At 45.8% G+C, this 144179-nt stretch overlaps 1 protein-coding gene across 4 annotated transcripts; it reads left to right on the top strand.

The window, feature by feature from the left end:
- The first annotated feature begins 54114 nt into the window (after positions 1 to 54114).
- Positions 54115 to 140932, top strand: TXNDC17 (thioredoxin domain containing 17). 4 transcript variants are annotated; one of them, XM_069226988.1, is made up of 6 exons: positions 54115 to 54369; positions 55022 to 55103; positions 86551 to 86626; positions 94843 to 94907; positions 100019 to 100072; positions 140703 to 140932. In XM_069226988.1, exons 1-6 carry the CDS (start codon positions 54225 to 54227, stop codon positions 140749 to 140751), a joined length of 471 nt encoding a protein of 156 aa, XP_069083089.1. In that variant the 5' UTR covers positions 54115 to 54224; the 3' UTR covers positions 140752 to 140932. The 4 variants fall into 4 exon arrangements, with proteins under 4 accessions (XP_069083089.1, XP_069083088.1, XP_069083090.1 ...); XM_069226987.1 differs by having other exon boundaries at positions 100016 to 100072; XM_069226989.1 differs by lacking the exon at positions 100019 to 100072.
- The last annotated feature ends 3247 nt before the right edge of the window (positions 140933 to 144179 follow it).

Genomic DNA, 144179 nt, shown 5'->3' with positions numbered 1-144179 from the left:
GCAAAAGTTACAAACAAAAGGGTTAGATCTGTTTTCACAAATTTCTTCGAATTTGAGTGGTCATGTTTGAGGTTACCAACAACATCTATCACCCTGAAAGGTTAACGATATGAGAAAACTCAGGGCCTGATTTAGATCTTGGCGGTGATGTTGCCAATCCACAGCAGACCCGAAAAGGCCCTCAATTCGACGATGTTCCGCCCACTGTTTTTAGATGTTTTGCGGCTGAGCCAAAGACCACCACAATAGAGTGCTCTTCCTATCAGTCAGGCTAGCAGGTTCCCGCTGACCATATTTAGATGTTATACTTCTCCCGGCGATGTACTGGCGGTGGATTGCTGACAGAGGGAGACCGTCGCTGGACCCAATGGACATTGGACAAGAGCACTGGCCATGGAATAGAGGTAAGTGGTAAGTTACATACACACTGTACCTTAGCCAAATGTGTCCCCCTGCACTACGCACTACACAGAACACCCCATTCACACATATCCATTGCATTCTACCACAACACGAACATGACCGAAATACACATTGCCATACATCCATGACACAACACACACACATTGTGAACACTGCACCCACACATGACACAACCACAATGATCAACTACACACTCATCTACACAAACACACACACAAGCATAACTACACACATCACGCACACTCATCTGAATGTTAAATACAACACACAAACATACACAACATCAAACCCACATGCAAGTGGCATACATACAGACACAACCACATTACCTACTCCAGCTCCCTGCTCCTCAACTAGCCAATCGTATTGCACACACACACATACATGTATTGACTCACATACACAACTGATAGCACAACATCACAGGTGCAGATCCCTTTGCAATGTGCACACATGGACATAGTCGGGGGTGTGAATGTTGCTTCACTGTGGTGCCAATATTCATTTGACAGTTGTGAATGTGTGCGATATGTGTCATCTGCCAGTGTGCCCCCATCCATGTCCCATACAAATGTGTTCCCAACATATGCATGTCACAGTTATTCAAATCAATACTGTGACATGTATATGACTGCAGTGGTCCCGTGCCAATATGCAGTGACCACAAAACATACACAGCCAATGCGTGTTATCTACCTCTCAGTCTGACGACAGGGGTGGGGCACGGGGAGGAGGAGGATGGTTGCGTATTGTCCGTATTCCTGTTGCAGCAGCGACAGAAGGTGTTGTTCAGTTGTGTCTAGTTGAAAATGGAAGCAGAATGGTGAAAAAAGGTAGGTTTTAACTTATTTCCCCCTCAATCCACAAACTCAAGTGTGGAGGTCAGACCACCACAGTTGACTTGGCAGTGTCACATCCAAATCTGCTTGTCGGTAAAGCTGGTTGGAGTCCCGCCGTCAGCCCCAATTCTCAAAGCTGCTGTCAAGGTAGCTCGAGATTCTTGGCGGAGTCGGTAGGACTCGGGCGGTCTCTTGCCTATGGTCCCTCCAACATCTAAATCAGGCAGGTGGACCGCCAAGGTGGCTGGCTGGTTTTCCAACGGAAAACTGGCTGCGCAACCGTTACCACCAAGATCTAAATTAGGGCTTTAGTCTCTACATTGGGAAGTTCTGTTGACCTAAGAGACAGTCCTACTAAATTCGAAGGAACCGTATAACATGGCACCACCAACGATCTAGGTTAGGTACATATTTAACAGATCTCCTTAGTAGTTTTCCTGAGTGTGCCCAAGGCTTCTAGATCGCCTTTATACTGAGACGTCCATGGTGATAATGATTTATCAATCTCAGCCTTAATAGGAAGCACCTATTTATATCTGGAGGTTGATCAAGCTTGATCTTTTAAAACGATTGTCCCCACTATACTGTTTACTTTTTTTTAGATGGCATTCATTAAATATGGCGCAACCAGTGATTATTGCTGTCAATTGCAGACAAGCTGTCACTAATCATTTAACTAGACATATGCTTGCCAAAGGCAGTGGAGAAGTTACCTTCGTGATTGGGGCACACAAAGCTTATAAATGTGTAGTTTTGTATTCCTGGGTTAATTTTTCTGCAGTCATTGACAATTTACAAACATTTCACACATACACTGAGGCTGCAGTTCTGGCTGCATATAGACGTTATGAACATTTAGAAATGCCATTAATTTGCCCGGTGTATCATAATTGGTTCCAAGGCGCCCGCCTATGTGCACTTCAAAATGTAAGATTGGGTCCTCTCAGTAATGAAGGTGCAACCTGGCCAGTCTTAGCAGGTTATACACCTTATCCACATAGAAATAGTTTAAACCAACTTGAAACACATGCTCTATTAAACCCTTCCGTTAGCCTGTAACAATGTCTCACACAGTTTATTATGCATACATTAACTACTGCCCCACCAAGGCTCTTCAAGCTCAGCAGATGCAGATTATGATCCCATTAACTACTATGGAGATTGTAATATGGAAGACGGGATATCCGTCACGTTTGTGACAGAGTATTCCATCTGCTGAGATCTAAATGAGACCCTATGTGTCTTCTATTTTGTATTAACCTGTCGAGGAGTGTAATACCTGGATGTTAGACCTGACATGCTTAGGGTGGTTTTACCTCAGACCTTTTGCCTTTCACCTCCTGTTTTTTGCTGTATCTTTTTGTTGGCCATAGGACTCTGAGCACTTTACCACTGCTGACCAGTGCTAAGGTGCATGTACTTCTGTCCTAAACATGGTAACATTGCTGTATCCACAACTGTCATATTTAATTTACTTATAAGTCCCTTGTAAAGTAGTATACCATATACCCAGGGCCTGTATATTAAATGCTACTGCAATAAGTATAATGGTTGGTGGTGACCAGCAAGAAGAAAATAAACAGTTCAACATTAGAATGAAATACATAGATGTACTCTACCTATCCTCTACCTCCTAAGCGAGAGCATAGCAGTGATAGCCCAATCAGTCCATTCTTGGTCCATGAGAGGAGCACCCACCCCATTACCTGAAGGAAAGGGTTCTGCCTACTGTCTCCTGGGTTAGCTGTAGAGACAGGACAGAGGTCAGTTATGAAATGACATGTAGAGTGGATGGAATCCTGGCTGGAATGACTGCCCTATTGTCCTTTGGCCTACAGAGTGTTTGTATAAGAGAACATATTTTAATTTGATGAAAAGGCCCAGGTTGGGCATGTGCCTAAGTCTCAGACTGTTCACAAAACTCTTGTGGCAACAATTGCTATCTGGATTACCATGTACTTGGACTCATTAGCCTTGGATAGGGGTACATGGTGAAATGTCGTTCACAGAGGGACAGCTGATTAGAAAATAAAAACATCCAGCTAAAAGCAGGGTAACTAAAAATAATAAACTGGAATAAATAAAATCAGAGCACATTTGTAGGTAAAAGGGCACAGGCCGCAGGCCTAAAATAAGATAAAATATGTGTGCCTAACCATAGTGCAAAATGGACCCACAACAGTACCATGTAAGTAAAAGGCAGGACATGCACTTTTAAGTTGTATATGTCCTGGTAATGAAAATCTCCCAAAGTCGTTTCTCTTTACTGTGAGGCCTACTCCTCTCATAGGCCAGCATTGGGAATTCCGTAATATACTTTTAAACTGTAATTCCTGATCAGAAAGGAATAGCTACTTCATGTTTCATATCATTGGAACGGTAATGATAAATCCTGTTTACTGTTACTGGTAAAGTCAGATTTAACATTACTATTTGAGAAATACCACTTTTAGAAAGTGGAATCAAAAATACATTGGGGGACCCCCCCCCCAATAATCACTGCATCTCTGGGGCGGAAACCTCAAAATAAGAAAATAAAAAAGCAGGAATAATAATTTAAACCAAAAACTCCCCAACAAGCTGTGTTTTCTGGACACAACCACTAATTTGTGTAAAGGCAAATTGTTAATTTAACATTATTTTAAATTATCAGACCCAGCAATCATAAACCTTGTACTCAGTTATCCATTTATTTATAATAAAAAAATATTTGAAATGTGAGTTCAATTGTCAATTAATTTTCACTTTCTTTTTTTTTTAAAAAGGACATCTATGTACAAAAACATATCAACATCTTTCATAAATATATATCCACAAAGCATTCCGTAGCCTATCAAGCCAGTATTTCTAAGACCAACATATCAAAAAGTAGTTACACATGTGGTTTCAAAAATATAATCCACAATTCAGGTCACCATAAAGAAGATACATGTCTATATATATATATATACATATATATGTGTGTATATAAATATGTGTGTGTATGTATATACAAAGGCATGTCTTTGCTTAGTTTATAACATGCCATGAATATTGAGAGTGCACACCACGTTGTGCAATACATTATCGCAGCAAAAGACATGGAAACATCCATAAAAAGACCAATGCTAGTAAAGTGTGGCCATAATGCATCATGCTTCAGCAAAAAAGCGTGAAATCTGTATTCAGACCGGTACTTTAACCCTGAGCCGAGCCTGCTGAAAAACATCAAAAGAGAACATCTTAAATACCTGACCTTAGCATAACATATATGTCCTCGTTAAAATCATACAACCAAAGTGGCATCTCCTATAATGAGATATATAGTGCAGTATAAGTGCTGTTGTAGATCCATAATTATGCCGCCAAGTGTGTTAGTAAAGTCAATTAAAGCTTATCAGCAGACCTTTAAAGATAGCAAGAAATGCCCGAACAACGCAGAAAACAAATTGCCTATTGAAGACAGAATGATTGGATTAATAATTATAATACTTTGTTGCATTTTACAAGTGGACATCGTAGAACCCAGAAAAATAACTTACTGTTTGGTCAATTTGTGCGCACTCAGAGAAATTGCTCTTTGAAAGAAGACTACGGGCCTGATTCTAACTTTGGAGGACGGTGTTAAACCGTCCCAAAAGTGGCGGATATACCACCTACCGTATTACGAGTCCATTATATCCTATGGAACTCGTAATACGGTAGGTGGTATAGCCGCCACTTTTGGGACGGTTTAACACCGTCCTCCAAAGTTAGAATCAGGCCCTACTTCTCAAATGCAACACTTATTGAAAGATAAATTGAGCGTGCTGTACAACACCCTCCTGACTTACCATGACTTTTAGGATTAACCCTTATCACTGGTCATGTCAACATTGTACTGCATGACGTTTCACGTCTGATATAAAAAAAATGTTACGTGAACAGCATAAACATCCATCGGGTATTTTTTTCAACTTGCAATACGAAGAATGTCATTTATTGTACCTGTGACCAAACATTTGGCCAAACAACACAACCAGTTAAAAATAGGATTTAGCAACACCATTCACAAATCAGATGTCGCACACAGGGCGCCCCATTGGTACACCATTTCATTACAGTGAGCCATACAGAGGATGACATAAAATGGTCTGTGGTGTTTGTTGTTAAAAAAGGATTGGGAATGCAGTGTACAGCAACAATGTTAAATACTCAGGAGGCCAGAATGATTGAAAAATTGAAAACAGCTACAGCAGGTCTAAATGATGCTAATGAATTATGGGCCTTAATTAGGTAGACGTACGTTAATAGTCCTACTTGATGTAATATGTTTGTGGTTCAAACACACTTATACTGCACAATATATCTCGTTATAGGAGGTGCTATTTTGGTCCTATGATTTTAACAAGGACATATATGTTATGCTAAGGTGTTTAAGAAGTTCCCTTTTGATGTTTTTTCAAGGTGCTTGGCTGAGGGTTAAAGCACCAGTTTGTTTATAGATTTCATGCGTTTTTGCTGATGCATGACGTATTATGGCCACACATTACTAGCATTGGTCTTTTTATGGATCTGTTTCCATATTTTTGGCTGCGATCATGTATTTCACAGCGTGCTGTTCACTCTCAATATTCATTATTCATAGCATGTTATAAATTAAGCACTCTTATGCCTTTGTATATACCACCAGGGCAGAGGTTTGAAGATTTCATTAATTCCATTCCATAAAATGCAAAGTGCTAGGTGCTGTTCAGGAAAAATGGTGACACGTTTAGGCCTGAAGCCTTCTACTGGCCATAGAGTTGCACATTACAAGAGTGTATTTAACATGTGTAACACCCCCCTCTACCAATTAAAGTGTGACTTCTACTAGACCGCTAACCGTTTTTCTGTGTGGATTCTCAACAGTCTCTCTTCAGTGAAGGTGAGACTGTTTTTCTTGTCTCATTTTTTATACATGTCTAGTCTCTGTTGTAACCTATTTCGAACATGACTTATCTTTATATAAAATTTGTTAACATATAACTTCCTTTCCTGATTTATACTATTTGATATAAATTATCAGAACTTAAACAGTAAAGTACTTTAAGTCCACTCCACTGCATAACAGAGTGTATAACAGAGTATTTCATGTATTACAGCTTACAGAGTTTCCTACTTCTCATTCTCTGTCCTGGTAAAGTACCCAATTACATTCAAATTCTCCCTGCATTGAGCAATTCTTACACTGCTGCCTTCTGTAAGCTTGATACGAAACACATAGACACCATAGGTTCCTAGAATCCTATTAAGCACATATGCACAATTTCCAAAGAACATTTTACCTTAATCATTTCAATTCATTAGGTTTCATTTTTCCTCTTATTTCTATTATTTTTTTTTTTAACTATCACAGATTTATTGAGTTCTAATTAGTTACAGGAAATGGATAAACATAATAGATTCTTGGAGTTCCTACTGATTGCATATAGTGCAAATGTATCACGTATCTATGTGACATCCACAGAATGTAAAAAGTGCAAGTGCATTGTTCAAAAGGAAAGCTTTTTCTTAGACCATATCAGTTCTTTAAATGTCTATCTTGAGTGCCAGTGTGTCTTAAGTTCATAAAGTGCCAACAGATTATCACAAGTATTCTGCATTTGTTTCCGGATCTCATGGGATCTAAGTTCTTATCACAATACTTCAATTGGATTCTGTTAAAAAAAAAACATGTTTATGGGGTTCCTCCTAGTCTCATAAAGTGCAAATGCATCACGTGTTTTTTGGGGTACCTATAGGCTATAACAGGTGCAAATGCATTGTTCAAAGGAGATTTTTACCTCTAAGAACATATTGATTCATTGAATGTCCATCTTCAATGACTAATTACATGTTGTGAGAAAAAGTAACAGGTTTTTGGGATTTCTCCTAATCATATAAAGTGAAAATGCATCACATATTCTTAAGCTACCAATAGATTGTAGAAAGTGCAAGTGCTTTGTTCTAAAAAGATTATTTTCTCTGAGACCATGTTAGTTCATTGAATATACACCTTAAATGCCAATATATCATGTGTTGATAAGGTGCCACCAAATTGACAAAAATAAAGAAATCCTTCTTTTTAATTTTTAGTTTTTAACTACATATTGATTGGACTTCTCCGATCATTTCCTATCCATAATGTTTGTTTCCTTGTTCAATGAATTATTATCATCTCATTCTATTCTTCTATATTGCACTTCTCAAGGTTGTGACTCCGGTCACTTGATCTGAGTTGCTTTATTCATACATGTTTTTTCATAAGTGTATATGTAATTCTGCATCCATATTCAAACCCCATGGAGTCTCAGTTCCTACTAAAATGATCCATTTTCGCTCTGTTCTTCGTAACCTGAGTTCTCAATCTCTTCCGCTGGGACTAGGATTGATGTGTTGAATTCCATAATATTTTAATCCTGTTTGATCACCATGATGTTGTTCCCAGATGTGTTTTGCCAATGAATATGTGAGGTCCCTGTTACTGATTGCACTAAGATGCTGTAATATGCGAAGTTTTAGTTTATTCACAGTGCTACCTACATATTTTTTGCCACAGGTGCATTCTACTATATAGACCGAGGAGTCATGTAACTGCTTGTCAGTTGGTCACCCAATGATGGGTGATCCGTGGGTAGTTTGGCAACACTGTTTGTAATGTCTCATCTAATAACAAGTTTCCAAGTGTCTTTCAACAATGTTTTAGTTTCTTGGCTAGCAGCATCAAAGCACATGATGTATCTTGTCTCATCATCTCTTAATCCATCCTAGTTAATATTCTTCTTTGGTATCAACAGCTCATCTCTCTTACGCTTCTTTGCCCTTGCCATGGCATCAGTTAAGACTGATCTAGGATATCCTCTCTGAATAAACCTCTCATACATGTCGTCCATCTGAATTTTTAATTCCATGTCTTTTGGGCAATTATGTTTAACTCTCAGAAACTCACCATATTGAACACTCCATTTGAGGGCTCTAGGATGTCTACTATTTGCATGTAATAAACTGGTCACACTTGTTGTTTTTCTGTGCATACTATCTCATCTTTGATATAGACCCTAATGTCTAAATAATTGATCTTTGTGGTGCTCACCTCTTTGGTGAATTCTAAATGCTAAGGGTTATTGTTAAGAAAGACTATGAAGTCCACTAGAGTCTCCTGTTCTCCTTCCCATATTAAGAAGAGATCATCCATGTACCGTACCCATAGGACCACATGTTCCAAAGCTTCCTGATTCTTCTTTTGCCATACTGTTTCTGCCTCCTACCATCCCATTGTGAGATTAGCATACTTTGGCGCAAAGGAAGTTCCCGTAGCAGTCCACTTTTTTTTGTAAATAGTACTTTCCATCAAACATGAAAATATTGTATGTCAGGCAATATTGTAACATTTCTAATAACATCTCAGTATGTTCTAGTAGGCTGATGGATCTAGATCTCAGGAAGTACTGGCATGCTTCCAGACCATCCTTATGTCTTATTGATGTGTACAGAGAGACTACATCGATCGTAGCCATTATGTAGTTCTTTTTCCATGGTATGTTGTTAATTCTATTCAAAACATCCATGGAGTCCATCAAATACGATGGAAGACTTGGAACAAAGGGGAACAGAAAGATATCCACAAATTTGGAAGTATTTTCAAGTAGTGATCCTATGGAGCTGCAATCGGGCATCCCGGTGGGCTGGATTTGTTTTTATGTACTTTGGGCAAAAAGTATATTAGGATAATCGGATATTCAGTTTTGAGGTATCTAAATTCTTCCTGTTCTAATAATACCTTATCTAGCCATACCTGTAGTTTGTTATGGTATTCTGTAGTGTGTGCCTCCATAGAATTACTTTCTAGTTTGATGGAGTTGTTTTGTCTTCCAGTTGTCTCCTGGCTTCCTTAATGTAATCTTTGTAGTCCATAACCAGTATATTCCTTCCTTTAGCTGATGATTTGATAATGATTGTGTCATCATCTCGTAGATCTTTCATCGCTGTCCAATCCTCTTTTGTTATATTAGTACATCTATGTTTGTTTGATCCCTGGGCCATCTTTGTTAACCCATCCGTCACTACTTCTTGGAATTCTATTTCATTCCCAGTTGGGAGCTGAGGACAGAACCATGACTTTGGTCTACATTGACTAGATGTTGTTGCATCTTTTGGTAATCCTAATGTTTGACACAATTCGTAATCAGATAAATCTTTATGATTTGGTCCCTCTGTGGTCATCTTAGATTCTTGCTCCTAATCCGAAAGAGTTCTCAAGACCCCCAGATCAGTGGTGTTTAATGGAGAAATCTCTTGAGGTTTGATCTTTTCCTGTCTCTGGGTTTTCTGTGGATTTTGTGTGCATAAAATTTTTTCAATTTTAGTTTCATTGAGAATTTGCATAGGTCAATTCTGGCAGTCACTAAGTCCATGTTTGCTGTAGGACAGAAACTTATTTTGTTTACATGTTTATCATCAAGTTTTTTTGAGGAGAGATTGAGCACCAAGTTCTCCAGTGCTATCAAACTCTCTCCTTTTATCCTCCTTCTTATCTTTTGCCCTTTCCTCTTCCTCTGGGATCTCCTTGTGCTCTTGCACCTGTTCTGTTTTGTACTACTCTCCCTCACCTCCTCATTTCCATATTGTACAGGCGCATCTCTCCAGAAAAATATAGTTTTGGTCCTACTACTGTTGGTAGCCCGTACCCTGAGCTGAGATCAGAACTTTCAAACACTTGAGAGGGCCTTGTCTTGTTCAATGGTTTTGTCCATAATTTGTTTACTGTAAAAGGAATCAAACAACTTCGCAAATGTGTATATCCTGCCGGTGGAATAATCTATTTTATCTCTGTTGAATTTCTTTGCTTTTTTCATTTATATTTCCTTTTCATGTTTCCGCTAGTTTTTTCTCCATCTCTCCTATTGTATTTTTCATTTCTTCTGTGATATGTGCAGATTCCAGTTGATTTTCAATCTCTTTAATTCTTTGTAATGTCCTTTTTAATTTGTGCTCTGTTATAAGTGTTTGCATCCATTTCATGGAACATTCCGTTGTGTCTGCCTGCCATTGTTTGAGTAAGTCCAGATCCATGTCATTTAGTGTTGGTAATACAAAGATACTTAGGCCCTCATTCTGACCCTGGCGGTCGGTGATAAAGCGGCGGCCAAGCCGCCAACAGGCCGGCGGTCTAAAATATGCAATTCTGACCCTGGCGGGAACCGCCAACACAGCCCGCCAACTTAACACTCCGACCGCCACAGCGGTACAAACAAACAGCGCGGCGGTTCCCGCCAACAGCCCGGCGGCAGACAAAGTACCGCCCACCCTATTACGACCCACCAATCTGCCACCTTTTCCGGGGCGGGAGCACCGCCGATAAGAACACGGCGGAAACAGACTACGAACGGGAAAACGCTCACCTCTACGCACTCCACGCGAGATTCCGGCAGTATGGAGCCAGAGTTACAGGTCATCCCCGCACTCCTATTCCTCCTCATATACCAGGAGCACGCCCGGCGGCGCGGAAGACATCGGTGAGTACTGCACCTACGACACAGGGGAGGGAAAAGATTACCGGCACACACCCACCCACCCACACCCACTACAACACACACATCAATGCATTCCCACAGATCACTGTCACAACCCACAAACCACCCCCCTCCGAAATAATGCAAAGACCAAAAGAAGAGATCATAAACGGGCAGATATATTGAAATATGTACGCCATTAATCCCAAAAAATAAATAAACTATGTACAAAATATATACAGCTACTAAATGTAGTCCAACCACTGTCCGTGGATCACAGGGGTCCTGTGCAAAGGGGCAAGGCCCAGTCCCACGACAAGAACTCCACGGAGAGAACACTGCAGGGGCATCAGAAAGAAAATAGGACAGGCACCTCAGGGGTAAGGGAAGGGGGGGCACCTCAGCCACTTGAGTACACGACGCCAGATCCACGAGGGGACTCCATGACCACTGGGCCATCCTGGGGAGAGCAAAGCCACAGTCCATACAGTCCATACAGTGGGTGGCCTGCCCACTGGGCCATCCTGGGGAGAGCAAAGCCACAGTCCATACAGTCCATACAGTGGGTGGCCTGCCCACTGGGCCATCCTGGGGAGAGCAAAGCCACAGTCCAAACAGTCCATACAGTGGGTGGCCTGCCCACTGGGCCATCCTGGGGAGAGCAAAGCCACAGTCCATACAGTCCATACAGTGGGTGGCCTGCCCACTGGGCCATCCTGGGGAGAGCAAAGCCACAGTCCATACAGTCCATACAGTGGGTGGCCTGCCCACTGGGCCATCCTGGGGAGAGCAAAGCCACAGTCCAAACAGTCCATACAGTGGGTGGCCTGCCCACTGGGCCATCCTGGGGAGAGCAAAGCCACAGTCCATACAGTCCATACAGTGGGTGGCCTGCCCACTGGGCCATCCTGGGGAGAGCAAAGCCACAGTCCATACAGTCCATACAGTGGGTGGCCTGCCCACTGGGCCATCCTGGGGAGAGCAAAGCCACAGTCCAAACAGTCCATACAGTGGGTGGCCTGCCCACTGGGCCATCCTGGGGAGAGCAAAGCCACAGTCCATACAGTCCATAACAGACCCCACGGCCACTGGAGGAGGCAAGTTGGCCAGAGGACATCCTGCAGCCCTGCCCGAGATAGATCCTGCCCTGCCACGTCTGCCAAAGGGCCAGCGGTTCTTGCCCTGAAGGGCCCAGTTCAGCGGTTCTTGAGACGGCGGGGCCCAGTTCAGCGGTTCTTGCCTTGAAGGGCCCAGTTCAGCGGTTCTTGCCTTGAAGGGCCCAGTTCAGCGGTTCTTGCCTTGAAGGGCCCAGTTCAGCGGTTCTTGAGACGGCGGGGCCCAGTTCAGCGGTTCTTGAGACGGCGGGGCCCAGTTCAGCGGTTCTTGCCTTGAAGGGCCCAGTTCAGCGGTTCTTGAGACGGCGGGGCCCAGTTCAGCGGTTCTTGCCTTGAAGGGCCCAGTTCAGCGGTTCTTGCCTTGAAGGGCCCAGTTCAGCGGTTCTTGAGACGGCGGGGCCCAGTTCAGCGGTTCTTGAGACGGCGGGGCCCAGTTCAGCGGTTCTTGCCTTGAAGGGCCCAGTTCAGCGGTTCTTGAGACGGCGGGGCCCAGTTCAGCGGTTCTTGCCTTGAAGGGCCCAGTTCAGCGGTTCTTGCCTTGAAGGGCCCAGTTCAGCGGTTCTTGAGACGGCGGGGCCCAGTTCAGCGGTTCTTGCCTTGAAGGGCCCAGTTCAGCGGTTCTTGCCTTGAAGGGCCCAGTTCAGCGGTTCTTGAGACGGCGGGGCCCAGTTCAGCGGTTCTTGCCTTGAAGGGCCCAGTTCAGCGGTTCTTGAGACAGCGGGGCCCAGTTCAGCGGTTCTTGAGACGGCGGGGCACAGTTCAGCGGTTCTTGAGACGGCGGGGCCCAGTTCAGCGGTTCTTGCCTTGAAGGGCCCAGTTCAGCGGTTCTTGAGACGGCGGGGCCCAGTTCAGCGGTTCTTGAGACGGCGGGGCCCAGTTCAGCGGTTCTTGCCTTGAAGGGCCCAGTTCAGCGGTTCTTGAGACGGCGGGGCCCAGTTCAGCGGTTCTTGCCTTGAAGGGCCCAGTTCAGCGGTTCTTGCCTTGAAGGGCCCAGTTCAGCGGTTCTTGAGACGGCGGGGCCCAGTTCAGCGGTTCTTGCCTTGAAGGGCCCAGTTCAGCGGTTCTTGCCTTGAAGGGCCCAGTTCAGCGGTTCTTGAGACGGCGGGCCCAGTTCAGCGGTTCTTGCCTTGAACGGCCCAGTTCAGCGGTTCTTGAGACGGTGGACGGTCTATGGCCAACTGCTAAATGCCTGGTGGTGCCCTCCTGGGCAGCGGGGATGGTGCTCCTTCACTGCCCACCTGGGCTGTGGGTGGTGGGGCCCTCCTGGCCAGCTGGGCTGGGTCCTCCCTGGGCAGCGGCTATGGGGCTGGTGGGCTCTCCCGGGGCAGCTGTGCCGGTTCCTCCCGGGGCAGCGGCTATGGGGGTTGTGGGCTCCTCCTGGGCAGCAGGCCTGCTGCCTGACCTCTCCAACTTGCTGCCCTTGCCCTCCTTAGTCGTCGGCCTGTGGCCCTTTCCTCCCTTTGGAGCTGTGGCTGGTGACTGTCTCTGGGTGGTGTCCGGGGGGGATGTAGAAGGCGGGCTCCTGCGGCGCCCCTTCCGCCTTCTGCTCCTCTTCCCAGGGGGTGGGCTGGCTGTCCCCTTGCTGCTGGGCGAAGATCCAGACATGCGGGCTGGCGGGCTCCAATACCCCTGCACCCTTGTCAAGGGGGCTGCAGGGCTGGTGGTGGCTGAGGTGCTCTTCTTACCCCGACGAGAAGGAGGGGGGGGCTCAGGGTCAGGAAAGAAGTTAGTAGTGGCGAGGAAGAGCTTCTTTGGACAATGGAGAGTGGTAGGTACAGTGGGAATGGGAGTGGAGGGAGAGGATGTGGTTGTAGGTGAGTCACGTTTGCTGTCTTTGGGTGCAGGTGCAGGAGGGATAGGCTGTCGTGAGGTGGATGGCTGTTGGGTGGGTGGGTGGCTGCGTTTGTGTGGTGTGGAAGAGGGGGTGACAGACACAGTGGGAGAGGACACAGGGGACGTGTAAATGGCAGTGGGGGTGGTGACTGCACGTGTGCGGACTGGAGTGGAGGGTGTGCTGGTGATGGAAACACTGGCTGATGGTGAGGTGAATGGAGGTGTGAGTGTAGACGTCACAGGGAGGGAGGAGGGAGACGAGGAGGTGGGGGTCACAGAGGTGGTAGTGACTGTTGGCATGTCTGCATCGGAATGTTGCGTGTGTGAATGTCTGCGTGATCTGTGGTGCTTATGTTTGGATGAGCTTCTCTTGGGTGTTGAGGTGTGTGCAGGCTGGTCTGATGGTGTGGGTGGGACAGGCAGAGGAACAGGAGACTGGGAGGAGGGAGTTAGTAGAGGCAGGCAGGAGACAGGGACAATGGCTGCCGTCAGTGCTGAGGCCAGAGCCTGGAACGATCGCTGATGGGCAGCCTGACCCGAATGAATGCCCTCCAGGTACGCATTGCTGCGATGAACCTCCCTCTCCACCCCCTGGATGGCATTCAAAAGGGTAGTCTGCCCAACAATGAGCGTTCGGAGGAGGTCAATGACCTCCTCACTGAGGGCAGCGGGGGTAACAGGGGCAGGGCCTGAGGTGCCTGGGGCGAAGGAGATGCCCGGCTTCCTGGCAGAGCGGGCACGGGGCGAACGCGGAGGGGCTGCTGGGAGGGCGGAGATGGTGCGCTGGGTGGCGGCTGTACCTGTAATGGCGGGGGGCACGGATGGTGCCACCCCCGCAAGGGAGCCCCCTTCCGAGGACGTGTCCGTGTCGCTGCAGGCTCCAGTCGTCCCCGTCGTGGAGCTCCCCTCGCCCTCCGTCTCACTGGTCCAGTCTGACTCTGTGGCATGGCCCTCCTGGGCCATGTGAGATGCAGCTCCCTCCTGCCCCGATGCCACTTCTCCTCCGCCTGATGATGCTGATGCACACAAGCACAGAAAGACAAACAAAAAAGGGGGGGGAGAGAGAAATAAAGGGATATTGAGTACATGGATCTCCGGTACAGTTAGCGGACATGACAGACACAGATGCCCCCTGCACTAAGTTGCGCACTTGGGGTCCGCTACGCATTCCGTGGAACATGCCCTACACGCCTAGAGTTGACAACTGCACCCATGGATGACACGGCCCAGGGATGGCTGTACTGACAAACTACTGAGGGTGGTGGCTGGGGACACAGGGGCTTACGGGGGTGCCCAGCCTACAGATATCGCCCTGGCCTAGGGGGACCCACAGCCCTCCTCCCCCACCCAGACACCTCCACTGCGCGACAACAGAGTAGATAATGCTTGGACTCACCCCCTTGTGTCTGCTGTGCTGCCCTCACGCGCCCATCCAAATCAGGGTAGGCCACTGCCAGGATCCGGAACATCAGGGGGCTCAGTTGACGGCAGGCACCCCGCCTACGTTGGGAGGCCATCCCCAGCAGAGACTCGGCGGTCTTCTTGGTCCCGCGGCGGATGTCCTCCCACCTCTTGCGGCAGTGGGTGCCCCGTCGATGGTGGACCCCCAGGGCCCGGACTTCCTTGGCGATGGCACGCCAAATCCCGATCTTCTCATGGGCGCGGACCTATGTGACACGTACAGGGAGGGAGAAATACCACGTTCAAGTTACTCAGCATTTTCCTTTCCAGTGGCCCAACGCCCCCCATCCCCGCCAGGCCCCCCGCCAGGCCCCCCGCCATGCCCAACATGCCCCCCATCCCCGCCAGACCCCCCGCCAGGCCCAACATGCCCCCCATCCCCGCCAGGCCCCCCGCCAGCCCCAACATGCCCCCCATCCCCGCCAGGCCCCCCGCCAGGCCCAACATGCCCCCCATCCCCGCCAGGCCCCCCGCCAGCCCCAACATGCCCCCCATCCCCGCCAGGCCCCCCGCCAGGCCCCCCGCCAGCCCCAACATGCCCCCCATCCCCGCCAGGCCCCCAAGCCAGCCAGTGGCCCCAAATCCATATTGAATTAAACTCACTTGTTGGTCTGGAGGACCGTAGAGTAGCGCATACTGGGGGAGGACCCCATCCACAAGTTTCTCCAACTCCTCTCCAGTGAAGGCAGGGGCCCTTTCCCCAGTCGCAGCAGCCATTGTCCCTTCCAGACCGAGGTCACAGCAACACTTGCAGTATAGGTCCTCTCCTGTGAAAGTTCAAGTCGCAAGTGGATAAGTAGATAGAAAATGGCGGTCACGTCCGCGGCGGTGCGTACCGCGGCGGTGCGTCCCGCCACCGCCGGCGCCCTTCGCCATTGGCTCCTGAAACCCATAGGCTTCAATGTTAACCAATGCGGCTTCGCGCCGCGGTCTTCGCCCGCCGCCCGCCGCGGTGTGCCACGCCAGCGCATTGACCTCACATCCCATTGTCACACTTCACAGGTCAGGCAGCCGCCATTTCCAGGGCCCACATGGCTCAATTTCAACTGCGTCACACAGGCCTAGGCCTTGCATAGCCACTCAGACACGCCATTCACTGCATAGAGAATCGTATACTGTGCTAGCTGTGAGTACGTACCTGTGGGTTGCCTGACTGTGTGCTCCATGTTGTCCTTCCTAGGCACCGTCCGCTGGGTTGGGCGAGGAGACGGATGAATCCTCCCGTGTACCGACCGCTGGTGGACCTGTCGACAATGGAAGAACGCCACATTATCCTGACCTACCGTCTTAACCGTGCCACTATCCATGAACTGTGTGCCCGGCTGGAGCCCGACCTGATGTCCCCCATCCGCCAACCCACAGGGATTCCCCCTCTGGTGCAGGTCATGTCAGTACTACATTTCTTGGCAAGTGGGTCATTTCAGACAACAGTGGGAATTGCTTCCGGGATGTCTCAGCCCATGTTTTCAAAGGTGTTATCCAGAGTGTTGTCTGCCCTGATGAAATCCGTGAGGAACTACATCATTTTCCCTGAGGTGGGCGAATTGGCTACAGTGAAGGGTGATTTCTACGCCCTTGGACATATTCCCAACGTAATTGGTGCCATTGATGGGACCCATGTGGCTTTGGTTCCCCCAAGAGACAGGGAGCAGGTGTACAGGAACAGAAAAAGTTACCATTCAATGAACATCCAGGTGGTGTGTTTGGCTGACCAGTACATCTCGCATGTAAATGCCAAATTCCCAGGGTCAGTGCATGACGCCTACATCCTGAGGAATAGCAGCATCCCTTACGTGATGGAACAGCTACAGAGACACCGTGTATGGCTAGTGGGGGACTCTGGGTACCCCAACCTGTCGTGGCTACTGACCCCAGTAAGGAATCCCCGGACCAGGGCAGAGGAACGGTACAATGAGGCCCATGGGCGTACTAGGAGGGTGATCGAACGCACCTTTGGCCTCCTAAAGGCCAGGTTTCGCTGCCTGCATATGACCGGTGGATCCCTAATGTACTCACCTAAGAAGGTGTGTCACATCATCGTGGCCTGCTGCATGCTTCATAACCTGGCTTTGCGCCGCCAGGTGCCTTTCCTGCAGGAGGATGGTCGAGACGGTGGTGTTGTGGCAGCGGTGGAACCTGAGGAGAGTGACGAGGAGGAAGACGACGGGGCTGAAACAGACAACAGGGACAGAATCATTGAACAGTACTTCCAATAGGACACAGGTAACATTTCAAAGATAATTTAGTAAATGTTAACTACTCTGCAGCATCTCTGCTGCCTGTCTATTTGCCCCAGTGTATGATGACTGAGTTTTGGCTTTTCCCTCCTTATTTCAGATCTGGGGTCCCCACTACGAGTCCTGTGCTTCGTTTCCCCATGGACTACAGCTTTGTGGCAGCTGTTTGTTGACTTCACCATGTACAAGGACATATTTGCACTGTCATGTCAATTACAATCTATTGAAATCACAGCCAGACTCCTGATATTTTGGTGCAAAATAGGTGTTTATTGAAGTGCTCAAAATGGGATGGGTGGTTTCAAGTGGGTGGGGGCTATGGTGAAGGAATGTCCATGGCAGAGTCCAGAGTAACAGTCACACAGGTGCATTGTCCAGAGGCCTGTGGAGAGATGGAGCATGGGCAGTTCGAGGATGGACAGGGTGACAATGTGGGACAGTGGGATGACATCAGGTGGTATCCATTGCTGGCGGGGGTCTTGACATCCTACTCTGTCTTGCGAGATCTCAGGGCCCTCTTGCGGGGTGGTTCTTCTCCTGCAGGAGGTGGGGGTCTGGTGGGCTGCTGCTGTGCGGGGGCCTCCTGTCCACTAGCGCCGGCGGAGGTGGATGGCTGTTCTTGGTCCAGGCTAGTGGCAGGGGCCCTTGGGTGTTGTTCAGTGTCCGCCCTGCTGTTTACGAGGTCCTGCAGCAGCCCTACCATGGTAACCAGGGTGGTGTTGATGGCTCTGATGTCCTCCCTGTACCCCCGATAGTGTTCCTCCTGCAGCACCTGGATCTCCTGGAACCGGGCCAGTACCGTCGCCATCGTCTCCTGGGAGCGGTTGTATGCTCCCATGATGGTGGTGAGGACCTCGTGGAGAGTGGGTTCCCTGGGCCTCTCCTCCCCCCCCTGTCGCACAGCTGCCCGCCGAGTTGCCCTGTTTCCCTGGGCCTCTGCACCCTGGCCGGTGTGCCCACTACCACTGCCCCCAGGTCCCTGTTGTTGTTGGGGTGGTGGGTTATCCTGGGTGCCCTGTAGTGGTAGACACACCGCAGATTGACGCGCCCTGGAGACAGAGGCATGGGCCCGCTGGGTGGGAGCTGTGCTGGTGTTCCCAGAGGGGTTAGGGTCTATAGTGGCCTGTGCCTGTGTGAGGGGAACCGACTGTCCAGAGGTCCCCGATGGTCCGGGCTGGTCATCGGTGTCCAGATCGACAGAGCTGCTGTCATCGCTGACGGCCTCTTGGGTGGGGGGTGTGGATAATTCTGGCCCCTCCGCCGCGGTGTGTTGACGGTCGGGTCCTGCAGGGGTATAGAGGTATGGTTATAGTTTCAATGTGTGGCATATGGGTGTATCTGTGGGTTCCCGTGTCCCCAAGTGCTGGCATTCGTGTGTGGGGGCTTTGGTGAGGGTGGCTTGTGGGGGGATGTGTATATGCATTGGGCATGCTTTGGTGATGGGTGTCCATGCTTAGTGGACGCATGCAGGCCTAGGTTTTGGGATGTGTGGGTTGTGATGGTGAGACATTGGCGGGGAATAGGTGTGCTGGGGGTGGGGGTGAGGATGGTGGTGGGGGTGAGGATGGTGGTGGGGGTGAGGGTGGGGGTGAGGATGGGGGTGGGGGTGAGGGTGGGGTTCGAGGATGGGGGTGAGGGTTGGGGTCTGATTTGGCATGCAGGTGGGGGGAGGCAGTATTGAAGCTTCAACTTACCAGTATCCATTCCTCCGCCGACTCCTGCGAGGCCGTCAGGATGCAGGATGTTCAAGACTTCCTCCTCCCATGATGTGAATTGTGGGGGTTGAGGTGGGGGTCCTCCGCCAGTCTTCTGCACGGCGATGTTGTGCCTGGATACCATGGAACGCACCTTCCCCCGTAGGTCGTTCCATCGCTTCCTGATGTCTTCCCGATTTCTGGGGTGCTGTCCCACTGCGTTCACCCTGTCGACAATCCTCTGCCATAGCTCCGTCCTCCGGGCAATGCTGGTGTATTGTATCTGTGTGCCGAACAGCTGGGGCTCTACACGAACGATTTCCTCCACCATAACCCTGAGTTCTTCGTCTGTGAAGCGGGGTTGTCTTTGGGGTGCCATGGGGTGGTGTGTATGATGTGTGGGGTGGAGTATGTGTATTTAAGTGAGTTGAGTGTGGTGGTGTGTGTTGTTTTGTGTGTGGATAGTGTGTGGGTGATGGTGTTGAGTGGCTGTGGCTGTTATGTTTTGGATGCTGGTGTCTCGCTCTTGTCTTCTTTACGAATTTTTAAGCGTAGGGGTTTGTGGGTGATGTGGGTGGGTGTTTTATATTGTATTGTGTGTGTGGGAGTGGTGTGTGTATGTGTATCAGGTGTGTGGGATTCAAATCGTCCAATGTGGGTGAGTTTTGTTCGTTTGTGTGTATTCTGACCGCGCCGGTGTGTCCCGCCAATGGAATACCGCGTTTGAATGACCGCCGCGTGGATTCGTGGGTCGTAATGGCATGGGCGTATTTCTGTTGGCGTGGCGGTGGAGGTTTGGTCACCTCCACCTTTCCGCCGACCGCTGGTCTGGCGGTCTGTTGTGGCGGTCGGATTTTCGGAGGTTTGCCTTCTGCGGGTCAGAATGACCGTGGCGGGTTTCCGCGACCGCGGCGGGATTATGGAGGATTTCTGACCGGCGGTAGGCGCCTTTTACCGCCGAGGTCAGAATGACCACCTTAGTCCCCTGGGGACTCTCCCACACTCAATATATTTTTGCAATGTGGGTTTCTCCCATCACTTTTTGATCTCCATTATTTTTGCTTGCTCTAGCTCTTTGATCAAAACATTAAAAGGTAACTCACACTTTTAAGAGGTGGATAGTTCATGCAGATTCTTGTCACCTCCTTCTTCAAACAGAGTTTTTATGATCTGTTCTCGTATATATAAATATAAATATTTATATGTACATATAAATATATATATATATTTATTTTCTTTGGGTCAATTATGTTGAATGTGGGATCACTATTGGTGGGGGTTGATGTTTTTAGTAACAGCGAATTGTCAGTTAGTTAATTATCTGAAGTTGCTTTGGTTTTTATTGGCAAACTACCTATCAAACATCGGTCCTGATGAGGCTGACAAATGATAAGGGCTGAAACACATCAACACTATTGTTTTGAAGGAGCAAATTTCAAAGAGATACTGATAGGAGCAGATGCCCTATGTGATAAATAAGTTGGCACAAAAAAGAGTGATACATGTCTTTTTTATGGTGACCAGAATTGTGGATTATATTTTTGAAACCACATGTGTAATCACTATTGGACATGTTAGTCTTAAAAATATTGGCTTGATAGGCTACGGAATGCTTTGTGGATATATATTTGTGATAGATGTTGATATGCTTTTTGTACATTGCTATCTTTTTTTTTTTTTTAAAGAGAACATTAATTGACAATTTGACTCACATTTCAAATATTTTTATTGTAAATAAATTATAAATGCATGCATAACTGAGTACAAGGTTTATGATTGCTGAGTCTGGTAATTTAAACTAATGTTGAATTAACAATTTGCCTTTACACAAATTAGTGGTTGTGTCCCGCAAACGCATTCATGGATGTTTGTTGGGGAGTTTTTGGTTTAAATTATTATTTCTGATTATCTATTTTCTTATTTTGTGACTTTTAAAAAGTGTGCCTTTCTCTGCTCTTACTGCTCGGTGTGCCTTGCAGCCTGCCTCCAATAATGTCTGGGGTAGGTGACAGCTACACTTTTTGCACAGGTTAATTTAGGTTGTGTAACTGACTCACTCTGACTAGGATTGTGGTTCCTTCTTGAACAAGGTGCATACCTCTGCCAACTAGAGACCCAATTCCTAACAGTGGGGCACTGTATTTGCTCCCATTTACACCATTACTCATGGCCCTCCGTCAACTGCAGCATTACCTAAAGTCCTCAAACAGATTCGGGCTGAACATGGAGTGGCCTGTACCCTTGATTTGAGAATGAGACTCATTGGCAACTTTGCCACTGTGTCCTCAATAATTTTAAGTAATATTAAATGGGATGCAGCTTCTTTGGCGATATGCCGGCATCTCACTTTTGTCCCAGCTGCAGAACAGGAACGTGAGCTACCAAAAATAATCTCCATAAACTGTACATCTGTGGGTCATTATAGTTTGGGAACCAGGCCAGGCCTCAAAGCCACAAATCTCATACTGATACTACCAAGCAGCCACCCGAGTCTTCTAAAAAAGTGCTGAGATAAATAATAATAAAGACAGAGATAAAACTAAAACATGGACTGGATCTCTCCAATCGAAGTCTTCAAAAAAACATTACAATCTGTGTAACCGTGATACAGTTAAGCAGCCTGATAAACATCCATCTCGTTCCTTTCAGGACCTACAGACAAGTGGTCAGAGAAAGGGTGACGAGGCGACCTCAGACAGGAAAAGTATGTGAAACCAAAAACAGACTCACACCTCTCCTCTTATCTCATCATAGAAAAGGAAGAGAAACGTCCACAACAAAAAACACAATTACAATTTAAAAAGAAGAAAGAGGATGGAATTTCTGCTAAATATGCCACAAATAGTCAGAACTCTTCTTCTGAACAAAACGTGGATGAGAACTCTTCTCAACAGCGCAGCAGAGGTGACAATAGTTCAATAGACGCTTTAAGAGTTTCTGGTGGGGACACCAACTAACGACTATGTACAGGTTGAAACGCCAGATCAGTGGCTACGCCCTCCTGATAGACTTTATGATTTGGACATACAAATTGAGGGTTACATACTGCATACTTTTTAAATAATATTCTTCAGAATTTAACCTATGAATACAACACTCTCTTGGCTGAGGTAGATTGGCCACCCTGAGTTTTTTCTTTTAGAAAAGTCTCACAAGGGGAAATTTTTATTCTACCTTCCTTTACTGTTCTGTTCTTGTTCCTGAGGAAGTTAAAGGAGCTCATTCATAAGCCTCAGCATTACAGCTCAATAAGGCAGGTTGAGATAAAAACTCACATCATCATGTCATACCGATATGGGCCAGCCCACAAGTGCAAGCACTATTAAAGATCAAGTTAAATGCCCTGTGAGGGAGATTGTATCACAATTAGCATATCTAAGTGTGATTGAGCCTTATCATCCATATTGTATAATCTTGGACTTTAGACATTTGAAGGCACAGCCTTAATAAATAACATTGTTCTTAAAACAAAATATAAAACTACATTGGACATTTCCAGTGGCTTTTTCTGTCAAAATATAGGGCCAGATGTATCAAAAAAACTAATTGCATTTCTTAAATAGCAAATTTTAAGAAATCGCTATTTAAGAAATGAAAAATGGTATGTATGATTTTTGCGATTCGGTAATAGCGATTTCTTAAAATTCGCAAATGCTATTACCGAATCGCAAATAGAGAATCCAACTCCATTTGCACCTATGGGCCTGCTGCGAATGGTTTTGCATTTCCTAAATTGCGAATTTCAGTTAGGAATTTGCAATTTAGGAAATGCAAATCCCACGGTGCTGGGGGCCTAAGGCCCCCTCTGCTGCACCCCAAAAATATTTTTACGGACATGTGAAGCACACACATGCCTTAGGGGCATGTGTGCGCTATATGTAAATTAAAAAAAAGCATTTAAAATGCATTTTTAAAATTTGCACATGGTTACCACCAAACTTTTGTTGGTGGTAATTGCATTTCCTAAATGCCCAATTCGCATTTAGGAAATGCTTGATACATGTGCTTAAGAAATCGCAAATAAGGATTCCTTATTTGCGATTTCCTATTTAGATTCCTTGAAATTGCAATGCGAATGCCTTTCATACATTCTGAAAGGCATTTTTGCATTCGCAAACGGCCGAATTTTGCGTTTGCGAATGCAAAATCGCTTGATACATCTGGCCCATAGTGCTGAAATCTGCAATTCACAGCGTTCACAGCACTAGGAGCTTAACAAAGATTCTGTAGGCTCCCACAAGTGTATAAGAACAGTCCAAGTCTGTTTTGCTGCCATAGTCGCGTCAATTTTACAAGAAATTGACTCAGAAGCGTTGTCTTATGTTGATGACGTTTACCTCACAGATGATGATTTAAATTCACATTTTGCTAGAGTGGATTGTATGATTTTGGGATTCACTGAACATGGCTATAAATTCAATTTTCCAAAATCTAAAATTGCCTTTCTCAATGTCCTGTTTCTGAGATATGAATTATGAAGTGAAGGTAAAAGCCTAGCGCCACATTTTTTAGAGAAATGTGCTTTTCTGCAAACACCAAATACCTTAAAAAGCTTCACTCACTTTGAGGCTTACTAAATTTTGGTAGAACATAAATACCAGATTATGAGCAACAGGTAAAGCCATTGTATGATTTAATTCATCCAGATTTTTCTAATCAACATTGGACTACTGAATATTGTGCTATTCTCAGAAACTTAGAAATAGACATCCATGAGTCTAAACGTTTACATACTTCGGTTAACACTACTAATTTAGTGATCCACATAATTGTAGGTTCCAGTAGTTATACATATGTTTTATCCAGTGAAGGTGAAACAGTGCTGATTATTTATGAATCACATTTATATTCCAATGTGGAAATGCGTTTTGCATCAACAGAAAAAGTTTGACTGCAGTTTCCACAGCTGCTCTGAAGGAAAGTCTAGTGGCTCAAGGGAAAGGTATAATTGTGGAGACTCCTGTTTCGGCCTTAGAGGCTGTCACCAAGGCCAGAGTTCCTAACACGAAAGTCTTATATCCAAGATGGATCCAGTGGGCCACTTCCTTAACAGCCACTCATGTTGATTCCTAACACAGAAATCTTATATCCAGGATGGATCCAGTTGGCCACTTCCTTAACAGCTCTGATGTAGATTATGTTTTTGAACTTACTTTGAGAACACAGGAATACCTCTAGTTTGAAAAAGAATACCTTGTGCCTAGTGAACTTTTGCCTCTAGATCAGTATGCTTAAGTAGTCTATGCTGATGGTTCAGCCCAGCCAGTGGTTGGTACTAAGTATAAGTGCTTGACTGTGTGTGCTTGACTGTGGTGTCTTCGTCGCTGACGCTGGACCAGACGGTCAGGTGACTGGTGCGAGTGGTAGTTGCAGGGGTGGTGGACTCGGTGGTGGGTGCGGGGGGGTCGGGGTAGAAGCTGTCATGGATGTCGGTGATCTTGCGGTGGAAGAAGGTGGCCAGGGAGTTGCACAGGTCTTGAGATGGCTGGATGTCGTTGGTGATGGAGCTGGGGTTGGAGAGTTCTTTCACGATGCTGAAGAGCTCTTTGGTGTTGTGTGCGTTGTTGTCTAGGTGGTTCTTGAAGGCGGTCTTCTTGGCGGTCCTGATGAGTTGGTGAGGTCTGCGGATGGCGCTCTTGAGCGCTGTGTGGTTGTCTGGTGTTCGGTCGTGGAGCCATTTCTTCTCCTGCTTCCGACAGGTGTGCTTGCAGATCCGGAGGTCCTCAGTGAACCAGGCGGCTTTCTTGTTGGTGTGGGTGGTTGTAAAGGTCTTGAGAGGAGCGAGGGTGTTGGCACAGTCGTTGATCCACTGTTTGAGGTTGGTCGTGGCGGTGTCTGGGTCGGTGGGGTCGGTGGGTGGTCTCAGGGCGAGGGCGGTAGTCAGTTGGTCCTCGGTGACCTTGCCCCAGCAGCGGCGTGGTAGCTGTTGGGTGCGGTGGTGTGTGGTGGGTTTTCTGAAGGTGAAGTGGACGCATCTGTGGTCGGTCCAGTGTGGTTCGGTGGTGTGGTTGAAGGAGACGTGGGGGCTTGCGGAGAAGATGGGGTCGAGCGTGTGTCCAGCGGCGTGGGTGGGTGTCGTTACGAGCTGTTTGAGTCCGAGGTTGGCAAGGTTGTCGATCAGGGCGGTGGAGTTGGCGTCGTTGTTGTTCTCGAGGTGGAAGTTCAGGTCCCCAAGGAGGATGTAGTCCATGGAAGCGAGGGCATGGGTGCTGATGAGGTCGGCGATGGTGTCACTGAACTGTGGGCGGGGTCCGGGAGGTCTGTAGATGAGAGTTCCTCTGAGGGTGGTGTTGGGGTCGGTGTGGATCTGGAAGTGCATGTGCTCGGCGGTGGTGAGGGTGTCATCGGTGTTCGTTGAGATTTTGATGGAGTCTTTGTGGATGATGGCGATTCCTCCTCCCACTCCGTTGGTGCGGTCTCTGCGGGAGATCTTGTAGCCCTGTGGGATGGCTATGGCGATGTCTGGTGCTGAGGTGGCGTTCAGCCAGGTCTCCGTCAGGAAGGCGGCGTCGGGGCGGTGGAGTCTAGGAGGTCCCAAAGTTCGATGGCGTGCTTGCGAGCGGAGCGGGTGTTGAGGAGGATGCAGCGGAGGTGTTTGGGTTCTCTGGCTGGTGGTGTGGAGGGTTGGAGGCTGGTGAATCTGCAGTTCCGGCAGGTGAAAGGCCCCTGGATGCGTTTCGGGGTGGCCCAGTAGCAGGGGTGGTCTCGTCTGGTGTTGAGTGCGTGGAGGGTGCTTGCGTCGTAGTGCAGTCTGGTGTTGCGGGGGTGCGGGTTCCAGGGGTTCTGGTGCTAGGTGCGGTCCAGGCGCGGATGGGCGCAGACGGGCTTGCCTTAGGCGCGCCTTCGGCGTGCCAGCGGCGCGCCCGCTTTGCGGCCTCCATATGAGGGCAGAGGGAGGGAGGAGCAGCTGGGAGGTGGGAGCGGGGCGGCCAATGGGAGTGAAGGGGCGGGGCAGTAGGGGCTCAGCAGCAAGGGAAAAACCCGGGGGAAAAACCTGGGGAAAAAAACGGCGGGAAAAGACAGCGGGAGAGGGACAACAGAGCACAGGGGTACAGAAAGCTAAACACAGGGGCACAGAATGAAAAAACGAAGTGGCACAGAAGCCAAGTGCAGGGGTACAGAAAAAAGGGAGCGAGTAGTCAGGCGGCAAAAGCGGCAACGGAGGTTCAACCCACAAGGGGCTGCGTGGCAGATGGGGGGAGCGACCTGCCTGGTGACACATGAGCTGAATCCTAGTATAAGATTGTGCGCTGACAGCTCTGACGATAAATCCTACCACTGTCTGCGGGCACTGAGGATCTTTGACCTTGTTCCAGACCGAGGCGCTACTTGGGGTCGACTTATCTCTTCCCATTCTATGTCTAGATGGTCGTTATCCAGCCATGACTTTACTGTCCATAAAAGTGCCCTGATATTTATTTGTACATCGAGACATTTCGGGTGATGGTCTACTACCCCTTTTGGGTTATGATCATATATCCCTTCACCCAAAAACTGTCCAAGATTCACATTCAAATGGGATGTAGAACTTCTGCCATGGATGTCGATCACAGATTAATAACAAACACAACCAAATATGACTGCTGCAGCAGAGAAACCCAACTATTGTTCTCTTTTCAGACAACTCTCTTCTTGAGAATCAGTTTTGCCTTTTCTGGCCACAGGGAGGTCTTTCCTTTTATGGAAGAGGAAGCCTCACACACTTAATAGTGTCATGCTTCATCATTGGCTAGTGGTGTCTCAGCATTACTGGCTGTACCATTTTGTCTACATGAGGCATGATTATCATATTTTTGTGACATCCTGGTCCTTGGAACAAGTGCTCAAAGTAGATTAGAATGCTCATGAGGTGACCCAAGTCCTCTGCAGTACTACAGCTGATCAATTTAACTGTACCTTTGAGAACAATATGAAACTTGGTATTTGCAGCCTGCCCTTGATGTTATATTTTTGAGTGGATCGCTGTGGATTGCCCCAGCGATGGGAAGGGATGTGTCACTCACTGAGGTGTAGTGCCTCAGTTTAAGTGCCAGTGTTAGTGTCTGGGATTGTTTTTGGTCCATCACTTTCACAGAGATCCTGGAATCAATAAATGCCTTTATTCTCTGGGTTTGGGTACTTATTTGGCAGGTGGTTGGGGCTTCCAAAGCTTCCCCGTGCATTCGTATTATAGAGTAGGAAGACTTCTTCATCCTCATTTTCATAATCACTTTCATTATTAGGCCCTGCCACATCCTCTTGCCTATTGTCAGTTTTCAAAGATAGGTTTTTCACTGGTGATGGTCGTTGGTTCCTCACCCGTAATTCAGCTTTTCCCATACTTCAGCATACCATGGCAAATAAAATGGCCTTGTCAACTTGGCAAATGCTTTTTCTAGAGCTGGGAAATTTTTTGGATAGTGGGAGCCCATTCCACAGTGAGCTGCGCTGGGATTTTCAATGACTACATGTGATGTGCCACTCTGGTGGAATTTATCAACTGTTTCTTCTTTTGACTCTTGGGCAGTCTCCTTGGTCTGGCTTGATGGATGCATCAGCTAGGGCTGATTCCATTTGCTCTTCTGTTAGATGGCTTATATGTCTTTGCCTGCAGATCACTGATGAATTACACCCCAGTAAGATTTCAGCATGAACTTCTTTGACATGATCATTGTTAGTGCATATGCTCACCAATTTATGCAGTCTTGCATAAAACAACCTGCTGATTCCATTATGCGTTGCCTGCCTTGTTTCAACTTGAAGCTTTTGTGGTCTGGATTACATTGGGGATTCAAAGGACCGCTGAGTGCAGTTACCATTGCTATGTAGACAGGTGCATCCCCCATGTAGGACAGATTTATCAAACAGTTTGCATGTTTCCGCCACATCGAACTGGAGTAGCCATGATCTTTTCCCAAGTCATGTTTCGCAAGTGACATTGAAGTAGTTTTAAGACCCCTTCCTCCCCAACCAGGCTTTCCATTGAGGTACTGCAGTAGCTGTATCTAAAAGGTCACTGAATGGCAAAAAAGCCCTCAGTTGGGAATATACAGACGGCACACCTTGAGCCAGAGCCTGCATTGGGCCACCCAGCGGGGTGACCACAGAATTGGAAAGCGTTGCTCTCTGAAGCTGGTCGTCATCCATAGTCCTTGAAGTCCTTATGAATGAGCAGGCAAATACTCTACTTCAGATGTGATAATCCCCTTTCAACAGGTGTGGCGCTGTGGGAATTCAGGCTTCCCTTTACTATATCTGCTGCAATCTTGGTGCTCACTTGTGCTGTGGCTGTCGCTGCATTATTTTACTTTTCATGTTCCTTGATGTAGTGCCAAAGATAGTGCCATAGGAAGAGCACTTCTGTTTCACTAATAACTTTGGGACCATTTGGTGAATCTTCATGAAACTTTTAAAAAAAAATCCATCCACCTCAGCTCCTTCTTGGAAGGTTTCACCTGATCCATCAAGTGAGTTCTTTTCAGGTTCTTTTGTTATCATGGGGCCCTATTTTATGAATTGGACTATCTAACCTGCCATATGCCACCACTGTTACATCATGTGTATCCATTTTGTCTGCAAGTGTTCAGTTTCGTACAGCTTTCCTACTGTGACTAAATCATGTCACTCCAATGTGGATGTTCTGAGTCCCATCTAACCCATTAACTCTCTGATCGTATTTTGGGGGAAAACACCACATGTTGCTGGCACCTGGCAGGAATTTCCCCAGGATACGTCACCTCGTGTGCACAAGCATAGCAGATTTCCCTTGATGCATATGAAAGAATACAGCCTAGCTGGGTGCTCGTGTGTTGTGCAGTCCTTGTCTTCTTGGATCCTAGTATTAGACATTTGGAAGCTGAGCCACAAGTGGGGATGCCTTTCTAAACTCTTTGTGGGTGATATTGTGGAGATCTGAAGGTGGTAGTAAATACCCAAGTGCCACCGAAACGTCCGTTGACCAATCTGTCGAACAAACCTAGTCTGTAAGACATCAATGGAAGACTAAAGAGGAATGGTCTCATTGGTTGTTTGTTAATGATTTTGTGCTCTTAGGTTTTAAAAGGAGTTGTATGTATGGAATGTATGTGTAGGGTGTGTGAGTGATAGAGAGGGTCCGTCGAGTGCGGTGATGCAATTTATTTTGCGAAGACTCTGCATTTATTGTGAAAACTGGAAAACATGTATACATTTTATGCTTTATACTTAAGAATTTATCTTGTTATAATGAAAAGAACATTTGCTTAAAAAAAATAACATTAAGTAAAATAAACATGTAAATGTCTTCTTGGGGTCTTTCCACCTGAGATAAAGTCCATCAGTTAATGTATATAGGTTAAGTTGGAAGTGTCAATATTTTTTATGCTTGTTTTTTCCCTTTCCTGAAACAAAAGTAAAATGTTTTTGGGGGTACTCCTGTGTTTTGAGAAAATTATTTGGAAACCCGAAAATGTTAGCCCAATTAGTTTTGAGGGCAGACATGCAACTGAACATATTCAGTATCTTGATTGTGTGGTCAAGCCCTGCATTACACACCCGAGGTAAATCAAAACATCCTCGACACACAGAAATATAATATGGACTGTCCCAGGTATGTTGATCCCTAATTAACTACTCTTGCTGTGAAAACGAGTTGTCAGAGATTCCATCAATGAAGCAAACAAGAGTGGGACCGGGGGCAACCTTGTCTGGTAACTCTTTCGATTGGCGTGGGGTTCGATATTGTTTTCCCTTTGTGATGTTACCAATACCCATACTTTCCATTACCACAACCATATATGCCCAATTAAAAGCTTTTTGTAGGTTCACCGATAGCAGTAGCAGTTTCATGCCTCTCCCCACATTCCCCCACCCGTAATGGAGGCTATTACGCTTAATGTTGGATGAAGTATTTAGACCCAGCACAAACGTGCCGTGGTCTGGGTTGATTAGGTCTGGTAACACCTTTAGGAGATGTGTGGCTATAATTTTACTAAGGATTTTTAATCAATTTTTAACATAGACAATGGTCTATACACTTTACATCACCTGCATCCAACACTAAATTTAGGGGGGTGGAATATGAGTAATGCTTCCCTCATTGTATCTGGTAGTTTCCCTGTCAAGTATATCTTGTCTATAGCATCAGCAGTTTTAAGGCAAATTTATCTATATATGTATGGCAGAATTCGGTTGTTAGCCTGTCTGATTCGGGGGATCTTACTAGTTGCTAGAAGAGATATTACAGCCCTCATGTCCTGCAACTTGATCAGGCCATTAAAATCCTTTTGTTGCTCAGGGGTAAAGCAGTCAAGTTGGATGTCGCCCAAATACTCATTTATTGCCATTGGCATACGATCCTCTGTCTCTGAGTATAATGCAGTTCTTATACGGTTCCTACAAATTTAGTAGGACTGTGTATTAGGTCAACAAAACTTCACAATATAGAGACCGAGTCTTCTTGTAAATGTTGGTTTGTTTTGCTAGCTCACAGTACTACATCAAAACCCCCTCACCTTTCAGGGTGATAGATGATGTCAGTTACCTTGAACATGACTGCTCCGATTCCCAAGAAATTAGTGAAAACAAATATAACGCTTTCATTTGTCACTTTTACATGCCCAGGGTATCACAAAGAAAAGATATGAAAACACATTTTCAAATATTTATTGAAAATATCTTATCCTTGTAAATAAAATATGAGCTGCGATTATTAAGAAGATGAGACACATCGTTGTAATAAGCATTGTTAGAATGGTGAAAAACACAAACTATTCCACCATGTTAATTGTTCCTAATGTAACCCACATCTGTCACTAACACTTCTACACTAGACAGAGCATTGCAGGAGCAACCTGCCAGAGCTGTTGGAATGAGTTAATTCCAGACCTTGGCATTATGGCCCCAATTACGAGTCTGGGGGTCCTGGGACCGGCAGACTCGTGGTGTCGATTGGTCAGACAGCCAAATTATGACTGTGGCAGTTCGGCCATGGTCGTTCTGCCAGCACTGCCAGATTCCCTCCACTGGAGGGACTGGTGGTGCTGATGGTCCCAATCCACCAGGGCAGCGCTGCATGAAGGGCTGCCCTCGGGATTACAACAGCTTTTTCTGCTGGCGTTTACATGACGGTTTCACCACCATGTAAAGGCTGGCGGATACGGGGTGCCAGGGCCCCCCAGGGCAGACCCGTCGGGCAACAGTGATTTACGCAATGGGTGCTGGTGCACCCGACGCACAACAGCATTGCTGCTGGCCGTATTCCGAGCCGGCGTCAATGTTGTTGTGTGCTTCCTGCTGGGCCAGTGGGCAGATACTGTGTTTCCGTCTGCTGACCCAGCAGGAAAGTCATAATAAGGCCGGTAGGAAGGAGAACGTACTGGCGCTCTCCTGAACGCAGGAGTTTGGCAGGCAGCCTTTACCTCCCGCCAAACTCGTAATGAGGCCCGAATGTGTCAGAGCGCCGAATTTACTGCATTAACGAATGCACCCATCTTAATGTGCAGCCTGCACATTTCTCTTGCACAGCTATCTTTTTTCCCTGAGGATGAAGGTCAGGGTCATCAGGACTGCATCTCAGTCACAGTAGTTCCATGATAACTTCATAGGGCAATCATTTAATGGGCAAGAATATTCCCCCAGAGTGCTGCAGCATGGAGGATCAACACTAATTGTGGTATGGCTAGTAATTCTAATGCTCTCAGTCACAAAAATATTGTAAAAAAACTGCCAAAAAACTAGTCATTAGCAATAATGTAGGTAGTGCAGGATCAGACTCTATCCATACCATACAAGCAGGAGGTAGACAGTGTAGGTTGGTAGTCATTAAACTACTAGAGTGCTTCAAAGGGAAAGATTGATCCAAGGTATATCATCATTCAACCCTTGGAGATGTGTGTTAAGTTTATGTACCCAGCGTTGCTCAAGTTCGAAGAGTGGTCTGGTCTCCTTCTGTGCGCAGATCTGTAGTACAACCCACCACATGTCATCTGGACTGTGGTTTGCTTCTATGTAATGGATACTCAATTTGGTCGTAGCTCGGCCACAATGAGTGTTGCTACGGTGTTCATTTATCCTCACTTTTACTGCTCTTGTAGTCATCCCTACATATCGTAAATTGCAAGGGCAGGTGATCAGGTAAACACAATTGCGAGTATTGCAATTGGTATGTTTCATCAGTCGCCATGTCCCTATTGGTTCTAAATCAAGGGTATCTATGCGTTTAGTAAGTGAACATACATTACAGTTCCCACACGGGAAATGACCCATGACTGGTGGGAGATCCCACAGGGACCTTTGTCTGGTAGAGGCAATACGGGGTCTGGGCCGTGTAGGGACCAGCATGTCTTTAATATTGGTGGTCCTTTTGAAAGCGAAAAGTGGTTTCGAAATACTCTCACCTCCGCTACAGAGAATGTCCCATCTTTTGTTAATTACTTTCTTGACAGTATTAGACAGTGGCGTATATGTGGACACAGAAGTCAGTTTAGTTTCTGAAGGTCTGGGGGTCATCTGTAGTAATGAGTCCTTGTCACTGTACTTAGCTCGTTTGTAAGCCGTGTTTATCACTCTGTTGGGATAGTGACGGTCACACAATTTACTTTGGAGGTCAGAGGCTTGAGTGTCAAATGAATGCATATTGCTGCAATTACGTCGTAAGCGCAAAAACTGACCGTAAGGCAAATTGTCTCTGAGCGCTTTGGGGTGATGACTCTCATACAGCAATAAACTGTTGCGGTCTGTGTTTTTTTTATATGTGCATGTCTTAAGTTTACCTCCCTCAATACTAAATCTAGAAATGGAATCTTGGTGGTTGAAACCGAAGAGGTAAAATTCAAAAAGGGGTCCAAACCATTAACCCATGTTGTAAAACCGTCTACCTCGGAAATAGGCCCATGCCAGATAACCAAAATGTCGTCTATATACCGACGCCATAATTTAATGTTATCAAAAAAGGGGTTGGAATCTGGCAAAATAAAACTTTTTCAAAATCGTACATGTAAAGGCAAGCCAGACTGGGGGAAAAAGTGCTGCCTATCGAAGTACCTCGAATCTGATGGAAGAGCAGGTCTTCGAATTGAAAAAATAAATTCTGTCATGGCTAAGCTGGCACAATGCATTATAAAATGGACTGGGGTCGCTGAATCCAATTTAGCAGATAGGAGAGCTGTCTCAACTACCTTTAATGTAGCCTCTTGCGGAATATTAGTATATAATGCTTCAACATCTAAGGTGATAAGAGCATGAACGTCAACTGTAGAATTAATAGACTCAATAAGATTAAGGACATCTTTTGTATCCCTCAGGTAGGTAAGTGACTGCTGCACAAGAGGCTGTAGAAAATTATCACAAAATGTAGATAGGGGTTCGAGAATTGATCCTATCCCTGAAACTATAGGGCGACCTGGAGGGGGGTCCTGCCTTTATGAATCTTAGGGAGACAGTAGAAGTAAGGTGTACGAGGATTCACAGTGTCCAAGAATTCTGCTTCTCTCTGTGATATCCAGGAATTTCCACAAGCCTCCTCTATCATTCTTCTAATCTCAATTTGCAATCTGTCTGTAGGGTCATGATCAATCTGAGCATAATAGGTAGAGTCACCAAGTAGACATAAGACTCCTGTCTATAGTCCTCTGAATTAATTACGACTATAGCACCACCCTTGTCCGCTGGTTTTATGATGATACTAGTATCAGCTGCCAAACCCCTAAGGGCATTGGTCTCAGTTTTGGGTATATTGACAAAACTCTGTTTGGGTCGTAATTTAGTTATGTCAGCGGTGACTGCCTTTTCAAATGCCAAGACCTCGCCAGGTATTGAAGATGAAGGTGGCATGAACTTGGATGGTTTCTTAAGACCTGAGTCTGAAGGTGAATTGTCAATAGGTTTATCTTTGAAGAAGAACTGTAGTCTGATTTTTCTAAAAAACTGAGAGAGTTCACACTGGAGACGGAAAACATCTTCTCTAGGAGTTGGTACAAAGCCTAAACCTCTATTAAGAACCTTAATTTCATCAGAGGAGAGAAGTCTAGAGGACAAGTTGACCACTAGGTCTTTGTTTGTTGGACTTTGCCCTGACTCCGAGTGACCATCCGTGGTTCTTCCTGAGACCAGTGGACTCTCCTGCCTCTTCCCCGCCTTCTGCCTCTTCCTCTGCCCCTGCCGTGGCCTAAAAAAGGCAAGTATGGTAACATGGGACGGGGTTGGTAGAAGGGGAAGGGTTGTTGCCATGCTAAAGGTTGGCCAGGATGATATTGGGGAAAGTTGAAATACGGTTGTGGTCTCTCGTCATCTGTACTCCAACCGTCAGAAGAGGAACTATGGTTGTGCTTACGAGGCTTCCTACTTGAGGTGGAGGATTCATCTGACGAAACAGATTGAGTATCCGCAGTATAGTCTTTCTTGATATAAGGGTAGACCTTCTTTCTATTAAACTTGTTAATATTTTTCTGTAATTTGGTGATCTTTTGTTGAGTCAGGAATTCTTTTGTTTCGTTGAGGTCAGAATTTATTTCCGCTAGTCGACTCTTAAATGCCGAAATGGAAACTGTGGTTTTAAGTGTATTTTCCATAAGGGTAATCTGTATGGCCATAGATTCTGCAAGTCGTCTGGACATGTTGATGATAAGGACAAGCCAGTCACGAGTGCATTTCCAGGCGATCTGTGCCCAGTCTTTCCTAAAGACCAGGTCTTGTAGGAAGATCCTGGGCATGTTGGACACAAGTAGTCCATTAGGGGCTATGTTTGCTATGTTTGTAATAATTTATGGCCTTGGCATTTTGATTTATGACTTACCAAAGGGAGTGGTGAGGTCAAAGGTTGTGTCTCAAGAGTCTATGCATGTAATAAAACTGCGGCCCAGTATTCCCAATGGAATGCAAACACACACAGCTATTGAGAATTTATTCATATATGTATTTGGGAAATAACATTAATTGGAGTGGGCCAAGTGCGGGGGTTATCACCTCTCCCCAAACGGCAGGTGAGCGTGCTCGTATCTCCCACCCAATAACAGGTATTTATCAGCAACTGTTACATCGGGAGGGGGTGTGGAGGTGCCGAAGCACACAGAGCTTGAAGAGTACATATTTGGGAGGGCAGGCGAGCATGCTCGGGCCCCCCCACCCACCCAACATCAATGTATTACAAAGGAAGGGGGTATGGCGGCTCTGCCGGTCACGCATACAGCCCACCTGGTTAATAACATACCTCAAACCCCTATGGAACCATTACGGACCTTTCACGGAAATCAGCCACACAAAGACCCTAACTCAGGCAGGTTGTAGTTGCTGGTACTCAGTGGAGGCGGAGGAGGGCAGGATAAGAAAATCATGAGGTCTGTACAGTCTGAACAGTAAGAAGATCACCCCTCAGTAAATCAGCGGGAGAACAGTGCTAGAGAAATCTCTATCTCTCTGACAAGCAAGCAAACACTCTGCTACTCCCTCCCCCCACTTATTGAGATCATTGAGATCAAGCCAGGCAAAGAAGGCAAAGAAGGTAACAGCTCAGGCGAAATAACAACTGAAGCAAAGCACCGCTGCGCTGATAAGCTTCAGCCAAAAATATATACTAAGTTCCGCTTCCTCAAAGATGCCGGCTCTGCTTTTTTTTCTAGTAACAGCAAGATCCAAGGACTGCAGTCCACATTACTGCAATCATTAACAGCTACTCACGGAATGGAAAGTTCTCCCTAATCATATAACGCCATGGTGGAGGGAGGGCTGAACCTCAGTACAGCTGCAGTCCTAAGCCCACAGGCCCATGGACCACACGGTCTAACCATTCGGGCGGACATCAATGTATTCCAGGAGCAGGCCTTGGGGTCAGAAGCCCCCAGTCAGGGCGGATTTAGCCATAATCTAGAAACTGCCAGTACGCCTAGGCTGCAAGGAAGGGCTACCAAAATACATGTGGCTTATATTGGCAATAATCACAGTAAAAAGAAGCAAAACTGTCAACTTAACAATTCATTAACCATCTCCCCTTAAAAGGGAAATTCACCACCCTTCAACACCAACAAAAGCTCACAGCTCCCAAACCTTACTCCCCTACCACCACTCCTATCGGGCAACAATTCAAATCATTCATCACCAGTGCTCCGAGTGCGCTGGGAGGCAGTGCAATGTCCAGCTGCAGAAGATGAAGGGACTTTATTGTACCTTGGCACACAAGAGTGAGAGGACATAGAAACAGCCTACTCCCAGGACATCTCACCAGTTCCTAATACAACAGTGTGCAGACAGGGAGAAGTGGTGGCCCCCAGTCCATCCAGAGAAGAAGAGAACAAGGTTGAAAGAGGTATTTGACCCAATCCAGAGCAATCTAGCACAGACAGCACTTGGGCATCCCTGCTAAAAACCATGCAGCTTCTGGTGGAAGCCCTACAATATCAATCTGACAAAATGGATGTCCAAGTCACACTACTTAATACCCTGGCAGTCTTTGTTGCAGGAATTGATGGGACGTTAGGTGACATGAAGCTCCTTTTCACCCAGACCCAGTCTATCCTGATCAGTTCCCAAATCAGCTGTGGATGTGGCCCAGTTGTGAAAAAATTATCGACGCTCCCCTCAATGCTTATTGAAATATGGAAGGACCTGAAACTCTGGGCCTCAAATTGCTCCCCTCTGTCTCAAAACAACCAGAGCGTACCCCTCCAAGATGAGCAAGTTACTCCTTCAACTTCAAGACTTGGTACCACAAAAGACGCTATAATATGAACATCGCACGACAGAGGAGCAAGAGACCAAGACCTGCAAATGGGCAACTCATCCGCCTCAGCTGATTTAGAGCCCATCAAGGTCTCATGCCTGGCTATTAGTAACAAACAGCTGCCAAATAGTGCAGTGGAAATAACAATAAATGCTAGGCAAAGACAGCTCAGAGACAGAGAGTGCAGAATAAGAAACCCCCTGGAGCCACAGCAGATATCGCCCTAATGTTCAGGTCAGTGACCGGCCCAAAACTTGGTACTGTATCGACAAGGCTCACTGGAACAGCATCTAGCCCAGGGGCCCCTGGGGGATTACAAGCTGAAGGAGCCTTAGACGACCAGTCAACTACTAACAACCAGCGGACAAACTTAAGCTCAACCAACCACTTCAGGGGCTCCACCTCATCAGTCACTGCACCATTCAGTACATCACAAACGTGTGTTATAGAGGGCCTTTTAGGAGACCGAGAAAGCACAGGGAGCAAGCTGGGAAGCAGAGAGACACAATCTGGGGTCACGGCTACACTGACTCCACCTTCAATATCAATCACAGCCCGAACTCTGATTACAGTGGGTGCAGACAGCCTCGACAGAGCAAGAGATCGCAGATAATTCATTGCAGGGTAACCAGCACTTCAACAGAGCCTGGCAGATTGGAAACAATGCATATTCTGGTAGAAGCAGTATCCCCAGCAATTATTGCCAACAATCTTACAAATGTTACATTAGGGGCTAGGAACTTTGATGAGGGAGCACACTACCTGCCTGAAGATCACAATTTTCTGATCCAACATTCTTCCAATCAAAAACAGTGATGATGTACTCCATCCGTCTCATACAGGTACTAAACCTCCCAACACAAAGGAATGGGGACAGAACCCTGTTGAGTCCGGCATTGTACCACAAACCCGGATATCCTCTTCTTTTGCTACCTTTGAACCAAAGTCCCAAATCAGAAGGTCAGACAAATCGGACTCGTTCTGTTCTGAGGTGAGCTCTGGGGCACTCACCAAGGAGGGAGAGGGCAACGATAAGCACCATCCAAGAAACACAAAGGAACAGTTGGTATACAATGGACCCACAACTCCTGGATATTGACCCCAGGTGGTTTTCCAGAACGATCAACAATCAAAATGAGAACCAATGACAATCTCTGGAGAAAGTAACAGAAATGTCAACAAATAAAGAAACTGTGGTTTTGCTTGTGGAATGTGAATGGTTTCATGGGCAAGACCTCAGATCAAGTCTTTATTCGGTATATCAGAACCTTCAACATCATTCTGATGCAAGACACCTGGTTGAACAAACCAGGGATATTTATGTTTCTCATGTCAGGCGTCAGAAGGGTGAAGTTTGGACATCTGCAGGGTGGTCTCGACACATACATCTCATTAGATCGTAATGTTTGGCCCTTAGATTCCACGTCTTCGTCTGTCAATCCTGTCACAGTAACCACAACTGAGAGAAAGAGACAACTGAGCTACCGACAGTAAATGCCTACATCCATCTCAAGCACAAATCTAAGGCTGCCACTGGAATATATAAGAAAGGGAGATGCAGTGGACACAGTAAACATCGTCTCGGGGGACATGAACTTATAGTTGCTTGGTTGCTTGCTTGATGAGTCTGTGGTAGTGCTCTCTTCAATCTGGAACATACCATCACAAGGAAAAAATGACCAGAGCCGGGTAAATATGACCAGTATGCTGCTACTCAGTGCTCTGGAACAATTGCATTTAAGGGCCCTGAATTGCAGATTCCGGGACGACTTTCCATTAGTGGCCTTTTACTACTCAGCATTCCACTCTACAACAATGGACAATACTTTTGCCTCTCTTCTACTGTTTGAACAAGTTGTTTCTTACCAGCTAGGTGATAGAGGCAAAAGTGACCACCGCCCTCAAGAGATAGTTCTCTCAATTACAGTTCCCCAATTTAAAAGAGTAAGGGACCCCCCCCCAACAAAGGAGCTCAAAATCAGGGAAAGGCATAGCCTTACAACAAAACCACAGAGATTATTTTTATACTCTCTTACATCCCTTCTGGTACCTGGTCTATACCATGTTTCCTTGTGTGCATGCCCTTCATTAGGAGGTCTCCCCTTTATGAATGGAAAAGCCTCACCCACTTAATAGTGGCATGCTTCATCATGGCTATTCCAACCTGCCAGGTTAAGGTAGTACTAGCCTGGCAGTCTCAACCAAAGCCCCCAGGGAGAACTAGCTCCTCATGGAGGCTTTTCCATCCATGAAGGGGAGACCCCCTAAGGAAGGGCATACACAAATGATATAGAGCAGGTACCAGAAGGGATGTAAGAATGGATAAAAATGACCCCCGCACCATTTTTTTGGGTTTTGAGTATGGAATAGGAGTGAATGGGGTTTGGTATTTCTTCTATCACTCTGTAGTGATTCTCTCAAAGGCATAGCCTTAGCCATATTTATAAAAAGATAAAAAATTCAACTTAATGGGCCCTCATTCACTCTTCTTCTACAGGTAATACAAGTCAAGCTCCTACCCACAATAACAGATGGCAGTGAGATTTTAAGAGGGAGGGCCGCGCAGGTCTTAGACTGCACAGTAGCAAAAGCATACATGATCATCTTCAGACTACTGAGATACACCTCCCCTTCGCAAATCAGACTGGAGTTTGTCCTGTTAAAACAATCCCTGGTGAGACAAGGTGTCTATATTAATTTTTGGAGCAAATTAAGGGCTGCAGACCTAGGCACTCTGAACTACCATCTATGTCAGGAGCTCCTGCAAAGGAACCTCTCACCTGCCAAAGCATATCTCAATGAGTCCCTGGCTGTGATAGGGTTTACTCAACTATGGGAGACTCCCACCAGCCACCTCCTCTTTCAAAAATTGGTTTGAAAATCCATCAAGTTACAGTCTCTAGTAGAGGATAAGTCGACCTTTTTCAGGGAGGGCTCATGCCTGGATGACATTAAATTATTATATGGCTCAGGGGGTGCTGTCTTGTGCCCTAAATCAAGGTCCCTGGCAGAGATATCTGACAAACACAAGCTGTCGTCTGTGTAGTACTGACACTGAGGATATATTGCGCCTCCGAAAAGCTCTCAACAGAAAGGATTTTATTGCTGACTAACTTATTTAATGAAATGGTACGTGCAAGGCGACAAGCCATGCTGGCCTGCTTTGCCTCTGGCGACCCGCAGCTAAACTGCCAGCTAGTAAAATGTATCACTCTGACAAACAGGAAGCTACATGGGCCACCATAATAAACTGGGTCAAGTAGCTTGATTCAGGCAATGTGGTAAAACGGACCCCGGGTTATTTTTCAAACAAATGTTTTTGTAAACATGCCAGCAAGGGTCATAATTCAGCTTAGCATATAGTACCTCAATGATTTATCAAACTTGGGCTTTCAACTTATTGATTAAAAAATGACCTGTAGAGTGGGCAAAATATGCAATGTGTTGGGTTTTAGGACATATAAAGTTGGTATAGAAGGAAAATGTAGATTTTCCTAGTCTATGACGGAAAGTCTTCATTTTATTAAAGACACGGAGGTGAGTATTATGCGTTTCTTTTCTTACAACAGTCAAGAAAAAGACTACAAATCCCATGAGGCTAACCATGAACAGCCAATGGGATTCAAAACGGAGTTCCAAACAGAACAACCAATAGGGATACACATGTAGCATTATGACGTCACTTGACTGCGAGCAGCCCTTTTTTCTTGCAAAACTAGTCAATCAGAAGTAAATAAAGGGAATAAGGAGCAAAGAATAAATAGAGCCATAGCAAAGGCTAACACATCAGAACAGAAGTCCAAAAATCCATTGAGATAAGGACGCTCCGGAAATCCAGATGCTGATATCCCGGAATTTGAAGGGATCGAAGAGATCGGCTGAAGCATAAAGTTGGAGCAGGATGGACAGTTAGGAAGCTGGTTGATTGGTCGAAACTGGCGCTGGAAGAAAGAGAGGGAGAAAAAATATTTATACCAGAGGTGGGATAATACTCGCCTCCGTGTCTTTAATAAAATTAAGAATTTCTGTCATAGACTAGGAAAATCTACATTTTATGTCAAGACCGGAGGCTCCTATTATGCGAGTTTAAAGCATATTAATTACATTGATTGAAACATTATCAACAGGTTTGCAATAAAAAAAACTTTAAATACATTATCATTAGACCAATCTGCAGATTTCAGAATATCCTCTAGACGGGAACCAGCCCAAAAGGCTTTGGAAGCCATAGCTCCTCTAGAAGAATGAGCTCCGAACATGGAAGTGTCAATACCCGCCAAGGACATAATCCATCTAACCCAACGAGCTAAAGTAGCGGCAGAAACAGGATTATAGGGTTTCCTGGAGGAGATAAGGAGTTGGGAGACAGAGGATGTTCTCAAATCTGCAGTCTTTTGTTCATAAACCTTTAAACATTGACCAACACATAATTTCGGATGTAGTGGAAAATAGGGATAGAAAACTGACGTTAGGTTAGTCTTAGTTCGCCGCACCACTGTAAATAACACTCCCGAAGGGGTGAATTGACGATTGGAGATGTCCAAAGCTTTGACGTTTGATAGAAATCACGCATAATAACATTGTTAATTTAGCGGATAACATTTTCAAGGATAGTATAGAATTATCAGGTAATGACACCAGGAACTTCAAAACAACATTAACGTCCCACAAATGACTATGGGGGTTATTCTAACTTTGGAGGAGGTGTTAATCCGTCCCAAAAGTGACGGAAAAGTGACGGATTTACCACCAGCCGTATTACGAGTCCATTATATCCTATGGAACTCGTAATACGGCTGGTGGTATATCCGTCACTTTACCGTCACTTTTGGGACGGATTAACACTCCTCCAAAGTTAGAATAACCCCCTATATTTGGGTAAAGGAGGCTTGGAAAACTTTACTCCCTTCAAAAGTCGGCAGACTAGCGGATGTTCTCCTACCGATTTCCCGTTCACATGGATATGATTAGAGGATATGGCTGACCTGTAAAGATTGATAGTGTGGAAGGCCTTACCTTTGCTGGCTTCTGCTGCAAGAAAACTGACTATAAATATCACATCTGCTGAAAAGGAATCAATATGTTTTCCCAAACACCAGCTGTGCCATAAAGACCAGGCTGATTTGTAAGCCTTCTTGGTGGCAGGGGCCCAGGAATTTGAGATGTATTGTGAAGCTTCTGACCAAATGAGAGGGAAAGGTTGTGAAGTCCCAAGATTTTCCAAGCCGATAGGGTCAGAAGGTTGTCCATAATAAGGGGATGGGGACGTTGAAGAGGATCCAACAATAGATCTGGGAAGGACGGAAGGAGTAAGGGAAAGTCCACAGAAAGTTCTAAGAGAGTAGGGAACCAGATTTGGGACTACCAAAAGGGGGCTGTAAGGGATCTGGGTGCCAGCTGAAAAATTGAAGAAGTTGAGAGTTTAGACGGGAGGCAAACAGGTCGATAGAAAGAGGACCCCATAAAGACTGAATTTTCCAGGAAATTGATGGGTGAAGCTTTCAATCACTGGCATCTCGAGGATGGCGGGAATGCCAGTCCGCTACTGAATTGAGAGCACCTGGAAGATACTCTGCATGAACCGAAAGATGGTTTGAAAGGCAAAATTCCCAGAAGCTCTTGGCTAAATCCGCTAGAGGTTTGGATTTTGTGCCCCCGAGGTGATTTATATATCGGACCGCTGAGATATTGTCCATCCTGAGAAGGCTAGCACAGTGAACTTTATGTTTTGCTAAGCTTCTGATTGCAAAGGAGCCGGCAAGCATCTCTAAACAATTGATGTGCAATTTGGAATCCTCTGATGACCAAGTACCTCCAGTCGAGATGGGACCACAGCGGGCCCCCCAGCCCAGACGACTTGCATCTGATTCTAACACAAGATCTGGGGCTGATGCAAAGATACTTTTTCCGTTCCAAGCATCTAAATGGTCTATCCACCATTGAAGCTCTGTACGAGACTCGAGATCTAGAGGGATGGTATCTGAATACGACAGCCCCTTTCCCAAGTGTTGAATCTTCAGTCTTAATGAAGGGGACCTGGAAAAATTGCTTGGATAGAGGAGGAGAGAAGACCTACTATTTGAGCTAAAGATCTGAGAGATATGAGGGAGCTGCGTAGGATTTGAAGAATTTCTGACTTTATGGATTTTATTTTTGCAGCTGGGAGAAGAAGGGTAGCCGAAAGAGAATTGATTTGGAATCCTAAGAATTCTATGAGTTGAGTGGGAATTAGAAGGGATTTCTCCTTGTTGACGATGAAACCTAAATCAGTTAAGAGAGTACAGGTGAGCGATAAATGTACGAGAAGAGTCTGAGAAGACTGACTTAAAATGAGGATATCGTCTAGATAGATTAGAAGTCTTACCACTTGTGCTCTCAGATAAGCTACTACGGGTTTCATGAGCTTGGTGAAGCACCAAGGAGCTGACAATAGCCCGAAGGGAAGAGAGGTAAAGTGAAATGTTTGGTCCAACCATGGAAACTGAAGATATTTTCTGAAATTCAGATGGATTGGGACCACTAAATATGCATCTTGAAGATCTAGACGGACCATCCAGTCACCTTGGAGAAGGGTATCTCTGAGGTGAAGGATGGTCTCCATTTTGAAATGGCTATACACCACAAACCGATTGAAGTGTTTGAGATTGATAACTGGTCTCATCTTTTTGTTTTTCTTTTGTACCAAGAAACTTGGACTGGTAAATCCTAACGGATGAAGATGGGTAAGCAATACCGCTTGTTTTTTAATGAGAGACTTTACATCAAGAGAAATGAGCTGGGTCATTTCTGAGGAAAAACGAGGAGAAGGAAGTGAGTCTACTTGGACAGGGGTTGAGTAGAGGTCTATCCTGTAGCCTTGAACAGTGTCTAGAACCCAAGGATCTGAGGTAATTGTTAACCAATTTGAAAAAAATGGCAAATACAACCTCCTATTGGAAGGGATCCGACATGAGGACTTACCTGTTGGGTTGGAGGCTCTTGAATTCCTGAAGGACCTGGAGCAGGTGCCTCTACCCCGCTGGGAATAAAATTGTGGTCTGAATTCCTGGTAGGAAGCGTTGTAGTATCCCCGGGAGCCTTGATTGGCGAATCTGCGGCCGGTAAAGCGGCTCCTGCCTCTACCGGCCCTGGCAAAAACACATTGGCTAAACATTTTCTTCATGGACTGCTGAGCCTTGTCCAGGGCAGTGAAAGTAGCAACGTATTTACTTAAGTCTTTAATAAAAGAATCACCAAAAAGTAGTCCTTCAGTTTTTGTGTGGGGGTGAACAGTTGCCAGGTTGATTAACTTTGGGTCCAGTTTGAGGAGATTCTTTCTTCGCTCAAGAATGAGAGCAGAATTAGCATTCCCAAGGAGGCAAAAACAGCGTTGGACCCACAATGATAATTCTTCTGGGTCGATAAAAGTACCCTCTAACCTTGCCGACTCGACCAGGTCAAAAATCCGCGTAAGTGGACCAATGACATCTAATAGTTTGTCCTGACAGGACGACCAAGCCTAATCAACCCCCTTGCGAGGGTCTTTGCCCAGCTTAGTGAAAAATGTCAACAAAGGTTGATCAGTGGAGGGAGTGATGGTAGCCTTATGAGGAACAGCATGGCGAGGACATTCGGACCTCAGCTTGGCTCTTGTTTGTTTGTCTAATGGAGAAAACAATTTTGCAGCCACATATTGACCCACATGGTCTGCGAGGGACCATTCGGTTGAGTTAGGGTGAAGGATATGACCAGGATCAAACATGGGAAAATGCTCTGCATCAAAAAGGGGGAAAATAACGGAGGAAATTTTGGGTTTCTTTACACGAGGGACAGATAATAAATCATCATCATCCTTGTCAGATAAATAAGAATCTGAGTCCACATCAGGCATGTCGTCATCTGTATCAGGATGGAAGAGACTGCGACAGGTGGAGTGACATTGCGTGACTTGGACTTACGCTTTAAGGATGTGTGACGGGGTCCTTTATCCCGAGTCGAGGGGATATTGGAAGAAGGGGACAGATGCGGCACTTAAGGGTGTAGTACGTTTATTTATTTCTTCGTTGAGATTGTAGTACTGGCTTTTCCGCCAAAGTGTTATATTCCAAGTCCAAACTAATATATAAATCCCTTTTCTTTTCAGGGTTCCTTGATGTTCCCGGGACAGCCTGGTCCGGTCCGGAGGGAGTGGTCTTGTTCACCTGGCTCTCATGGCCCCAGGATTTCCCAAAACAAAGAAGGAGAAAGGAACAGGTAAGTGGGGAAATTTATCTATATAGGGTTAATTGGGGTTAGTAAGGAGTGAGAGGGGGGGGGTTTTGTGTGGAGGTGAAGGAATGTGGGGGGGGATACGTTTCTCTTGTGTCTTCCTTTTGTTGTGCCCTGTTTGTGACCCCCTTACAGTTCTATCCACTGGTCTGGGTACGGTCCTTGTGGGGTTACCCTTCAGTTAACTGTGGTGCTACTTAAATGGGATCCCCTTCCCTACATGACCTGAGCCCTCTCCACTTAGCCCCTTTAAACCCAGCCAACCACCCAGAACCCCAGTCCCAGTCCCGGTACGCTCGTACCTGACTTGGCCACGCCCCTCCAGGGACGTGGCCGGCTTGTAGGCGATCTCCCGACTTCGTCTCAACAGGGGCGGGAGGCGCCCAAGGGTTTCCGCTCTCTGTCCGCTGTTCCTTCTCTACGGCGGGGTTTTCCTTCTCTTTTGGTGGTCCACGGCGTTCGTCTCTCCGGCTCTCCCTGACGTCGGCGTCTCTCTCTGGGTTGCGCGACTCTCTTCCTCCGTCGGTCGTCCCTCCTCCTTCTATCTGACGGATGACGTGGGACGTCATCACGTCAGGAATCCCTCGGGTGCCCCCGGGGTATCCTCCGGCGGCCGTTTGCTCCGACCCGGAACCGGCGTCTGGAGGCGCCCGGTTACACATCCCCTCACATGAATGGGCTGATCGAGCCCCACCAGATCCGGAAACCGGGACAAATAGTCAGCCTGACCCATAAGGTCACCAGGGAGGTGGCAAACCTGGAAGGAGAAGGGTTGGAGTTCCATGAACCATCTCAATATACGATTGTTGGTATTCTTATATCTTGAGAGCCACGTAAGGGGTGCATGGTCCGTATACAGTAGGAAAGGTCTGCCCAAAAGATAGTATTGGAGACTTTCGATAGCCCACTTAATGGCAAGACATTCCCGCTCTATAATGGGGTATCTTTGCTCCCTGGGAAACAGCTTACGGCTAATAAAGACGACGGGATGGCTCACTCCGTCTTCATCCTTTTGAAAAAGAACGGCCGCTACCCCCACGTCGGAGGCATCCGTTTGGAGATGAAAGGGTTTGTCAAACTCAGGACATTTCAATATCGGTTGGGTGGTGAGACACCTTTGCAAGGTATGATAACTATGAAGTTGAGTCGGGTCTAGTCGTGTGATGTTGTTGGGTTGTCCTTTTCTTAAGAGATTGGTTAGGGGGGCAGCCAAACTGGAATAGTGGGGAATGAACCTTCGATAGTACCCCACTAGACCTAAAAAGGAACGAACTCCCTTCTTCGTGGTGGGAGCATTGGTGTGTAGGATGGCTTCGATTTTATTCTTTTGTGGTCGAAGTATACCGTTGCCAATGTGATAACCCAGGTAGGAGATCTCATTAAAAGCCAGTCGGCTCTTGGCGGGGTTGGCTGTCAGTCCAGCCTTCCTTAAAGCCGAGAAGATGTGGTCTATGTGGACCAGATGGTCTTCCCAGGTCTCACTGAAAATAACGATGTCATCCAGATAGGCCGCCGCGTATCGGGTATGAGGTCGTAATATGGTGTCAATGAGACGTTGGAAGGTGGCGGGGGCGCCATGTAACCCAAAAGGGAGAACCTTAAAGTGATACAATCCTGAGGGGGTAGCGAAAGCCGTCTTTTCCTTGTCTTCGGGACCCAACGGGATCTGCCAATATCCCTTGGTCAAGTCAAGGGTAGACATGTATTTCGCTTTCCTCAACCTTTCTAAGAGCTCGTCTATCCTAGGAAGAGGATAGGTGTCAAATTGTGATATGGAATTGACCCGTCTAAAGTCAATACAGAAACGTATAGAGCCATCAGGTTTGGGTACCAAGACCACGGGCGAACACCAGGGGCTTTGGGAAGGTTCTATGATGTCTAGATCTAACATCTTCTCGATTTCGTTTTCTACGAGGGTTTTCCTAGCTTCAGGGATACGATAAGGTTTTAGTCGTACGGTCTTCCCAGGTGGTGTGAGGATTTGATGATGTACCAATCGTGTTCTACCGGGTACCGAGGAGAACACCCGACCGTGTTTATCAAAGAGATTCTTCAATTGTCTATTTTGTTGAATCGAGATCTCTGTATTAATGATAGGAACCTCTCTCTCGCCAGGGGGATCAGTGGGGCACCACCCTATCTCTAATTCCTTAACGGTATTAACTAGGCAGCCGTGCCTTGGGTCGTTCGGAGGTTCTTCCCATCTTTTTAATAAGTTAACATGGAAGATCTGTGACCTAGGGGGAGTGTCGTTAAGCTGAATTTTATAAGTTACGGGGATTACTAGTCCTGTTACGGTGTAGGGTCCTTGCCACTTGGCCAACAATTTGTTGTCTGAACTGGGGAGAAGAACTAGCACTTTATCTCCTAGGGAAAAGGACCTTAATTGGGTATTTCGATCATAATACCTTTTCTGTTTGTCTTGGGCCCTCTCCATGTGTTCCCTTACGCTTTCCCATACTGTATGTAGGTGGGTTTTTAACTCACGGGCGTACTTTAGAATGGGTTTTTCCCCGTCTTCTTCTTCCCACATCTCAGCGGCCATATCTAGTAGGGTCCGTGGTTGTCGCCCAAACAACAGCTCAAACGGGCTATGGCCCGTAGAGGCTTGTTCGTGTGTCCTGATTGCGTATAATACTAAAGGGAGTTTCCTATCCCAGTCCTTACCAGTCTCCGAGATAGTTTTCTTTAGTAGTGTTTTGAGGGTACAGTTATATCTCTCCACCAAACCATCGGTTTGTGGATGATAAACCGACGTCCGTAACTGTTTAATCCCCAATAGTTGACATATTTGTGTCATCAGGTTGGACATAAATTGGGTACCTTGGTCCGTTAGGATTTCTCGAGGAAACCCAATTCGGGAAAAGAACCCTATCATGGCGTGAGCAACACTTTTGGTGTTAATACTAGAGAGGGGAATAGCCTCAGGGTATCTCGTGGCGTAATCTACTAATACCAATATATAACGATAGCCTCTCGACGAGGGCAGAAGAGGGCCAACGAGGTCCATCCCTATTCTGGAGAAGGGGACATCAATGATGGGGAGGGGTTGTAAAGGGGCCTTTCTCCGTGAGCCGGGGTCAATCAATTGGCATTTTGGACATTGTTGACAGAATTTCCTAATCTGGGAAAATACCCCCGGCCAGTAAAACTTCCTCAACAAATACTCCTCTGTTTTCTCCCTCCCATAGTGTCCACCCCCGGGTTGGCTGTGTGCTAAGTGTAGAACTTGTTGTCTATAAGGTTCTGGAACTATCAACTGTTTCTTTTCGTCTTGGTCTTTGTAAGTGACTCGGTATAATAGGTCCTTAACTATGGTGAACGAGGGACCCTTATCCTGGGGGTTCCGTGGGCGTGCACTTTTCCATGCATGAATTAAACTGGGGTCTTCTCTTTGCGAAGTCCGGAAGCTGGGAAGAGCAGTGAGGGCGAGGACCTTTGTAATTACCCTGGTCCTGCTGGAGGGGTCTTGGTTATAGGTTTTCTTAATTATTCTTTTCTCCTTCCGGGTGAGTTTAGGTCGTACCCTCGGAGGTGATAGAGGCATATTGGAGAAAGGAGCGTCCTTCCACCAGTTGTTGGTTTCTTCGAGCTGTCTAAGGCTGTCTAGGAGTTGCGGGAACTCCGAAAAGTCAGTTCCTATAATTGCTTCTTCAACCAGTTGCTCTACTAAACCCACTCTTATGGGTATTTCTTTTCCTCCCCAGGTGAGGGTTGTCCAGATTAGGGGATATTCTCTGGTTTCCCCATGGATGCAACAGATTGATACCGTGAATTCCGAATAGTAATGTGCGTTGAACAACCCGGCCCTGACCACAGATTGGCTGCACCCTGAATCGATGAGGGCCACTGTGCTTTTCCCATTGATACTCAGTCTCTTTTTATAAGGGTTGTCTCTTCTCCCTGTATAAAAGACTCTTCCCCTTGTGACCCCTATTTCCATGGGTTCTGGTTTTTCTGTCTTCAGGGGGCAACCTCGAGCTATGTGGCCCCATTCCCCGCAACTAAAACACTGAGGTTGTTGTATATAGGGCCTATCTAGTCCCCGGGATTTCGCTATGTCCTCATTGATTCTTCGTCCCGCTGTCGCGGATGTTCCCGAACCCAGACGCAGGGGACTAGGTGTTGATCGGGGGGGGTTACTTTGAATTCAAGGGAGCGATGAAAGGCACAGGCCAACTCGATGGTAGTATTGGTATCCGGGTTTGGATGTTGTTTGATCCAATTGCGGGTAGACGGAGGCAGAGCATCCAAGTATTGCTCTAAGAGCACGATCTCAATAATGTCTTCCCGATTTGTCCCTATGGGACCCAACCATTTGAGACCCAGATCTTTGATCCTAAAATATAGGGCCCGGGGATTTTCATTGTTTCCCCACTTCGCTTTTCTAAACCGGATGCGATAATGTTCAGAATCAAAACCCACCCGTTCTAAGATGCTCTTTTTAATATCCTTATAGGGGGTTATTCCACCGGGGTTTACCGCTTGATAGGCGGCTTGAAGAGTCCCCGTCAATAAGGGGGCGATATATTGGCCCCATCGCTCCTGAGGCCAAGTAGCGGAAGTAGCAACTCGTTCAAAATTGGTGAAAAAGGCATCGGGGTCTTCACCTTCTTGATATCGTTGTAAGACCGAACTGGGCACATTCGGGTGTACGCGAGTAGCAGCGATGGTATCTGTGAGATTCTTAATGGCGGTTTCATGAACCAACTGGTTGTTGGCCATTATGGTGGCCTGACTCTTAAGGGCATTTTGTAGTGCCTCTCTTTCCAATTTGGCCTCTTTTTGTTGCTCTTCCCACACTAATTGTAGGTGTCTTTGTCCGGAGGCCAACTGTTGCATCATATCGGATATGGTACACTTCTCCTCCATGGTTGGGAAGTCTCTGTCACCTATTCCAATATCCCACTTCTGACACCACTGTGACGGGGTCCTTTATCCCGAGTCGAGGGGATATTGGAAGAAGGGGACAGACGCGGCACTTAAGGGTGTAGTACGTTTATTTATTTCTTCGTTGAGATTGTAGGACTGGCTTTTCCGCCAAAGTGTTATATTCCAAGTCCAAACTAATATATAAATCCCTTTTCTTTTCAGGGTTCCTTGATGTTCCCGGGACAGCCTGGTCCGGTCCGGAGGGAGTGGTCTTGTTCACCCGGCTCTCATGGCCCCAGGATTTCCCAAAACAAAGAAGGAGAAAGGAACAGGTATGTGGGGAAATTTATCTATATAGGGTTAATTGGGGTTAGTAAGGAGTGAGGGGGGGGGGGTTTTGTGTGGAGGTGAAGGAATGTGGGGGGGGATACGTTTCTCTTGTGTCTTCCTTTTGTTGTGCCCTGTTTGTGACCCCCTTACAGTTCTATCCACTGGTCTGGGTACGGTCCTTGTGGGGTTACCCTTCAGTTAACTGTGGTGCTACTTAAATGGGATCCCCTTCCCTACATGACCTGAGCCCTCTCCACTTAGCCCCTTTAAACCCAGCCAACCACCCAGAACCCCAGTCCCAGTCCCGGTACGCTCGTACCTGACTTGGCCACGCCCCTCCAGGGACGTGGCCGGCTTGTAGGCGATCTCCCGACTTCGTCTCAACAGGGGCGGGAGGCGCCCAAGGGTTTCCGCTCTCTGTCCGCTGTTCCTTCTCTACGGCGGGGTTTTCCTTCTCTTTTGGTGGTCCACGGCGTTCGTCTCTCCGGCTCTCCCTGACGTCGGCGTCTCTCTCTGGGTTGCGCGACTCTCTTCCTCCGTCGGTCGTCCCTCCTCCTTCTATCTGACGGATGACGTGGGACGTCATCACGTCAGGAATCCCTCGGGTGCCCCCGGGGTATCCTCCGGCGGCCGTTTGCTCCGACCCGGAACCGGCGTCTGGAGGCGCCCGGTTACAGGATGGTTTGGAAGAACCCATATTATTATACTCCTTGGCAGGAGCCTTTTGAGGAACCGCGTCCTCTGTCATGTGTGAGACAAGCTCACTGTCTTTTTTGCGCCAAATTAAGCGACTTTTTAGGAGCTAGGCGCTGACTGCATTCCCTCGCAGTTTGGGCCGAAGTAGAACTGGATATGAGATTTGAAAAAGATGTTTCTACATTTTTTGACAGCTTAAGAATTGAAGAAGACACGGCTTGATGCACAGAACTTCTAATAAATGTGCAAAGCTCATGTCTAATGTCTTCTAGATCATTAGGAACACCTTGTTCCACTGAAGAACCGTCTATCTGCATAATTATAGCTTGAAGAACAAAGCTAGAAGCTTTGCAGCATGAAAACCAGGGAAAAAAGGGTTAAAAGCCTGAGGGGAAGGACTGAACACAAAACTTCTCCCCTGGGCAGAGTCTCAGCAAGGAGCGACGTTCTGGCACAGAGAAGGAGCCGGCCAAAAACGTCGTTGCGTGAGGAAGCTGTCGAAAAAGGTGAGGAAATTAATTGAGAGGGAACGCGTTCTCTTTCGGTGTTTCCCCGTCTCAGACGCAATGCGAATGACGGTTGCTGCCTGAGGCGAGGGAAACGAACGTTGGAAGCGCGAGGAAGAGCGCTCGTATTAAAGCATGCGGCAACTTGCCGACTCGAAGAGAAAACGGAAAAGACGAGCATTAACGAAAATTAAATACCAAGTGAGCACACGCTAAACATTAACCTCTATACGACCATATTAACAACATAACGAATAATCTGTGAGGAGAACCGTTAAATTTGTACTTATCTTGACTGCGAGCAGCAAGAAAAGAGGGCTGCTCGCAGTCAAGTGACGTCATAATGCTACATGTGTATCCCTATTGGTTGTTCTGTTTGGAACTACGTTTTGAATCGCATTGGCTCGTCATGGTTAGCCTCATGGGATTTGTAGTCTTTTTCTGCTATTGAATAAAGTAAGAAATGAAAAACGCATAATAGGAGCCTCGGGTCTTGACATAAAATTGTATATTTTATGCCCATATAAGCCACAACATGTTTTATATATTTAAGTAATAAAAATTTGGAGTTTTATATTTTAATCAAAATGATGGATTTAATTATTGAAATGGTTTTAGGTAACTATTCTAATAAAGAATTTGAACTGAATTGTTAAATCCTAAAAAAGATAACCAGTAGAGTTTATTTGCAAAACGTGAAAAATAAAATAAAAACAGCGACAGTGTTAAAAAAGCAATTTGGACTAAAACACACATAAAACTCAAGCAGGAAGTTCTAAGCACAGCAACATGAGTTTTGAAAAAAATAGATAGCCTAGTGAGCTGAAAACTCCATGTAAAAATGTATGAAATGAAGCTGTGCAAGAGACTGGTAAATTTCCGTCAGTGAATAGGCTGTAAACAGTGCCGCTTCTAGGGTGGTGCAACAGGTTCCACCGCACGGGGTGTTGACTTAGGATGGGGGCGCAGTTTTTGCAAGTGTATTATAATTTTAAAAGCACCTGCTGTTGGTGTTTCTTGCCACCAGGTATTTTCAGGCAACCATAAAAATGTCACCATAACTCTGTGATTAATTTTCTTTCTGGAGAGAGATAGGAAATCTGTTGAGTCTATTGTAAAGTGGAGCAGAGGGTTAATATGCCTGCCGAACCAGGTGTTGACTTCGGGTGAGGGCGTAGTTTTTGCAAGTGTATTATGATTTTAAAAGCACCTGCTGTTGGTGTTTCTTGGCACCGGCTATTTTCAGGCAACAATAAAAATGTCAAAATAACTCAGTGATTACTGTTCTTTCCGGAGAGAGAGCGGAAATCTATCTCGTGGAAGTTTTGACTCTATTGTAAGGTAGCACAGAGAGTTACTATATAAATTATGAATTAAAGCAAATCAGAGAAAAACATGCACAGAAGATGATTACTGTGTCGGAATTGTAGCAACGTGAACTCCGACCAACTGGGAATTCCAACAATATAAGTACAGAATCTGAATCCCGGCAAAAAGAAAACGTCCCGAAACCAATAATAAAACTGTTTCCAAATGTGTGACTTGTGTACTTAAACAAAATAAACATTACAAGTAAAATATGAGCCAGCATTTGTTACCCTTATGGAAAAGCAGTCATAAAAGCAAATGGCTGAAAAAACACCTGCACATCTACTATTCTAATGTGCACGAAGCAGGGAAAGGGTGCAGTACCACAGGCTGTCCCTAGGTGTCCCTTGGGACCTCATTTGGCCACATAAGTACTGCACCCTGCAATCAGGATTTGAACACATTCCCAATGACTTTCTGTTGCTGTGCTGAAAAATGAAGATCAGTGCTCGTTTTGTGGAAATTTTTAAGCTAGGTTATGAGGGAGGGGAGACAAGAGAAATATGCTGGCTGAAAAACACGCACAGAGCATGCTAGATTAAGTAAAGCATGTCAAATGTAAACAGGAACAACATAGTTACCTTAGCTGAGAGCAAGAATGCTGTGGAAATTAAAAGGGAAGCTTCCCCGAAAATGAGCAGGAAAGCAAGAAAAAAAAAGTCTCCCAAAGAAAAGAAAAGCATGACAAAGCATAATTATACAGTAGCTAGTCCCTGCTCCCAAAGAGGGAAGAAAAAAAGAGGGACAGATTGTCATGACTGACCACTATAGCAAGCAAGGATTTTAAAATGACTCTGAAACGAACAAAAGAAATGGCTTTAGGCCCACGGAAGTATACTAAAAATATACAAGAGGTCTACCTATGCTATAAGTATACAAGAATCCCTACGCTTACGCTCTACCTAAAAATGAACAATCACTCCACCACCCTTCCCAGCTCTTTTATCAATCCTGCCAGTTTAAAGAGCTTGCTCAAATGAATGGAGCCTGGGGTGCGCATTATTATATTATTTTTAACTATATTTTTAATTTTGCAAATTATTATATTTGTTTTATAAGCTGGCTGTCGGTAGCAACATAAAATCCGGCGAAAACGTAAGTATTGTGCGGGTCAGGCACACCCTCCAGAGATGGCTCCTCTCGTTACCTGTAGAGCGCGGTATTTACGGATGCAAAAACGTTTTACTGGTAGATATTATGAAAGCCTGATTGCAATCCTTTTCAAAGATGGCAACTCTCTGTTCCCTTCTCATGGTTCCAGCCTGTTCGAAGATGGCGACCCTGACGTCTGTGTCACGGCCACGTGCAGCCGTGCGCTCTCATTGGTTACATGTGGAGAACTGGGCTGAGCTTGGCTGGATCCCGGTCCCAGGCTCCGCCGAGTCCTGGTGAACTCTGACCCCTCGCAGAGCCTCCCGTGTCCGCTGTCTCCGCTCCGGCCATGGCCAACTATGAGGAAGTAAAAGTCCAGGGCTACGACGAGTTCATGCAGACAGTGAAGTGCTTCGAAGACAAGGAGGTGTTCGTGCTCTTCTCTGGCAATAAGACCGAGGAGGGGATCAGCTGGTGTCCGGACTGCGTGAAAGGTACTAAGGTGGAAGGCGTTCATCGGAGGGCCAGTTGCCTACGTTTCCCCCAAAATCCCAAACTGATCATGGCCTTGGTCAGTAACATTTCTAAACACCCGCTAAGTTGGTTATCCGATGAGGAGAAGGCACTGAGAGATACGTGTGCCCCAATGTTTCACTGTCATTCAGTAGTGTGGAACTCGGTGCTTCAAATGGGCAGGTACCGTCCGGTACTGAGTACCCGCACTTCTTCAAATTGAAATGAAGAGTACCTGCACTTCTCAGTACTATGCAATACTTTTAATTGGAAGGTACCGGCACTTTCTGGGAGCAAACAGGTGCTCTGTCTAGAGAGTACCTGCACTTCTACATTTCCATTTAAAGCACCGGTGGAACCATGTCACGATTTGTCAAGGTATTCACGGAACTTCTTCCGTAGGAATAGATCCGCCGTCAGTGCTTTAAATGGCAGGGACTGGGTGCCTGATTCGAAAGGGAGAGTACTTGCATTTTTCCGCACTGCTGCCTTTAACGAAAGAGTACCAGCACTTATGTATTTCCATGAAATCAAGCACTGTCCTCTCGCCATAAAATGCCATATTTTCTGTTGTAAATGAAATAAGGTATGAGAAATGTATACTCTACTGAAGATTTCTGTTTGTGTTTATAGCTGAACCAGTTATACGTGCTGAACTCAAGCATCTCCCGGAAGGATCCATCTTCATTTACTGCCAGGTTGGAGAACGAGCTTAGTAAGTGTCCTCGATTATTGACTGAGCAATCTGCTTCAGCCTTGTGGAGCTTCCGTGCATAACATTGGATTTTGCTAATATCACGAGTATATCGCAACTATTGTGAACTAAAAGTTCACATAAATTATTTAACAAGATCGATTGCTGATGGCAAAGAGCGCGCAGTATACAGTAAGTGCCAGCGACGTTAGTAAGGGTGGTCCTTACACGATGCGGTGTTTTCGATAGTTCAGTGTCTATTCAAAGGCTTTCCTGTGTCCTATTCAGCCACGGTCATTGTCCTCGGTAAGCTACAGCAGTGTGATGCAAACAGCCCTGAGTACTGTATTCTTCACTTACTTACTTAACTGCTAGGTGTAGCATCCCTTCTTTTTTTTTTTTTCTTCTGTAAATACGGGTCCACAAACTTATATATTTCAAAAACGTGACTGCGTTGACAACGTTAGGGGAATTTTGCCCGCTGTGAGTTCTTCCTGTAATAGTGTGCTTCTGCACATCAGTGATCATTTTCAAACTTTTTAACAAGCATTTGCAAAGCCAATAGGCAGGGCCACTTCAATTATGCAGTAGAGGAGGGCCAAATAATGCTACAGGGTTGAGTAAATTATGTGGCAAGTAAAGTTAAATAATGTGGCACATTTTTTTAATAGTATTACGTCATTACTTTGACCTTTTTTTACACATATTTTCACTGTATGGACATAGGATGCACCAGCTTAGCACCAAAATAAGCAACCGAAAGTTGACAAGTCAACATTTGCAAAGTGTCTTCCAGTATTTGTTAAAATCTGCAGGCTATGCAGCAGATGATGGATAATATGGCAAATCTACAACTATGAGAAAAACGCAGTGACCGCACAATTGCATAATTCCCACGGCCCTGCCAATAAGTCTCAGATGTAAAAGTTAGAGGGACCTTTTGGCTGTGCCAGTGGCACATATGTAGAAGCATCAGGATGTAAGCAAACCATAGTCGGCAATCTTCAGTGGGTTTTCTACCTAAGTAAACCGTTACAAGATGGCAGCTGATGCACATGCACGAATCATGACATGTACTTGACACATGTGCCTAAGTCATGATCACGGCCACTGGAATTATGCAGCTGGAGAGGGCCAAATTATGCAGCAAGGAAATGCAAATTTATGCAGCATAATGTGGCACATTTTGTAACAGTATTACTTCACTATTTTGTCATTTTTTAACTTGGTAACACAGTCTGGGCATTGGTTGCACCTCAGTACCAGTTTAACACCCAAATATAGCAATCGGCAACAAAAAGGTGGCCAGTCCAGTTTTGCAAAGGGCCTTCCTGCGCTACAACACTTGTCACTGTAATTTTAGTAACTTTTGAACCATTTGAGCTAGAAACAAAACTTTTTTTGTTAAAATCTGCAGATTACACAACAGACGACGGTTATGTGGTAAATGCAGCAATTCTATAATTATGTAGAAATTGCCATGACCACATAATCTCATAATTCTAGTAGTGATTTGTATTGTACTAATCTGACCCAGTGGACGGTAAACTAGAATATAAAAAAGGAGCGTGAAAAGGTGCTCAGACGGCCCAGCAGCATTCTGTAGCTGCAGACCCTCATAAAATACACATAGTAAAACATGGGCAGCTGGACTTGGAGCACCTGCGAGGAAGAGTAAGGAAAGCAAGGAAACATATAGACGCTCATGGAGTGTCTACTACTAAATAAAGATGATTGGTAAAGCCAACAGGCCCAGCAATATTTTTTAAAGCACATTTGTATGCATTTGAAAAGCTGCAGTTGTTACTTTCCCAAAGTTAGGTTGTTATTAGATGACACTGAAATCAGACACATAAGTTTGTTGTAGCAGACTGCAGTACCATAGGTAGTTACTAAAGGTCCCTGGAGTCAGAAAATAAATGATTGCTGAACCAGTCCACAGTACCTCAAACAGTTACAAGAGATCTCTGAAATCAAAAACAAATGATTGCTGTATTATACTTCAGTACCTTAAGCTGTAGAGATCCCTGGAGTCCGACATCAATGAGTTATGTTGTTATGTTAAAATTGCTTATATAGCGCCTAAACTGCCCAGGGGCCTCGTAGTGCTTATACTGCAACGCAGAATCATCACTGTTCATAACCGGATAGGAAATCACGCTCTAAATAGCCTTGTTTTTAAGGCCTTCCTAAAGGGGATCTCTTGAGAGCTTAATCTAATATTAAGAGGAAGACTATTCCAGAGTATAGCACCTTGATATGACAGCGACCTGCCTCCCCATCTTGCTTTCTTCACTTTTGGAACTGTGACTAACACAGCCGAGGAGGATCTGAGAGGTCTGCCTGGTGTGTAAAAAAAAGAGGCCAATGTTTTGAGCATTTCAGGGACTTGATTGTATAAAGCTCTATGAATATGGCATAATGCCTTGAATTGAATCCTTTTGTCTACTGGGAGCCAATGTAAGGAGGCGATTCCGGTCCGTATGGATTGATGCTTAGATGTTTTTAGAAGCAGTCATGCAGCTGCATTTTGCACCCTCTGTAGTCTTTGTATTACGTATCTTGGTGATCCTACAAACAGAGCATTGCCATAATCAAGGCGAGATATATTAATGCCTGAATAACCAATCTTCTGGCTAGAAAATGCAGGATTGTTAAAACCTTACTCAAAGTCCTAAGCAGGGCAAAGGAAGTTCCAGCTACTCTGTTGGCGTGTTGCAACATTGAGAGTTGGGGGTCCAACCATACCCAGAGGCTTTTTATAAGGTGTTTAGGGAGGGGGGGGGGGTGGCCACTCCTGTTGTTATGATAGGATTAGCTAACAAATGTTTTGTTTGCCCAAAGAACATAACCTCAGTTTTTCCATCATTGAACTTCAATTTACTTCCCGACATCGATACAGCACCTGCTTTTAGGCAGGGACCTAATGCTGTCCCCAAATCCGGTTGAGTGTTGGAAAGGGAGACAATAAGTTGAGTATCATCTGCATATGATACTAATTTCAGACCAAATGACTGAACAATCTCAGCTAATGGCAGCATATAGATATTAAAAAGAAGATCGCTCAAGGCAGAACCCTGTGGGACTCCACAGCTGCTTCTGATACGCTTGGATGTGCAAGATCTGTCCAACACCTGGAAGGATTTTCCATGAGTAAATGATAGGATCCAATCTAAGGCTACTCCAGAGATTCCAATCCCCCGCATTCTATCTTTAAGAATGTTAAGGTCAACCGTATCGAATGCTGCACTCAGATCTAGGGGGATGATGGCTGTTTCAATTCCTTTGTCCATCCTCTTTTTAGCTTCCTTCGTGATCGCGATCAGTGCGGTCTCTGTCCCATGCAATGGCCTAAAACCCATCTGTGTGGGATGTAAAATCTTTCTCTCTTCCAGAAGAGTAGAGAGCTGAGTATGTACATGCTTCTCTGTTAGTTTAGCCATTATAGGTAGCAGTGAAATCAGTCGGTAGTTATTCAATAGCTTTGAATCCAAATTAGGTTTTTTTAAGAGAGGCTTAACAATGGCCTATTTCCATAGGTCTGGTACTACTCCAGAAGATAGTGAAACATTAATAAGATTTGTAATTACCGGACCTAACACTTGTACTCTCATGAAGAGAATCTGAGGAGGAGCAGGTTCCAAAGGAGAGCCTGATTTAATGGATCCCAGTAATTTTGTTACTCTATCCGTACTAATAGGAGTAAAGTTCGTTAGAATAATCTCTTCCCTACCCTCCTGATCCCTGACAGAGTGGTCTCCTTTTAGAGCATTAGAAAACGATACATAAATATCCTGAATTTTTTCATGAAAAAAATTGCACGATCATCAACATGTTGCTGCGGGGAGTCCATCATTTCTGACTCCTCAGAGGGGTGAATAAGATCTTTTAAAGCCTTAAAGATCTCCTTAGGAGAATTGGCCGCTGCCTCAATTCTTGAAGAGTAAAATTTAGCCTGGGCATTTTTGATTTCAGTATGATAGACTTGAATCAAATTCTTATATTCCTTTTTCATGGAGTCATCTTGTGTTTGCCTCCATTTTCTCTCTTGCTTCCTACATTCTCTTTTCTTCTCAAGTAAGCTTGAGGTAAACCATGGGGAAGATTTCTTCCGTGGCTGCTTTCTAGAGCCAGAGAAGGGTATGAGTTCATCCAGACTATCACTGATCCATTTATTAAAAGAATGTGTCAAGTCTGTTATATTATTTATATTTATGTTTTCTGATTTATTTTTTTGCAGTGAATCAATAAACTCAGGGGCCTTTAGTTTGTGCCATTTCCTTTTGCGTGGAGGGGTCCTGACACTCATGATCTTATGCCGAGAAATGGTTAGTTCTAGTTCTAGCAAGTAGTGACCAGACCATGCTAGCGGACGGGATGATAGAAATTCTAATCCTAAAACGTTAGAGAATACAAGATCAAGAGTGTGACCTTTGTTATGAGTGGGACCTTGAATTAACTGTATTAGGTCACATGCCTTCATGTCTGCTATTAGCATTTTTGCAGAGACATTATCAGCATTTTCTGCATGTAAGTTAAAGTCCCCAACCAGTATAAAATTTGATTTAGTACATGCTAGTTGCGAAATATTCTCTGCCAGTGAGGCCATAAAGTCTCCCATAGGGCCTGGTGGACGATACCAACACACCAGACAGGGTATGATGAGGGTTCGCACTAATAGAGAAAAACATGCTCTCACAGCCTTTAATCAATGTAGAAGTTGTTGTGACCATGCATGTGTATCTATAAAACAACTGCAATACCACCCCCTCTATTAGGCCTGTCAACTCTGCTAAGTTTATAGCCAGTAGGTAATGCAATCACAATGTCTGGAGCAGAACTTTTATCCAACCATGTTCCCGTTAAAAATAGAGCCATTGGTTTTATTTGTTCCAAAAGAAGATGGATGTCCGTTATATGAGCCCCTAACGAGTGACAATTGACTAAAAAAAAATAGGAAGTTTGTAGCACTCCTTAGTCTTTTGTAGATCAGTACAAAGTTGGAGGGACCAATCACATGTAGGGCACCTATATGCCCTACAACTAAGATCTATACTCTGAGTACACAGACTTTGAGGCTTATTATTCATAGAAAGCAATGCCTCTTTAGTATATTTAATAATTACCTTCTCAGCAATGTTTAATTCAGAGTTTCTTGGCACGGTCTGGCGCAGACGGGCTTGCCTTAGGCACGCCAGTGGGGCACCCGCTGCACGCGTCCGCTGCGCGTGTCGCGGTCATTACGTCTTAAAATACACCAGCAGCAAAAAAGGCTTGGAGCGCTAACCCCAAAGATGGCGCTCATAACGGAACTCAGTCCCAAAATGGCGGCGATTTCCATCGAATGAGCAGGTAAGGAGATTCTAAAATTAGCTGTTATTGTTTATAAAAGCAGTAGTTTCGTAAAAAATATAAACTCCTAAGCGAGCATTGGCGTTATTTTAAAAAAACATGAGCATCTAAGTTAAAACATAATTTGATATAAAACCTATATTATATGTGCAAATAAGCAATATACAGGAAGAAGATCAAATTCATACAATTAGGACCAGTGAATTACCGCGTGCAGCAAGCGTAGGTAGCAGATAAAAAAAACCTTTCTGACTACTTTCCGCTGCACGTCGCGGTCATTACATCTTAAAATAGCCCAGCAGCAAAAAAGGCTTGGAGCGCTAACCCCAAAGATGGCGCTCATAAGGGGAACTCAGTCCCAAAATGGCGGCGATTATGTCTGTCAAAAAAGCACGCTAAGGGCACCACCCCTCTCCTGCTATTTATAAGCTGCAAAGAATGTCCAAATCTTGAAACACAATGCATGTCACAGCTTTTCTGCAGGCATGACAGATTTAAAAGATAGAGCTCTGCTGTTTGTACAGTTTGGGAAACACTTGTGCTGTGTTTAGGTGAGAGTAATCATTTTGACTTTAATAATTACAGGTGGTCAGTATTATCTTGTAAACCCATAGTATGACTGCAGACACACGTGCTTTGTTCAATTCCCCAGGTTCATCTAGAAACAGCCAGTGCCATGGGAATAGATCGTTAATTTGCAATAATACCCTGGGATATTAAATGTCAAACTGTTAATGTGTAGTAGTGTTTTGCTTTTCACTAATGACTGAGCTGACAAAAGTCTCTGGAATGCACTTCTTAGTTCAAAGAAGACATTTATTATTTCACTACGAGGTTCCTAAAAGGAGATCTTCATGTTGAAAACACACGTTTAAAAATAGTCACAGCAATGAAAGGAAAACATACCAAAATGATTCTCCACTGCAATATACACAGCAAATATATGTATCTATATTATAATGCAAAGCAAATAATGAATTAAATATGCATCACCGTAGGGCCTGTCAGGTTCTTCAGCAAGATGATGACCCGGTTCGACTGCGAGAAAGAGATCTACCATCACAGGAAAGATAACGGGCATCCGACGTCTAGAATCCTGATTGAGGCCACTGACCCTCTCACTGTCGCACTGGGTCTTTTTATATTTTAAAAAACCCAAAGGAGCTTTCTGTAAAAAAAAAACCCTCAATTTGCAATTCAAACATGCTGGCTAGTTTAGGTATGCTTTGAAAATAACACATTGGGGTTTGGCCACAATCCCAAGGTGTCAAATCAAAACAAGGCCATTCTCTGCCGTCTGAGTACATCCTTATCAACCAAAGCCCTTGGTGAGCAAAAGCAAGACAATGCACAGTGTGGAAAATCACGGACAGCCTTTAACATGGTAGTGTCTAATGCTACGATAAAGTCAATAGGCAGAATGAATCTAAGGCTAAACTGAATACAAAATGTAGTCTGTAACTGGTAAACACTGGACAGCTAATCCAGGTGCAAAGTGGTGCAACACGAAGTCAGTGGTCAAAACACACATTTCACTACAAATAGTACCCTGGGATGTTAAATCTCAAACTGTTAATGTGTAATAGTACCCTGGGATGATAAATGTCATACTGCATTTTCTTGTTGGGTGCGCATTTTTGTGTCATTCTAATGGCTGCAAGCGCAATAAGTTTGTTATTTCTGAGCCTGCTGTAATAATGCACACTTTGTTATGCTTATATCTGGTAACACCTGGGATATTGAAGTATCCATCTTCTAATATGTAGTGCACTTCATTCACTGCTGTATATGACGAGAAGGGAAGAGGGAGGTCAGGGATGCACAACATCTATTCCTCCGGAGAACTGCATTACTCTACATATTACACAGTTGGAAGATTTGAAGATGCTGCGTGCATAACCTCCTCACTTTAGAATCATGTACTGCTAGATGCCGCTTTCCTCCTTCTGTTTCTTTCTGTTTTTTCTTGAAATGCGGCTCCACAAAATTACATATATATTTCCAAAACGTGCTTACGTTGAAAACTTTTGAATTTTGCTCGCTGTGAGTTCATTCAATAACAATATTATTCTGCACATCATTGATCATGGTCCAGTTTTCAACACACAATTGCAAAGCCAATAGGCAGGGCCACTGTAATTATGCGGCAGTGGAGGGGCAAATGGTAGTTTAAATTATGCGGCTAAAAGCCAAATATGTGGCATCATTTTGTTATTTTTACAGTTATTAACACTAGCTGGGTATTGATGCCACCTTCTGGCATTCACTGGAATGGCATAATATGCCAAAATGGCATACTAGAGAGAGTTGTGTAGTGCAGTAATTATTGTATGATCACAAAGTACATGCAAAAGTGATGTTTGAAGATAACTTTGCCCATTCCGTGGTGCATAGCAAAACATATGTGGAGGCTTAGGTGCAAGGCTTTACGCCATAGTTGGTTCCTGTTTGTGAGATCAGCTTACTAGTTCTTTGTGTGATACCCCTGGTTTTGACAGGGCTTGAATGTGACACATCATGCCTGCTGAACAGGGCTCTGGTGCAACCCCTACAAATGCTGACTTTGAAGGTGGGGCATGACACCGGTGGCGGACTGTGAGCAGTGTGAGAGGGTGTGTGCAAAGATAACATTTCAGTTACTGCTGTAGTCACTGATTTTTAGGCATGATCACATTTGAAAAGCAGCAACCAAACAAGCATTGGTAGGCTTGTTTTTTGCCTCTGCCAGTGGTCATTTTTTGCAACTCAAAATGCAGTGGCAAAACCAAAATACAAGCGCCAGATATTGGTAACATTAGGTCCCCGACAGCCAGCTATAGCTGCCTGTGTGAGACCTAAAAGAACCCCCTTAAGCATGCAGTGATAGGATACAGCACCTTCAGCCAGAACACCATGAGATCGAAACCCTCCTGGGTAAACACAAGTGCAAGGGGGAAGGCTTTCAAATCAAGAGCAGACACCTGAGATAAACAGCAAAACCATCCAGTCACAAGCAACAACTGAGCAAAAGCCACCTCAGGCAGAATTGCAAGTAATGTGGTAATACTGCAGTATTACAGCAAGGGTCACTGGCGGCAAATCCACCTGGTGAATCTTGGTGAAATTTGCCTACGTAAAAAGGCCAGGAATTCTAGAGTGTCACATGTGAACATCAGTGTGATAGCAGACATTTCCACATTATTTTCAGCTTCACAGGGATCAGTAGGAATTTTCTTGAAATCCTACAGCAGTTGTGCACAAATAGTTACTGATAACTGTGGTTTGGTGTAATCACATTACTGACTATGTTTGGCGTAGTCTTCTGTGTCTCAGTGGGAAAGCTTCTTTCAGAGGACTTACAGCTAGCCTTAGGTACTGACACAGGTGCTTACAAGCAGAACGTTTTTTGCTTGCCTGATAAGTCCAAATGGTACTGACAACTGCTGCATATACACAGGCCCATTTTACTACCAAACATTTTGACTTTATTGTGTTGTGGGGAAAGAAACCATCTAATAATTTATTTGAGATGGCTTTACATCTTGCAACTGATGGAGGCTTTGCATAACATTTTGTTGGTAAACCTGGCCTACGTCATCTCTCTTTTTCATTCTCGAAAAAAAACTATTTATTTCAGAAAGGGTGACATTTTGACTACAGTTTAACTTGTTTTCCTTGTTCAACTTTCGCTGGAGCTATAGCTCTTTAAGTCATTTCTTTTTTGCGCAGAACGTGTGTTGGGCTTCTCATAGTACTGCCTTGTTTGCCCCTGCGAGCCTTGACTTTCAGTATCCACTGGCGCCAGGCAGCTCCTTTCTTCCGCCGCCCACTAGAGAAAGTTGCGTAGTGCTCCATAAACAGGGTGACAGGCAAGCTAGGCCGGCAAGTCAGGAGTAACGTAAACCGAGATACCCTGCTTGTGCAATGTAAGTGCCCTAAGCGAGGGACACTGAAAAAGATGCAGGAATAAAGCAGCACAGAATCCGCAAGAAAAGAATCGCAAAGAGTCCCAGCCGCTTGCATTAATTAATCATGACTGTCACATGAATATGCAGTGGCAGCTGCTGACACACACACTCACCTACAGCAGGTAGTTGGATCGAAATGCTAAAGGAAGTGCACCTAGCATCAGTTGTTGGCCAATTTGTGAGCTGCTGATTCATTGGGCACTGGTGTCTTCTGAGATGTTTGGATTGCTGCCAGGCATCCTGTTAGTAGGGCTGGATTCTGTTGTCTATAGTGATTGAAGGTGTTTGCCTATGGTTCGAACCATCATTAAGTCTTCACCTCTGTTCAGGACACGTTACCCTTCAATTGCCCCATCTACGCTAACCAAAATGAAAGGGAGGCAAGGCTGTTGTGAAATACCTTTCACTACATTGTTTTCTGCTGGTTGCTTTCCATACATATTCCAACTGAGATGTCTCTTGTCTTGGCCCCCCAGTGGAGAGATTAAGGAAGGAAGACAAATCAGAAGTTGACAGTGAGAGAGAAATTGATGCTAAGTAGGCCCTGAGGAGTTAAGGCCTTCCAGCTAAAGCTGCTGATCTTGGAACTGAGGAACCGGGTTAGAGTCTTGGCATCGACTCAACATCCTGTTATTCTGGTTAAATCATTTAATCTTCCCATGCCCTAGAAAATGTGTAACTCAGGGCTCATGTAAAAGAAAGCACTTCAATGCCCTCGGGCTAGTTTGCGCTCTATAAAGCTGCAAAAAATAAACTGAGACGCGTGCCTTATGGGGAATTGGTAAGGACGATACAAATGGACTTTAAACACAGAACTTCTGTAAGCTAGTGTACCAGGGTCCATATTACAAAGAGGCTCATCTGTATGCGTCACAATGTACCTTCATATTTGTGCGGTGCAAAAAAGAGGCACCGTGCCGTATTACTGATAATGCTGTGCTCTCGGGCATGGGTGAATTCGCTTCTGACCTGGATGCAGTGCATTAGAGAGAGACAGATTAGCTGTTTGAAGCTACTGCTTCATCTTTCACTGTGCAGACGCCACCCGCCTGCACTTCAGTGGGGCACAAAATTGCCCCCATGTCAAAGCGGGAATGTTGTCTTAAGAGTGCTCTACTGCTGTATGTGAACGGAGCTAAATGTGTCACAGAAGGGGCCACACAAGTGTCTGTGGCCCCTTCTTTAGTGCCCCAGGTGCAAAAAACAGGCGCGCGCACACATGGCCCCAGGGTATTCAGGTGGGCAGAGGGAGAAAAAACATAGGCTCTCATTTATTGCCCTGGCGGTGAGTGATAAAGTGGCGGTAATACCGCCAACAGGCTGGCAGCAATTACAGCCAAATGATTACCATTGTGGTGATAACTCCCATAGACAACCAATGTACCACACTAACCGCCAGGGCGGAAACAACACTCACCATGGCGGTAGCCATCAACAGCCAGGTGGAAGACAAAGTACCGCTCACCATATTTTGACACATCAATCCACCATGTTTCCCGGGGCGGTACCAACGCATCACAGAAGAGAAAGGACTCACCATTGGAGACAAAGGGAAGAACAATGCTCCCATGGAACCGGAACTGCAAGTCTTTCCGATGCTCTTCTACGTCATGCTGCACCTGGAACGCCGACGAAGACGACGACGATGGTGAGTACAGCCGCCTAGCACACAAGGGAGGAAAACGAGAGTGACACACACATTCACAATACACACCCGACACACACACACACACCATACACACAACCAGCTGCAGACAAAAAACAATGGCACACAGTACATGGCAGAATAATGCAAGGACAACAAGAATGCACTAAGGAGAATGTATTGATATCAACAGCTAATATATAATCCAATTGTACTTGAAACAGATATGTACAAATATACACAAAGGGCCACTGCCCAGTCCAATGTACTAAGGGCCCTCATGGCCACAGGGCACAGTCCAAGGCCCAACTCGAATCCTGATTTCATCCAGATAGAACTCTGCAGGGGCATCAGTTTGCAAGTGGGCAGGCACCTCAGGGAGTTTGGGGATGAGGGGCACTTCAGCCGAATACGGGAACAAGCCCACTCGTTCTGGAGGGGGCTCCATGCCCATTTCCCTGTCCTGGGGAGTACAAGGCCACAATCTTGTGTGGGTGACTTTCCCACTACTCCAGGAGGGGACCCCTCGTACAGCAGCCCCTTGAGGGTGGCCTACGTGGCTTCCGCTGGTGGTGATGGCTGCACTGTCTTCTGGAGGTGAGGCGTGAACTGTGGTGGCAGGTGAAGGTGCCTCCTAGGCAGCCTCTGCTGGTGGTGAGGGCTGAACTGTGATGGCAGTTGGAGGTGCCTTCTGGGCAGCCTCTGCTGGTGGCGAGGGCTGAACTGTGGTGGCAGGTGAAGGTGCCTCCTGGGCAGTCTGTGCTGGTGGTGAGGGCTGAACTGTGGTGGCAGGTGAAGGTGCCTCCTGGGTAGCCTCTGCTGGTGGTGAGGGCTGAACTTTGGTGGCAGGTGAAGGTGCCTCCTGGGCAGCTTTTGCTGGTGATGAGGGATGCGCTTCCTCAGCTGGCGGTGGGGGCCCCGTGACCACTGGTGGTGGTGGAGGTGTCACCCTGACAGCCTCCGCTGGAGTTAAGGGCTTCTTCCCCTTCATGGCATGAGGCGTGGGATCCTTACCCTTCCAGGCAGGAGTCAAGGGCTTCTTCCCCTTCAAAGCAGGTGGTGCAGGCTCCTTCCCCTTCAAAGCAGGAGGTGTGGGATCCTTCATCTTCTTCTTGGCTGGTGGTGTGGGATCCTTCACTGACTTGCCACCACGACTAGGTGGTACCACCACTGTCCGCGTGGACTCTTTGGCTGAGCTGCTGGACTGGGTCTTTGGGACCCTGCTCTTACGGGCAAGGGGTGGGGGAGAGGAGGGAAGAGATCAGGTTGGGCAAGGAAAAGCTTCTTAGGGACAGTGGGGCGGGAGGAGGGATGGGAGTGGAGGTTGAGGGAGTGGTTGTAGGAGGTGTAGGTCTGCTGGATTTGCATGCAGGTGCATGGGCAGTATGCTGATGTGAGGTGAATGGCTGTTGGGTGTGTGAGTGCTTGCGTTTGTGCCCTTTAGGAGGGGGGGCAGACAGGGTGGGAGAGGACACAGGGAACGCGTGCACAGATGTTGTGAAGGTGTGTGCTGCTTGGTGTGGTGATGCTGGTGGTGGATGTTGATGCAGTGCATGCAGGTGTGAGTGTGGACGTGACTGTGAGGAGATGGAGGGGGAGACAGTGGAGGCAATGGATACGGTTGTGTCTGCAACTGTCTGGTGGTTGCATGAGTGCTTGTGGGATGAAGTGTGGTGCCTGTGTTTGCCTGTGCCACTCATGGGTGTTGTCTTGTGTGCATACTCGTCCGAATGTGTACATGGGATGACTGGGACTGGCAAGTGGTAATTGGCGGGGGGACGGTAGAAACATGGACAATGGCTGCCATCAGAGAGGAGGCCAGAGCCTGTATTAATCTCTGTTGGGCCGCCAATCCACCATGGATGTACTCCAGGAATGCTTTGCATTTCTGCATCTGGGATGCCAGCCCCTAGATGGCATTCACAATGGTTGACTGCCCTACAGAGATGGATCTCAGGAAGTCAATAGCCTCCTCACTCAGGTCAGCAGGGCTCACCGGGGCAGGGCTTGAGGTGCCTGGGGTGAAGGAGATGCCCACCCTCCAGGGTGAGCGGGCACGGGCAACTCGCTGAGGGGCTACTGGGAGGGCGGTGCTGGTACGGGATGACGGCTGTACCTGCAGCTGGGGTGGTCACAGAGGTGTCTGCCACCACCAGGAAGCTTCCATCTGAGGAGGTATCTGAGTCTATGTTGTCACCTCCTGTCTCCACCGTGGTGCTCCCCTCGCCCTGCATCCCACTGTTTCCCTCGGCGTCAGTGGACTCTGCCTCCTGGCTCCTCTGAGATGCAGCTCCCTCTGTCGCTGGTGCCCCTGCTCCTCCGCCAGATGATCCTAATGCACACATGGACAGGATGACAGAAGAAAAAAGGGGGGGGGGGAGAGAAAAAGGACACACTGGGTCAATTACTGCACCAACACCACAGTTGGCATACACAGCACCGTCACATACAGGAATCAGGCTTGAGCACTATGCATTGCACTGCCAGTGATTTGGCTAGATGCCATGGCAAGATGAGGGCCACACACCGCCAACTGCACTCCTCCTGGGACTCAGAAAGCCCTGACTGAAATGGAATGCTAACAAGCTAGGTTACCTGCATTTGCCATACACCCATTACCCTCGGGTTGACTCACACTGCAATGTCTGGCCTGTCCTTAGGCGCATCCACTAACTCACATCCACCATCCGGTTCCCATCCCACCTGCCAAATTTTTAAATAATGCCCACTGTACTCACCTCCTTGTGGCTGCTGTGATTCCCTCAAGCGCCCATCCAGCTCTGGGTAGGCCACCACCAGTATACAGGCCATCAAGGGGGGTCAGGTTCCGACGGGCACTCCATCCTCGTTGGGAGGCCATCCCTAGCTGGGCTTCCATGCCCAGCATCTCGGGTCCTCTCACCGTTTTCTGACAGTGGGCGCTCCGCCTGCCATAGACCCCCAGGGTCTGCACGTCCTTGGCGATGGCGTGCCATAATCCCTTCTTTTGATGGGTGCTGACCTGCAGAGGTAATACAGACAGGAGAACACCATTACACACACAATCCAGCCTGTCACACATATGGCCCACAAGTCCCATTTCCATCACCATTGGCACACACATCGCCAGTTGCACACCATGTACACCACCACAAGACCTTCCCCCCCCCAACCCCGATGACACCATGCTTGCACACACATCTCCATGCATCCTTCCCACATGCATCGTGCCCAAAGTGTACTCACCTGTTGGTCTGGAGGCCCATACAGCAGTCCGTACTGGGGTAGGACACCATCCATCAAACGCTCCAACTCCTCCGACGTGAAGGCAGGGGCCCTTTCCCCGGTCACACGGGCCATGGTATGTTCCAGACACAGGTCACAGCAGAACACGCAGTGTAGGTGTTCTCCTGTTCAAGGTCAGGAAACAAGTGAGGAATTGGATATAAAATGGCGGTCACGTCTGCGGTGGTGTACACTGTCACCGCCCGCGCAGATACCCATTGGCCACTGCACTCCATAGAGCTCCATATTATCCAGTGAGGAATTGCACGGCGATGCAAGACCGCCTTCCGCCACAACGCCCAACCTCGGCGGAATTACCTCACTTCCACCTGTCCCTACATACAGGACAGGCGGTCGCTATTTCTTGGGGGAGGACAACGGTCCTATTGACATTAACTGCGTCACAGCCTAGATTAGCACATACCTCACCATTCCCACTGTCCCATAACATAAATGGACTATGTACACTGAAGTTGTGGTTCCATTGTTCAAATTGTGACAGTCAACTCACTCTTGTGTCCCTAAGATACCTACCGCTGTGGATGAATAGGAGGTGAAGACATAGCCCCGTGTACAGACCATTTGTGGACTTTGCTACACTGGAGGACAGGCACATTATCCTCACGTATAGACTGGACAGGGCCACAATAACTGAGCTGTGTGCCCAATTGGAGCCAGCCCTGAAATCTGCTATCTGTCATCCGACTGGGATCCCCCCCTCCTGTGCAAGTGTTATGAGGGCTCCATTTCCTGGCAACAGGTTCTTTCCAAGTGCCAGTAGGCTTGGCAGCAGGAATGTCACAGCCAGTGTTCTCAATCGTGCTGGCGAGAGTCTTGTCTGCCCTGGTAAAATATATGTGCAGCTACATTTCTTTCTCCCAGGAGGAAGATTTGGCCACAGTGAAGGCCGGATTCTATGCAATGAGACATATCCCCAATATTATTGGAGTGATTGACGGAACACATATTGCGTCAGCCCCCCCCCCCCCCCCACTGTATGTTAGTGTATGCCGTCAGGTGTCCTCCCTATAGCATTGTGTGAGGCTAAATCTTAGCCCTCAATACTTGCAGGTGACTCTGGATACCCAAACCTATTGTGGCTGCTGACCCCTGTGAGGAATGCCAGGACAGGGGCAGAGGAACAGTATAACGTGGCACATGGGCGAACCAGAAGGATCATCGAGAGGATCTTCAGCCCCCTGAAGCCCAGGTTGAGGTGCCTCCATCTGACCCGGGAAGGTCTGCCAGATAGTAGTGGCATGTTGCACAACCTGGCCCTCAGACGGCATGTACCCTTTCTGCAGAAGGAAAAGAATGGAGATGCCCTTGTGGCAGCAGTAGACCCTGAGGCCAGTGAGGATGAAGAGGCTGAGGATCAGAACAACAGAACATCAGTTACCTGTCAATACTTCCGATGACACACAGTTGAGACAGTGCAATTAACCATTCCTATGATTATTGGTGTATTCTGTGTGGCTGTAGCATGATGGCATTAACTTCCTTTCCATCTCAACTTACTGTCTCCTATGGCTTGTCATTTTACAGATGTTGGTGATATACCAACTGTGTACTGATGTGCTGACTACAGACAGCTACAGGTCCCTATTTCTATGTTCTCATAGTGCTCAGATCATTTGCACTACATGCGACTGTTTCCATAAATGCACATTTTCAAAACATAAAATACTAGTAGTCAAGTAGTGCTGTGAAATTGAGGGAAAAGTGCAATGGAATGGGGTGACGATGGAGGAAGGTCCAGGGTATTGTTCCGGTCTGTAGCACAGGTGCAGTGTCCAAGGGGCCATAGGAAGGGGAGCAAAGGCACTTCAAGGTGGACAAAGTGACAGTGTGGGACACAAGAGGGACAATCAGGAGAGTCTCCTTTCCTGGCGGTGGTCTTGGCAAATGTCTCTGGCTTCTGTCTAGTTTGCACGGAACGATGAGGGGTGGTTCACCATCTGCAGGGGGAGGGGTGCTGGTGGCCTGTGGGTCCTGTGGCGGGGCCTCCTGCCCATTAGCTGCAGCGGCGGTGGAGGGCTGGTCAATGGACTGGCTAGTGGTAGGGGCCGCTGCTGTGCTGTTGCCTCCCTCATGATGTTGGCCATGTCTGCCAGCACCCCTGCTATTGAGATCAAGTTGGTGTTAATGGTCTGCAAGTCCTCCCTGTTCCCCAGATACTGTCCCTCCTGCATCCGCCTGCTCTCCTGCACATTGTCAAGGATCTGGCCCATCGTGTCCTGGGAATGTTGGTAGGCTCCCCGGCTCTCGGAGAGTGCCTTCTGGAGAGTCGGTTCCCTGGTCTTGTCCTCCCCCTGGCGCACATCGGTCCTCCCAGTGTCCCTGTTGGCCTGTGCCTCTGTCCCCTGAACGGTGTGCCCACTGCAATTGACCCCAGCCCCCTGATTGTCTTGGGTATGAGGTGTGGCCTGGGGTCCCTGTAGAGGTGGGCACACTGCTGATTGACGTGTCCTGGGGACAGAGGAGTGGGTACGCTGGGTGGGTGCTGTGGTGTTGGATACTGATGGGGAAGGCTCTGTGGTGGACTGTGAGTGGGCTTGGGTGACCGGCTGTCCAGTGGTCCCTGATGGGCCAGGTTGTTGGTCCATATCGTGAAGTCCAGAGTTACTGTCATCACTGTGGGCATCTTCTGTTGGGGGACTAGATAGTTGTGGCACCACCTCTCCACTGAAATTGGCTGGGGCACCTTTGGGGATGTAAGTGATGTATTATGCTTCATGTCTGTGACATATTGTACATCCCTGGCTTCCCCTTTGCTGTTGCCCTGCCAACATTTGCTTGTGTATGGTGATGTACTGTGTGATTGTTAGTTTCCCTATGCCGTGCATGCTTTGGTTATGGGTGTCCATTCAGGGCCGGGAGAGCTGTCCATGCGTTGGTATGGCATGCAGGGCTTGGCATTGGGATTAGTCAGATGTGAAGGTGCAGTGTGTGGGATAGAGTGGAGTGATGGGAGTGAGGGTGTGAGATGGCATGCAGGTATGGGGGGTGATAAGTAGTGAATGTTGACTTACCAGTGTCCAGTCCTCTGGCTACTACAGCAAGTCACTCAGGATGCAGTAATGCCAAGACTTGCTCCTCCCATGCTGTGAGCTGTGGGGGAGGAGGTGGGGGTCCACCGCCAGTCTTCTGGATGGCGAGCTGTTGGCTTGCTGCTATGGAATGTACCATCCCCCATAGGTCGTTCCACCTCTTCCTGATGTCTCTTGTTCTTGGGTGCTGTCCCACGGCGTTCACCCTGTCCACGATTCTCCACCATAGCTCCATCTTCCTGGCAATGGATATCGGCTGTACCTGTGCTTCAAACAACTGACAATTTCCTCCACCGTGACCCTTAACTCCATCAGTGAAACGGGGGTGCCTTTGTGGGGACATGGGTGTTGTGTGTTGGTGAGTGTGTTTAGTAATGTGGTGGGGTGTGTGATGTGGGGTGCGTGAGGGATGTATGGGTGTAAGTGGTGTTTGACTCAACATCCTGTTATTCTGGTTAAATCATTTAATCTTCCCATGCCCTAGAAAATGTGTAACTCAGGGCTCATGTAAAAAAAAGCACTTCAATGCCCTCGGGCTAGTTTGCGCTCTATAAAGCTGCAAAAAATAAACTGAGACGCTTGCCTTATGGTGAATTGGTAAGGACGATACAAATGGACTTTAAACACAGAACTTCTGTAAGCTAGTGTACCAGGGTCCATATTACAAAGAGGCTCATCTGTATGCGTCACAATGTACCTTCATATTTGTGCGGTGCAAAAAAGAGGCAGCGTGCCGTATTACTGATAATGCTGTGCTCTCGGGCATGGGTGAATTCGCTTCTGACCTGGATGCAGTGCATTAGAGAGAGACAGAGTAGCTGTTTGAAGCTACTGCTTCATCTTTCACTGTGCAGACGCCACCCGCCTGCACTTCAGTGGGGCACAAAATTGCCCCCATGTCAAAGAGGGAATGTTGTCTTAAGAGTGCTCTACTGCTGTATGTGAACGGAGCTAAATGTATCACAGAAGGGGCCACACAAGTGTCTGTGGCCCCTTCTGTAGTGCCCCAGGTGCAAAAAACAGGCGCGCGCACACATGGCCCCAGGGTATTCAGGTGGGCAGAGGGAGAAAAAACATAGGCTCTCATTTATTGCCCTGGCGGTGAGTGATAAAGTGGCGGTAATACCGCCAACAGTCTGGCAGCAATTACAGCCAAATTATTACCATTGTGGTGATAACTCCCATAGACAACCAATGTACCACACTAACCGCCAGGGCGGAAACAACACTCACCATGGCGGTAGCCATCAACAGCCAGGTGGAAGACAAAGTACCGCTCACCATATTTTGACACATCAATCCGCCATGTTTCCCGGGGCGGTACCAACGCATCACAGAAGAGAAAGGACTCACCATTGGAGACACAGGGAAGAACAATGCTCCCATGGAACCGGAACTGCAAGTCTTTCCGATGCTCTTCTACGTCATGCTGCACCTGGAACGCCGACGAAGACGACGACGATGGTGAGTACAGCCGCCTAGCACAAAAGGGAGGAAAACGAGAGTGACACACACATTCACAATACACACCCGACACACACACACACCATACACACAACCAGCTGCAGACAAAAAACAATGGCACACGGTACACGGCAGAATAATGCAAGGACAACAAGAATGCACTAAGGAGAATGTATTGATATCAACAGCTAATATATAATCCAATTGTACTTGAAACAGATATGTACAAATATACACAAAGGGCCACTGCCCAGTCCAATGTACTAAGGGCCCTCATGGCCACAGGGCACAGTCCAAGGCCCAACTCGAATCCTGATTTCATCCAGATAGAACTCTGCAGGGGCATCAGTTTGCAAGTGGGCAGGCACCTCAGGGAGTTTGGGGGTGAGGGGCACCTCAGCCGAATACGGGAACAAGCCCACTCGTTCTGGAGGGTGCTCCATGCCCATTTCTCTGTCCTGGGGAGTGGAAGGCCACAATCTTGTGTGGGTGACTTTCCCACTACTCCAGGAGGGGACCCCTCGTACAGCAGCCCCTTGAGGGTGGCCTACGTGGCTTCCGCTGGTGGTGATGGCTGCACTGTCTTCTGGAGGTGAGGCGTGAACTGTGGTGGCAGGTGAAGGTGCCTCCTAGGCAGCCTCTGCTGGTGGTGAGGGCTGAACTGTGATGGCAGTTGGAGGTGCCTTCTGGGCAGCCTCTGCTGGTGGCGAGGGCTGAACTGTGGTGGCAGGTGAAGGTGCCTCCTGGGTAGCCTGTGCTGGTGGTGAGGGCTGAACTTTGGTGGCAGGTGAAGGTGCCTCCTGGGCAGCTTTTGCTGGTGATGAGGGATGCGCTTCCTCAGCTGGCGGTGGGGGCCCCGTGACCACTGGTGGTGGTGGAGGTGTCACCCTGACAGCCTCCGCTGGAGTTAAAGGCTTCTTCCCCTTCATGGCATGAGGCGTGGGATCCTTACCCTTCCTGGGAGGGTTTGAGGGCTTCTTCCCCTTCATGGCAGGTTGTACGTGTTCCTTAGCCTTCCAGGCAGGAGTCAAGGGCTTCTTCCCCTTCAAAGCAGGGGGTGCAGGCTCCTTCCCCTTCATGGCAGGAGGTGTGGGATCCTTCATCTTCTTCTTGGCTGGTGGTGTGGGATCCTTCACTGACTTGCCACCACGACTAGGTGGTACCACCACTGTCCGCGTGGACTCTTTGGCTGAGGTGCTGGACTGGGTCTTTGGGACCCTGCTCTTACGGGCAAGGGGTGGGGGGGAGGAGGGAAGAGATCAGGTTGGGCAAGGAAAAGCTTCTTAGGGACAGTGGGGCGGGAGGAGGGATGGGAGTGGAGGTTGAGGGAGTGGTTGTAGGAGGTGTAGGTCTGCTGGATTTGCATGCAGGTGCATGGGCAGTATGCTGATGTGAGGTGAATGGCTGTTGGGTGTGTGAGTGCTTACGTTTGTGCCCTTTAGGAGGGGGGCAGACAGGGTGGGAGAGGACACAGGGAACGCGTGCACAGATGTTGTGAAGGTGTGTGCTGCTTGGTGTGGTGATGCTGGTGGTGGATGTTGATGCAGTGCATGCAGGTGTGAGTGTGGACGTGACTGTGAGGAGTTGGAGGGGGAGATAGTGGAGGCTATGGATACGGTTGTGTCTGCAACTGTCTGGTGGTTGCATGAGTGCTTGTGGGATGAAGTGTGGTGCCTGTGTTTGCCTGTGCCACTCATGGGTGTTGTCTTGTGTGCATACTCGTCCGTATGTGTACATGGGATGACTGGGACTGGCAAGTGGTAATTGGCGGGGGGACGGTAGAAACATGGACAATGGCTGCCATCAGAGAGGAGGCCAGAGCCTGTATTAATCTCTGTTGGGCCGCCAATCCACCATGGATGTACTCCAGGAATGCTTTGCATTTCTGCATCTGGGATGCCAGCCCCTAGATGGCATTCACAATGGTTGACTGCCCTACAGAGATGGATCTCAGGAAGTCAATAGCCTCCTCACTCAGGTCAGCAGGGCTCACCGGGGCAGGGCTTGAGGTGCCTGGGGTGAAGGAGATGCCCACCCTCCAGGGTGAGCGGGCACGGGCAACTCGCTGAGGGGCTACTGGGAGGGCGGTGCTGGTACGGGGATGACGGCTGTACCTGCAGCTGGGGTGGTCACAGAGGTGTCTGCCACCACCAGGAAGCTTCCATCTGAGGAGGTATCTGAGTCTATGTTGTCACCTCCTGTCTCCACCGTGGTGCTCCCCTCGCCCTGCATCCCACTGTTTCCCTCGGCGTCAGTGGACTCTGCCTCCTGGCTCCTCTGGGATGCAGCTCCCTCTGTCGCTGGTGCCCCTGCTCCTCCGCCAGATGATCCTAATGCACACATGGACAGGATGACAGAAGAAAAAAGGGGGGGGGAGAGAAAAAGGACACACTGGGTCAATTACTGCACCAACACCACAGTTGGCATACACAGCACCGTCACATACAGGAATCAGGCTTGAGCACTATGCATTGCACTGCCAGTGATTTGGCTAGATGCCACGGCAAGATGAGGGCCACACACCGCCAACTGCACTCCTCCTGGGACTCAGAAAGCCCTGACTGAAATGGAATGCTAACAAGCTAGGTTACCTGCATTTGCCATACACCAATTACCCTCGAGTTGACTCACACTGCAATGTCTGGCCTGTCCTTAGGCGCATCCACTAACTCACATCCACCATCCGGTTCCCATCCCACCTGCCAAATTTTTAAATAATGCCCACTGTACTCACCTCCTTGTGGCTGCTGTGATTCCCTCAAGCGCCCATCCAGCTCTGGGTAGGCCACCACCAGTATACAGGCCATCAAGGGGGGTCAGGTTCCGACGGGCACTCCATCCTCGTTGGGAGGCTATCCCTAGCTGGGCTTCCATGCCCAGCATCTCGGGTCCTCTCACCGTTTTCTGACAGTGGGCGCTCCGCCTGCCATAGACCCCCAGGGTCTGCACGTCCTTGGCGATGGCGTGCCATAATCCCTTCTTTTGATGGGTGCTGACCTGCAGAGGTAATACAGACAGGAGAACACCATTACACACACAATCCAGCCTGTCACACATATGGCCCACAAGTCCCATTTCCATCACCATTGGCACACACATCGCCAGTTGCACACCATGTACACCACCACAAGACCTTCCCCCCCCCCCCCCCCCCAACCCCGATGACACGATGCTTGCACACACATCTCCATGCATCCTTCCCACATGCATCGTGCCCAAAGTGTACTCACCTGTTGGTCTGGAGGCCCATACAGCAGTTCGTACTGGGGTAGGACACCATCCATCAAACGCTCCAACTCCTCCGACGTGAAGGCAGGGGCCCTTTCCCCGGTCACACGGGCCATGGTAGGTTCCAGACACAGGTCACAGCAGAACACGCAGTGTAGGTGTTCTCCTGTTCAAGGTCAGGAAACAAGTGAGGAATTGGATATAAAATGGCGGTCACGTCTGCGGTGGTGTACACTGTCACCGCCCGCGCAGAAACCCATTGGCCACTGTACTCCATAGAGCTCCATATTATCCAGTGAGGAATTGCACGGCGATGCAAGACCGCCTTCCGCCACAACGCCCAACCTCAGCGGAATGACCTCACTTCCACCTGTCCCTACATACAGGACAGGCGGTCGCAATTTCTTGGGGGAGGACAACGGTCCTATCGACATTAACTGCGTCACAGCCTAGATTAGCACATACCTCACCATTCCCACTGTCCCATAACATAAATGGACTATGTACACTGAAGTTGTGGTTCCATTGTTCAAATTGTGACCGTCAACTCACTCTTGTGTCCCTAAGATACCTACCGCTGTGGATGAATAGGAGGTGAAGACATAGCCCCGTGTACAGACCATTTGTGGACTTGGCTACACTGGAGGACAGGCACATTATCCTCACGTATAGACTGGACAGGGCCACAATAACTGAGCTGTGTGCCCAATTGGAGCCAGCCCTGAAATCTGCTGTCATCCGACTGGGATCCCCCCTCCTGTGCAAGTGTTATCAGGGCTCCATTTCCTGGCAACATGTTCTTTCCAAGTGCCAGTAGGCTTGGCAGCAGGAATGTCACAGCCAGTGTTCTCAATCGTGCTGGCGAGAGTCTTGTCTGCCCTGGTAAAATATATGTGCAGCTACATTTCTTTCTCCCAGGAGGAAGATTTGGCCACAGTGAAGGCCGGATTCTATGCAATGAGACATATCCCCAATATTATTGGAGTGATTGACGGAACACATATTGCGTCAGCCCCCCCCCCCCCCACTGTATGTTAGTGTATGCCGTCAGGTGTCCTCCCTATAGCATTGTGTGAGGCTAAATCTTAGCCCTCAATACTTGCAGGTGACTCTGGCTACCCAAACCTATTGTGGCTGCTGACCCCTGTGAGGAATGCCAGGACAGGGGCAGAGGAACAGTATAACGTGGCACATGGGCGAACCAGAAGGATCATCGAGAGGATCTTCAGCCCCCTGAAGCCCAGGTTGAGGTGCCTCCATCTGACCCGGGAAGGTCTGCCAGATAGTAGTGGCATGTTGCACAACCTGGCCCTCAGACGGCATGTACCCTTTCTGCAGAAGGAAAAGAATGGAGATGCCCTTGTGGCAGCAGTAGACCCTGAGGCCAGTGAGGATGAAGAGGCTGAGGATCAGAACAACAGAACATCAGTTACCTGTCAATACTTCCGATGACACACAGTTGAGACAGTGCAATTAACCATTCCTATGATTATTGGTGTATTCTGTGTGGCTGTAGCATGATGGCATTAACTTCCTTTCCATCTCAACTTACTGTCTCCTATGGCTTGTCATTTTACAGATGTTGGTGATATACCAACTGTGTACTGATGTGCTGACTACAGACAGCTACAGGTCCCTATTTCTATGTTCTCATAGTGCTCAGATCATTTGCACTACATGTGACTGTTTCCATAAATGCACATTTCCAAAACATAAAATACTAGTAGTCCAGTAGTGCTGTGAAATTGAGGGAAAAGTGCAATGGAATGGGGTGACGATGGAGGAAGGTCCAGGGTATTGTTCCGGTCTGTAGCACAGGTGCAGTGTCCAAGGGGCCATAGGAAGGGGAGCAAAGGCACTTCAAGGTGGACAAAGTGACAGTGTGGGACACAAGAGGGACAATCAGGAGAGTCTCATTTCCTGGCGGTGGTCTTGGCAAATGTCTCTGGCTTCTGTCTAGTTTGCACGGAATGATGCGGGGTGGTCCCCCATCTGCAGGGGGAGGGGTGCTGGTGGCCTGTGGGTCCTGTGGCGGGGCCTCCTGCCCATTAGCTGCAGCGGCAGTGGAGGGCTGGTCAATGGACTGGCTAGTGGTAGAGGCCGCTGCTGTGCTGTTGCCTCCCTCATGATGTTGGCCATGTCTGCCAGCACCCCTGCTATTGAGATCAAGTTGGTGTTAATGGTCTGCAAGTCCTCCCTGTTCCCCAGATACTGTCCCTCCTGCATCCGCCTGCTCTCCTGCACATTGTCAAGGATCTGGCCCATCGTGTCCTGGGAATGTTGGTAGGCTCCCACGGCTCTCGGAGAGTGCCTTCTGGAGAGTCGGTTCCCTGGTCTTGTCCTCCCCCTGGCGCACAGCGGTCCTCCCAGTGTCCCTGTTGGCCTGTGCCTCTGTCCCCTGAACGGTGTGCCCACTGCAATTGACCCCAGCCCCCTGATTGTCTTGGGTATGAGGTGTGGCCTGGGGTCCCTGTAGAGGTGGGCACACTGCTGATTGACGTGTCCTTGGGACAGAGGTGTGTGTACGCTGGGTGGGTGCTGTGGTGTTGGATACTGATGGGGAAGGCTCTGTGGTGGACTGTGAGTGGGCTTGGGTGACCGGCTGTCCAGTGGTCCCTGATGGGCCAGGTTGTTGGTCCATATCGTGAAGTCCAGAGTTACTGTCATCACTGTGGGCATCTTCTGTTGGGGGACTAGATAGTTGTGGCACCACCTCTCCACTGAAATTGGCTGGGGCACCTTTGGGGATGTAAGTGATGTATTATGCTTCATGTCTGTAACATATTGTACATCCCTGGCTTCCCCTTTGCTGTTGCCCTGCCAACATTTGCTTGTGTATGGTGATGTACTGTGTGATTGTTAGTTTCCCTATGCCGTGCATGCTTTGGTTATGGGTGTCCATTCAGGGCCGGAAGAGCTGTCCATGCGTTGGTATGGCATGCAGGGCTTGGCATTGGGATTAGTCAGATGTGAAGGTGCAGTGTGTGGGATAGAGTGGAGTGATGGGAGTGAGGGTGTGAGATGGCATGCAGGTATGGGGGGTGATAAGTAGTGAATGTTGACTTACCAGTGTCCAGTCCTCTGGCTACTACAGCAAGTCGCTCAGGATGCAGTAATGCCAAGACTTGCTCCTCCCATGCTGTGAGCTGTGGGGGAGGAGGTGGGGGGGTCCACCGCCAGTCTTCTGGATGGCGAGCTGTTGCCTTGCTGCTATGGAACGTACCTTCCCCCATAGGTCGTTCCACCTCTTCCTGATGTCTCTTGTTCTTGGGTGCTGTCCCACGGCGTTCACCCTGTCCACGATTCTCCACCATAGCTCCATCTTCCTGGCAATGGATATCGGCTGTACCTGTGCTTCAAACAACTGACAATTTCCTCCACCGTGACCCTTAACTCCTCATCAGTGAAACGGGGGTGCCTTTGTGGGGACATGGGTGTTGTGTGTTTAGTAATGTGGTGGGGTGTGTGATGTGGGGTGCGTGAGGGATGTATGGGTGTAAGTGGTGTTTGTCACTAGTTGTCTCTGTGCTGTTCGTGTCAATCTCATGGTAGTAATTGTTATTTGTAAAGGGTTGTGGGTACTGTGGGTGTGTGTGGTGTGTGTATGAATGTCAGGTGTGTTTTTCGTATTGGCCAATGTAGTGTTGTTTTGTATGTGGCTGTCTGTGAGAAAACAGGGCTGATTGCAGAGGCCCCATAACTTTTTGCCCCCATTTTCCTCTTTTTGCTGGTGTTTTCCTGACTTTGATGGTGCCCTGGGTACTGCTAACCAGTCCCAGGGCCTGTGCTCTGTGTAAAATGGATATGCAAATTAGGCTAATTATAATTGGCTAAGTTAACCTACCTATAAGTCCCTAGTATATGGTAGGGCATGTAGGTTTAGGGACCACAGCATAGGTGGTTCACACCTAGGTGCACTGCTGAGGTGCCCAGTGTCATTTTAAAAGCAAGCCTGCCTTGCTGGCTGCTTTTAAATTAAAGTTATATGCAAATTCGACTTTGGAATTAAAGGTACTTCCAAAGTCTTAAACTACCTTATTTTTACATATAAGTCACCCCTAAGGTGTGCCCTATGTGCCCCTAGGGCTGGGTGCCATGTAACTATAAGCAGGGACTTTATAAAAATAGATTTATAAGCCCTGGTGAGGTAAAAACTGCCAAATTCGTTTTTCCCTCATTGAAGTAAATGGCCTTCATAGGCTAGAATGGGCAGACTTTATTTTAAATTTTAAAGTCTCCTTAAATGTTACATACCAAGAATTTGGTATCAAATTAATTGTTGTAATAAATCCCACAACTTCCAGTTGTTGGATTTAATATAACTTGTTCAGGTAAAAAGTTATAGACTTTACCTAAAAAGTTGCCAATTTCAGCCCTGCATTGTTTTTGCTGCTGTGCTCTGATTGGCCAGCCTGCAGCAGCTTCTGCCAGGCTGCCTTGATGAGGTGTGAAGTGGCCTGGCTTCACACAAAGGAATGTGCTTGGGGGAGAGAATCTCCCCTCAGCAGATGGTGAGGCAGGAAGGGGGAGGGCTGCCAAACTGGTCTTCAAAGGCAGAGAAGGACATTTGCAGCACCCAGCAACACCCCCACATCCTGCAACCCCAGACAATTAGGTGCCCCCTTGATTAGATTTGGAGAGGGCAGGAGAGGGGTGTGTTTATGATTTTTAGCCACACCAGTGGGTGGGCTCAGCCAGATGTAACCTCCAAAAATAAGATTCATCCATGTTGGATTTTTAGAGGCTGTTGCCTTCTGGGATGGATTTTTTCCACACTTCCCAGGAAGTGGTCATCACAGGGGGACGACCCTGTCCCTGATTGGAGAACCAGGGCCCCCCTGCTTTTCACCCAGGAGCAAGGATAAAACTGGCAGACCTGCACCCACACCTCAGATCCCCACCAAATTTCAAGAAGAAAGAACTTAAGGAGAAGAAGGACTGCCCTGCTGGACCCCTGGCCTGCACCTGGGCCCTGCACTCAGAAGGACTGCACCAGCTGCACACTTGGGCTTCACCACAAGAAGGACTTTGCCTGGCTTCAACTGGTTCAAGGAGGGACTCCCTGTTTGCTACAGGTGAAAAATTGCTATCCAGAGTCCCCTGCACCAACTCCTGAAAAAAGAGACCAGTTGACCACTGACCAGTGGCCAAAAAGGAGTTTGCGCCAGGTGCATTCTGGGAGTTGAAGTCCGCACCCCCCAAGGACCATCACAGTACTTCTGGACCCTTGGGGTGAGCTGTGGACCCCAAAAGAACCTTAAAAGAACATCTGGGTGAAGCCCCAGAAGTTTGGAGAAGATTTGACAAATTTTGTAAAAAAAGCTCCAGAGAGGGACCGACCCGCCGCGGAAATTCTAGCCGGCTTGCCTCAACCGCGACCCGGCCTGACTTCGTGGTTCGTCCCGGTAAAGAAAAACATCCGAAAAAGAGACTAAGTCCGAAGGTAAAAAGTTGACCGGGACCTCCCAGCCATCGTATCCGAGAAGGGCTCCACGGACGTCGGATCAAGATCCAGGTTTACCCCGGTCGAAGGATTTTCATCTCGAAAAAACGACTAAGTCCGAAGGTAAAAATCACCACCGAGGAAACCCACATCGCGTATCCGGACAAGGGCTCCAGGAGGTCGGATTCAACTGGCAGGTTCGTCCCGGTGAAGAAAAACTTCAAAATAAAGACTAAGTCAGAAGGTAACTTTTTAACCGAGGCCTCCCGCGACTTGTAGCCGAGCAGGGCTCCATCGCGGTCGGCCTGAAACTTTGACTTTGCCCCGGTCCTGGTGCAACCAGATGACCCGATTGGCGCTTTTTGTTTCTAAGCGCTAGAAAAATAATGATTCTTTAAAAATTCATATCTCCGGTTCCCCTGAACCGATTTTAATCGTTTTTGTGTCATTTTAAAGATAAAAATATAAACTATTTTTATAAATTGTTTTTGGATTTTTAAACTGTTTCCTGTGTTTTATTTAATTACTGTTTTGTGATATTCGAATGCTTTACACACTGTCTCCTAAGTTAAGCCTTGACGCTCGTTGCCAAGCTACCAAGGGTTGAGCTGGGATTAATTTACTGAGACCTAACTGTACCTAGGTGGAGGTTAGTGGCTTGTTGCTGGGTGTAGGTACCTACCTGCCCTTACCAATAACCCATTTTCCAACACTGTCCATTCTGAGCGCAGCTGTATGTACCGCCAGTGGTTTACCGCCGTTGAATGTCTGCTGTGGTGATTTGTTGGTCATAATGTGGTGAGCGTTGTTTTGTTGGTGTAACGGTGTGGGTGTTTGGACCGCCACTTTATCACTGACCTTTGGGCTGGCGGATTTGTGTATGTGGCTGTATTCTGTTATATGCCATGGCAATTCATGATATCTTGATGTACCTGTATAATGTTTTTTTTTCAAATAATAAACAATGGTTAGCTGTTGCACTTGAGTACATATCTGCTGGACAAGGTTTAAATGCAAACAATATGCATCAACATGGCTTAGAAAACATCTCATGTTAGTTGTGTAGCGTTTTTCCAAAGACCGAGAGATTGCTAAATCATCCTCCTTTTTTTTATTTTTTATTCAATCTTTTGTATTAGTTTGATAGTATTCAAGAAAGGGAATGGCCAGTGTACTAAGCCCCCAACCGTCATAGTACATAAAAGAACCAGAAAAAGATTGCGCTCACCCAAACCTTGTCAACAAGCCGGTTACACTTTGTGACAGTGGTTGAGTCATGCTTCCCATATTTTGTGATATTTCTTTCACACAGCTGTGTGATTTTTAAACCGTTATTTGTGACGGGGATAAAGTAGTCAATGCAGTGCATCCATACTTGTAGTTAAGGAGCAGCCTTGTCCATCTAGTGCCTGATAATATATTGTTTTGCTACAATAAATCAGAACCTCTGGAAAATTCTACCCCCCCCCCCCCCCCCCCAGGCAAGACCAAATCAGAGATCTGAGTGACATTGCGAATATCGTGAGCATCGACACCTCTCCCATGGTCCAAAGTTTATACAGGTCAAAGTATGTTATGAGAAAATATTTAAATTGTATTAGGCTCAATCTGGTGGAGATGGCTAGGCATCCTTAAGGAAACCCACATCCACTTACCATTTAGACCTCAGGGGTTTCAACGAATTTAGAGTGTTGGCCATCAGTGATTTATATATGCATGCCGTTTTTCCTAACTGATACATTTAGATTTTGGATTCAAGAAGGCTGAACTCTGGGACTGCCAAAAGTATGTAATTGTGTTGTAGGAGTGTGTGGCTGAGCAGCACGCATCAGAAGAATTGGGACCTGTGAAACATAATCTAAAGTCAGCTCTTCATATGAATGAACAGGATCACCTGCCCACACATCACATCCTTGATCTGTGAAATTCCAGCTATGATCCATGGCCTAAATCCCGCAAGGCCAGACACGTGAGAGCCAGGTACAGTGCCAGAGAGCAGTCTCATCAGTAACACTCCTGTACTATTTGCTGTACTCCAAGGCCCAATGCGACCAGAGGAGGGGGATCTTGGTCAGCTCGGGCAGCCCCCTGGAGATGGAAGCCCTAACAGCAGATCCTCCAAGATCCAAGACTGGAGGAGATCACGCTCCAGCCTGCATGCAAGTTATGACGGTCACCAACTATCCAGTCGTTGATGATGAGCACCTGGGATGCTCAGGAATAAAGGCAGTATGCCCAGCCCCCATTATAAGGCACTTATACACATTTAGTTATACCCACAATTGATTGCCTCGCCACATAAATCTCCCAAGGAAGTATTTTGTCTGAGAGTAGAGTGGTAGGGAGGATGTCCTGGTAGTCCTAAAGTGTGCAAAGGAAACTGGGTGGTGTTATCTTGAAAAGTACTCCCCTGTTCACTGTAGATAGCTGCATAGTCTCTCGGGTTGTTCAATATTGCCCCACTTTTGCAAAAATATGAAACATTTAAGTCCCAACACTGCTTGGGTTGTCTGGTGATATGTGCACTAGGTATTTAAAGTGCTTCGGTGCTCGCTCAAGTGCTGCTTGAGACGGGAAGTCTGGGTGACACCCAGCAATCAGAATGTACCATGACTTGGACCGGTTGACCTGGAGGCCAGATACATCATCATAAAAATGCAAGATGCCAGTCAGACTTGGATTAAACATTCTGGTCTCTGTATGTACATATGAGAGTCGTCTGTATAAAGGGAAACTCGGTCTTCATATCCACTTAGATATCACACCACAGTGTCACCTCTAAGACATTCTGTGAGTAGTTCCACTGTTGGGACAAGTAGCACAGAGAGGGGCACCCTGATGTGTACATCACCCTATCTAGAAGGGAAATGACAGTACCCCATAACCTTTACTTGGGGTCTCTGTCTCGATATATTTGAGGAATTGTGGGTCAGAGTTCCTTTTCAGGAGGATTGGGAGCAAACACCTTTTCAAAATTGCTAAGAATTAAAGCGGAGACCTTCGACAACTTGCATGCTCTAGCCATTTGTATATGTAGATGGCGAATGAAATGATAGATCCAGCTGTTCAGCTTGAAGCCTTTCTGATCAGCATGTTTAAACGTTGTCACTACCCAAACCAATCTATAAGCCAGATTTTTAATGAGGACTTTTGTTTTAATGTTGATCTTTTGAAATTGGTTGGTAGGAAGAACTATCGTGGCACCATGCAATTTGTGCAGCAGTGCCCCTGATTGCCCCACTTCCTCAAAGTGCAAGTAGATGTGGGGAGACCAAAGAGGAATATTTCTTAAACATCTCTGTGGAAAACTCATTGGAACTTCTCCTGTTTTGGAGGGGTGTGAGGCACATAGATTTGGCAGTAGTAGGTCGCAAAGTAGTCCCAGATCAAGCTGGCCTCCTGAAACAATTCAATGGTCCCTCTAACAAACATCCCAAAAATACCCCATCTTGCTTTTTCGAATCTGAAGTATATGTCACCCTTTAAAATTGAGTCACTCAGTGAGTAAGGGGGAGGTGGGAGTGAAACTGCAGGGAAGAAAGACCCCAACACCAAGCACCCGTTTTAATCTAGTGTCATATGTGAAATTAAACAGTATGGCTAGCTGGTTTGGCATCCATTGTTCTAGTAATGTGGCCGGTGCTAGCTAGCCATCTCCCTGGCCGAATGTGAGAGGCCAGGGGCCCAAATGTCAAAGATGACATTTGATATTCCAAGTGCATTCTGATATTTATATTATGGTATTGTCAAGTAGTGGCATTTTGGATTTAAAGCACATGGAAATCTTAATTTGCTCACCTGTAAACAAGACTAAAACTTGAAAGCCGAAATGCGTCAGGAAGGACTGTGAGAGATGCTGCCATTCTCATCTTTATATTAAACGCTTGGCTGTTTCCAGGAACTGGCTCTGGCGCCGCCTTCTTTTGGGGGGTGGGAGAGGGCGCGTGGGGGGGTGTTTGTGTGTATTTGCACATTATTGTGTTTGGCTGTCTAAATACTGCATAGATGAATGAAAATACCTACTTTAGAAATCTGTGTGTTTATCTTTTTATAACTTGTTCTTCTATTCCTGTAGCTGGAAAGACCCGAACAATGAATTCAAAAAGAACCTGAAGCTAACTGGTGTACCAACGCTTCTAAAATACAACACTGTAAGTACCTGGTGTTCCAAATATCCAGCGAATATGTTTAAAAAAAAAAAAAAACTCTTTAGTGATGGATTGATGTTGGGTTAACACCGCTGGGAGCAACCTGTTGCATTGAGTGCTAAGAATATTAAAACACGAGGGTAGGCTGTATGATCCATGCACTCACTTTCATCTACAACCTCAGATTCTCACCACTTCACTGCCTCTGCTTCCACCCTGGTTTCTGCACTTCAACAAGCTCACCACACTACACTTGCCTCATCACTTTAATCATGCCTTATTTATTTATTCATACATACATGTATTCCCTCATTTATCAAGCCTTCCATCCATAGACTCACTGACTCAGCCATCCATCCACAAATGTACTCCGTCGTCCAACCATCCTGCCAACTCTTCACTCCCACAGTTATCCACTCACCCACTCACCCACTCACCCACCCACTCACCCACTCACTCACCCACCCACTCACTCACCCACCCACTCACTCACCCACCCACTCACTCACCCACTCACTCACCCACCCACTCACTCACCCACTCACCCACTCACTCACCCACCCACCCACTCACCCACCCACTCACCCACTCACCCACCCACCCACTCACTCACCCACCCACCCACCCACTCACCCACCCACCCACCCACCCACTCACCCACTCACCCACCCACTCACTCACCCACCCACTCACCCACCCACTCACCCACCCACCCACTCACCCACCCACTCACCCACAAACACAATCAACAGTGAATCACTGTCACTAAGCCAGACCTATAAGATACTACAGTCACGACTTCTCAAAAATGTTCAAACTATAGCAAATCTCCATTCTTTCAGTTTTTACTGTGAAACAGGAACTAAAGATCAACATGAATGAATTTATTTAGTGATCTAAGCCAGGGGTTCCTAACTTTTGACTTCTGTGGTCCCCCACTTTATCATTGCTGGATCCCCAGGACCCCAATGAATCATTATTGGAATCCAGGCTACCCTCTCCCCTTCATTCCATTCCATCCCCTCCCCTCACACACACTTAGTCATTACTGGAAGCCGGGAACCCAGGCCTAATCATCGTCGGTGATTTGAACCACAAAACAACATACAACAAATATAGAAACAAGCATTCCATCAAACACATACACAAATGATAATACCTTTTGTTTAATCTCCAAACAAAGATTAAAAAAAAATACAAATTTTAATAGGAAAGTTGGAGCTTTTCTAAATTCAATTGGAGCCACACATTGTTCATTCTATATTCTGTTTTATGCACCCGCACTGCTCCCTTAAATCAATCTGGGGATACTAATTTCATTTTTAGTCTCCAATTTCAAATTCCTTGATATTGACAGTATTTTAAAATGTTCAATTGTACATTTAGCCACTTTATTTATATATTCACTTTATTGATCTGTTAACCACTGATCTAAGACCTTGTACAGTGCTCAAGAATTAAAAACCATAAGGAGTAGAACAGTGTATATATATCCTCATCAGGGTTAGCTTTGGCACCCGTTCTGCATAAAAGAGGCATTCCCCATCATATGCACATAACACAGCTCTTCTGTTTCCAGGCTTTGCAATAGACTGAAAGCATAGAGAGGCATGCTCAGCAGGAAAACATGTTTTTGCTAGTGCTATGGCACCGGCTCTTCTCTTCATGCTGCTGAGGTGATAAAGAGCAGCTACTACCCCTCCAAGTCCTTATCAGAGGTTTTTAGGTGTCTAGTGCTGGGGTCTGAAACAAGAGGGAGTCCACACTGGAGTTGTCTAAGAAGCCGCACAAACCCACCGCACAAATGGGGTGAGGTCATAGTGGTTGTCAGAATTCCTTCTACTAATTGGGAACTGGCACGCTTGCTGCTTAGACTATGATGAGGTTTCAAATCTGAGGTCTGAGGAAGAGGGCAGTTGTTGTTTTACTAACTGGGAATTAGTGAGCTTTACTGCTTAGACTGATATGTTTTCAGATCTGGGACGGATGGCACGAGTCGTAAAGGCTGTGGTGAATTTGAATCCATGGTCAGAACTCCTCAAATCCACCAACCTCCTCACTGCAGCACTGCAAGATGGGTTGCAGGAGGATGCGCTGTGGCCTCTGCTCCCTAGGCCCATGAGTGACTGGGCTGCCAGATAGCCTTCTGCCGTAAAGTATATTTTTACTAGAGGGGCTTGCATCAAGGATCTGGAAGGACCTTGGGTAGAAACAGCCAAACTGTAAGGTGTGTGGTAAAGAATAGATAGACTTGATGACTCCATGGCATAGAGGCAAGGGAGAGAGAAGGATAATCCAGTGGACATATTTTGTTTGCATTTTCCTAGCAGTAGCTCTAAATTAATGTAAGGTACTTTCAATAAACTCTAGAGTGCCTAAGAAGGAAACACAGATTTGACGTAGAAAATTGAGATCAATGGAGTGAGACATTCTGTATAGAAGCCAAGAAAGAGATGACTTTGAGGGACCAAGAACTTACGCTTCATGCCTCGAATCCTGAACATTTGCAATAATACAAGCACTGACCCCCCACCCCTACTTAAGCCCACTTTTTTTAAGGCTGTGTGTCCACAACAATACACAACCTCTACCTATAGTTCTAGGGTTCGCAGAGAGTGAGGGAGAGGAGAATCTAAAATAGCTGAAGGAGGAAGAGAAATCCACTATCTGCCTAAAGAGCTCTAGAGCCTTCAGTGTAAGTTTAAAAGCACTAGGCAACTTTTCTTCCTGGATATGAGCTATGACACCCCACAAAGGATGCAAATGCCTGTCTTAATCAAATCTGAGCTTGCTAATCTAGTGTACTAGCTGGATGTAACTTTGACATCCAGACTAATTCAATCATCAAGGAAGGAAAGATATATATCTCCTTGCAAGAAGACCGCGCATATACTTTTGTAAATGAAGCAAAAAGAGTCACAACTTGAAGGAGCTATTGAAATAGGACTGAGACCGCAACCAGCTTTAGAATTCGTTTTGTTCTGGGGAGTTGCAACAGTTGCTTGATGGCCTTTCTCTCATGCAGTATTGGGTATAGAATATGTGTTATGCTATTACTAAACCCTTCTAAGATAGTTGACAGTTTATCCCATTGGTCTGCTTTCGCCCTTTACTGCCCCACCAGCCCTCCTTCCAGTTTTGCTTTTAGCTAGGATCTGCTCACAAACTGTTTAAATTACATGGTATTGTACTGTGAGGTACAAAAATATTAGCTCTATTTGTTAATTTTCCAAGCTTTACTACATACGTTTACTGCTTTACAGTCTTGTACTGTGATCTTATGTCCATAACATTTCCCATAATCCAATCCAGGACTGAGGAAAGATAAGGTGCTGCAAATATTTAGTAAAAAGATGTATTTCACAACTTAGACGATTTCAAGCAAAAGCTTAGACACACTTTGCTTTCTGCATTGTGCCAAAGTACCGCACAGACAAAGTAGGAAACTGTTCATTTAGTGAACTATTTCTTTTTTAGAGGAGTTGAGTTTAGGAGTACAGGATTTAACAAAGTAAAACATTACAGGAATGCGTTAACCATGGAATCCGGCTATCTTTTAAATAAGAGATTCTCATGAACACTTGGGAAATTCCTATTGCCCCTATTTGTTTGGGGACCAAAATTGGCCTCTTCCTATTGCACGGAGAGAGACTAACATGCTGTGCGTCATAGGCCGGGCCTGCATGTAGTTGAGAGGGCTCCTTGTGTGAAGGACACCTGCAAGTCCAGGTGTGAGGACAAAGTGGATCATTCAAATACAAAACTATCCAACCATTTAAGAACATGCGCTTGCACAACAAAAACACGTTTTTGTGTTGCTCCAACCTTTGTTGTGAGCTATTTATTACCTCCTTGATAGATTAGAAGGATAATGGACATGAGAGTGGCTAGTACATAACTGAACTCTATCACTTCAGAAAGACACCTCCCTCTTGCAGACTGATCTCATGTGCTGAAATGTGGTGGCACTGTGGCATAGAGTTTCAGTTGGCATGGAGCTGAGATACTGCTTTTATAGTTGGCATCCCTCATGAGACATTACACTTTGTGTTATTTAAAAAAGGCAATAGTCGTATGATGAGGTACAAGAGTACTCTGGTTCTGAGCAAACACAAGGAAGCGGCTCAAACAATGTCCTGCGTGAAACATAGGACAGAGGATAGCTTTGCAAAAATGGTGTGTTGCCCTGTCCAGTGCATACTCCAAACATGAGAACCTCCAATGCCTTCTCCTCCTTCTAATACTGAACTAAACACTTCATTATGGAGTGCATCAGATCAATCACGGAAAAATAGACAATCTAGTAATCCATGCTACTTAAATCAGACAAGTTGTTGTATAAATCAAGTAATCGGATTTATGAAGCAGAATAGCTGATGACAAAAGACAATTCCAGACAGGTAGCTAGCTGGCTTACAGACCTGGAGGACTGATTAACTGTTCGACCTGACAGCCTTAGGGTGGGTGTCCCTCAACTTTTTGCCTGCCTCCCTCCATTTTTCTACCCCTGTTTTTGCTGGTTTTAGGGCTCTGCACACTTTACCACTGCTGACCAGTGCTAAAGTGCATGTGTTCTCTCCCCTAAACATGGTAACATTGGTTCCTACGCAATTGGCATATTTAATTTACCCGAAGTCCCTATTAAGGTGCACTACATGTGTCCAGGGCCTGTAAATTAAATGCAACTAATGGGCCTGCAGCACTGATTGTGCCACTCACATAAGTAGCCCCTTAACCATGTCTCAGCCCTGCCATTTTAAGGTCTGTGTGTGCAGTTTCACTGCCATTTAAAACTACTTGCCAAGCCTTAAAACTCCCTTTCTTCTACAAATGTCACCCCTGAGGTAGGCCCTAGGTAATGCATAGGGCAGGGTGTTATGTAAGTAAAAGGCAGGACATGTACCTATGTATTTTACATGTCCTGGTAGTGAAAAACTCACAAATTCGTTTTCCACTACTGTGAGGCCTGCTCCTTGCACTGACAGAATAGTGAGTACTATTACAAGTTGGCATACTGTGTGCTGTATTTATGATTTGTGTATCTTTATCTTACAGTCTGTTGCACTTCATTCCCTGATGCTACAGCGTATGATCATCCCATTGTCAGGATAATGGGTAGCGACACAGGGTTTGCATTGTGTGCACAGTGCTCGTTTTGGTCTAAGTTTTACATACAATATACCATCTATATTTTTATATAATCCTGTTTGGAGTATCTTTTGCGGTGTATTTATTGTGTTACTGGTGTAGAGTGTGTTGTGCAGACGCTTTGCACATGACCTCTGTGGATAAGCCTGACTTCTCTGTGCCAAGCAACCAGAGGTGAGCACAGGTTATCTTTTGTGTGTAACTTACTTTTCCTGACTAGAGTGGTTGGTTCTGAGGTGCACACCCTAGACAACCAGAAACCCCATTTCTAACACTATTTGTTTGAATCAATATTTGATTTTTTGTATTCCCATGCAGACCAGGATATTCTGTGGATGGATGAATTTAACTGTGTTCTTTGCAGCAAGTTAGACAATTTCTGGACTGCTCCTACATAACTGGCACCCACCTTATCTGCATTTTTAGTAACCGCGGAAAAACAGAATTTAATTAAACTATGCAAATGTATGTTAATACAAAGGTATACTGCTTTTAGCCCCCCCCCCCCACCTCCATGGCTCATATTGCAGAATATGCTTCGCACCAACTAAACTACTGGAAGGATATCACAGTGGCTTGACCACACTCTAGCCTGTTGCTCGCTGCTGAAACTAGTTTGAAGGTTGCACAGTCGATCTACAGGCCGTACAGGAAAAACACTAAACCTTCCATTGTAGGTTTTTTGTCTTAGCACAGTTGAGTCTGCAGGCACACTGTCGGAAGCTCCCAGAGTTATGGTGTGTGTCTACTGCATACATTGTTAAGGCAGACTTTGAATATACTGAGACTCAACTAGAAAAGGAAATTCAGCTACTAAATCTTTCTCTGGTCCAGAAAATGAGAGACTCGAAGCTAAGTTTGACCCCAATGTCTGATCTTGTAGCACCAAGAGTTAGAATAGGGAAACATGACTACCCATAATGGGTAGCATTGCAATGCGTGAGTTGCAATACTTGAGTGGGTACAAAACTGAACACCTTCCTGCACAGCAGGTAAATGGGGGAAAGGGTCAAAGAATACTACAGCTCTAATAGATGGCAAGGTATGGATATTAAAAGGCTGCGTTGCAGTCAACAATAGATTTAAAAAATGTAATTCACGCTGTATAACTAGGAGAAGGAATGAGAGTCCCAACTCTTTGGTAACATTTTAGAAGAAGCAGCCCTATATTTTTTTGTTCATTATTTTTTCATACAAACACTTAAAGCTGCCATTCGGACAGCCAAGAAAGTCTCATCATTTCATAACTTATATTACACATTTATATTAACTAAACAAGTGGTATCAAACATGAATATAATAAAATGTTAAAAACAAATTTAAATGACCTTGAGCAAATAGTATATGTTACATTCCACTGGCTTTTGCAAGAATCTGAAGAGTAATGAACCATTAGGTCCGTGAATCTGTGAGCGATGATAATACCGTTAAGTGGGAGAGACAAATAGAGAGGGAGGTCCCATAACCAGCATTACTGCTCCATCAGGAGCGCATTATCTTCACATGAGCTTATGTAACTCCAGGTAGCCCTACAGTAAGTTACCATCCGATGATTACCCGCCCCCCATAAAGCAGCATTAAGTAAACTTGTAGAAGACACAAAAGATACGTTTAAATTATCATTAAATGTAGAGCAGAACTATAATGTACCTTTTGCACATGACCTTTTGTAAAATAGTCCTATTTTCCAAAGCACCTGGGTTTTTATTTTAGCCAATGAGAGGAGAGTGCCCTTATCTCTTGGAACATAACTATAATGGGGGGAGCTTTTAACTACGTGGAATAGAAATATTGCAAGCGTATATACTGATTACCAAAGCTATTAGGAAGATGTGGCCTGATTTTCGAAAGGAACCAGTGGTACATTAGTGAACCTAACACTGGCACCGGGAGAAGGGAATCCTGTATAACTACACTATAGAGGGCATTGTTAGTCACATTCAGTACAAGACTCACTCATTTAGAAGAGGCCGGAAGTGACGATCAACACAGGAAAATTAAACAGGAATGCAAGTGGAAGATTTACAAGTGTAGAACAGTAACAAGGACGGCTAACTGAAAGTAAGCCATTATAAATGCGTGCAGGGGGGGCACAAGGCCCCTGTATTAATGCATAAGATATACACAGACAACAATGCACACTATACTGGTATTTAATTAGTTTCCATTTTGTTTTTTTTTTTGTGTTAAATGGAAACAAAAACCAAATAAGCGTTTTTTGAGGAAAAAATAAAAATGTAACGCTTTTTGGTCCTAGGTACAAGCTTTTAAATACAAGGAGATCCTTATTTCAAAAATGCAAAACTATTATTTTCCAAGATAAAGATGGATTCTGCCTGTATCGTCTTTTCCAATTCGGATGAAGAATGTGAGATCTGGCTTCTTAAGTGTAGAATAGAACGTGTCAAGTGAAGGATCTGCATCTGGAGCCGCGCGGAGAAGCCAGTCTGTGGAGGTCGCCTCACTCTTCAGAAGAGGGGGTAAAAAACGATTGGCAGTTCTGATTTGTGCAGGGCTGCCATTCAGTTCAAAACCTTTCTCGTCAACTGTGCCATTGTTGATTGTAAAGCCATCTATGAGGGAGTTCTCCTTGAAGATCAAAGCATTCTTGTCTATCACAGGTTCATCGCCTACATTCTTCTGCATCCCCTCTTCCTTGGTGACTGCCCCTATGCTTAGGATGGCGATATTAATTATTGGAAAAGCCATCATCGGCAACAACTCCCTAGTCCAAGATCCCATTAATTACATGATAGCCATGAGTCCTACTTGTCGTTGCGGCAATCATGACTCATTTGTCAGACCCTGTCAACTGTTTACATTTTCTATTGGAAAGTTGTTGTGCACTACCTGTGTATCAAACATTTGCCTCTGATAACAGAATTGAAAAAAACATACAGAAGTAATAGGAATCCTTATGGATGATGTGATATACCCTTAAAAGCTTTTTCGTTCCTTTCTTTGAAACACATTTTGTGTCAGATTAAATCTTAGATTGTTGAGCAAAGTTGGAGGCCATATGATGATGTCTACTAATTGTGTTCTCCCTGTCTTTTTTGTTTTTTTTCCAGCATGAGAAGTTGGTTGAAGACCAATGTCTGAAGCAGGACCTAGTCCAGATGTTGTTTTCTGAAGAGTAATGTTTTTTCTACCAATGTTATTTTATTTAAATTACAGATTTTTATTGACTCTAAAATCTGATCATTTAGAGCTGAATAACTGATTGATAAGCCTCGAATAACTGATTGATAAGCCTCCAGTCGTAACTCCTTCAAGTGCTTCCATATTGTGGGCATGTTAATATTCACCTGCTCAATTCCTCATGAGGGTGTACCAATGTATCTTACAACTTGTGCTATAAAAGCTTCAACTCTGAATCGGAGACGAGTCCCACATTCTGCTTTAGAAAGCGGAAGGTGTATTGCTTGGTGTACAATATAACAAAAAGCCTCATAGCTCAAATACAAAATGTGCCATGAACAAGCAGGTTTCGGAAACTGGTACCACACTTGTCTTCATTCCATTTTCAAATTGTGACCAATGCTCACTAGGGAATACTGATATCCCTACAAACATATTAAGGGCCTCATTTAGAGTATCAGCTGTCATATCTAGAGATCCGCGATACCCTGGTAGAGATCTCTGTACCTTCAGAGGTGCTGATACCATAGTGGCTGCTCTGATTGCTCTAAAGGTTTGCTGAGCCACTGACATGTTTGGTTAGACTGCTCAACAAACTTATGTTTTTTACATAAAGTTCCATACGGGTAGTTTTTTTTTGTAAAACAAAAAACGAATGAGCCTGACATCCTGGGAGGTTTTTCCTGGGGTTTTGGTTGTGGGTCATTTGCCTTTTTTTCTGCTGTAGAACTACCAGGCTTTTCATGGCACTTTGGAAGGACATCATGCCATCCGCTCTAAATAGAGTGGTCGGACTTGGGTACTTACATTACTGTTCCAAGCTCATCTGGCTCTGGGTGTAATGTTGTTGCTGGCAGACACGCAGTCCACCTGGCTTGAAATACACCAAGTGGCCTACCAGTTTGGCAGAAAGGTTACTCTGTCACATTTGTAGCAGAGTAATCTGTCTGCCAAGCTCTAAATAGGGCCCTAAGTTATCTTCATCCTGGAAATGTTTCCATGCGACCACTGCACAATTCTATCTTTGAAAGTTGTCAGTACAGCTTTCCTCTTATACGACCTAAATGTGAACACATATTTCCAAATGTTGTTCATTAATATTTGGTCATTGTTTTCCTGATTGTTAAAATAAAATACTATTTTGGCAGAATACGTCTTAAAACTTCATTCCTTTGAATTTGTTTGTGGCTCAACATGGCTTCAAGTCATCCCTTTAAATTTGTGCTAGCTGGGTGGAGATAAGTCTGTTCACGTTAAGAGTAGGTATTTATGACCTTTAATTTCTAAAGTCTCAACGCAGAGTTGTATACTGTATTTATTATAATTAGAAAATTGCTAATGCAGTCGCTCTAGGGCAGAGTCGGTTACATGTATGAGAGTTGGTGGGGCGTGATTTATTCTGTTCCAGCGATATACAGCTCATGCGGTGTAAAACTGATGTGAGGGACTGCCTGTTTTCTGTGTGATTCTGACTATGGTGTTGCCAAGTTGCCTAATGTCATATACTCAGTGATCCTGTGCTTTTTAGCTAGTAGTACTCTGCCTTCTTCAACATGTAGCCAGTGCTTAATTTGTGTAAAAAAATAAAAATAAAAAAAAGGGTCTCGTCAGGAGGCTACTACAGCGTGCACCACCCATTGCCATTGCTGCCAGTAACAGTACCTATGCTGCTACTCCCCATCACACTCGTACAAGTATGGCAGTGCAGACTGTTCGAGGCCCCCAAAGCTACGAGAATAGCTTGTGTGGCAGGTAGTAGTTATTTTTAATGTATACTTTAACTAATAACAGCTCTTGTGCTGCTCATCTCTAAATTATACAAACCGCACCACCATGTGGTAGTTGTCATAAGTGCTGTTGTTCATAATTCGTACCAGTGCCAAGCCCCGTAAACCACCTGATCAAATTAAGCACAACGTTTAGCATTGCTTTTTTCTATCGTAACTGTGTGCTCCAAATTCTCTCACGTGTGGAGTGCAATTGGATGACATTCCTGATCACGCTCTGGGTGTCGGTTTTGTTATGGGTGCACTCAGCAGCTATGTTGCTGACTACATTGAACATTGGATTACCCAGCTAATTTGAATCCTTATCTACACATGGAACAACAGCATACACAAGTTGTCTGACCTAGGCCTTGAACTGCCAAGGCCTAGGTCAGACATCTTGGCTGTCAGGGATTGAGTTAGCTTATAAGCACACTGCAAACTTGGAAATGTCACTCGTGTGTTAAACCAGTGACACGTCATTTACTAATAAAGGCCCTAAAGGTTGTGCAGTAACATAAAATTTATAAAAAATACCCCTTTTGTAATATGAGCTGTATGGAGTTTAAGACCAAGAAACTCCTGTTCTAAGCTCTTGCACTTGGTGTGCTTGCCTTCTCAGTCTTGAGGATGCAGTAAAACTCTAGAAAGCAGAGTTTGCTTCATGTTGTGTCACTTGTAGTCTAACTATGTGGACATCTTCAAGATATTGGCAAAGTTGGGCTTTGGGACAAATGAACATTTTTATAGACTACACCCTAAGTCTTAAAAAAATAAAACACTTGATCCAGCGTTTTAATTCCTTACTGCTCCTCATTCATGACCAATAGGACCATGGTCCGATTACCCTGCTTTATTAATGGTCCACTTTCACTGCCCTTTAAGAGAAATATGAAAGGTTTGGAAGAGTTATACCAATCTATGCTTTAACCAGAGCCACCTGAACTTTAAGTAATTGAAATACACATATTCTGGATTGAGCTACAACTATAAAAAACTATTGTTAGGCTGATTTAATTGAGCATGGTGCCCTAAAAATAAGTGCCTATGTGATATCTAGTAAAATAAATAAGCATGGGAAAATGAATTTTGTTTGCCTATCAGCCAGAGCTACAGTATTCAGTATCGATAATGAACATATGGAGCCTTTGTTACAACTAAGTAATCTTCGATATAGTACCATCTTTAATATGAAGCTATTGCATATTTTAATTGCCCTTAGATGCTACTGTGTTCAGCAGTACAGAGTGAAGGCACAAATTGCTTGCACCAGCTCCCTGGTTTCATTGTTACTGATAACTGTGGAATGCTCGCTGAATACAGTTTTTTCCGGTGCCACAAAAAACAGATCACACAGGTTGCTTCTGTACTAATTACCTCTTTAAAATCTTCTTGCAAACCTTTATTACTTTTTCCCTCGATAGAGATTTGGACTGGCTCGCTTACCTTGGTTTAGCTTCTCTATGCAATTGGCTCTCCTAACAGTTAGCATTCTCGTACACCAGCAAGAGCATGGAAGGCACTCTGAAGACTACAGCCTTGACGAGGTGCCAAATTAACACACGTGTGCTTTTCACTGGGAAGATAAGCAGAGCGAAGGTGGCCCCAGTCCTCTGACAGGGTGGCTGGAGTCTCCGCTACTGCAGCTTTGTGTCAAACAGTTACCTACTTTGGCTTACCATCTCCATACTGATGGACTAGTGGAGCTCAACAGTTCTAATACTATTTGTTCCCAGTGAAGAAAGTAATGGGCTCAAATGTTACCTGTAACTCTATGCCATCAGGTGTCAAAACCCAGAAAATAGTTTTTTTTCTCCTATTGTACTTCTATTTATGAGAAAATCTCTCACTTTATTAGAGATGACTTGAGAGGTGTGAGAAGCGCTGCCCAACACAGGATAGGTTGTGTTACCAAGTTAAGGTCCTATATAGGTAAACTAAGGGCATTTGTAAATGAGAACTTAAAGAAATCTTAACATAGATAACTGTAGTATTGTGATTAAGGTAGCAAACTTGGAGAATTGCAAGCTAGGGTTTGGGTCCTGTCAATTCCCTCTAGCAAGATTAAAATATTTGTTAAATCACAAGTTCCTTACAAAATACTATTAAAGATTGGTAAGATCACTTATCTGTTAGAACTTTGAAAAAAGAAGAAAGAATCTTGAATATTTCATGTTAAGCTTTAAAAAACGAAAAAAAAAAAAAAATGGAAAGGTCCTTCTACCCAGCCAGTTGATTCAGGTAATCGACCTATCTGTTGGTGAAACAGAAGAGCTGGAAATGGAATCTGACAGAAAAGATTTAAAAAGAAAATAATTAAAATAACTGTTAAAAATCTTTACAGCACTTTTGTACAGATTCTATAAGGGGCTCCTTGATACAACATTCTATAAAACTGAATGCAACCATAAGCTGCATTGAATACAGGAAACAAGATGAATGGTCTAAAGGAGTCTATAAAAAAAGATGTTAGACTTGGTTGTAATAAACCCCTGATTAGCAATTGGGATTCTCATTTTGTATTGGTACCCAACCTAGACATTTCCTTTTGGTTCCGCGTAGATTTTAGAAAGGTTAATCATATTTGTAAATTTGATGCTTAGCCTCTGCCTCATGTAGATGAGATGATAGAACAACGGGGTGATGCAAAATATGATTGCTCGTCTCAGTATATTATACTGACAGAAGAGTAGCTGAAAAGACACAGAGAGGGAGCGCCAACATGGGAAAGAAATTGATTTCCTTCGGAAATAAGAGGACCCTGGCAGACCCAGAAGTTGTATCTTCATCCAGGAATGTCATTTGAAGACACCGTCCCAGCAGAGCGAATGCAAACAGAACAATGTCCATCCTGGGATTCCAATGTCGATCCTGAGGAGTGAGTGGCAGTGCATGCCGTCCTGTTGGTGAAGTATCACCCCTGCCACAATGCTAGGAAGGATTGTGGCTTGCCATGTGTGTCTAATACAGAGACTGCTACAGGGTGAAAGAGTAACCTTGAGATTACATTAAATATTTGGTTACCTTGTTCTTCTCGCTTTATATTTTGTCCTCTCAGAGAAGAACTTGAATATGAGTTCCCCTGCTCTCACACGACTATTCTTGAATATGTATAATAAAGGTATAACAAAGTGTTGGTACAATAATTGTTTTACTTATGGTAAACCACTGCTCTTAAAGAATAGTATGTGTATGAATATATATACAATATATAATATATATATAGGTAAAAGTCTAATGATGGTAAAGAAAGATTAATATTAAAAAAAAAAAAAAAATGATTATTACCCCTCCCCTTTCTTTTCCTTATACTAATATTTACCTTGTTTTCCCAAAGAAGCATCTTCTGGTGGAGTCGAGCTGCCGAAGTTAAACCAGAGACTCATTGGCTAATGTGAGGCGCCACATTTTAGTTTAAAAATGCTCCAAATTTACCTTTTTTTATTTTCATCCTTATTGTTAGTTTTGAATGATGGGTTTTTCTTAGTGTACATGAAGCACAGATTTTTTTATATTTTAGAATATACTGTTATAATGTTGGGAAAACACTAAGGGCCAGCTGAATGACAATTTTGTTTTGTGACTCACAATTTGTAATTTTTTTTTGCAAATCTCAAATTGCGAGTCGCAAAAACAAACTGTGCAACAGTATCAACCACACTGTTTGCAGTTCGCAAATGGGTCACAAGGGACCTGCCTCATCAATATTCACAAGGCAGGTCACAATTTGTGCCTCATTTGGGAATGGCAACAGTCACAGGGATGGTGGCCTGCTGGGGTCAGCAGACGACCATGTCTGTGATCGCTTTGTCGATAAAGCAGTTTTTCTTAAATTAAAAAAAAAAAAGCATCCTGTTTTACTTAAAGGAAAACTAGATGCATTTAATAAACAAAAATGAAAAGGTACCTTTTAATTTTTTCAGAGTAAGCGGTGGTCCATGGGACCACTGCCTGCTCTGAAAAAAATGTTGGTGCCCCCATTCACCAAGGGGACGGGGTCCCATGTGCACCCCGTCCCGTTTGTGAATGGGTTACCACCAATTTGAAATTGGAGGTAACTGCAATTGTTTTGCGACCACATTCACTGTTGGAAAACAATCATACATGGGCCTGTAAGTCGCAATTAGGAAGGGGCGCCCTTGGCACGCCCCTTCCTAATGGCAACTGGCAATCCCTCCTTTGGGAGTCAGTCACAGGATACCGGCTCGTAAAATAGGGATAGTGCATGCAACAAGGCCATTTTGTGGTACCAAGAGGTTTCTGAACCTAATAAAAATAAACTCTGTCAACTATATTTTGGTATCTATCTGCTGTAGCATTTATTCATCATATAATAGTCCTCAAGTCTAGAACAGAAACTGAGCTTTGCTTAGGCCTCCTTTATTCTCTAAGTAGAGATTGGCAAGCAGCTGAGGCTTAATTTAAGGAAGGGGGTGAGTCTAGGTACAGTGCAGCACATTTATCGCAGTTGCAAGAATAGGAATTGTATAACTAAAGTTGTGTGATATCACATTATAAACAGTAATCAAATAAGAATATAGGAAGCATGATGCAAACCATATCCACTAAGATACTCAAACTATAAACTGGTACTCTTCAGTGAAAACACAAATCTCAAGTAGAGACCAATAATTAAGGATGGTACGTAAGCACTATACATGATTGAAACCATGCCCCCAGATAAATATTTTATTTAATGTTTGGTTAGCTCTTCTGTTGAGAAAGCCCTAACGTACTTAAAACATGCCTGGAAATGCCAAAGCAAAGAACTAAGGGCCATATGTACGAACACATTTTCCCATAGACACAGAATGGGCAAAACTGCTTGCTACATCTGGCCCTAAATACCATGACGTACTGATGTTCAAACAAGAACGTTTGCAAACCCTAAATGGACACTAACTGAAATGATGAATCACTTTTTTCCAGTTAAAAGTGGTTACTTTGTATCTTTGGAATTGATTTAGCTGAACAGCAGCCAGCAGAGCAAACCTCTGTGGCAAGTAAAGGGATAGTGATGGTGTGCTAGACCATAATGGTCCATTGAGGTGGACGTGGCCTCATCACCTTCAGACCTCTGGTACCTTGGTGGGTGCAGAAGGATGCAGGCCTAGGGATCTCTCTGTAGTGCAGATGCTAAGGGAATGTGACTTCAAGTAAGGTGCACCGGTGGAGACACCTGGAGGAGGGTCCAGTGATCATCGTTCTGGATACAAACATTGTAGACAACATCCTCGGTCATGCACTGGACTGGTTACTGCCTAATAAAGACACCCAGCGTGCAAGCTCTGAAGGCCATCTTGCCAGTTTAGAAATAAGATAGAAAGGTCTAAATGGCTTAAACCTCACACCCGTTGACTGGAGATTAATTTGTAAGCATCTGTTTTTCTCCAGCCACAGAATTTATTACCACAGCAAATAAGAGAAGAAGAGTGCGTTTGTAATAGCAGAAGTTTGGGATAATGGAGAGCCCAACATACCAGACACATTTTAACAAGGAGGGACCAGGAGAAAGGAGGGAGCCCCAGAAACACAAAGCAAAATGATTAGGTGAAGCAGCCTACAACACAATCTGTGCTGGGCAACCCTAGAGGTCATGATGGATGCAGGTGGTGCCCCAGTCTGTCTCGAGATCACATAATTTTGCAGTGTGGTTCATCAAGGGGTCAACCACACCAGATATCTTCGTCTTTGTCCTTCATTAAAAATATAAGGAAAGGATCATAGCAAAAGCGTGTGTGAGATATGATGTGTCTTTAAATGGAGTTTCTTTGCAAATCTTTCACAAGTTATGTTGCAAGAGCGAAGGGCACTTTGACCAATGCAGCCTTCCTGAAGTCACAGAATGTGAAATATGGATAGATCATCCATTCAGGAGCATTTACGTGTAGCAATGGTCGAAAAAAATCTGAAAAAGAAGCCCTGTAGGTCCTGGACCTGGAAGCAAAGAAGCATTCAACTGGAGAGGGTGAAGGTAATAGGCCCTAACACAGGGATTCTGTATGACAAAGAGTGCTGAGGGACCGGTAACATAAAACCACAAACAAACGGGAATGCTGACAGGGCAAAGAGAAGTGATAGAAGACAGCTAACGAGGGTCAGCCTGACCAGGCGAGACAGATTTTCAGACTATGGTGAAGAATGATGGCTGATGCAGTAGATTTGGTGGGTAAGTGAGGAGGGACTCTCGGGGCAGGTCTAATGTGTGGGGAATGTGTGTGGTGGGGAAGGAGTATGGAATAGATACTTTTCTGAATAACTGCTTAACATTTGTTAGGTGAATGAGATAGAGGATCTAAATTCACACTATTTGTTTCATTATTCTACACAGGTGTTACAGAGGAGAACAAAGTGCTTGACTTTATTACTACTTCACCTGACTAGCAAAATGGTTTGTGTCAGGGTTGTGAGGCATAGTAATGAGAGAAAGTGTTTAGAAGTTTCTTAGGGGAATGTTTTTCTTGTTTTTTAGGGTTTGTTTAGCTTGCATTGTTGCAAGAATTTGTGAGGGAGGGATAAGATGGTAGAAAATATTTGGCCTCGCGTATCCAAAATCTTTTTTAACTGGTACTCAAGCAGGTTTGAGGACACATGCATGGAGATGCCTGAAATTGCAGGATTCGGCTATGTAATCAACATAACTACATGCAGTGTCCAAAGATTTTAAAGCAGTACCAGATGACTCTGCTTTAATTGGAGAGCATTCCTTCTAGTATCTGTCTCTTGCGGAACGCACATCTACAGGCGGATCATGGTAGGTTGAGGTCTAAACGTATATAGGGGATATTTCTTAATGGTATACTTAAGGAAGCTGAGCTCTGCGTCTTTGTGTTCCACCAATCCTCGGTTAGGATGGGTGCCATCATTAAATTATGCTGGAAGCTCAGAACCACCCATACGGATACTCTCCCTGCCTTGTGTTGGTCGGAAAAGGAGAGTCAACCCAACCAAAAAAAGTCCTGCAGCAAGCATTAAATTTGGAGAACGCCTGGAATTCAAACCTCCACTTCACCAGCTTAAAAAATAAATACAAAAAATCCTCAACAAGGTGATCAAACTCCATTCCTGGACCAATGACAAAGTAGAAATGGCCCTCAAAAGGCATGAATGGACAGTTCTTCATTCCGATACTACCTGGAGTCCACAGCCATACCTCATAAACCATATTGTAGTGCACATTCAATATTCAATCCTTTTATTCCCGTTGGGTGTCTTGCCATCAAAAGACCAGGTCTCCCCGCTTGGAAGCAATCCTGACCTGTCCTGCCCTGAGGATCCTCCAGATCAGATCCGGTCATCCTGCACTGATGGCCCTTTTAAATGGCATTCAGCTTTCATGCAGGGTGGCATTCAGCTTTCATGCAGGGTGGCAAAGTTGCTGTTGCAAGTGAAAAGGCTGCTCTCACAGCAAATTTCGAACCCTTGTATAACCGTTCGATCTTCATTGCCCTTTAGATTACACCTGTTCTTGTGACTGTCCTTTGCTTTAAATGTTTCATACGCACCTACATTTTTAGCAGTGGACTTTGAACTAAATGGTCACATTGATTTTACAAATTATAATGAACTGATTGCCGTTGTTCTAATTATGTTAATGGAAATGTTACTCATGCAGGGTATACATTGTGATTTTTATTAATCTTCAATAAAGAATTTACTTACTTGCTTTGTCGCTATACATGTCTCTAACGCATGTCAGGAACGCGATCACAAGTGGGCCCGTACAAGAAATAATCCACAAATCCATTGAGCTTTTCATTAAAGGAAGAAACCTAAACTTAGTTCTGATTGTCAAATTGGACAAAACACAAAATAGGTGAGGAAGCTGAGTGGCTTTTTCTGGAGATGACGGACACTGGTTGGAGAATGAGGGGTTGATGACCTTGAGGCACTTTCAACACCCACTTAACACTGGTTATTACCACACCTCTGCAAGGCATCACTCTTAGCTAGGTTGCATCACCTGATAAACACCTTCTCCAGGTGTTGTAGGAGGGTGATCTTATGACCATATTTTTCATTTTGCACCCATATGCTCTTTATACTGGTTATCTTGGAGATTTACAGAACTAGGGGGACACTGAAGTCTGAATACAATCTTTTTCTAAGACCACATGCACTTAAGACTATCTCACGCATAACTCAAAGGAAAGATGAGCACTGCCACACTTTGGGATGCCTTGAAGATGGTAGCAGGGGGCAGGTAATTGCAAAAAGGCCAGGTCAAACATCTTTGGAAGGTCACTACGAGGTCCTTACGAAAGGAGTTGTTGGCTCCTAAAGCTGTGTACACAAACTATAGCGCCCATCTCGATTGGATCAATCTAAGAACCCTTCTTTTGACCTAAAGAGAAAAAAATCCTTTTGCTTTAAAGAACTCTCACTGACCAGGGTTACCCCTTGATGGTATGCTTCAGCAGAGTTCGTTCCCCTTCCGTTGCAGAACGTGGTGTGTTACAACCTGTGAGATGCATGGGAGCACTTTGTTGGATAAGGAATAGGGTAGTGAGGGGGAGGGGTAGGTTCACTTTAAAAAAAAATACCTGCCTGGTAGCCCTAACCTGGGTACTGGTTTGATCAAAACCAGGAAAAGTTAGGAAGTCCTGCGACTCTAGTTACCCCCTACTTCCTCGTAGGGCCAAGATGTTTCTGCCACTTATGTTCACAAATGCTTGTGGCTTTCATCATGACCAATTATACTACTACAATCCACACCTGTTCCATAATGCTGATGTGAATTTACCATACATATGTCAAGCACACCTAAACCACCTACTTGATGTCCGTAAATGGCATTTAATAATGCTCTATTATGCACGGAAGAGAGACATGCCTGTAGTCACACAGACTCCAGGGCCCCCACCTGGCCTGCTCAACTAAAAATACCTCTGTCTGTGCCTGCAGTCACAAAATGAGACCTTTGCAATAATCCTGGTGAAAAGTCTTAGCCTTGCAAAGGCAGAGTGGGAGAATAGACATTGGCAAAGGTGTATCACCTCATGTTGGTGCCAGGTACCATACAGAGTATATTACACCAAGTCTCCTCTCTGCAGGTGCTTCATTTAGATGAAGAATCATCTAAGCTCCATGATGAGGATAAATGAAAATGTTTTCATAGGTTTTCCACTGTTTGGTATGCCTGTGAGGCTACCAGGAAGGGACCCAGGTTAACCTACCTCTAAACATTATCCTTATTGACACTATCCCATATAAATAGGGAAGAACTGGAAGCACCCAAGTGCAAAAGGAAGGTCTGGATGGTGAAACAAACTCAAGAGATTGAGGGTTCCTAGCCTGAACAGCTTCTTAGCAGCCTTTAATGAAATCTTTGATACTGGTAACCATTACAAAACTAATGATTTATCCGAGGTGACCCTCGTCTCGAGCACGACTGAGGTGTGTATTAAATTGCTTTGAAGCTGGGTAAGGATTTTACATAATGGCAGTTACATAGGCCTACCTACATTCATTATTATCATAAAAAGCGAGATGACGAAAACATTGGACTCTGATTTATGGAATTTTGCCTCCCCTTGCAATTTAAACACTGTATTTCAAGTGTATTGCTCTTTATTTCAAAGGCCTGAAAGGACTTTATGAACTCTTGTCTGTATTAAAATTTGCATTATGGAGTAAATGTTTTTAATAATGGAGTTGCATATTTCAGTAGATGAGAATAGATTTAGGAAAAATAGCACATGGTGATTATGTAAATAACTACATTCTACAAATGTAAAATTGGTTAGTCTTTCAAAAAAAGGTGGACAATATTTTGCCTACAAAACATAATAGACACAATGTGTCAACAAGAAGAAGAAATTGTGTAAATTTGTCTCTGGTTGAGAATGCCTCACACTAAATATATGCATGGTCATCAGATTATGGGGAACCCTTTTGATAATATAGGATTTGCAATCATAGGGATGGGGAATACAGTATCTACGTAAGTATTATCAAGCATCTCATGGTTGTTACTGGCGTGGTAACGTGGATACATAAAAAGGGACTCTGTTGAGCATGCACTCTCAGAGAGGGCATTGGTCACTGATGTCTCAGTGAGACCCTCACTTTTAAATCTTTTGTTAGGGCAGCTTTAAAAGTCTGAGAATCGAAGGAATTTTACCTCATATCCATCACCCTTTACTAAATTGCTTAGTACTGGTAACTAGTAATGCATTCCCAGGTAAGTGGGGCCAGGCCATCAACACTTTTTTAATCCCTGGTGAGAACACATACCGCTCAAACGCAAGCAACCTTGCTTATCTCTAAGAATTCAACAGTTGATTGCTCCGGTGTGGCACCCAGTGCAGGTGCAGTGGTAAAAGGAATTGGGGACCACCCTGGAGAATAATCAATGGCTGCAAATTCTATAAACTCACAACAATGTTTCCAAATGTGCAGGAAAGGGAAATTATTTTCCAAATAATGTAAAAACTGTGTTACATGCTAGTATGATTGTATAAATTTGATAATATTCATCAATATGCCTGGAAGGACTGCAGAGAGCAAGAAACTCTAGTCCATGTGCTATAGGTTTGGTGTTGTTTGAAGACTGTTAGACCTAGCATCCTTAGCGTGGTCTCCGCTGTCTTTTTTTTTTGCCTCTGCTTCCCATGTTTTGACTGTGTGCTGGACTCTGTTTTTGGTACTCTGGGCACTTTACCACAGCTGACCAGCGCTAAAGTGCAAGTACTCCCTGTGCAAAATGTATGTGTAATTGGCTTTTTTCATGGTTGGCATATTTGATTTACTCGTAACTCCCTAGTAAAGGGTACTAGAGGTGCCCAGGGCCTGTAAATCAAATGCTACTAGTGGGCCTGCAGCACTGATTGTGCCACCCACGTGAGTAGCCCTGTAAACATGGCTCAGACTTGCCACTACAGTGACTGTGTGTGCAGTTTTAAACTGCCAGTTCGACCTGGCAAGTGTACCCACTTGCCAGGCCCAAACCTTCCCTTTTCATACATGTAAGGCACCCCTAAGGTAGGCTATATGTAGCACCAGGGGCAGGGTGCACTGTATGTTAAAGGTGGGACATGTACTGATGTGTTTTACATGTCTTAACAGTGAAATGGTGCCAAATTCGGCTTTCACTGTTGAAAGGCCTATCTCATAGATTTACATGGGGGTTGCCTTTAACTTAACTTAACTTTTAAGTGTAGTTTCCCTTTGGGAGCAGATAGAGAAATTAAGTTTGGGGTCTCTGAACTCACAATTTAAAAATACATCTTTTGGTAAAGTTGGTTTTTAAATTGTCTGTTTGAAAATACTACTTTTAGATTGTGAGCATTTTCTTGCTTAACCCATTCTGTACCTCTGCCTGCTTGTTTGTTCCCTGTCTGGGTCAGACTGACAGTTGGGCTGTTTGTGAATCCCCTCTAGACAGTGACACAAAGGGAGCTGGGGTGCATCCTGCATATCCTGATGGGCCATCTGAGCTAGAGTGGAAGGAGTGGTGGTCACTTACACCTGAATGGGCTGTTCCTTCCCTCTCACAATGCAGTCTCCAACCCCGTGTTGTATGTCTGGGGCTAGGCCTGGGCAAGGCAGGATCTTGTGAACAACAGAGACTTTCCTTTGAAGTTTGCCTACTTCAAAGGCGGGAAGAGATCTAATTAGTGGACCCAAAAACCCAGATTTGTAGATTATTTCTGGAACCAAGAGGAACCGCTGCCAAGGAGAAGAGCTGGAGGACGAGTACTGCCCCTTTGCCTCTGACTGTGCTTTGCTGGGTTGGTGTGCAGTTGCTGCTTCTGCCTGAGAGAGGATAAAGACTGGACTTTGTGGTATATTCCTGCTTGAGAAGGATCTCCAAGGACTTGGATTGAACATGCTTCTTGTTTTGAAGTCTCGGGCCATCAAAGACTTCCTCTGCCAGCAGCTGGACTCTCTGCTGAGACTCCTGCCCTGCCAAGTGGTACCCAGTCCAGTCGATGGGCCCTTGATAGGTGAAGCTGATAAAAAAACAGGACAGAAATCCACGCACAGGAAGTCGTGTGGGGGAAAAGTTCGATGCACCCCTACTTTGCGGCTGAAAAAAGAGCGCCACCAACTTCGCAGCTGAAATTGACGCTTCACCTGCATCGTGGCTGGGAGATCAACACCTCACGGCTGAAGAAATGACGTAACTCCTGGTTGCTGATAATCACCCAAACTCAACACAGCATGGTTTTCCAACACTGTGCAACCAGATTTCTCATGCATCGTCGCTGGGTGTCCATCGTGAACCTGCACGGATCCGAGGTGCCCTGTCCTGAAATCGACGCATCTCTCGCTTGCCGAGGAGAAAAACGACACATTGCCTACCTGACCGGAGAAGAAACAACGCACGACCTCACTTGCCAGTAAGGAATTGACGCATCGCTGACTTTTCTGACGCATGCCCGCCCGTGCGGCTTTATATTTGACGCAAACCAGGTACTTTGTGTAAAATCAACATTTCCATTGTTTTCTAAGGACTAAGACTCTTTTTAATTTGAAAAGTTATATCTTGTCTTGTGTATGTTAGATTTTTGTCTTGTTTGATTTAGATATTGCCTGTTTTTCTAAACTGGTGTGGTGTCCAGTTTGTAGTGTTTTCACTGTATTACTGTGTGTGTTGGTACAAATACTTTACACATTGCCTTTGAGACAAGCCTGACTGCTTGTGCCAAGCTCCCAACGGGGTGAACAGGGGTTGTCGTGGGAGTGTAACTCCTTTACCCTGACTAGAGTTAGGGCCCCTGCTTGGACAGAGTGCAAACTGACTGTAAACCAGAGACCCCATTTATAACAAAGACCAACTGGAATGAGGTGTTGGAGGTCATAGTATAGTGTGTGCGGGAGTAGAATGTGTAAAACATTGAGCATGGAAAACTAACCTATGAGAGACAATTTTATATGATCTGAGGGCTGGGTCTGTAGTCTCTAGCTATGGACTATAATAAAGTAACATACCCTTGGACACTGAGGGCCCTTCAAGCTCTAGGCATGGAGGATCATGAGGATCCTTCTGCGAGACGTTGGATGAGATGGCTAATTATGCATAAGCTACAATATTGTACATACTGTTAAAAGATTTTATGATAAAAGCAGGGACTCATCGGGGCGAGATGTTTGATAGAGGTGAGAAGTTGTATTTTGGTCCTCTTGGTATTAATTTGAAGCCAATTATTTTATCAACTAGTTTGTACTGTGAAAATTCTAATGAAATGATGGAAAGAGTGCAGGAAGAGGTGTAGTCTCCAAACAGAGTAATGACTGTCTCATATGCAGATGAAGGCCCTCATTACGAGTGTGGCAGTCTTACGATCGCCACACTTGTGGCGGTGTGGACTGCTGCCTATGCCACGGTCCGACCGCCAGCTCCACCAGGATCTTGGATCCTAGCAATCTGGCAGTGGCAGAGATCCTAATCCACCAGAGTAGCGCTGCAAGGAGTGCTGCTGTGCGGATTACGACCTCATTCTCCACCATCCTTTTCATGGTGGTTACACTGCGATGAAAAGGCTGGTGGAGAACAGGTGCATGGACCATGGGGAGGCTCCTGCACTGCCCATGCACTTAGCATGGGCAGAGCAGGGGGCCCCTGCCCAGCGCCGTCACAATGTTCACTGCCTGCTTTGCAGACAGGTAACCTTGTGAGAGGGCTGGTGCACCCTGCTGGCTACAGCATTGCTGCTAGCTCGATTACGAACCATAGACAACGCTATTGCCTGTTTTCCGCTAGGTCAGCGGACTATTTTGTGCCATCTTTCTCTGATAGGCTTCCCCCGTGGTTTTCCCCTGCCACTGCGTCCCTCGCGGCCCCGCCCCCCTTGCGCACCCATTCGCGCTTCCCTCCTGCCTCCCAGCTGCTCCTCCCTCCCACCTCCCCCTCTTAATGGCAGCCGCGGTGAGGTGAGCAACCCCTGACCTGCCTTTTGGTCGGGAGAAGCTCCCTGCGCCGCACAGCTTCACCGTTAAGACAATTAGAGTTGGGGTTGGTTTATCCCACACAATTACTAAACACATCTTTTAATTTGCCACCCAGTACTTTTTCTCTAGGCGGCAACCACTGGCTAATAAATGCCACTTGAGGTTATCACCCTTTCTCATTAAGTTGGAACAAAATTGCTCTAATACCATAGTCTAGTGTATCAGTCTGCACGATGAATGGCTGATGGAAATCCGGGCTCAGTTGCTGTGCAGCATTCTAGTAAAGGCCATTATGGGGGCTAGCAGAGGAAAATTAGCTTAAGGCCAAGTATAAAGGACATGGTGTATACCTGTGGGCCACACCACAAATTTAGGGTTGGACCTGCTGCATGTGTGTCTAACCCCACTGCCTCAGGGCGTATGGTCCAGGGAGGAAGAAGAGCAGCTGCTGAACTCTGCCATATGCCCTGCTGGACCCAAAGACAGTGGAAGACATAGAGGTTAAGGATTTGGGGAATATGGTTTTGGCTATATGGCTAAAGTTTTGGGTGTAGAGGTAAGGATACAGAGTTAAGCAATTGGAGTATAGGATTAAAGGTTTGTGGTATAGATTTTGGGGTGCACAGCTACAGTTTAAGTTATAGGAGTCTTGGGTTAAAGGCTAAAGGGTTAAGGGTTAAGGATACAGAGGGTATGGGTTAAGGCTATGGTCTAGAGCTTAGTGAAAATTTTTATACAGTGGTTTAAGGTTGGGATGTAGGGTTAAGGATTTGGGATATAGGGTTACGGAGGTAAGGATTATGAGTATAGGTTAACCTCCATGATTACATTTGTTTAGTATCACACTTCAAAATTACTTTAATTTAACAAGTGGTAATGAATGTTACAGCTAGTTTTCACCTGTCTGTATGAGGAAAACATATGAATCGTTGTAGGAGGCTGGCCTGGCTTGTAGTGGGTACCAGAGGTACTTACACCTTGTGCCAGGTCCAGTTATCCCTTATTAGTGTAGAAGAGGTGTTTCTAGCAGCTTAAGCTGATAGAAGGTAGCTATGGCAAAGCAGCTTAGGCTGAACTAGGAGACATGTAAAGCTCCTACTATACCACTGGTGTCATATGCACAATATCATAAGAAAACACAATACACAGAGCTACTAAAAATAAAGGTATTTTATTTTTATGACAATATGCCAAAAGTATCTCAGTGAGTACCCTCAGTATGAGGATAAGTTATATGCACAAGATATATGTACACAAACCAAAATTAGGTAAGTAATAGCAAGAAAAGTAATGCAAACAGTGTAGAATTACAATAGATTGCAATAGGAGCACATAGGTATAGGGGCAACACAAACCATATACTCCAAAAGTGGAATGCGAACCACGAATGGACCCCAAACCTATGTGAGCTTGTAGAGGGTCGCTGGGACTGTAAGAAAACAGTGAGGGTTAAAAAAATAGCCCACCCCAAGACCCTGAAAGGTAGGTGTAAAGTGCACCTACTACCCCCAGAGAGCACAAAAGTCGTGATAGGGGGATTCTGCAGGAAGAACAAACACCAGCAATGCAACAACAGTGGATTTCCGGACCTGAGTACCTGTAAGACAAGAGGACCAAATCCAATAGTCGCAACAGTGTAGAGAGTGGGCAGGAACCCAGGAAATGCCAGCTGAGGGTGCAAGGAAGCTGCCACCGGTTGGAAGAAGCTTGGAGTTCTGCAAGAAAGAAGAGAGCTAGGGACTTCTCCTTTGGAAGACGGATGTCCCACGTCGCGATGAAGCTTGCAGAGGTGTTCCCACGCAGAAAGACCGCAAACAAGCCTTGCTAGCTGCAAGGGTTGCGGTAGAGGTTTTTGGGTGCTGCTGTGGCCCACGAGGGACCAGGATGTCGGACTTGGAGGAGGAGACAGAGGGGGCACCCAGCAACACGGGGAACCCTCACAGAAGCAGGCAGCACACGCAAAAGTACCTGAACAGGCACTTGGAAGGAAAGTGAACCGGAGTCCACGCAAAGTCACAAAAGGGAGTCCCACGACGCCGGAGGACAACTCAGTAGGTTGTGCACAGCAGGATAGAGTGTCGGGGAGCCAGGCTTGCATGAAGGAAATCCTGGAGAGTGCACAGGAGCTGGAGCAGCTGCAAAACACGCAGTACCCAGCAATGCAGACCAGCGTTGGGAGGCAAGGACTGTGGGAGTCACTTGGACAGAGTTGCTGATTTCCAGGGACCACGCTCGTCAGGATGAGAGGGGACCCAGAGGACCAGTGTTGCAGTCTTTTGGTGCCTGCGTTAGCAGGGGGAAGATTCTGTCGACCCATGGGAGATTTCTTCAGAGCTCCTGGTGCAGGGTGAAGGCAGGCTACCCCCAGAGCATGCACCACCTGGAAACAGTTGAGAAAGCCGGCAGAATGAGGCGATACAAGGTTGCTAGTAGTCGTCTTGCTACTTTGTTGCGGTTTTGCAGGCGTCCTGAGCAGTCAGCGGTTGATCCTTTGGTAGAAGGTGAAGAGGGAGATGCAGAGGAACTCTGGTGAGCTCTTGCATTCGTTATCTGAAGAATCCCCCAAAGCAGAGACCCTAAATAGCCAGAAAAGGAGGTTTGGCTACCAGGTTAGGAGGACTGGCTACCAAGGGAGGTAAGAGCCTATCAGAAGGAGCCTTTGACTTCACCTGATGGCACTGGACACTCAGTGCAGTCCAGTGTGCTCCCAACGCATCTGTTTCCAAGATGGCAGAGGTCTGGGACACACTGGAGGAGCTCTGGGCACCTCCCTTGGGAGGTGCAGGTCAGGGGAGTGGTCACTCCCCTTTCCTTTGTCCAGTTTCGCGCCAGAGCAGGGCTGGGGGATCCCTAAACCGGTGTAGACTGGCTTATGCAGAGATGGGCACCAACTGTTCCTATCGAAGCATTTCCAGAGGCTGGGGGAGGCTACTCCTCCCCAGCCTTCACACCTATTTCCAAAGGGAGAGGGTGTAACACCCTCTCTCAGAGGAAATCCTTTGTCCTGCCTTCCTGGGCCAGGGCTGCCTGGACCCCAGGAGGGCAGAAACCTGTCTGAGGGGTTGGCAGCAGCAGCAGCTGCAGTGGAGACCCTGGAAAGGCAGTTTGGCAGTATCCGGGTACTGTGCTAGAGACCCGGGGGATCATGGAATTGTCCCCCCAATGCCAGAATGGCATTGGGATGACAATTCCATGATCTTAGACATGTTACATGGCCATGTTCGGAGTTACCATTGTGACGCTATACATAGGTAGTGACGTATGTATAGTGCACACGTGTAATGGTGTCCCCGCACTCACAAAGTCCGGGGAATTTGCCCTGAACGATGTGGGGGCACCTTGGATAGTGCCAGGGTGCCCACACACTAAGTAACTTTGCACCCAACCTTCACCAGGTGAAGGTTAGACATATAGGTGACTTATAAGTTACTTAAGTGCAGTGGTAAATGGCTGTGAAATAACGTGGGCGCATTTCACCCGTTCGCGTTCGCCCTGAACGCGGGAACCACGGCAGCTCTCTAGAAAAGACTGCAATGGATACAGAACGCCTCCGCACGCCTCATCCTCAACATCCCCGCCATAGCCACATCACAGCCCACCTGAGAAACCTACACTGGCTTCCCGTCAACAAAAGGATCACATTCAAACTCCTAAACCACGCCCACAAAGCACTCCACAACGCTGGACCAGCATACCTCAACAATCGTCTCACCTTCTACACCCCGAACCGTCAGCTTCGCTCAGCCGATCACGCCCTTGCCACCTTCCCTTGCATCCACAGGAAAACATCCGGCAGAAGATCCTTCTCCTAACTCGCGGCGAAGACCTGGAACTCCCTCCCCATCCACCTATGGCAGACCAAGGACCTACTGACCTTCAGGAGACTCCTCAAGACCTGGCTGTTCAAGCAGTAGCAGCTGCCCCCACCCCCTCAAAAACGCCTTGAGACCCTCACGGGTGAGTAGCGTGCTCTACAAATACTGTGATTGATTGATTGATTGATAAGGTGCTGTCTCTGTGCCTTTTTAGCTTTCTATGTTTCTTTTCCTCGTTTTTCTCCTCACTCTTCTTCTCTCTCTCTCTGCTCTCGCATTCTCCCCACCGCTGCTGCTCCTGCGGCCCCGCCCCCTCCTCTATCGCATTCTCCCCGCTGCTACTGCCCCTGCTGCCCCTCCTCTCTGGCATTCTCCCCGCTGCTGCTGCCCCCATGGCCCTGCCCCTTTTTCGCACCATTCCCGCCTCCCAACTGTCCTTTCCTCCCTCCTCCCTACTTAATGGCAGCTGCTGCACAGTAGGAAGAGCAACCTCACTGACCTGGCCATGTGAACTGCTCTGCCTCTGCATAGCTCCACCTGTGAATGGAAGCGAATCCTGACTCGAACTCTGACCTCTGTCAGAAGTTCGAGACCCTCTTCCACCCACAGGCTTCTGCCTGCGCCTCATCCCTGGTGCCTAGTGGGAGAGAGCTGCTCTTCTGCTGGGCTGTCACTCGCCTCTTTTCTCTTTTCTACTCCTTTTTATTCAGTGTGCTGTTTTTGTGCCTTTTTCGCTTTGTGCTTCTTTTCCTCTTTTTTTTCTCCTCACTCCTCTCATTCTGTCTCCTCTCTCGCATTCTCCCTGCCACTACTGCCCCTGCGGCCCTGCCCCCCTCCTCTCTCGCATTCTCCCCACTGCTGTGGCCCTGCCCCTCCTCTCTCACATTCTCCCAGCCACTGCTCCCCCTGCGGCCCTCCCCCTTTTTTTGTGCTGTTCCCGCTCCCGTCTCCCAGCTGTCCTCTCCTCCCCCCCCTCCCTACTTAATGGCGGCCGCTGCGCGTCTGCGCTGCTGGCGCACCAAAGGCATGCCTAAGGCAAGCCCATCCGTGACCCGACCGTGGCCAGGACCCCTGGACCTTTCACCCACCACTGCTACATGCCAGCAGCACTCATCGCACTCAACCCAGGACACAACAACAACTGCAAGCAGGCATCTCTAAACAACACCAAGGGACCCTTCACCTGTCGCCACTGCAAATTCACCAGCCTCCGTCACTCAAGTTCAACCCCGAGGGCCCACAAAGCAGAAAACAGCCTCAGATGTATCCTGATCAAAACTTGCTCCATCCACAGGCACGCCATCGAACTCTGGAACCTCATCGACACCACATCCCCGGACGTTGCCTTCCTCACAGAAACATGGCTTAACCTCTCCTCGGCTCCAGACATCGCCATCGCCATCCCAGACAGCTACAAGATCATCCGCAAAGACTGCATGAACTGTCCTGGGGGAGGCATCGCCATCGTCCACAAAGAGCCCCTACACCTATCCACCAGCACCGAAGACTCCACAACCAACATGGAACTCCTCCACTTACAGATTGGAACCAACCCTAACACTACTCCGAGGGGCACCCTCATCTACAGGCCGCTGGGCCCCGCCTCCCCATTCTGCAACACCATTGCTGACCTAGCCACCACCCACGCTCTTACATTCAAGGACTACATCCTACTGGGGGACCTCAACTCCACGTGGAAAACCCAAATGACAACAACTCCACAACCCAGATCGAAAACCTCGCCAACCTCTGACTCAAGCAACTCATCACCACACCCACTCACTCGGTCGGTCACACAATGGACCCCATTATCTCTGCCAGCAACCACGTCTCCGTCAGCCACACCACCGAACTCCAATGAACCGATCACTTCATCTTCAACAAACCCATCGATCGCCACCACGCTCTCCAACTTCCCTGCAAAAATTGGAAAAAGGTAATTGAAGCCCAGCTCACTGCCAGCCTCAACGCAACACCCCCCCAAGCCAACGATGACGCCCACTCTGCCGCACACAACCTTCACTAATGGATCACTGACTGCCCCAACACCCTTGCCCCCTCAAGACTCCCCACTGCAGAAGCACAGCCAAGAAAGCAAACTGGTTCACCCCGCACTAAAAGAATTGAAGCAGGTCTGCAGATGTCTAGAGAGGAAATGGCGCACCGACAAGACCCCCGCAAATCACAAAACCATCAAAAACGCTGTCAAACATCACCACCAGCTCATTAGGACAACCAAAAGACTCGCCCTGCAACAATGCATCAATAAAAACACCCACAACAGCAAGGTTCTTTTCACCGTTATCAAAGAGTTCACCAACCCCAACTCCAACTCCACTGATATCCCCTCATTGCAAGAACTCTGCAAAATCCTCGCCAACTACTTCCATCGCAAGATCGCAGACATTTACGACAGCTTCACTACCCAGGGTCCCCCCATGACTCTCACCACCAGCCCGTCGACCGAAGCGTCACCACAACCCCCATCCTCCTCCACTGGAACAACATCACTGACACAGAGACCCGCAACGTCATGGCAACCATCCACTAGGAACACCCACCGACCCCTGCCCTCACCACATCTTCAACAAAGCCAGTGACATCATCACACCCAAACTCCGGCATACCATCAACTGCTCCTTCGAAACTGACACCTTCCCAGAGAGTTGGAAACACGCCAAGCTCAAACCTCTACTGAAGAAACTCACCGCCGACCCGTCAGACCTCAAGAACTACCGGCCCATCTCCCTGCTCCCCTTTCCGGCCAAAGTAATTGAGAAGGCAGTCAACAAAAAACTGCCATAGCACCAAGACCGCCCACCTCGCCACCACAGACAACATCTGGACCCTCCTCGACTGAGGCGAGACAGTCGCTCTCATCCTCCTGGACCTTTCTTCCACCTTCGACACAGTCTCACACAACACGCTACGTACCCTCCTCCTCAATGCCGGCATCTGAGACTCAGCACTGCAATGGCTCTCCTCATTCCTCACCGACAGAACACAGAAGGTCTGACCTCCCCCCCCCCCCCCCCCTTTCTCTCGGAAGCCACCAAGATCAGCTGCGGTGTTCCCCAAGGATCATTGCTGAGCCCCACCCTTTTCAACTTCTACATGACCCCACTAGCCGCCATCGTCAGAAGCCACGCACTCAACATCGTCTCCTACGCTGATACCCAATTGATAGCCTCCCCCACAAACAACCCGACCACTGCCAAAAACAATTTCCATGAAGGAATGAAAGCAGTCGCTGCCTGGATGAAAGATAGTTGCCTCAAACTGAACTCTGACAAAATAGAAGTCCTCATCCTCGGCTCCACACCCTCCACCTGGAACGAGTCCTGGTGGCCCACCGCCCTCGGAAACGCCCCCACTGACCACACCCGCAACCTCAGCGCCATCTTAGACTTATTGCTCTCAATGGACGATAGGTGAGTGCAGTCTAATCGGGTTGCTTCCACACCCTGCGCATGATTTAAAAAATCTACAAGTGGATCCCCACCGAAGCCAGAAGGACAGTCACCAGCCACTTCGACTACGGCAATGCACTCTATGCCAGAACCACCCCCAAGACCCGGCAAAGACTACAACACATCCAGAACACCTACGCCCGTCTCATCAAAAACGCCCCACGACACAGCCACACCTCCACCCTTCTAAGAGACCTACACTGGCTGTCAAGAAAATCACCTTCAGGCTCATGACCCACGCATACAAGGCCCTACACGATGCCGGACCAGCCTAACTCAATCACAGACTCTCCTTCTACACTCCCGCCAGACAATTCGCGACCAGGCCCTCACCAACGTTCCCCCACATCCGGAAAACCGGAGGAAGATCCTTCTCCCACATTGCCACCAAGACCTGGAACACCCTTCCCATCCACCTCAGGCAATCTCCTACCCTGTCTCAGTTCAGGGAGGACCTTCAGACCTGGCTCTCCAACTGATCCTTAGCAATCCCTTCCCTCCCCCCCCACCTTCCCCAGCGCCTTGAGACCCTCATAGGTGAGTAGCAGCACTTTACAAATCCCTGACTGACTGATTGATTGACATCATACATTGTTTTTTTTATTTCAATTAATTTTTTATGTTAAATAATTAATAGGAAATCAATTATGTAAATTGATTAGTTGCTATTTTAATTATGTAAGTGTATTTTGTGATTTATATAGGATATTTCATTTTTGAATAATTCAATTTGTAATTTATGCCTTAGTTGTGTTTTATTTACTAATTTTATTATGTTATTTAATAGGTAATGAATTGTGTACATTTAGGTACTTAATTGTTATGTCAGTGACTTTTTTTTTTAATCAACTGTTAAAGTGTATGTGAGAATTTTTTTATTTTTTCTGTTTATTATTGGTTTTAATTGTATTCATTTTGTTTAATTAACATTCTAATTGATGGCTTTTTCTTACATTCTCATCCAAAGTCCAACACTTTCTCTACTGTTGTATAGCTTGGCATAGGAATAGTACATTTAACCCTTCAAAAATGAAACACTTTCCTTACTGTTGTCTAGATTGGAGTAGGAATAGTAAATCTAACTCCTCCAAAGTCCAATACTTTCACTGATTTTGCTTACGTGGGAGTAGGAATAGTAAATCTAATCTCTCCAAAATCCAAGGCTTACCTTGAGATTGGATTAGCAATTCTAACCCCTTCAACGTACAACATTTCCCCCTGTTTTTGTTGTGAATAACGCATCTAACCCCCCAAAGTCCACCACTTTTCCTACTTCCGCTTAAATTTATGGAAAACTAGTAAAACAGACTCCTTTGACACTTTAGCTAGAGTTTATTTTTGACCGTTGTTTTTTAATATTTTGACATTTTGCACTCTAGTGTTTATATTATGTTTAAAAAGTTATTTTTATTTAAACTTTACTGTTTTATCTTGTATTTTTCAATTAATTGTGATAGATAGTTTTGTTAATGTATGTTAGTTTTAATTTTGTTATTCGTAATATTAATGTAATATTTTCATCAATTCTTTATTTAAAAATTATATATTAATTATTTAATTGACTAATAAAACATTTTTTACATTCATTTTAATATCTATATTAGATCACATATATATTTTTGTTATGTATATGTTAGTTCACGTTTACTTAAGTAATTTGTTTAATGTATTTCAAAACTTGTTTAAACATTTTCATATTTTTAAAGAATATACATAAAGAATATGTATATATTTTATTTACATAACTTGTTAAAACTATTTGTAATTATTATTTTCTTGTACAAAATATTAAATTACTTATATAGCTATATATTAACATTAGAAATTAACATTTTGATATCCTGAATTATTTTGGGACAGTCTTCTTTTCCACAGCATTTGTGATGCAATATTTTGGTAATTTACATATTAAGTATGTCAACTCAATATTTTTATAGATAACATTTTTGATATGATATTCTGGTGTCACTATATTGTTGTTCATGATATTCTGTCAAATTACCGTTCTTCTAGACACTGTAAAGGTGACTCCTTCTGGAGTGCTCATCCTGAAAGAATTATCCAATGTTCTCACATCTGATACACTTAAAAAAAAAAAATAAGCACAGCAACATGGCTGGCTAATTTTGCTGACAGTCCATTCCCTGAAAAACTCATTAGACTGTCATCTTGAAAGGACTGTATTTACCTTCAGGAGATTAGAATATCTAGGTTTTGGAAGGCAAGAAAGTAAAATTCCTCCTAGGAATTTCAAACCAAAGACTATGCTTAACAGTCTTGAACACAAGTCCCAGACTCCATTGGGTCTCTCTTTTCCATCTGTTTGATTTATAGATTTTCTTGAGGGACCTGTGTTCCTTTATAGCATACTTTGACTCCTGGTCCCTCAGTACCCGTGGGTTCCCTTGTGCCTTACAGCACAATAAGTGTCCTGTGGATGCCCGTGGATGGTTGTACTCCCAACTCAGGGACCAATTATGAATTTGGCAGATGCGAACACCCGTCCACCAAACTCCCAATGGGGTGGTCGCCACCATGCTGGCGACCTCCCCACTGGCCCCATCAAGACTTTCCTTCTGGGCGGACCGGCGGAAACCTGCTCAGTGGGGAAGTGGTGGCAGCATTGTTGCTGGCTCATAATTGAGCCAGCAGCAATGTGCAGCACGAAGGAGGCACCAGCACCCTCAAAATAGGCACTGTCTGCTGTGCTTGGTGCAGGGTGCTGGGCAGGGGGACCCCTGCAGTGGCCTTGCTACAGGGATGGGAAGTGCAGAGGCACCCATGTGGCCCCCTGCACCTGTTCTCTGCCAGCCTTTTCATGGCAGTAGTACCACCGTGAAAATGCTGACAGAGAACAAGGGTGTAATCAGCAGGGCAGTGCTGCAATGTGTCCCTCTGCACCTGTTCTCTGCCAGCCTTTTCATGGCAGTGGCACTGCCATGAAAAGGCTGGCAGAGAACAAGGTTGTAATCAAGGAGGTGCTGCATCCATCGCCATCCTGGCTGATTACAACCTGCACCCGCCGTCAGCCCGTCAGGATCTCTGACCCTGGCGGGGACGGCAGTAGGTTGGTGGGTCTGCTCGCTAACCTCTCAATGTAGCAGTCAGACCGCCGCAAGCAGGGTGGTCTGACCTCCACCGCGCATTGGCCAACCTCAGACTGCCAATGTCATAATCAGGCCCTTACTCCAGTCCAGAGGCACTACTTGCAACAGGGGCTTCTCTAATGCCCAGAAACAAGAATCAACTGGCCGGAGTGATGCATTGCTCTCACTTTGCCATCCGGTTGGCTGGGGTACAACTGTGCCCTACCAAAGAATGGAGTTCGCTGCTAAGCTGTGCAGTCCCATCTCAGCATTCCAGCCAACAAATCAGGATGCACACCGGTTCATAGACATACATTAAGCTGACCTTGCTCACAAGATTAAGTCCTCAAAAAATCCTGAGCATAAAAATCAAAAACAAAACACAATTTAGAACAAACACCAGACACTGAATAAATGAAAATAAATAAATAATAAAGATATATCCAAGTAGAAAATGTGCAAAAGGGTCAAACACTTTTAGCCATAAAACAGTTATCAAGAAAAAACAGTTATCTGGCTGCTGAGTTTATTTAATATTTTAAACTAGAAAATAATAATTAAAAATAGTCTTAACAAGTATTGTAAATAAATTATATACATATTCTGTATGTACTTTAAAAAATATTAAAATGTTTAAACAATTTTTGAACTCCATTAAACAAATAACTTAAAAGTAAACTAGATAGTAGAATGAATGTAAAAAATGTTTTATTGGTCAACTAAATAATATATATTTAAAAAAATTAAAAAGTAACAATCTTTGAAAATATTACATCAATAATATTACGAATAACTTAAAATTAAAACTTACATACATTAACAATACTATCATAATTAATTGAAAAATAAACTTATTATAAAACTAAACATAACAGGAAGTGATGTTTCTTGAGGATTGTTCTAGTCAAAATATTACAACCTGATTGGAGATGGGACAAATGTTGTTTTTCTAGATTCTCATGGGACATGTAGGCCTTTAAGTGGATATTACTTTAGGTTTGTTTGCCTGCTGGGTTATTATATGAAGAAAAAAATGCCTACTCCTCACCTCCTGTCCTGACATAGAATGATTCCAAACTCTGGTCTGAAATTCATCAAAGCCACCTTCGTGGCAACCTCCCTGCCGGACCTATTGGGAGTTTCCCACTAGGCCAGGTGACAGAAACCTCAGCATTCACCAGTGGCAGTATCAAAGTATGTCTGGGTGTTCTGTGTACTTTGCATAACTTTTAGTATGATTAAGGCAAATTAAACATAGCCCTTAAACTCGTTGGTGTGCATGGCAGAAGGTTTCGTCGTGCGCACCAACGCTCATGTGAGGAGGACAGAACCGTTCCGTCCTCATGACACGAGCCCCAAATCCCTCTGAATTTGTTTTTTGTAAAAATAGCCGTGGGAGCTGGAAAGAGCTTTCTCAGCTCCCAAGATTATTTTTAGTTTTCAGTTACAGTGCACGGCATGATGACGTAATTTCACTGAAAATGAAAGTGAAATGAGCCGATTTGTTCATTTCACTTTCACTGCCTAGGTGCTCGGGGGCTGAGACAGTGCCCCCACCCCTCCCTAGACACAGTCCTTCTGCCCCCCCCGGGGGGCAGATGTGGGTTTTTACCCCCGATGTACCCACCTCCCCGGTTGGGCAGAAAGCCCACTAGTCACCACAGATTTCTTTTTATATATAAAAGAGGGGTGGGAGCTGCCCACAATGGGCATGCCTATGCCACCCTGCCCCCATACACAAATAGGAGCAACCTTTCTACCCCCGGGGGCAGATAAAGGTTATTACCCCCATCTGCCCCTCTGGAGAGTGTGGCAGAAAGGCCACTGGACACCAGGGTTTTTTTTTTAAATATAAAAGAGAGGTAGGACTGCCCACAATGAGCATGCCAATGCCCCTGCTCCCAGACACAAATAGAAACCGTCTTTCTGCCCCCCCCACAGGGGGAGATAGGGGTTATTATCCTTGATCTGCCCCCTCAGTGGAGGAGCAGAAAGCCCACTATACACCAGGGACTTTTTTAAATATAAAATAGGGGTAAGGGGGTGTCCACAATGGGCTTGCCATGCCCCCATCCCCCAGACACATATTGGAACAGACTTTACCCTTCTCGCAGGGCACAGTTGAGGGTAATCACCCCCATCTGTGCCCGTGGGGGGAAGGGGTAGAAAGCTAGAAAGCTCACTGGACACCAGGGATTACTTTATTTGTATTGGTGGGGGGCTGCCCAACATGGGAATATCCATTCCCCCACCTAAAAACCAAAGCAGGCATTCTGCCCCCAATGGGGGCAGCTACCCCATCTGCCCCCCACGGGGCATGAAGCCCACTAGACACCAGGGTCTACTTTTTTTTTTTGTTTGGGTGGGGGCTGACCAGTATGGGCATGTCCATGCCCCCACCCCCTTCAAAATGGGGAAACAGACTTTCTGCTCCCCTGTGGACTAAAACAGTTCACCCCAATGGCACGCAAGAGGACATTTGATTTTGTTTGGTGGTGTTTTTACAAATTAGGCCAGAAGAGTTTGGCTAGCTCCCAGTATCATCCCACTTGCAGTGGTGAACAGCTGCACTTTTTGGGCTTAGGTAGGCTTCCACCTGGAAAAACCTACCAGACCAAGACAGTTCTGAAAACTAGACATCTGGGGGAGTCCAGGGTAGTGTGCTTCACATCCATCCCACACCATTTTCTTATCCACAATGTCTGGCAAACCTCAAAATGTGACTAAAAGCACACATTTTCCTTGCATTTTGCCATAGTTTTTTGGAAACAAAAATAAAACACACATTTTCTACCACCCAGCATTCCCATTGGTCCCCTGATAAAAATGCTACCTCACTTGTGTTGGTGCTCAAAGTAGAGTCAGCCTAAAAACTTATTAAACAAAAACTGCCCCTTTGGCCCCGCTCTGGTTCCCCCTCAAACTATACACTTTTTTGGCCCTTTCCTGTTGCACGCACTTGGCCTACCCACACAAGTGAGGTATTTGTATCCAGAGATCGAGGGGAATGCTGAGTGGTAGGAAATTCATGTCACCCCTCAGATTCCAGAACCTTCTATCATAGGAATGTGAGGAAAATGGTTTTTTTTAGACAAAGTTTGAGGTTTGCAAGGGATTCTGGGTAAATAAATATAGCGGGAACCACACAAGTCACCCCTCCTGGTTTTTCTTAAGTGTCTCATTTTCAAATATGTACAGATGTGCAAGGTTTCCCTGTGTGCAAGCTGAGGTAGGGCCTAAAAACCACAGCTACCCACTTTGCAGAAAACAGGTCAGTTTTGCGCAGAAAAATGTGATGTATCCATGTTGCATTTTGGGCTATTTTCTGTCGTGGGCACTAGGCATACCCACACAAGTGTGATACCATTTTCATCAGAAGACATAGGAGAATGCTGGGTCGAACGATGTTTGTGGCTTTGTGCAGATTCCAGAACCTTCCATCACAGAAATGTGAGGAAAATGTTTTTTTTTTAAAGTCAAAGTTTGAGGTTTTTGGGTAAAAGAACCTAGTGAGAGCCACACAAGTCACCCCATCCTGAATTCTAGTTGTCTAGTTTTAAAAAATGTACAGGTTTCCTCGGTGCTAACTGAGGTAAGGCCCAATAACCACAGCTATCCACTTCACAAAAAATGGGACCGTTTTGCAAATAAAAATGTTATTGGGAGACTTAAGGGAGCACAGAATAATAGAACAAGTTTTATTACTAATTGTTGTTCTCTGCATTTGCACCTTTCAAATGTAAGACAATGTACACGAAAGAAGTATTATTGAGCAATACCCTCTAATTCACATGCTAGTATGGGTACCCACAAATTCAGAGATATGCAAATAATCCCTGCTTCTAAACTACTTATCTTGTGTACATTTCGGAAATACATTGGTTACCTTGATATCCTATTTTTCACTATTTATTTATATTTTACCGTATGAATTGCTATATACCCGGTACACAATGAAAAACCAGTGCAAGGTGCAGCTCAGTTATTGGTTCTGGGTGCCTCGGGTTGTTAGTGAACCTACAAGCCCTATATATTCCTGCAACCAGAAGGGTTCAGCGGATGTAACAGTATATTGCTTTACAAAATCTGCCATACTTAGAAAAAGGAACAGATGAAAACTTTGATACAAATGGCTGCTTTTTTCAACTCAATTTCAATATTCTTATATTTCAACTGTTACTCTCTGTAGGAAAACCTCAAACGATCTACACAAATAACCCCTTGCTGAATTCACAGTTTTGTCTACACTTCATAAATGTTTAGCTTTCCGTGATCCACCATTGGTTTCACACTCATTTCTGCCACTAACTGGAAGGAGGTTGAAAGCATAAAAAATAGGACAAATGGACTATGTCCCAGTAAAATGACAAAACCGGGTTCAAAAATGTGTTTTTCTGATTCAAGCCTGCCTGTTCCCGAAAGCTGGAAAGATGGTGATTATAGCACCGCACGCCCTTTGTTGATGCCATTTGCATGGAAAAAACCAGATGCTTTCACCTGCAGCACTTTTTCCCACTTTACCCCAAATCACAAAAGTTAGGTCTATTTTGTCCATTTTCTCTGGCCCCTCCTGGGGAATCCACAAACCTTGGGTACCTTCAGAATCCTCAGGATGTTGGGAAAAAAAGGACACAAATTTGGCATGGATACCTTATGTGGACAAAACGATATGGGGGCCCAAGTGTTAACAACCCAAATAGCCAAAAAAGGCTTTGCATGGGTGGGGGGAGGCCTAGGAGCGAAGGGGTTAAAGGGCATCACATTAATAATCACAACACATGTCATTGCAGCCTTTCACCCCTAGAGAGTGTTTGAGGCATATGAAACTCTTGTTGATCACCTTCAGGCCACAGATACTGAAGCCATAAACTTTGCCCCTGTAAGGCGCAGCACTCCGAGCTGCAGGGCACATAATCCAGCCTGGCGAGTGCCTAGAAATGCTTGGAACCCCTGATGGTTTAAGCTTTCGGAATCCCTCCAAACCTAGGGTGGGACCCCCAAAATGCTTTGGTGGCGGAGGTTGCGCTGCCCCAGCAGCTCTTCCCCCACGTGTGGATCCTTTTGGTGGTGACCCCATCCTATTGGGGCCACCACAAAGCCAAAACAAGGGATTATCATTCAAAAATGCTAGCAAGCCTCACGGGGCATTATGGGGGCGGTCCTCCACGGCCTGTGCATATTATATGAGCACCTCTCACTCGCTGGGGAGGGCCTCATCTTCCTTTTTGTTGCTTTGTTTTTTTTCTGTTTTATTTTGAAAAGCGACCTTGTGCTGCACAACTTCTTGTCTGGGTGCGTGGTCCCACCGGGGCACCCCGCATGCAGAAGCTCTTGTTGGAGGGCTGCTCAGGGAGCCCACCTTTAGCTGCCGTTGCCAGCTCCCCGTGCTGCCAGTACACTGGTGTGCTGCAGCAGGAGCTGGCAGCATCATCCTGGTTTGCCCGCTCCTACGGGTAGACATGCGCTGTGTGGCTGTCCTTCCCACTCCCCCAGACATTGACATGGGGAGCTGGGAAGCCTGGCCATAAGGATGGAGTGTGGCAGCACTCTCCCTCTCCTTTCTGGTACTCGCGACCAGTGATGGGGTCCTGGACCCCCTTCCTGCACTTGCAGGGGAGCGTGACAGTGCTCCCTTATCTTCCAAAGCTTCACAGGGCCCAGGGATGGGGTCCTGAGCCCCCTCCTGCCTTTGCAGTGGATCACAACGGTACACCCTTACCACTATTCTTCATGGGGTACTGGGCCCATTTTCAGTATTTGCAAAGGGAGCAACAGTGCTCAGTTATAGCTTTTCGGGCCCAAGGATGGGGTCCTGGGCCCCTTCTCGCAGGGAAAATGTGATGGCACTTCTCCGCAGGTTCTCTTCTTGGGGACAGCCTCTGGGCCCTGGCCCACCCCAGAGGCAGAAATTGAGGGCATGATATACAATGCTTTGGCACAGGGCAGCACAGCAAGCCTACTTGCTGCGCTGCCCTGCTCAAAACAAAAGTGCCGGAAAGCACTGTATCTACAAGAAATGGCACATTCTTGTCCGTTTCCCCTGTGCTGGTGCACAAATTGTTGCCATGCGCCAATGCAGGCACCCTTGCACTAATGTGCAAGGGTGCCTGCATTGCGGGGATGATTGTTTTGTGTAGGAAGGGATGTCTACCTGTACAAAAACAATCTTGAGAGGCGTTTTCCTCTTTCTATGTGTGCTGCATTTTGCAGCACACATAGAAAGAGGAAAAACAGAGAAATAAAGATATTTCTCCCCGTTGAGCTGCCCTTACGCAATCCCTGCAGTGGTGTAGGTTTTTGATTCATTCCTAGGTTTACAAAACCTTGTAAATATGGGAATGAGTCAAAATCCATAAGTGTTGCATAGGAACACCCACAGCAGCACTCATGGAACACCTCTTTGATGCAAAGTAACTTGCGCTGTGTTGCATTACTCCATATCTACAAGGCCATGAAAAGCCACTCACAGTGGCTTTGCATGGCCATGTAGATATGGGACTTCAGCCTTGCCCGCCGGTGTGTCACATAAAGTGATGCACCGGTGGCACAAGCCACTTGTAAATAAGCTCCTGAGTACGACAGCGGAACCCCACACACTTTGTTGCAGAAACTAGACAGAAGTAGGTCAAAGGTCACCACACTTCACAAGGGCATATTTTGGTCCCCGTTAGGTCAATTTGTAAGGTGTTTGGCTTGTTGTGCACCTGATGGCTAGTCACCTGGAGCACTTTCTTCAGGCCTCCTTGCCTCAAAAGGTGACAAACCTTACAGGGAGCTGTTTTCACTAACCTTTCACCTAGCTTCTCCTCTGGGTGTCTCTCTTTCCCTGCGCAGATGCCCAGTCGTTCCCCAAACTGGTCCTCAGGAGTGTAAGTTAAACAGCTTCTGTGGTTCTGGTGAGTGGCAGTAAGGGGGTTCCTCCTTCCAATTGTCCATGGCGGCTGCCTCCAGTTCCAGTGTCCAGCAGAAAAGCACACCCAAGAGAGAGAGAGAGTTCTCTCCCTTGCGCAGGACCTTTTAAGTGGGTCGAGAGTGTCCAGCAGGACTGCACCTTTGACTAGTACCTATCATCTCTCCGCCCCGGACCCAACCTCCCTGCACAGTCTTGTGGGATATCTCTGAAAAGTTTCTTCCAGGAGTAACTTGCCACATGTGCTCTGAGGGTCTCAGCTCCACCCCTCGCTGACATCACTGCCAGGGCCTTCCACAGCTAATCTTCAAATGAGGCCCCTCATAGTTTGGCACCAGAGGTGCAGGCTCCCACCTTTGTTTTGTGGCCTTGGGCAGGCCCTCATCCTGGCACCTGGTGACATAAGGCTGATTGATGCATAGCAGTCCACTGTACCTCTTTCCTTCTCAAGAGCTGACTTAAGCATTGTTAATTGCACCTTTTTTGGGGGAGGCCTTTGTTTGTGCAGCTGGAAAGAAAAGTAATTAACCCAACCCAGCAGGGTGACAAAAGGCCTGGACACTGATCCTGAGCTGAGGCAGACAGATATGACATTCCTAGCTAACCCGTAAGCTGTACAGATATGGATTTGGACTTTATAGAATTGTTCTTTTCACACAGGAAACACTGTACATCTGTATGACTCTGGAGTCTGTAGACCAAAGGGAAGCGGAGCTACGTCCTAAGACAGCTGTCCCCATATGGAGCGTCACTGCAGACAAGACAGTATACCATACTGTCTTTCCCTATATGTGTACACATACTATAAGGCCAATCCCAGGTCAACACCTAACCCTGCATAGTCCCTTCTGTGCCTGCGTGCAGTTCCTGGGCTGTGCATGACAGGAGTCTCCCCCGCACAACCCTCACATACTTGTATAAACCTGTGCACATGTGTTCAGGTGTAATCAGCCAAGTGCCTCTTACCCTTTGCTGCACCGGAGCAGCCTTATCTTAAAAGGCGGACACTGGCACTAGACACCTACAGTCCATTTGCCATGAGTTTACTGTGGGTGAGTCCCAGGTTATGAGGCTGCACCAGAGTAAAAGGTCCAAAACCAGTGATCAAAAAGCCAAACATCTGGGTGGATTAGATGAGCGGAACCCACCTTACTACACATCTTTTTTCCCCATTCTTTCAAGTGCACTCCAGTGTTATATGCAAACCCAGCAGACCGTTCAAGCAGAGTTTGATATTCAAGCAGAATTTGATGCTGTGATATCAAAATGAATGCTCACAGCCTCATACTGCACATTCTGTCAGGTCCAGAGGTGTCATCCCTGCCCATTCGGGGCAGCCTATTGTTTACTCCTGGGGGGCACTTCACAACCATTCAGACCCATTTAAATACTAATTACTGTTCTGGCAGATGTGGAAGAACACATAGAAATGGTCACCCAGAGGCTTTAGGCAAGGAAAAGTGCTATGTCCGGAACGAAGAGCAAGAAGGACAAATGTTCTCAAATGTGGAGTTTATTTCGGAATCAACACCTACGACCTCGCAGCTCAGAGTCCGGCAACTGTCTGGCTTCAGAATGCCATGAAGTCATCCGAACTCCATGCGAGCAACGCTCTATAGAGGCCAATGCCCTCTCAAAACAAACTATAACAAAGGTACAATTTAAAACACAACACATCTCCCCCTTAAAGATACAAAACAACCCCCCAAATAAAACATCTTACCCAAATATACTTTAGACTGCAATACCATATAACTTATAATACAAATAAAATATTACATCATAATACATTGAAAATATTCCTCTACCTTCCTTAGTACATCACATATTGATTTAAATATTAAGTCTTCCAGCACATCTTTTAGGCCTATTCACAATACCTTCCAGATTTACACTTCCTTCAACATCGCCCACAACACCCGAAACATTCATGTCCCAAATACCCATACTCGCATTACCCTGCATCCTGTTATACTGTACATCTTCTCCTGAGCCCCTTCCAATATCACTAGATTGTCCAAGAATCAAATTTTCTCTGTCCTGTGGAAAACTGCCATGCCTCGCATTCTCACCCGACTCTCCCCCAAGGGCACCCCGTCAAGACCAATATCATTAGACCCGCTTCCAGCCCAAACACCTGAATATTGCATACCAGGAATCACATCTGTCACTTTAACCACACTCCTCTTATTCCACCATTTGCCACCCTCCACCATAACTGAATGTTTAGATACTTTCACGACCCTAGTTGTTGGGAAAAAAATGGACAGACCCTTACCCTGAGGTTTTTTCACTTTAATTACATCACCCACACCAAATTGAACCTCCTTAACTCTCTTGAGCTCGTCATACCTCAATTTGCTCCTGGCTTGTTGTCTATCCACCTTGTCCTTCACTTGACTAAAATCAGGAGATAATTCGTTACAAGAATTCCTGACTTTCAAAAGTACAAAGGGAGCTATACCAGTAGAAGAATGTGGCGTGTTGTGATAACACCAAATCCTTTCTGCTACCATCTCCCGTACATTTCTTCCCGTCCTGATGGCCAATTGTATAGTCTCCTTGACTAATCTATTTACTCTCTCAACAAGGCCGTTGCCTTGCGGACTATACAACGCAGTAGTAAGATGCTTGACATTAAGGGGGTCATTCTGACCCTGGCGGTCATCGACCGCCAGGGTCGACGACCACGGAAGCACCGCCAACAGGCTGGCGGTGCTTCCTTTGCTATTCTGACCGCGGCTGTAAAGCCGCGGTCGCCCAGCCGGGTCCGGCGGTTTCCCGCCGGATTTCCCCCGCCTGGGAGGGATTCCGACCCCCTTCCCGCCAGCCTGTTTCTGGCGGTTTTCACTGCCAGAAACAGGATGGCGGGAACGGGTGTTGTGGGGCCCCTGGGGGCCCCTGCACTGCCCATGCCACTGGCATGGGCAGTGCAGGGGCCCCCTAACAGGGCCCCAGCAGGATTTTCACTGTCTGCTTTGCAGACAGTAAAAATCGCGACGGGTGCAACTGTACCCGTCCCACCCCTGCAACACCGCCGGCTCCATTCGGAGCCGGCTTCAATGTTGCAGGGCCTTTCCCGCTGGGCCGGCGGGCGCTCTTTTGGCGGTCGCCCGCTGGCCCAGCGGGAAAGTCGAAATGGCCCCCGCGGTCTTTCGATGGGGGAAGTTTGGCAGGCGGCAACCGCCGCCCGCCAAACTCAGAATGACCCCCTAAGTCTTTTAAAAAATGTAACCATCTGGTACAATACAAATTGTACCCCATTATCTGTGACCAAAAACTTGGGAATACCTTCCCAATGAAAAATCTCTTTCGAAATTTGAATTACATTGGTGGTATTGGGTTCACTTGAAAACTTGTGTGAAACCCACTTAGAATGATAATCTACTACAACCAATACGTTTTTCTTTCCATCATTGAAACCCCCTATAGGACCAATAAAATCCATACCCAGCTTCTGCCATGGCTTATCAGGAAATGGCACAGGACACAAAGGCACTTCTCTCGTAAGCAAACTTTTACCTGCCCCCCCTCCAAGTGCAACAATTTTTAACTGCCAATTCCACCTCTGTATCCATACCTGGCCACCAATAATACAATCGCAACCGCTTCCTAGTGGCATGTCCTTTGTGAGCCAAATTTATCAATTTGTGCCTTAATTCAATAGGAGGTATCAATCGTTCCCCCCCTCATAACAAGGTCATCTTCCACAATCAATTCCTCCTTGACCTTGCTAAAAGGTTTTATTACATCAGGAACGCTATTCCCTGCAGGCCAACCCTCGCAAATATACTTTTTGAGAATTAACAAAGAATTATCCTCATTCATAGCCTCCGTCCATGCCTGTCTGGAAATGAATTCTCCAGAAACCAAAACACCATCAACCATCCCCACAACAACATCCTCCTCCTCCATTTGCTTCCCCTCAACATGACTGTAACCAGGACACCTGGAGAGGAAATCTACCCTGCCATTATTCTCTCCAGCAATATGCTTCATTTTCATGTTGAATTCATACAGTTTAGCCAATAATCTGGTCAATCTAGGACTAGTCTTATTAAAAACTTTATCATTCCACAAATAAACCAGAGGCTTGTGATCAGTTACCAAAGTAAATTCTCTCCCCCAAACATATGTCAAAAAGTGGTTGACACCCCAAACACAAGCTAACGTCTCCCTCTCTATCGTACTATAATTTACCTCGGCCTCAGAAAGACGCCTAGACGCAAATGCAATAGTGTGCTCTTTACCACCTACTATTTGACTTAAAACAGCTCCCAGGCCAATCCCACTCGCATCCACCGTAACAACAGAAGGTACGTCTTCATCGAAAGGATGAAGAGCAGGAGCCTCCATAATGAGAGTCTTGAGAGTTGAGAAAGCTTGTGTCTGTTCATCGTACCACTGAAATTTCTCACCCTTCCTCAACATCTTCCTTAATGGCTCAGTAAGATAAGCAATATTTTGCACAAATCGCGAGTAGTACTCACAAAGACCCAAAAAGGATTTCAACTGGTCTTTGTCCTTGGGAGATGGTGAATCTTCAATGGCCCTTAACACATCTTTCTTGGGTAGAATTCCTTGTGCACAAATCGTATGACCTAAATAATCAACCGACTCCACCATGAACCTGCATTTCTCCTTCCTTACTCTAATCCCGTGATCCTCTAGGATCCCTATGATCCTACCAAGCTTGAGTACATGTTCTTGAATTGACTCTGAATCTATCAGAATATCGTCCTGATATGCCAACACCCCAGGCACCTCCCCAAAGAACTGATACATTAATTTCTGGAAAACAGATGCTGCGGAAGCTAGTCCGAAAAGCATCCGCAAAAACCTGTAAGCCCCAAATGGTGTGACAAATGTCATAAGAGAATGAGACTCCCTACTCAAGTCAACTTGATGATAGGCGGACTTGAGGTCAATTGTGGAAAATACCTTCATATCCCCCAACCGTGCCAACAGATCCTGAATCTTAGGTAAAGGGAAACAATCAACCAAAATATTTTTATTCAAAGACCTCAGGTCCACACATAACTTCAAGTCCCCGTTTTTTTTAACTGCGACCACAATCGGAGAACCCCATTGGGATGAATCAGCCGGTTCAATAACACCCTCGTCACATAGTTCACGTTGATGTTCCTTCAACTTCCCTCTGATGCTCAAAGGCACATTACGCACTTTGTGCACCACAGGTACAGCATCAGGTTTGAGAATTATTTTATGATTGTATCCTTTCACCGAACCTAGCTTGTCCCTGAAAACCGCAGTATGCTTGTTGAAAACATCTTGAAGAGTGTCTAGTTATATCTCCACTTTCTCAATCAACATGATGGGTCGATCAGTACCTGGCCTTAGAATCATCCCAAACAGTCCTTGATCTTTCCACCCCAAAATATTGTACCCTCTTTTGGCCACATATACCTTGGTATTAATAGTTTTATGCTGATAGCAAACCTTCTCAAGAAAATACCCCATCATATCTATTTCTTCACCATCAAATGCCACTGTTTTTATGTCAGGAGCTGATAAGGGAAGGTTGCTCCAATATAAATAATAATTTGAATCAGACACAATTGTTATAGGTGAGCCTGAATCCACTGTAACACCCAGCATGACTTCCCCTATTTTAATTTCTCATACTGGATCCTTTAAAGATTTGCAACTAGAATTAAGATGAGACATCTCATCAACAATTAAAACACATCTTTTCATAAAATCCACCTCCCCTTCATCAACTTGCCTATCAATGGCTTGCTGATGTTCAACCAACATTACCTTTTGTGATTGTTTGCATACCTGGGCAAAATGACCAGTCCTCTTACATTTCATGCACACTTTCCCCAATGCAGGACAATTTGAGGAATTGGCCATATGCAACTTAGAACCACATCTTAAGCAGAGTAAAATTTTAGCATTGTTCTTCTTTAAATCAGGAGTACTTGACGCAACTGTCTTAGTTTTCTATAACACAATACCCACATTTTCTGCCTGACTTGCCTTCATTTTGTTTAACTCTTTGGAAGCTATCACTGAACACTCAATGCCTCTAGCAATTTCTAACATTTCACACAACGTTGGATTTCTACAACATAATATTTTTTCCTGAATCCTAGAATTGTAACAGTTCACCACGAGCTGGTCCCTAAGGTACTGATCCAAAGGTCCTAAAAATTTGCAAGTGGGCGCTAATACCCTAAGCTCAGCTACAAAATGATCAACTGACTTGTGCTGAAATTGCCTTCTTGTGAAAAATGTATGTCTCTCCACAATAATACTAAGGTCATCCTTTAAAATGATTTTCTATTCTTTTCACGGCTTCAGTAAAGACATCCCAACCATCACTAGATGAAGGTTGCGCATGGGGTTGGTGATCAAAAATCCTCTGACCCTCCGTACCAAGGCAATTATACAAGATTGCCTTCTTACGAACTGCGGAAAAGTTCACTCCATCAATCGCCACCAAATAACTTTCAAAAGACTTGAACCAGTGATGCCATTTTATCGTGGGAATGCCTGGTTCAGATAAAAATGCCACCGGTAAATTTACAGTTTGCGTAATGAAACAGTAATTTAGCAACCAAACATGCAAAGATCCTCTGCAGAAGAAACCGCTGAAGATAAGTGTGCGAATCACTGTACCAATTCGCAATATGGACTTTCTAAAATGTTGAAATGGCGTTCATTCTTCAGCAATAATCAGAATAAAAGTGTGCGAACAACTGTACACAGGTCCGCAAGTCCAGGGGTCTGTAGTCAGAAACTGAGGTTGCGTATGTGAATCACCTCACGTTGTAGTCAGCCAAAATTCAAAATGTAAGTGTGCGAATCACTGAAATTAGATCCACAAGATTAGAGATGCAGGAACTTTTCTACCAGATTCCCAGCTCATTGTCTTCAACATCAGAAATCTCGACTATGAACAGCATGCCACGTGAGATATTACCAAGGAAACGAAGGAAATAAGGAAAAGCACGTCAACACAGGCCCGAGTCACGTTTCCATGGAAACCAAAACGTGCTCAAACTGAGTTCCTTCGGAATGCAGGTGTCTGTAGCTAGGCAACAGAATGAAAAGCTGTGCCGTGCTCGAGCGCAGTTACCGGCCAGAAATTAAACTTTGGCGTTGAAGGCTTGAAACCAAGACAGTCTCCAATTTTCTTCCAAACACGTCTTGACTGCAATAGCATTCCAACCATGCACAAGATGTAAACTCACCGGAAGAACCAAAGGAATTGGAAGACAAAGGCTGCAAGAACATGAACTCAGGAAATGCGTCGCGCAGGTTCTACAGGTGTTGATGACACAACTCGTCGCCAATTTATGCTATGTCCAGAACGAAGAGCAAGAAGGACAAATGTTCTCAAATGTGGAGTTTATTTCGGAATCAACACCTACGACCTCGCAGCTCCGAGTCCGGCAACTGTCTGGCTTCAGAATTCCATGAAGTCATCCGAACTCCATGCGAGCAACGTTCTATAGAGGCCAATGCCCTTTCAAAACAAACAATACCAAAGGTACAATTTAAAACACAACAAAAAGCTAACTTTCTAAAAGTACCCGTTTCTTTAATATTTATCAAAAATACGACTTCACCTTAGAATTGGATTTTTAACAGCTAATAAAATAGTAGTTTAATTATTTTTCTAGTTGTGTCCTAGCATTATAACATTTATTAATGTAACCAAGTGTTTTCCTATGGAACTGGCTGCCTTGCTATAGTGAAAATAGCTTTTGGGGCTTTTTCACTGTAAGGACATGTTCAACATTAAATTCCTACATGTCCTACTTTTAAATACCATGGATCCTGCCTTATGGGCAATAAGGTCTACATAGTGCTAACTGATAAATATATAAAAGGAAGGTTGTGACCTGCCAAAAGGGGTTTTTGACAGGTTGAATTTGCAGTTTAGAAACTGTAATAGCAAGGCTGCAAATGGTAGGCCTGCAGTCATATTTGCACTGCCACTATAGTGGATAGCACATAGGCCCAGATTTATACTTTTTCACTCAAAACTGTGCTAACGTATTTTTGCATGAAAAAGTATACCGCCGGCTAGGTTAATTCCAAGATGCTGGCCAGTAAGGCCCGGCTAGTGTCATGAAAAAGGAGGCTAGCCAGGTGGGGGAGGCGTAGGGGGAACAGGAGGTTGTGCGTCAAAGGATGACGCTACTCTGGTTAGAGACATAAAAATGCCTCTAACCAGACTAGCGTCATTTTTTGACGTACAATCCCCATGGACATGACTCCTGTCATGACTTTGTAAAGACAGGAGTCATGCCCACCACCCCAGTGGCCATGTATGGGGGGGGCCCATGTTCGGCTCCCCCATGGCACTTTTAAAAATAATTGAAAATACTTACCTTACTTACCTGGGATGCGGTCACCCCCCCCCCCCCATCCTCTGTGTCCCTCTGGTGTGGGTGGGGGTGTCCCTGGAGCTAGGGAAGGGCACCTGTGGGCCCATTCCTTGGTCTCTGACAATGGATATAGGCCCACGGGTCCCCTAACGCATGCCGTGACCCAAGGGTTAAATAAGGGCGCTAAGCAAGCATAGCACCATTATTTAAGATCCCCTCCCCCGAGCATGATTTTAGCATGGGGATAAATATGGCTGTAAGGCCATATCGGTTTTTTTTGCATGGGAACGCCTACCTTTCATCTCATTGACGCAAGGTAGTTTCCCGCAATCAAAAAATGACTTTAACTCCAAAACTTTGCGCTAGAGGGGTTTAGCGCCAAAGTATAAATCTGAAGTTAGGTTTGCGCTAAATTTGCGTTAAAAAAATGACGCAAATTTGGCGCAAACAGAGTATAAATCTGGGCCATCGTTCCTCCAGTCCATTTGTGACATTTACCTTACAGGGCCTGGGTACTCCTAGTACCATATAAGAGGATAGTGCTAACCACAGTTCTTGAACCATGACCCACTTTTTAGTACGAAAAACATTTGCGACCCACCTAGCTTTATTGGACATGAGACAGGTGATTTTTTTTTATGCAGCTAAAGCATCTTGTGGTAGCGCATTGTTATTCGCAGACCGCACATTTTCCATTGAAATGGTCAATAAAATTGCATAGACATTCAGTTTTATAGATAAATCTATATTGCACGAAAATGAAAATGTGTGGAAATTACGCTTTCAGTGAATATTTATTATTCGTGCATCATCAAGTGTCTTGATTTTTTTCTGATCCTATTAAAATATTTGTTTTTACCACACTTCAGCATTTCAAACAAATGTACTTCGTTTTGCTTTCCTAACTGCTGAATGTGAACAGTTCAAGTACAGGTATTTACATTTTGTTTTTAGGATAAATTTACCATGTAAGGAATTGCCTTTTTTGTATGGTCACACCCAAGTTTTTTGACTGATGCTGTTGTTTTTTCGAATCTGAGAGTGAAATGAGGCCTGCTAACCAGACCTCGCTGCCAGAGCCCTGAACCTAAAGTGTATGATGAACTGGCTGTACCCAACTGAAAATGGCTAACTTACCCGTGAATCCCTAATAAATGGCATCCTGGTACCCAAGGAATGTTAGTTGGAGGGGTATGCCAGGGCTTGCAGCACTGGTTGTCCCACAGGTAAAATGAGTCCCCCAATCCACCACTCCAGACTGGTAGAGCAGTCCCATACTGATAAACTGACTTTTCCATTCAAAGCAATTGCAAAACCACCACTTCCCCAGTGCTGCTGTGTAGGTTACTCCTCTGGCAGACCTACCAAGCCCTAAAGGCAGAGTGCAACATATGACACAGGCAGGACAGGCACTTTACATGTCCTGACAGTAAAACATGCAAAACTAATGATTTACTGTGGAAAGACTTGGTCGCCCAATGTGCAATTACATGGTTACATGCTGACTCCTCAGCTGTGCTAACTCCTGAATGGTGCGACCAAGGGGGGCATTCCAAGATATCAATTAACTTGCTTAATTAAGCCCAACTTGTATCTCAATTTGAAGTTAATCTAATTTATTACAGTGTGCAGCTTTGGCAAAGCTGCCACTTTGTTGCCTTTAAATCTCCTGTGCCCTTCCAGGCACACATGGAGACTGTTCCCTTTCTGCCCTCCTGGAAAGATGTGCTAACAACCAGACCTTAGTTCTTGACCAACTTGGAAGAAGGACAGACAAAGGACTGCCCTGCTGCACTGGGGGACCAGTGAAGAGGCTGCACCATCAAAGACTTTGCCTGCTGTGCCTGGTGGCTAACGAAGAGAGGTACTGTGTCTGCTGTGTCCTGCTCAAGGAGAAGCTGTCTCCAGAGCCCAGTCAAGTCAAGAGACTCCAAGGGCCAGCCGACTAGCCTCCTTTTTGCAGCACAGGAACACAACAGCTGAAGAACCCCACTAGAGCAAGTCAGTAGCCCAAAGTCTTCACATTGCTATCACGCCGCCATGCAGCACTTAGGTCCAATACCCAATGCACAGAGTTGCACCCAATTTCAGGAGTGCTGCTGGAGAGTTGCTGGGACTCTCACAGGGTGAGTTATAGACCCAGGAAGGATTGGCATATTAATGCGACACCGGGTGACTGGTAGTCCAGTAGCGATTGGACTTCGGCCAGACCAGAGAGGACCTTTTGAGATGTTGACTCTGCAACAAGGGGCCCCTCACCATCTTCATGAACTAAGGAAACCCTACAGGAAGACCTCTGTCAACTGCATCACATCCAAAGCATCCTTGGAGCATCTTCAGCATTCTTCATCCCTTACATCAGGAACACTACGTAGGAATCCATTACAATGCAGATAAAGTGCCTGGAACATTTGGAAAACTGCTACTTTGTGAAGGTAACTGTTCTTAAGGACACTGACACCCAAGATTTCTTTGAAAAAGCTTGTATCAAATTTGTTGTCTTTGCCAAGGCTTGTTTGCGGTTGAGTAAAATTGCTTTTATTATAGCTTGTAAATTCTATATCTCCGGAATACACCAGTGGATCTTTTTATATATGGAAAAATGAATGGAGAAAATGTGTTTTGGGACCCCCTTTTTCTTTTTTTAAATAAATTGGTGTTGAATGTTTTGTGTTGTGTCAATTTCTTCTGCAATTGTTTTGGTGCTGTTTAAATGCATTACACGTGTTCCTCTGGGTAAACCTTGTTGCTCGGTGCCCCAGCTACCCAGGGATGAGCTGAGGGTTTGACAGACGAAACCTAAGAGTCCTAAAGGGATTTGTAAATGTATTACAGGGGGAGGTTCACAACCACACCATATAATACACTGCATTTCCTCACAGACATCTTTCAGCTTTCCTTTCACACATCAGGTACCCCGGCAGGATTGTCATAAAAGTACCTTCATTTATCTTTCTCTGACTGCAGTGAGAGGAACTCTGTAAACATCAGTCTCCCTGTTAAAACATAAGCAGCAGAAGACACAGCCCAATATCTCACATCTGTGTATGAAGTGCAGCAAAGGTGACACAATACAGAATTTAAAGGCATCTTCATTTATTGCCTGGACTTTGGTGACCCCCAGAAATCAGCTTGCAAGAGTCTAGTGGGTAGTGGCCCACAGTCTGGGAAACACTGCTAGGGGTTTAAAAGTAAGTTAAATATGCTGATCAGGATTATGCCAACTTCACCATTTTGGAAGGGTGAGAACAATAACTCTTACTCTAACTAGAAGGGGTAAAATGCACAGTGTTCTACATCTACCAAAAGGTAAAAAATCAGGGATGATCATATAGAAAGGGATTTTTTTTACAGTTCATGAGATGAGGTGTGGATCTTGTGGAGTCTGATCTTTGCAGGGTCCAGAATGATATATATGACCTTTCTTTCAGATGCCCAGTACCATTTGGTCATGTTCCAATTGGTGTCAAAAACATTGGGACATGTTCCAACCTCTGTAGAGTCCTAAGAGTGGTCTGACTCTCCTGATCAAATGTTCCCTTCTTTTGGAAGGGAATATAGGGCCAGATGTAGCAAGCAGTTTTGCCCATTCTGTGTCTATGGGAAAATGTGTTCGTACATATGGCCCATAGTCCCTTACTTGTTGCTGCAACAAGATACTAACTAATTCCCCTCTACGAAGGAACTGTTAGCTAGGTTGCCCATGTTAGTTTGTTTGTCGTAGGAGGGCATCAGACATTCGGTGCTGAATGTGTCAGCCAGAGTGCTTACCCAAGATGTGGTAACATTTACAATTGTCAGGAGGATGTAACCCAATATCCAGATGATTTTCTACCTGACTTTTCTTGCCACCCCAAACCTGTGTGTTTTAAGCTGTATTAAGGACTACGAGAATACAACTTCTTACATAAGGTCATCAGGGGGTCTATCAACTCCTCAGTACTCTTGGAATCCCTTTTAGAGTGATTTCATCATCACCCGTATAGCAATAGGTTGAGTAGATTATTGGGTGGGTAGATATAAGCTGATATTCTTAGTTCCATCTCTGGAGCCCCTTCAGCCAGGGAAGCCATGGTGTCAAAGGCTTTTTCTCTGGGAAGCTGGATGGAAGGCATCATGGAGGTTGTTGAAAGGTCCAATGGCTCAACATTCAAGAGATCCTATTTCAAGCCAGTGGTAGGGGTAGCTTCCTGGTTAATAGGCAAGCTTTGAATATGCATTTCCTACTAATGTACAAGATAGTTTATATTACATTAACATCAGGATTATCCCATATGGCAGGGAAATAAGTTCTACAGACAACCTACCTCAAAGAATGCAACGTATGGCATAAGTAGGGGATCTTTTAGGGTTTTTTGAAAGGTAGTAAGAGCATTATTAGAATCCATTGTTGTGCTGTTTTTGATATAATAGAATTTAATCTTTTAGAACTGAAACCAATGTTTTAACGCCCTTTTCTATTATTTTGTTTCTTTGTGACACAGGAGCGAAGCCGAAGGAGGAATAAAGTGTACAATTAAGTCAAAAATATAACAGGGCGGCTATGTATAAAAAAAAAACCTCAGGGCTTCTCATACGACTTTACTGTGATTGGATCAACTTGTTTGTTTCCTGTATCTAATTTTGGAGAAGCCTGGTAAATGTAGTCATTGTTAACTTTCTGTAACGTTTTGCAGAAAACTGCTGAGTTGAAATAAACAAAGTATGCATCATCCTTTCCGCTGTGTACATAATAGAATAGAAATATTTCTTTATGTTAGCTAGACCATCTTTCATTCTCGTCAGTATGACAAGAAATTGCCAAATTTCAATCACAAGCAGATAACTGAAACTTTATATAAATATATACTTATATATTCACTGAAAAAACAGGTCAAAGGGGAGTTATGAGTAGGCTTTGTAATAATATAAAAGCTAATGTTTAAGAACCAAAAAGCCACTGAAATTCACCAGTTATACATAACTGATGTAAGTATAACTTGAGTCCCCCTAGATTTGAGATGTCTTCAATGATGTGATTTAACAAGTCATAAGTGATGTTTATTGTGAAGTCATAAGCAGTGCATCTTAAGAGTAGAATTTTTATTGATTTCGCATGTTTGAACCAGAACCCCAACTGTGCACGGCCTTTGGCTTGCCTCCCTAATCTCAGCAGCGATGTCTCAGCAGAGAGGCCAGTCCCTATCAACATCCTACTACACACACCCATCATCCAAGAGAGAGATCTAAGGATAGGGGCCAGCCTTTCCCCCCACCAAATACATGTACCCGTCATGAAAGTGAGTGCTCTCAGCAGAGAGGCCAGTACCTCCACACACTATACTGTGCACACCTGTGATCTGAGAGAGGTTGCAGTGTGGAGTCCAGTTTCTTCCTGCACCCAAGTACCCATACTTTTCATCCAAGAGAGAGTTCTCAGTGTTGAGGCCAGTCCTTCTCCACATTGTACTGTTCATCATTGCTATCCTGAGGAGAGGTCTTAGTTGACTGGCCAGTCCCTATTATACCCTACTATGTAGAGTGGTTATCCAGTGGTTGGGTGTTTTTGAAGAGTCCAGTGTCTCCTCACTCCCCACTACATACTTCTAAGATACTGTGGAAAGATGGGACTGGAGTGGTTACTTTTTCCTAAAATCTTAGGAGAAGGAAGTAAAAGCTGTAAGTACTGTAATAAAGGAGAGTGCACATTATATGACTTAAAAAACTTTACGTTCTTGCGAGATCGTGGAAAAACAAGGGTGGTAGAGAATATTGTTTATAGAGAAAGCTGTCAGTGCACAGGCATATGTGTTTGAATGGTCTACTACCCACACTGTAGGATAAAGACCTGTTGTTCATAAAAAACACACTAAGGCCCTCATTATGACCTAGGCGGGCGGCTTCCGCCGCTCGCCAAGATCTGACCGCCGGGCGGCCGCCAATGCGGCCACACTCCTGCCGCGGTCATTATGAGATCCCCGCTGGGCCGGCGGGCGGAAACCTGGTTTCCGCCCGCCGGCCCAGCGGGGATCTCGGCCGCAACACAGGAGCTGGCTCCAAATGGAGCTGGCGCAGTTGCGGCCATGCGACGGGTGCAGTTGCACCCGTCGCGCTTTTCACTATCTGTTATGCAGACAGTGAAAAGCTGCATAGGGCCCTGTCAGGGGGCCCCTGCACTGCCCATGCCAGTGGCATGGGCAGTGCACGGGCCCCGCAAATCCCCGTACCGCCAGCCTTTTCCTGGCGGTTCAAACCGCCAGGAAAAGGCTGGCGGTCGGGACTCGTAATCCCCTGGGCTGCGCTGCAAGCAGCACTGCCCAGGCGGATTATCACCGCCGGTGCAAATGTGGCGGGAAACCGCCGGCCCCGGCGGTGCGACGGGATTGCACTGCCAGCCTGTTGGCGGTGCAATCGCCACAACAGCCCTGGCGGTCTTTGACCGCCAGGGTTGTAATGACCCCCTAAATGTTTGAGCTTGCAAAACTCTTGTGGGACACAGAGAAATACATGGCTGAAGGTAGGCGTTTTGGTGCTCCCATACTCGTGAGAGCCTTGCAGGATTGTTAAAAAAAAAGTAGTGGGGTAGACAAAATCTGTCTCGAGGTTTTAGTTGAGACTGGTGTGTGTGTGTGTGTGTGCAGACTATAGAGAGGAGGTAGCTTAGGGATAACTACAGTGAAGAAAATAAATGTATATTATTTTAAACTAATTTTTACGATCCTGCGGGACTCTTGTGAATAGTAAAATGGAGTAGATGAGTTCTCCATACACTCCATTAGTTTTAATGCATATTCTGGTGCCTGTTGCTAAGAGAAGGTGTGTATGAGATAAGTACTGCGATGAGTAGAGGATTAAGTTTTATTGGGGTTGCATGGGAAATTACTGGGCCTGCCATGATGTGTTTTACGATTCTGCAAGACCCTCCCAAGATCCTAATGGGGAGAAGTTAAAAAAACAGGGGAAGGCTCATCCAACCATTTTATTACATAGTTGGAGAAATGCTGTAATGTGATTGGGTGCAGAACCAGAGATAGCTCAGTTTGCTTGAAAGAGAAGGAAGTCTCTGAGTTGTGCTCAGCAGAAGTTAATTGATGTGGCGTTGAAAATGACTGGTGTGGTTACTTGTATTTAAGTAAGAACTCCAAGTTCAGGTGGTGTGTAGCCATTTTAGTCACAGCTCCATGCACATTATTTTAACTTACTAGTCCTGCAGCTGTGCACTTTAACCTAGATATATTTTATTCAACTTTGCTTTATTATTGTTACAATAGCCACGTTTATGGTCTTGTTTTATTTCGCTCTATCGAACAGTTTTTGCCTAGGCCAGCACTCTGTTCTTAAACAAGACATTCTTGCTCACTCTGTGCCTCTTCCAAGGCTGCAGAAAGATAGGTTGCCGGTCAACGTGGTATAAGTTTAGTCTCTGACATTCATAGAACATAAACATGTTTACGTAGGGACATTTTCTCAGAACATCAGCTGTTTTATTATAAAAACTCTTCCCTGTCCCTTACACGTTAGAGGGCGATTCCAGCCAGAGAACCACAACTGTATGCTGATTGCTGAATGCTTCGCTACAAGCTGCTGTTGCAGACTTCAGGCCTTTGCTCAGGTATGGGGGATGAAGTCTTCCCAGAGGAAGCTGAAGGGCAGAATTAGAGCTTAACACGCTGTGCTCTATTATAGCCTAGGTAGGAAGTAGTCTATTGACTCTAGTGACAACATGGTAGTGTTATTTCTATGCTTTACTCTCCTCGTCACAATTTTAATCTTATTATGTTGTGTCGTCCTGGTTATTGCAGCTCACGCCTTGTTATCTAAGATGCAGTTGCTTCATTAAAACCTTATTGAAACATATACTGCCTCTGTTTGTCATTGTGGTTATGAGACTAATGTACCTGAGAGAAACGGATGAGACTTGAGTGACCACCGCTTCCCTGAGAAACCATTTATGTCATGCTCTCAGCTGCCCAATCATCCCT

Source organism: Pleurodeles waltl, chromosome 3_2 (assembly GCF_031143425.1).
Source record: "Pleurodeles waltl isolate 20211129_DDA chromosome 3_2, aPleWal1.hap1.20221129, whole genome shotgun sequence".
NCBI lineage: Eukaryota > Metazoa > Chordata > Amphibia > Caudata > Salamandridae > Pleurodeles > Pleurodeles waltl.
This window is presented reverse-complemented; position numbering and strand designations above follow the sequence as displayed.

Bases quoted from the DNA above. Each gene is read 5' to 3' on its own strand.
- TXNDC17 (XM_069226987.1), top strand. From the start codon at position 54,225: ATGGCCAACTATGAGGAAGTAAAAGTCCAGGGCTACGACGAGTTCATG. The intron at 54,370-55,021 runs GTACTAAGGTGG...TTGTGTTTATAG, and splicing joins GTGTCCGGACTGCGTGAAAG to CTGAACCAGTTATACGTGCT. The intron at 100,073-140,702 runs GTGAGGCGCCAC...TTTGTGACACAG, and splicing joins CCAGAGACTCATTGGCTAAT to GAGCGAAGCCGAAGGAGGAA.